The sequence below is a fragment of the Hypomesus nipponensis genome, chromosome 23 (genome assembly GCF_054491055.1).
Source record: "Hypomesus nipponensis isolate SF chromosome 23, ASM5449105v1, whole genome shotgun sequence".
Taxonomy (NCBI): Eukaryota; Metazoa; Chordata; class Actinopteri; order Osmeriformes; family Osmeridae; genus Hypomesus; species Hypomesus nipponensis.
The window spans coordinates 23,972,786-24,115,185 of NC_140383.1; the positions used below are offsets into that span (position 1 = coordinate 23,972,786).

General features: G+C 45.9%; 9 protein-coding genes across 13 annotated transcripts in view; 4 read left to right on the top strand and 5 right to left on the bottom strand.

Moving 5' to 3' along the window:
• Positions 1-851, top strand: part of abcb11a (ATP-binding cassette, sub-family B (MDR/TAP), member 11a) — an 11,787-nt gene extending 10,936 nt beyond the window's left edge. For all 3 annotated transcript variants that reach the window (XM_084688162.1, XM_084688163.1, XM_084688161.1), the window contains exon 24: positions 1-851. This exon is cut by the window's left edge and continues 593 nt beyond it. The gene's annotated coding sequence lies outside the window, so the exon portion shown is untranslated.
• Positions 852-3,196: 2,345 nt separating this feature from the next.
• On the top strand, positions 3,197-5,372 carry spc25 (SPC25 component of NDC80 kinetochore complex). Its single transcript, XM_084689375.1, has 7 exons — positions 3,197-3,274; positions 3,527-3,686; positions 3,799-3,864; positions 4,042-4,188; positions 4,437-4,541; positions 4,674-4,772; positions 4,982-5,372. The coding sequence occupies exons 2-7, from the start codon at positions 3,533-3,535 to the stop codon at positions 5,104-5,106; spliced, it is 696 nt and encodes a 231-aa protein (XP_084545501.1). The 5' UTR covers positions 3,197-3,274; positions 3,527-3,532; the 3' UTR covers positions 5,107-5,372.
• Positions 5,373-5,619: 247 nt separating this feature from the next.
• On the bottom strand, positions 5,620-8,515 carry nostrin (nitric oxide synthase trafficking). Its single transcript, XM_084689546.1, has 11 exons — positions 8,408-8,515; positions 8,221-8,319; positions 8,006-8,131; positions 7,711-7,809; positions 7,299-7,424; positions 7,016-7,124; positions 6,819-6,907; positions 6,600-6,725; positions 6,125-6,470; positions 5,929-6,012; positions 5,620-5,826 (listed from the first exon to the last, which is right to left on the bottom strand). Exons 1-11 carry the CDS (start codon positions 8,513-8,515, stop codon positions 5,690-5,692), a joined length of 1,449 nt encoding a protein of 482 aa, XP_084545672.1. The 3' UTR covers positions 5,620-5,689.
• Positions 8,516-10,260: 1,745 nt separating this feature from the next.
• cers6 (ceramide synthase 6) lies at positions 10,261-28,026 on the bottom strand. 3 transcript variants are annotated; one of them, XM_084689610.1, is made up of 11 exons: positions 27,680-28,023; positions 26,044-26,149; positions 25,548-25,678; positions 21,091-21,148; positions 18,801-18,851; positions 18,526-18,618; positions 16,167-16,295; positions 15,938-16,044; positions 13,441-13,597; positions 11,681-11,704; positions 10,261-11,356 (listed from the first exon to the last, which is right to left on the bottom strand). In XM_084689610.1, the coding sequence occupies exons 1-11, from the start codon at positions 27,847-27,849 to the stop codon at positions 11,192-11,194; spliced, it is 1,191 nt and encodes a 396-aa protein (XP_084545736.1). In that variant the 5' UTR covers positions 27,850-28,023; the 3' UTR covers positions 10,261-11,191. The 3 variants fall into 3 exon arrangements, with proteins under 3 accessions (XP_084545736.1, XP_084545738.1, XP_084545737.1); XM_084689612.1 differs by lacking the exon at positions 27,680-28,023 and adding an exon at positions 27,048-27,190; XM_084689611.1 differs by lacking the exon at positions 11,681-11,704 and having other exon boundaries at positions 27,680-28,026.
• A 1,074-nt stretch (positions 28,027-29,100) lies between these two features.
• On the top strand, positions 29,101-52,091 carry stk39 (serine threonine kinase 39). Its single transcript, XM_084689436.1, has 18 exons — positions 29,101-29,475; positions 31,302-31,414; positions 31,752-31,860; positions 32,153-32,291; positions 32,598-32,653; positions 32,933-33,042; positions 34,011-34,112; positions 34,496-34,629; positions 35,086-35,134; positions 35,298-35,363; positions 38,435-38,557; positions 39,945-39,974; positions 40,426-40,482; positions 41,120-41,181; positions 47,837-47,889; positions 48,748-48,816; positions 48,985-49,049; positions 51,941-52,091. The coding sequence occupies exons 1-18, from the start codon at positions 29,370-29,372 to the stop codon at positions 52,013-52,015; spliced, it is 1,518 nt and encodes a 505-aa protein (XP_084545562.1). The 5' UTR covers positions 29,101-29,369; the 3' UTR covers positions 52,016-52,091.
• A 2,921-nt stretch (positions 52,092-55,012) lies between these two features.
• Positions 55,013-56,373, bottom strand: b3galt1b (UDP-Gal:betaGlcNAc beta 1,3-galactosyltransferase, polypeptide 1b). Its single transcript, XM_084689414.1, has one exon. The coding sequence runs from the start codon at positions 56,145-56,147 to the stop codon at positions 55,161-55,163; it is 987 nt and encodes a 328-aa protein (XP_084545540.1). The 5' UTR covers positions 56,148-56,373; the 3' UTR covers positions 55,013-55,160.
• Positions 56,374-92,493: 36,120 nt separating this feature from the next.
• xirp2b (xin actin binding repeat containing 2b) lies at positions 92,494-110,297 on the bottom strand. Its single transcript, XM_084689548.1, has 9 exons — positions 110,127-110,297; positions 106,892-107,039; positions 105,783-105,911; positions 104,874-104,963; positions 104,633-104,690; positions 104,439-104,527; positions 94,596-104,193; positions 94,047-94,177; positions 92,494-93,888 (listed from the first exon to the last, which is right to left on the bottom strand). Exons 2-8 carry the CDS (start codon positions 106,922-106,924, stop codon positions 94,086-94,088), a joined length of 10,089 nt encoding a protein of 3,362 aa, XP_084545674.1. The 5' UTR covers positions 106,925-107,039; positions 110,127-110,297; the 3' UTR covers positions 92,494-93,888; positions 94,047-94,085.
• Positions 110,298-114,836: 4,539 nt separating this feature from the next.
• Positions 114,837-118,414, bottom strand: LOC146235111 (uncharacterized). The gene is made up of 2 exons (XM_084689593.1): positions 118,312-118,414; positions 114,837-117,707 (listed from the first exon to the last, which is right to left on the bottom strand). The coding sequence occupies exons 1-2, from the start codon at positions 118,399-118,401 to the stop codon at positions 115,821-115,823; spliced, it is 1,977 nt and encodes a 658-aa protein (XP_084545719.1). The 5' UTR covers positions 118,402-118,414; the 3' UTR covers positions 114,837-115,820.
• Positions 118,415-135,599: 17,185 nt separating this feature from the next.
• The window catches only part of csrnp3 (cysteine-serine-rich nuclear protein 3), a 24,403-nt gene continuing 17,602 nt past the window's right edge, over positions 135,600-142,400 (top strand). The window contains exons 1-2 of the mRNA XM_084689555.1: positions 135,600-135,732; positions 137,358-137,404. The gene's annotated coding sequence lies outside the window, so the exon portion shown is untranslated. The remainder of the gene's footprint in view (positions 135,733-137,357; positions 137,405-142,400) is intronic.

The following is a 142,400-nucleotide window of genomic DNA, read 5'->3' on the forward strand; positions in this document are numbered from 1 at the left end:
GTTCAACATGCCAGTACTCAGTCTCACCCTCTCCCCGATGACACCAGACTGAATCATTAAAGACAGGAATAGATCATTAACCTGCGGCGCTGAAGAAATCGCAGATGACGGGTCAATTTGTTTCATATTTCCATGACACCTGTGAGGCCTGGCCTCTGGGTTTATCATTAATCACATGTTTTAAACACCCCTTGGTTCTCCAAACAAAAAAAGATGTGATCCTGGATCTGAGTCGTTCAACCTGTACTGGATTTAAGTTTGAATTTGATTAAAGCTCATTCAAACATCCATCCTTTGGTCTGTGGCCAGGGAGTGACAGAGATTTCCATGCTGTTCTGTAACGAGCGCGCCAGCAGCCATGCTAGCAGCAGTCTACACAGGCCACGTGTGGCTGTCCTGCTCCGACTGGACGGTTAGATCGTTTATCTGCCCCAACCTTGGAACGATGGGAGCTGCCAAGCAACCCCAGCTGATGAAGAGGAGCTGTGGAAAGCCTGTAGTTAGGTGACTTACGTAACGGGAGACCTGCATCGATGCAGCATGTGTTGCTGCATTTCATTTGGGTAAACACCCAGATGGCTCCACAGATGATGATGGCTCAAATGGACCGGTTCAATCTGTACCGTGTTCAAAAAAAGGCATTATTTATTGGCTGCGAACGTAAGATATGGATGTTGGTTCCATAAATAAAGCATCTCATTTTGAACATTTGAAAGAACGTTTTAGTGGAGTTATTCACTGTCACCATCTGTTCATGTGTGCAGCCAGCGTAGTTCTGTATTGTGAGTGTGATTCATTTCCTACTGAGCTCTCACCTGGAACCAAGAAGTTGTTAAATAAACTAAAAATATTCAAACATTTCTAAACCTGGGTTTGGTTTGCTTGCTTTAAGTGGTAGCCCTTTCAAATTACCTGCACAGTCACAAAAGAGGACTTGATTCATTGATGGATGCTTTGTCTCAGATTTTTCTTGTGTCACCTAAATGTTTATTTTGACTTAACTTTGCTTGTATGAGATCTTAGCGGAGGACACATTATCCTGAAGAAATGTTTTTATTTGTCTTAAGTGAAATACAGAAAAAGGACCAGGGGTCTCATTTATAAAGCTTGCGTACGCACAAAACGGGGCTGAAAATGTGCGTACGCCACTTTCCACGCAAAGGTTGTGATTTATAAAAAACAGACTTGACGGGAGAATGTGCGGTCCTCCACGCAAACTCTGACCCTCCCGTAGGCCTACGCACATTTTGAAAACTGTTGGAATTGGCGACGCAGATGACCGTACTTTAGTCAGGCTGCAGAAATTGAATGTGGAAAGAACATTAGGCCCTACTCGTAATATTTATAGATTTTGTTTTCCTCACACACGTTTTTTTCATTCAATTTCATGATTATCATGAAGATTACATCCAGCAGTATTATTTGCGCTTGTACTGAGTGATTCTTGTTCCATAAACACCTTGTACAATCCAACTCAAATTTTAAATAAAAATTCAACGCTTCCTCACCATCAGATTGTCCACTACTGGAGTTCAGGAGGGGGAGATTCCCCGACTGCATGGAATACAGGATAACATCACATATCCTACCTTTACAGGTGTGCGTACGCACGGTTTTATGAATCTGAATTTTTGTGTGCGTACGCCATTTTAGGCTTTTGGGCGTACGTACACTTTTAGTAAGAATCCTACGCACAGTTTTATAAATGAGACCCCAGAACAGAGAAATCTTTCTCTGGGGACAGAGTTAGACCCTGACCTGGTCACTCACCTGGTCTTGTTTCACACGATATCTGAATCTGCTTCAACTGGGGATGAGAGGATGAGAATAAGTTCTGGCAGAGGTGGGTTTCTTGTACCAACAAAGCCGATGTCCAAACAGAGTCCTGAAAAAGAGGGCAGTCAATTTCAGGTGACAATTTCAAATCCAAGTCCTGTGTAAACACAAAGCCCTTTGACTGAACAGAAGTCTCACTCTCTCCCACTCACTGTTCCACTTTTCTCAGTCTTCACCCCAAAGTAAACAAAGGTACAGTGAAAGGAATCCAGCCTTGATATTTAAAGATGATGTTGAACAAGTCTCCAACAACTGCCGCCCAAATCCTCTTTGTGCCCACAGTAGGACTAAAACAGAACCAGAGAGGGAAACAAAGAGTGAAGATGTTCCGAGTGTCGACCACAGACGACATGAAGTTGAAAGGGTGGAGGTGGAGGTCGTCCCTGTAGCTATGGAGGGGCAGGATAACCATCACACACCTGCTGTAGAGAAGGTCCATCTGGAGTCGAGTCTCTCTGGGCACCGCCTCGACACTGCTCCCAGGGTCACAGCCACAACCACAGCCTCATGACGCCCACAGTGGAGTCTGTCTCTCTTGCAGAGACGTGTGGCTTTATACTGACATTAACTCCATTAATCATTTGGCGGTTATGGTAACTATGGAAGGAGTTGTCCATCGTGAGAACTCAACATTTTAAGACACAATGTTCACTGGATGACTGTCTGTGGACATTCAATTCCTTCCAGGCCATTGCTTGTATTTGTTAAACATTATCCATTGTATCCACTGCAGGGAATATGCAGTTCACTTACACACATGCACAATTTAAACCACTAGATTACACAATTGCTACTTTGTTCTGTTGAGGTGAGCAACAACAAACTTTCCTCAGCAGTAGATTCAATTCATTTTATTGCATCTTAATGTGATTGTTGTTTTATTTTTTACTCAAGATAAAAGAAGATGAATGTCAAATTATGATGGGAGTTTTTTTTACTATACACCATGTTTAATAAGGAAAACAAAGTATCTATTTATCTACTTGAACAATGGAAACGTAAAAGAACAGTTTGTTGAATTGATTTAAATAAGCTGATACTTTAGATAACTTAAAAAAGGTACCAAATTGGGTACATTTGAACCTAATTTCAACCGTGTGGCTTAAATTATCCATCGACTACTGGACATGCAGTTACAATACTTGACCACAGCATGGCGCAATGACAAAAAAAAGAAAACAAACATTTACATTATTGGCAACAGGAAATTCCTCCACAAGGATGATAATGAAAATAAATACTATTTATTATAATTCATCCTCATTTTATAATTTTATCTGCTTCAGTTAGCGTCAAAACGTTATATTTCTACGCAATTTGTTTTATTAGCGATTGGTCTAATTACGTAATTTCCGTGTCTACGGACAATCTTCCGGTCTAGCGGGCGCCGATTTTCGAAAACAGCAACTGGAAAGATTGTTGATCAAAAGTCTTGAAGGTAATTTACGCAGCAAATTAATACACAGTTCATGATGTACTGTTAATGTAAAATAGCTGTTTTTTGAGGGGTGTCTTCCTAGCGTGTCAGACACAACGCTAGGACGGCAACTCGTTTAAAACTAGTAGCTAGCTTCTTAAGGTACCATAGCGACTACTGCTGTAACGTTCGCTAGTTCACACAGTGTAGCAGGCTCTAGCACCATCACAAATGTTAGCAGCATTAATGTATTTTTTACGTGTTTGTTTACAGGTAATCATGGCATGCATTACGGATGCAGACACTGGGAACTGGTTTAGCACGACGATGGAGGATATTCGAAACAAGCTGCTCATTCAAGCAACGAGCGAGATGATCGAGGCTGGGATAGATATGTGTCAATCCCATAAACAGTTCTTAAAATCTGTTCGTGGTACGTAGCCTGCCCTGGCCGAGCTTGTTTTGTTTACAATCTATTTTGACTAGCGTGAGTGTCGTTAATTAAGGCGTTTCCCTTTATTAACCGACTTTTTTTTTATTTGCAGATACATGCTCAAAAAAGAAAAAAGATGACAAAGTACTATTTGAGAGAGTACATTCTTATAAAAAATGTAAGATGGTCGTATTCTTAAAACATATAACATTCTATTTAAAAGCAATGCTTGGGGATATACAATATCTAGTAATGATACATAAGTAAATAAGCAGGCTATATCTAAGTACATTTTGTATAAGATTGATCTTTTTATAGTTGTTACTTGTTTGCCTCATTGTTTGTTATCTCCTAGACTTGGAAGAGAAAAATGCTTTAGTGAAGGAGAGAAGCCTGTCCGTGTCTCAGAGGATGTCAGAGATCGAGAGGAAGGAGAGTGAGAAAGGCTGCCTCATGCAGAAGATGGACGCTCTGAGAGAGACACAAGCCAAGAGGAAGGAGTGTGGGTCAACAGAACATTAACACTCAGTCTGGCCTTTCTCCTGTCGTACTGTCTTAGCATCACATGTTACACTCAGTCTGGCCTTTCTCCTGTCGTACTGTCTTAGCATCACATGTTTACACTGTGGTAGGATCAGCCTACGGGACAGCATGTTCATACATTGGTGTTTAAACGGATTTACTCACGAAGTGTAGAGTCGCCAGTGTTTCTGCCTCACTGTTGCTGATTGTATTGTGTTCTTTTCTCAGTGATTGTGTCCCAAAACAAGGCAAACAAAGACAGGCTGAAATACCTCAACAAAGCCAAGCTGGTCTTCCAGGAACGCCTGGGGCTGGAGATCAGGAAGATCCATGGTACACCATCCAACATCCACCATCCAACATCCACCATCCAACATCCACCAACAACCTGCACATGTCTGACTGGGAATTTCCTTTTTTCTGCTGACAAATATGGATGTATTTTTTCTTTTGGTTTTTTTCAAGGTGACAAGTTGCAGTTCATCTTCAGAAACATCAACCACTCCGACCCTGGCTGCACCTACACCTTCATACTTAGAATCAGAGAGGACGGCTCGTACCAGAGTGAGTCAACATGTCGGAGAGGAGAAACATGAAGCTTGTTTATTTAGTTTCATTTCTGCCGTCATTAGAGCCACAGGAAAACTCCATTGTCAAGTATCTCATAGGCTTCCAGAGTAAACTATCAAAGACAGTCTGCGAACTCCTGTGACTTTTGTATTAGAATAATGACAGAATCACTACTAATATAGAACTTCTTTTTCTTCCAACAGTTGAGTCGACTGACCCCCTGCTGGCCTGTGTATCCGCACTGGAACAGAGGCTGCAGGAAACCAACAACTTACCTGCCTTCCTCGCTAATGTCCGCAAAGAGTTTGCCGCTTTGCCCAAAACATAGAACACAAAAGCCTTTGTGTCGCAGGATTCTTTTACCATATCTGAGCAGTTTTCAGTTTGGGTGTCTCTCTTGCTTTTACAGTGTCAGTTGTTGATGTGTCTGTTTTGTGTTTCTTGTTTTAATATTATAACGTAGCCTCCCTTTCTTTGTTTTTTTTAGATGGTGTCTATCTATTGTTGCACTTTCTTTAATGCTGCGGGCTTTAGATATTTTTTAACACTTTTATATGTGTGTATTAAAGCCATTAAATAACAGCACAACTTCCATTTGTATCACATTTCTTTATAACTAAGCAGTATACATACATAGTCAGCACCTTATTTCACTTGTTTTCCAGTCAAATATGTCACGTTGTAACTTACAGTTCACTACAGATCAATACATTACCCCAGGTTTGACCATGGATAGCCAGGGATAGTCTTTAACATAGATTTTTGCTGACCGTCACTTGTCCAAGCCTTTAAGCTTGGCTTTGGACATGTCAATAGACAGTTATCTTTCACTGGCATGTAGCTGGTAACACCTGAACTTGGTTTGCAGTAAGCTTTAGATGACGTCCATTTGGCTCTGTGGAGCCCAGGAGTCACACTTCAGATGACTTGACGACATTCAACATGGGCAGCTCCTCAACATACGTGGAGGGGAAGTGTCCCATCTGGCCGTTCAGTGTCCCATACCACCAGCCGCTGTTCTCCTTCTGGTAGATGTCAAGAATATCACCTGAGAATGGGGAGAAAGCAGGGGGTCTCAGCAGGGGGCCTCAGCAGGGGGCCTCAGCAGGGGTCTCAGTCTGCCTCACCTCACACATTCACCCCCCTGTACCTTCTTTCAAATCCAGTTCATCTTCTCTTCCCGATGTGAAATCATAAAGAGCCTTGCATTTCCCAATGCTTGACCACTCTGCATCTGATAACAAATGCACATATATATAGTATAAATATAACGTATGTTGTGTGTATTTTTTTAACAGCTTTTGGAATAATAAGGGATTGGGTTAAGGCACAGGCATGCTTGTCACCTCCTTTCTCATCTATCTGATGCGGTGCTCCATTGACAGCGCTGTCACTTTCAATTGGCCCATGTTGAGTGCTGTCACTATTCACTGGCCCGGTGACAGTGCTGCTGCCAGGAGTTGGCCTAGTGAGAGCGCTGCCACTCTGCAGAGCCGTGGTGGGCTGGGTGGTGAGCTGGGTGGTGGGCTGGGTGGTGGTTCCTGTGCTGGGCTGGGTGCTGGGCTCTGCACACACTGTCATGCTCCCGGGCCCTTTGTAAACGATGGAGGCCCTCAGTGACTGGCGGCTTCTGAACGGTGTCTTCTTGATTTTGACTGGACGGGCAAGCTGAACTATACTGTGCTCGCAATCCTTAGGTGAAGACAAAATAAATAAATTCTGCAGTCATTATCATATGGCATATCGACTTTGTTAGTTCCAAAAGTTATTGAAATCACATTGTGTTGTTAATATCATATTGTATCTTTTTTGTATAGATACCTTGTCTTTCCATTTCGTTATACTGTCACTAAAGCGATGCAAAGTCTTTGGTTTTCCCTCTAATTCAGCCAGCGTGGAGGATAGTTTGCATTGAGTGGCCTCAAGAAGGTCCAGTTTCAGAGTGGTCTTCAGGAAAAAGAGAACACACATTTGAAGACCTGGACTGATGTCAGACATGATTGGGACCTGGAATCTTCACAGACTCTGATCTTCACTGACCTCATCAAGCAACTGTTCAGTTTCCTCAAGGTTCTTTTTGTTTGAGAATGATGGATTTTCAGAGTAGGAGGTAATCAGCTTTTCCAGACCTTTAAGAATATAACATCAAGATTAAAATATGTCACTATGACATTACCTCAAAAAGAGAGTAAACATGAATTGTGCTGGATGTAATTAGAGTTTTATGAAGGAATTACCAGTACAGTCTTTCTTTGTTTTTTTTATGTTGTCTTCCAGCCGATGGAGTTTGGACTTGATGGCATTCTTTCTTCTTTCTTTTGCCATGAATGTTTTATTTTCTTCTTCCTAACCAACATAATATGAAAGATTGAAGCACTGTAATGAAGTACTACCTAATTGCTGTTCTTCAATTTCCTTTCCTTTCCAATTATTTTTTAAATTAAAGCAAAAACATGCTTTAAGAAGACTACATCAAATTCCCCTCAGTATTGCTCTTATTCCCAACATTAAGAGTCTTACAAAGTAATCTGCCATCAAGAACTCAGCCATGTTGTCTTCAGCTGTGACACTCGTGTCTTCCACAAAGCTCTGGATGTCCTTCTCCACATCTATCCTCTGACTGGCTTGGTCGATCTGCTTCTGACTCTGTGGAAGAGCAGGAGAGTTACGCAGATGTGGTAGTTTAACGCTTGTCGGCTGTATTCAGAGAAGACAGTTTGGTGAAACTGAATGTTCAGATACATTTGTATTACTGTGACAGTACTGTTTGTGTTGTCAGTTTCATGTTTTAGTTTTATACGTGTGTGTACAGGCTGCAGCTGCTTTCTTCGCGGGGTCTTGTAAAACAGACTGTGTCTCGTGGGTCAATAGAGTTCTCCTAGTTAAAGTTCTCATGGTTAAATAAAGGTCAACGAAAATGACATAGTCTCACATGTAGGAGGGTCTGTCCAAAACTGGACATGTGAAGATTGTATCTGTTCAGAACATTGCAGAGGATCTCTATTCTCTCCTTCTCCAGATCCTGGATTATCTGAAACGTGCAAGCGAGAGTTAGTATGCAAGTTAGCTAGTAAGCAACACACCTAGTCTGACTGGTGCAACATCAGCTAAATAAACAAATCCACTTGTATTCTCTTATGATTAAGCTGCCAGATGTCAGCATGCAGACTGTAGTTTCAACACATACTGCCAAGAGTGAGGATGAATACAGCAGTGTTGTAACGAACCTGATAGCAATGCTTCAGTGTGTTTTCCCATTTCAGTCTGATCTGATGGCCCTCCATGTTGACGTTAAAGTAGTCCTCGTCTGCTCTGCTCTGCGCCTCGGCAGACTTGGTCAGCCTGTTGAGCATCTGGTTAACAAGAGAGAGAGAGGTACAGTCCTCGTTACGCAGTCGAACACGTTAACGGGAGACGATCGGGAGAGAAACACAGGCTGTACCTTCTGTTTCTCTTTTTCTGTAGAGATTTGTTTGTTGTTCTCAACAAAATTGAAAAGAGCCTCGTGCTCCCTTGTTAATCCAACCAATTTCTTTTTCATCTGGAAGGGAAATGAACATGTAACCATCTGAAAAGGACAGTTTTTTACATTCAGTTTAGCCGGTAACCAAAGGAAATGGAAGTCTTACCTTGAGCTGGTCTCCCCAATTAGCAGCCACAAGTTTCCCAGTTTTCTCAACAACATTATCAAGCTGGGCAAACAATGAGCAAGATATGATTACAATGAACAAGAACATGCATGAGGACAAGAACTTCTGTTATGACCGAGAGAAGTGAGATACAGAGAGGTAAAGAGAGAGAGAGAGAGAGAGAGAGAGAGAGTGATAGAGTGATAGAGAGAGAGAGAGTGATAGAGAGAGACAGAGAGAGAGAAGAGGCAGAAAGAGACTGATTTAAAACCCTTCATACAGGCCTCTTTCTTTTGCTGTGTTCCTCTAATATCTGTCGTATTTCCAGGAGAGCCTCCTGTTGAAAAGCAGTTCCAAGTGCTCTGAAACCGAAACACATCACACATCCATCGTCATCCGCAGAGCAGTCAGGAAGAGGCACAATGAAAGCATCCCTGAGGGTGGGTTACCTGTGTGTGTCCGCTGTTGAATACATTTCATCTGACACCAGGGACCATGCACTGTACGTGGAACTTCAATAAAACAAAAGCACTTTAGTTCTTCATATCATTTAGTGTAGTAAACTGGAGAGAACAGTGTTCTAGTACATATTGAACAAAAAAGTATATGGTTTTAGACTTCCAAAGTAATTGAACAGACAAACTTTCAAACTTTTTTCCAAACATTATTTGAGGAGGCTACTGACTTGCAGGACATTCCTTTGGAGACTTTGAGGAGTTTTCCTGCCAGTTTCTGAAGGCCTTTCGCATAGTTGAGCTCAAGTTCAGCCCTACAGTGGTCAAAGGTAAAGTGCTTTAGTCACACGAAAGGTAAAAGAATAACTTGACTGATCATTAAAATTCAGGCGGTTCATGCAGCTGCAGTTGTACACCTGAATCACTTTTCATTTGGCAAGAATGTCAAGATTATGTTCAACTGAACAGTTAGGGGCTGTCATTTATGTGAGCAGAACACTAACATTGGGTCACAGTAAGGAGGCAGGGCATTTAAGATGTAGAATTGTTTAGAAAAACCACAATATTGAGTGAAAGTTACCTTAGTTGAAATACCCCCATGAGTTCCTTGCAGAAATGCTCCCCATTCTTGGAAAACCTCTTCAGGTCTTGGTACAACAGATTATACTGCAGTAAAATACATTGAAGAAGTCATTGAAGTCATCAAGTACATTGAAGTTGTTGTCAATCTGTCAAGCCATCCAAGTGTCTTGGCAAATACTGCCAATCTAATTCACCAAAACACACATTGATGCTTTCCAGATATTTCCTGACGAAAACTAGAAGGCAATTGTACATGTCCATGTTGTTAATTTGTGGAACCCAAAAGAGAATTGTACCAAAGAACTCACAGTGCAGCTGCTCACAGGGTCCTTCATCTCGGCACTCCCCTGCTTTATTGACTTTGCACTTTGACCACTCTATTACCAAAGTCATTCATGCGGAAATCACCTGCACTCACTTTGAGATGTGCTGGGAGGAGAGTTCCACTAGAGGGTTCAAAATGTCTGTTCCAGCTCTGCAATGTGATTGGCGACATGGCAACATGCATCCAATGACAGAAGTTGTTCATGTTGTCATCCATGACGTGACTCAAGTGGTTCCTTTGTACATTGTGTTTCATCTTCCAGCTTCCTGACATGACCTCCTCCAGTATTTCTGCAGATCATTCCTACTTTGAGTCGACATCCTCAAAAGAAACGAATGTCCACGTGTTCTATAGCATGCAAGGTGATTCATGTCCAATTCAGATCCCGCTTCCTGGGGTGATTTGTACATTTCTCACTACAAATGTGTACTGGTCATTCTGTGCTACCCCTAGAGTCTGCTTGATTTAATTAATCACACCGACAAACATACTTTCTAACTTGCAATCTTTAATATCTTCATGGGTTTTATTTGAATAATTTAAACACCATAGTGTCTGCCTCTAAAGAGGACCATGACACTTCATGAAACTTGTACCAGAAATGTATAATACTTAACAAAATTCCTGAATTTGAATTAATTGTTATCCCACACAAACAATACTGTGACTGACAGGTCATTTACAGTTCATGAGTGGACCATGTGTTTGCATTGTCCATATTAACGTATTCCGTGTTACACCTTTTTCTATTCATCTGTGAGTGAAACTAATCTGACCATTGATATGGCATTGAATGGGCGAGGTGCATTATGAAAATCAAAACCAGTTCTTCAGAACTTTGCCAAGACTTGTACCGTGTGTGTCTACAGTAGATGTAAAGCTGAACTGAAAAAATTGAGAAAAAAACAGCTGGATTGTTCAAGATTGGATGAAGAACACTGACAGGCCAATAAGACATCTTTTTTTTTACCACAATCTTGAAAAGATATCTATAAAAAGAATAAATAACATAAAAACACACCAGCATACAAAGTGACCACCTCAGTATGTCAGACTACGTGTAAATAGCATGCTTAAACCATGAAAGTGGAACGCTTTCATTCATTGGCTAAACAGAGTAGGCAGAACCGACAGGCTGCTTCCATATTCCACTGAGTACAGTTTGATGCAAATATAGATGATCATAAAATGGGAGAGGGAACAGGTAAATAACCAAACTGATGACAGGACTGCCTTCAAATATTCTATTAAGAACTTCCAGTACCAGACAAGCAATGTTGTTCAAGTCTCTCCCCCCGTTACACACACGCACGCACACGCACACACACACACACACACACACACACACACACACACACACAGATCTATGACTGGATGTCTGCAGCTTGGTGCCAGTGATGCTGTAATGTCCCGTGTTGGTGGTCAGTGTTCGTCTGGACAGGGCCCTCCTGTCAGGTAGCCGTTGGTGCTGTGGGCTCTGCTGCTCGTCCCATTGGTGCTGCTGCTGCTGTGGGGCTTCCGATTGGCCGGGGGCGTGTCGTCCTCGTCGGAGCTCGACTCGATGTCGCTGCGGTCGTCCTTGGACACCTGTGTGGGGGGAGAGCAGGGCCTGTTAGACTACAGAGACGGCACCTGCAGGGGTGTAGGGTCCAAACCACAGAGGAGGAGGGGGGGGGGGGGGAGGAGGAGGAGGGGAGGGACTGCTTTCAGGTCTGTAAGCCCACACTCTCGATGGACGTCACATCATAACGCATGAACACACAGTCCAGCAGGTGGAAGTCCACACTACAGGAAAGATGAAACAACAAGCTGCCCTAAAAACAGCCGCAAGTAAACGCATTATTTCAATATCATGGGAAGCTGGATGCTTCAAGTCGTCGCCCTGTGTGGTGGGCTGTGTCATGTACTCACATGTAAAGGGTTCCACCTCCCTGCCTGGAAGGGCGGTAAGCCAGCACCGAGAGAGAGCAGAGAGAGCAGAGAGAGAAAGAGAGAGCAGAGAGCAGAGAGAGAGAGCAGAGAGAGAGAGAGAGAGAGAGCAGAGAGAGAGAGAGAGAGAGAGCAGAGAGAGCAGAGAGAGCAGAGAGAGAGCAGAGAGAGAGCAGAGAGAGAGAGAGAGAGAGCAGAGAGAGAGCAGAGAGAGAGCAGAGAGAGAGCAGAGAGAGAGAGAGCAGAGAGAGAGAGAGAGAAAGAGAGAGCAGAGAGAGAGAGAGAGAGAGAGAGAGAGAGAGAGAGCAGAGAGAGAGAGAGAGAGAGAGAGAGAGAGAGAGAGAGAGAGAGAGAGAGCAGAGAGAGCAGAGAGAGAGCAGAGAGAGCAGAGAGAGAGCAGAGAGAGAGATCAGAGAGAGCAGAGAGAGCAGAGAGAGAGCAGAGAGAGCAGAGAGAGAGCAGAGAGAGAGAGAGAGCAGAGAGAGCAGAGAGAGAGCAGAGAGAGCAGAGAGAGAGCAGAGAGAGAGCAGAGAGAGAGCAGAGAGAGAGAGAGAGCAGAGAGAGAGCAGAGAGAGAGCAGAGAGAGAACAGAGAGAGAGCAGAGAGAGAGCAGAGAGAGCAGAGAGAGCAGAGAGAGCAGAGAGAGCAGAGAGAGAGCAGAGAGAGCAGAGAGAGAGCAGAGAGAGCAGAGAGAGAGCAGAGAGAGAGCAGAGAGAGAGCAGAGAGAGAGCAGAGAGAGAGCAGAGAGAGAGAGAGAGAGAGCAGAGAGAGAGCAGAGAGAGAGAGAGAGCAGAGAGAGCAGAGAGAGAGCAGAGAGAGAGCAGAGAGAGAGCAGAGAGAGAGAGAGAGAGAGAGAGAGCAGAGAGAGAGCAGAGAGAGAGCAGAGAGAGAGCAGAGAGAGAGAGAGAGCAGAGAGAGAGCAGAGAGAGAGCAGAGAGAGAGCAGAGAGAGAGCAGAGAGAGCAGAGAGAGAGCAGAGAGAGAGCAGAGAGAGAGCAGAGAGAGAGAGAGAGAGAGAGCAGAGAGCGAGCAGAGAGAGAGCAGAGAGAGAGCAGAGAGAGAGCAGAGAGAGAGAGAGATCAGAGAGAGCAGAGAGAGCAGAGAGAGCAGAGAGAGAGAGCAGAGAGAGAGCAGAGAGAGAGCAGAGAGAGAGCAGAGAGAGAGCAGAGAGAGAGCAGAGAGAGCAGAGAGCAGAGAGAGAGCAGAGAGAGAGCAGAGAGAGAGCAGAGAGAGAGCAGAGAGAGCAGAGAGAGCAGAGAGAGCAGAGAGAGAGCAGAGAGAGAGCAGAGAGAGAGCAGAGAGAGAGCAGAGAGAGAGAGAGAGAGAGAGAGAGCAGAGAGAGAGCAGAGAGAGAGCAGAGAGAGAGCAGAGAGAGAGAGAGATCAGAGAGAGCAGAGAGAGCAGAGAGAGAGAGCAGAGAGAGCAGAGAGAGAGCAGAGAGAGAGCAGAGAGAGAGCAGAGAGAGAGCAGAGAGAGCAGAGAGCAGAGAGAGAGCAGAGAGAGAGCAGAGAGAGCAGAGAGAGCAGAGAGAGCAGAGAGACCAGAGAGACCAGAGAGAGAGCAGAGAGATCACAAGTCAGGGAGAGAACAGCAGAAACAGCTACTCTACAGTCAATCAAATAAGACTCATAACACCAGTCAAACGTCCCATAGTCAGCTCCCACAGGTAGCTACGGCTAACCCCATACTTCAAAACCGGAATATCTCTCCGGCACGTTCAGGGAGGTGTGTGGGTGGGCTCACCTTCCCCCTGGAGATGGCTCTCCAGGCGGTCTTCACGATGAGGTAGGCCCAGAGGCTGTGCAGCAGCTGCAGTAGGGTGAGGAGCAGGTTGAACACCCACCAGGACGGGTACGGCCCCACGATCTCCCAGCTCTCAAACAAGGTCGTGTTTAAAATCCTGACAGGGACAAGGGAGGGTCGGGAGAGGAGAGAGAGGTTACAGAGAGAGGTTAGAGAGAGAGAGAGGAGAGAGAGGTGTGAGAGAGAGGTTAGAGAGAGAGGTGAGAGAGAGGTGAGATATGTGAGAGAGGTTAGAGAGAGAGAGGTTAAAGAGACAAGTTAGAGAGGTTAGAAAGAGGTGAGAGAGGTTAGAGAGAGAGGTTAGATAGAGAGAGGTTAGAGGGAGAGAGAGGTGAGAGAGAGAGGTTAGAGAGAGGTGAGAGAGATGTTAGAGAGGAGAGAGAGAGAGGTTAGAGAGAGGAGAGAAAGTGACAGAGAGATATAGAGAACAAGAAAAACAGAGAGGGGACGACAGACAGACTGAGACAGTCAACTTATTGCCTTGTTGAGGTATGAAGCAAAATGCCACATGGAGACACAATGTAATATGGATGACATATGGTACAGTCCTCCTCCAGTAAATCACATCCACAGAAAGAGGTGTTACTGGACCAGCAAATGGTAGACTGTGAATCTTCCTGCTGCTATCGTGCTGAAGCCATGGCAACCACTCTCACAAGTACAGTAAAGGCAACTTTCCGGCTGGTTGCAGGGCTGGTTGCAGGGCTGGTTGCCAGGACAGAGGTGTACTGTACAACCCACAGAGTAAGAGAAAGCAAGAGCGCTCACGTCTTGAAATAGATTTCCCTTCACTGTGAAGCATCTGCCTCCAAACGGAAGGCTTCAAGACAGCTAGGTCATACAAGCGGTAGAGGTCTTGTCACAACACTGACGGTCATTTGTCCTGTTGTCCTGGATATGACTCTGTGAGGTCACCTCCATAGAAACCTGTCTGGGTTCATTAAACTGGGCTGTTGGCCAGGGCCACGACTGTCCATACAGCAAGTGCCTTATTAAAAACACGAAATCATGTCTCCTTTCATTGCCGAGGGGAGGGAGAAGGACGGCCGTCAGGCTGAAGGACTGCAGCTGATTAACTATTCACTCACATCAAAGCACGCCTGACAAATATAATCCATTACAATTGATATTCACCAATCTGACTAATTACCTAGCGTGAAATCAGAGAAAAAGAGACAATGAGATTGTATCCGTGTTGCAAATGTCTGACCAGTGTGGGCTACTAAGGAACAGGCACCTCCAACCCTGCGCTCTCTAGATACACTTCAGAGTCCTTTCATACATTTTAATGATGTCTCAATGTCCAATCAAGCGACCGGTTTAAAAGATTAGGGATAATGCCAGTAATGATTTGCCGTCATCCCATTTGTTATCCACTTTCATGTCGGAGGATATTATGTCCATAATGTGGCCGTATCCATAGTTACTATTACCAAGCAACAACATTCACCAGGAATTGTATGAAGCCCAACCTTCACAAGAAAAAAAAAACGTCTGGAAAAGCGGCACATGTAAACACAAATAGAAAGTTGAATCGTTTGCACACTGCAGTGACCTGTCCCTGGCAACACAAGGGCGGCAGACTGATTCATTCAAACAAACAGGCTCATGGTTAGAATTAGGGTTGGGTCATAAATAAGTGACACTATTAACAAGTAACAACAAAATAAATGTTGAGTGGTGTGCTAACAAAACCAGCTTCAAACTTAAGCAGCTCTTTTGCAGTAAAATGACCATGTTTGCCTTTTGTGGCAAAATACAACACCTCTCCTGACTTATGGCACGTCCTGCACAGGAGTAAACTCTCTCAGATGGTGTTGAAGAGGCCTGTACATACAGGTATGAGTTTGAGAGGGCAGACAAATTGGGGAGGCTGTCTGGGGACCAGGGAGTGCTGTGGAACACAGTGCACCCCTCTGCGTTAAGAAGTGTCCTGTGTGTCGCCGGATGTTTCATTACATTCGACGCGCTTCCCCCTTTGCACTTAAAAGTTTTGAAACAGTTGTTGCATTTAGCGATGTCGGAATCCTTGGCTGTGAAATTCAGCCACACTTTTGACCGCTTTGCTTTAGGCATAAATGCACTAAAAGCTAGCTAATGATAGACTGGCTGAGCAAGTGTAATATGCTTACCAGTGATCACGTGCTGTGAATGATATGCTTTAACGTCCCTTTTGGTGAGCCCAGAGGGAAAATATGTCATTTTGAAAGTAGCTTACATTTACGGTAGCTTGCTAACGGTAGACTACAGAGAAAGTGTGACATTTTTACGTCCGTTTCGGAGCGACAGAGGGAAAATATTTTAGTCGACACATTAAATGGAACCGAAATGTGCGTTCTAATCCGGTAGCGTAGGAACCGGTTCCATAGTGGAACCGGGTTTCGGTACCCAACCCTAGTTAGAATGAGACTCCTGTCCTGTAGGGGGAGCCACTCACCACACAGGATAGACACCCAGTCTGGAGCTGATGAACAGAATCGCAAACATGGCGAACAGCAGGTTGCAGAGAGTTTGGCACTTGGCGTAGTTGGCCATCTTGGCTGCCTGCGAAAAACAAACCACACACATCCTACATAAGAAACGGCTTCACGGCACCAACAAAGAAGAAGAGAAAGAACACATCAGGAAAAGAACAGGAAGCGCTTGGAGCCCCGCCCCTGGCTCACCTCCATCAGCACGTCAGCGGCGTCGTGGACGCACATGACCAGCGTCCCCACGCGCGCCATGTTGTTGACGTAGGAGAAGGTGATGAGGGAGATGGTCACCAGGTGGTGAAGGAACATGAGCAGGAAGTCCTGGAGAGAGGGTGGGGGGGGGCGCACAGTTGTCATAGTGATATCACCGTTTGCAGAGAGAGAGAGAGAGAGAGAGAGAGAGAGAGAGACAAAGAAAGAGAGAGAATGAGAGAGAGAGATAGAGAGAGAGAGAAAGAGAGAGAGAAAGAGAGAGACAGACAGGTTGTTTCTCTGATTTGTGTCACAGCGTAGGGGATGGTCATGGAAGCAGGATGGGGTTCCTGAGGGGCCTTGCCCTGTTACAGGGGCAATCCTCAGTCTACATACACCAGCCTTGTGACAAGCAGATTTCTGTCATGTCATCATGCAGATGGCTTGGAAGGAGTTTTCCAAACAATCACTGGTGACAAGACCCAGCATTTTCCGTATTGTAGATGCAAATATACTGTACGTGCCACGACAAGCTGTATGTTGCCTCTCTGGATACAGACTTCAAATACTCAAATAAAATATGTGATTGTTAGGGCGAATTGACATTTACTAAATGTGTCACTTAGATCTACGTGCAAGAGAACCTTGTTACTGCAAACTACATTAGAAAACAACACAAGAGGAGGCTCTACGCTACACTTACACGGCTGGAGGGGTGGTGGTGGTGGTGGGTGTTAGTCTTGTGAAAGGGAAAGCTTTGTCTGTGGATGGGTGACATGATGAAGCTGGGGGTGAGGGGTAGCAGGAGGAGGGCAGGCGAGGGAGAGGACAGAGCAGGTACAGGGTGAGGGGTAGCAGGAGGAGGGCAGGCGAGGGAGAGGACAGAGCAGGTACAGGGTGAGGGGAAGCAGGAGGAGGGCAGGCGAGGGAGAGGACAGAGCAGGTACAGGGTGAGGGGGAGCAGGAGGAGGGCAGGCGAGGGAGAGGACAGAGCAGGTACAGGGTGAGGGGTAGCAGGAGGAGGGCAGGCGAGGGAGAGGACAGAGCAGGAACAGATGGAAGGCATGGCTACAGAGTGCAGGGAACATACTGGATGTCACGGGCCGCTGAGGGCGTCCTCAGTGTGCTGATGTGCATGAGAACACTGAAAGGAGAAACAAAAAACAGACAACATGCCAACAGTCAACACGGAAGATGAGAGGGCAGAGCCGTCAACAGCACAGCATCGTGGGATAGCTGTGAGGGTGAGGTGTGCCGTGGTATGGGCGGGGCGGGGTGAAGGGAGGAGGAAGAGCAGCAACCGTGAGGGCAGCATGCAAATCAATTCTTTTTTTTAGGGAACCACAACCAGGAAGTGAAACATGTCATGAACATTTTTATATCAATTATATCATGGATGAAATGGGTTGTCCACAGACAGACAGTAATGCATGTGAAAATCATTTCTCTTTGTGCGACTTTTTGATAACCGCAACTCCCGCGTAGCTGACATCTGATACACTGAGATGGTGTGTGTGTGTGTCTTTGCCCATGACTGGGTGACAAACATCAGCATAATATAATATGAGACAGAGTTACAGTCTCCTTCCTTGTGGACGTGAGAGTCAGTCCACAGATGATTTGCTTTCAGTCAGAGGATTAAGCTGGACTGGGTCAGAGAACTAGGCCCCTGTGGACCGCACAGCAGTGTGTGCTTCCCTTAGTCAGTTTGCAGGACTGAGTCTACATGCTGTGGAGGGCGAAGACAGATTAGAGAAGTACGAATAAACGGGGGGAAAAAAATATCTCGGTCGATATTCCGTTTGTAACTGTGACTGGCTGCTTATATTGCAGGTTCTATAAATAGTAACGTAACTAAAACAATAACCCTGGTAAGGAATGTACCGGTGGTTAGATTCTAGCAGCCGAAGGCCAAAACGAGACAATCCAAAACAAATAGAGGAAAAAAACCTTTGAGAATGTTTTTCAGTAGATTCCACTTATAAAAATATGAGGACACACACTCGCGCGCACACACACACACACACACACTCGCGCACACACACACACGCACACACACACACACACACGGGAAATGACTAAATAATAATAATACTTTTCAAAGCCATGGAGCAGACAATGGTTTGGGGGTTGAAAGTGCAGCCAGACAATACTGAGCTCTCCCAGGGAGGACGGTGGGCAAACTGGACTTGGTCAGAGCGACAGCAAATGAACAAATGAGAGGAGAACAAAACAGACTGAAAATCAATCATTATTATTTAAGTGAATGCGTATTGATTTTTGTAAAAGCTTGACAAAAATTGATGGGAACAATGTCTGCGATGACCTGATTTAACATCTGAACCGGCTGGTCTCCTACCTTTCTCTTGAAGTCCGTAAACTGGGAGAAGAGCAGAGACAGGTAGAAGGACAGCTCCAGTATATAGTAGTAGTGAACGTCCACAGACAGCGTCTGGAGGAAAACACAGATCCACAGAGTGAGTACAAAACAAACAACAACTGTTGCTCAAGTGGTATAGTCAGTATTCGGTTTTGATTGCTAGACCACGAAGTAGTCATTTGGCAAAAGGAATACCCTCTCGACTTCCATCTACAGCGAACAAGGAGGACCTGTGCTGTTATGACTGGCCTCACCTGGTAAGGGTAGTTGTACCAGCACTCTCTGGTGTTCCACAGCCACGGTGTCTGAGGACACAAACACACATTAATGAGAAAGCTGAAACATCGTCTTGGAAACGCAAAACACTCAAAACTGACATTAGCCACGTAGTGTTGGTCGAGCTCTGAGTAATCGAACTCCTGTTTCACACAACATTCAGACATTTGTTCATTTGCACCTTGATGACTATTATGCTAACCCCCCCCCCCCTCTGAAGACTCTGGATGCACAAGGAACATAGTTTTGTTCGCTACATGAGCTCAGGTGCACTAAGCGTCTAGTTTCTTTACAACGTGATTACCTTTGTTAACTTATTCTCTGAAGTAATGTTTCTGTATGGATTCGTTTTATTATTCCTGCTTATTGATTCTCTTAGCATTTATAAAATAAAATTAATTTTCCATTTAAAGTTACTGGTACATATCTTTCTGCACACGGAGGTAACACGACGCTGAGCTAGCATCGATGAGCTATTAACTGTTCATGAATACATGCTATTGAACAAGGACAAGCCTCTGAGTCACTATTTCAGTAGGGCTTCCCATGCATGTCACCGTGACCACTGACTGCAGAGCTAAAACATGTTTACATGGTTATAGACACCGGTACATGCACATTTCAAAAGTTGAATTCATATATTAACAAGGTTATTCCTTGCAGTCATAAACGGTCCTACAATCCGGGACAAGAAAACTAACCCGCCCTAACAACTGCTTTTCTCTCTTGGACCAATCAAAGATTAGGTACCAAGAGAAATGCTGAATGAAAGTGGCTCAACTCAGCTGGTGCCCTCCTCGGCTGATATCAGTGCACTGTTGTGCTGTTCCCAAAAGCATATTTACATACATCAAAGTGAAATCAATCTCTTGTGCTGAACACTGGCTCTGGCTCTATACCTGACGGCTGTTTGTTTGAGGGGCCAACGGAAACCTGAAGCAGCTCACTTGGCTGCACTGAGCACATTTGCTTGGAATTGTATGTCAGGGTACTCAATGCATTCAGTGTATAATAATAATACAAGTTGATAAAGAGTTCTTGATTTATGATTTTTCACAAGGAAGCTGAACACATCGATGAAGGCCCTGGTTGTAAATACAGAAGACAACCTACATTAACTCATCCAACTAAAGGAACATTCACCCATAACCAACCGTGACCCAATTATCTGTAAGGCCCCAAGAAGGCCATATAAAATACGACACTGGAAGCCAGCTGCAGACCCAGCACTGTGTTCCTGACCAGCTGCAGACCCAGCACTGTGTTCCTGACCAGCTGCAGACCCAGCACTGTGTTCCTGACCAGCTGCAGACCCAGCACTGTGTTCCTGACCAGCTGCAGACCCAGCACTGTGTTCCTGACCAGCTGCAGACCCAGCACTGTGTTCCTGACCAGCTGCAGACCCAGCACTGTGTTCCTGACCAGCTGCAGACCCAGCACTGTGTTCCTGACCAGCTGCAGACCCAGCACTGTGTTCCTGACCAGCTGCAGACCCAGCACTGTGTTCCTGACCAGCTGCAGACCCAGCACTGTGTTCCTGACCAGCTGCAGACCCAGCACTGTGTTCCTGACCAGCTGCAGACCCAGCACTGTGTTCCTGACCAGCTGCAGACCCAGCACTGTGTTCCTGACCAGCTGCAGACCCAGCACTGTGTTCCTGACCAGCTGCAGACCCAGCACTGTGTTCCTGACCAGCTGCAGACCCAGCACTGTGTTCCTGACCAGCTGCAGACCCAGCACTGTGTTGCCCCTGGAGACCTGGCCCTGCTGCAAGGAACAGACTCATTTCACAAAGTGCTTCGTCACGCAACTTGTTTCACTGAGAAATTCTTGCGGCTGCCCTATCTGCCTCATCCCCTCCTGTTGATCATGATTAGACTGATCAATCCTAGACGGAATGGTTTAAGCATTCAATTACCAGATGCTCTTTCAGACCAAGGCCACACACTGTTACACAGAGTCGACAACACTGGATGCAGACCCAAAGAACATCAGTGATAGTAGTGCGACGCAAGCGTGTTCTGAATGGTGCTCCCGTGCAAATACACAATTATGCATTATACATACTGGGCTGAGAACATGGATCCATTATTTAGCAGCACCTTTCTTGGTTAAAGTGCTTGAAAAAAGGAACATTGTTTGTCTGCTGGTCCTCCTTGCAGTGCAACAATCTCGTGTAACTGACATATATACTGCATGACAACCGCAGTGTGTGATACTGGATATCTAATCATAGATTTGTCTCAATTCAAAACAAAGATAACTTACCTTTTTAAGAAAACGAACTCCATAGGTAAATATGTACAGGTAAAACGAAAACCTCCACCTATAACAAATGACAAACACAGAATACCAGTTAGGAAGATAGTTTTGTGGCCCAACGTATTCTCTGTAGACATCCAGGAAAGGTCTGAAACGAGAGGAGAGTCTTCTACCATGGCCCTCGGGGCTCAGCATCCTGTACTAGAAGTTTCCCTGCTCCAACACACCCGATTCAAATAAAAGGGTGTTATCAAGCTCAGCAGAAGCCCGATAACAACCTGTTCATTTGAGCCAGGTGTGTTGGAGCAGGGAAACGTCTAGAACAGTAGAGTGGGCCCTGAGGGCCATGGTAGAAGACTACTACTACTCAGACCACCCCAAGGGTGAGTAAAAAAAGAAACAAAAAAAAACTATGCAGGTCATCACAGACATAATTCCTCCTTATTCTGAGTCAGACATTCTGTTTTTACTTTCGCACTGTAAGAGAAAGTACACCGTGGGCACAGCTTTGACTTGTGAAACCAACCACCAGTGACACATACCATGTTCATAAAGTCAGACCAGAATGAAATGGGCTTTCCCCCTCCCCCCCCCAAACACCCCAACACTGGTCAGTGGAGACTTGAGTCATCTTATCCATATTGTAGGTTCTCCTTGTATTTAGTAGATGTTTCCTTTTGTGTTCAGCCCAGAGTCTGAACCTCTCTGGTGTCAGACAGACGCAGGCACCTGATGTCCTCTGGGTGTCGGCGAGACTCTACAGCGTGGCAGGAACACTCGTATCCCAGAACGGACAGCCTTACCAGACAACCTGACCAGACAGTCTGACCAGACAGTCTGACCAACAGCCTGAACAGACAGTCTGACCAACAGCCTGAACAGACAGTCTGACCAACAGTCTGAACAGACAGTCTGACCAACAGTCTGAACAGACAGTCTGACCAACAGTCTGAACAGACAGTCTGACCAACAGTCTGAACAGACAGTCTGACCAACAGCCTGAACAGACAGTCTGACCAGACAGTCTGACCAACAGCCTGAACAGACAGTCTGACCAACAGCCTGAACAGACAGTCTGACCAACAGTCTGAACAGACAGTCTGACCAGACAGATTGAACAGAAAGTCTGAACAGACAGTCTGACCAACAGTCTGAACAGACAGTCTGACCAGACAGTCTGACCAACAGCCTGAACAGACAGTCTGACCAACAGCCTGAACAGACAGTCTGACCAACAGTCTGAACAGACAGTCTGACCAACAGCCTGAACAGACAGTCTGACCAACAGTCTGAACAGACAGTCTGACCAACAGTCTGAACAGACAGTCTGACCAACAGTCTGAACAACAGCCTGAACAGACAGTCTGACCAGACAGTCTGACCAACAGTCTGAACAGACAGCCTGAACAGTCTGCCCGCTCCACTGCGGGTCCAAGTAGGTGTGACAAAGTGTGGTGGATTCTGGGAGATTCTCATGGAGGGTACAGTTTTCTTGCCTATGGGGCCAAATCCTACTTCACTGCAGAGGATGATATAGCCATATAAAACAGCAAATGACGCACACAGTGGTTCTTTGTTCAAAACTTCAAACTGGGTCAGTATATGAGCCAGTTGCCTCTTTCCTGTTTAGTTTTGAAAAAAGTCAATCCTACCAGAAAACACCCAACTCAGAGCTCATCTAGCAATGTTACCCGTCATCACCCCCAAGTAATGTCCAAAATCTTGATACCCACTTCCAGGATATTGGGTGTTTGAGGGTCCAATGGGAGTCAAGACTGGGCGGGCGACAATAAAGTAGTCTCTTGGGGGGGGGGGGGTAATCACTAACTGGAGGGAACCATCACCAACTGGAGGGAGACCGACACAGCTGGTCATCTTCATGGATTATGCCTTTTCACCTACTCATGGAAGGATTCAACAATCAAACATTGAGACAGATTTCTATTCGTCCTCAGAATGACCCAACATGTGGAACTTCATCCAGGTCTTGAGAGTTGGTAGCTTTAAAATGGCTCAGGTGCTCGGGGTGCTGGGGGGGCTGGAGGTGCTCGGGGTGCTGGAGGTGCTTGGGGTGCTGGTGCTGGGGGTGCTGGAGGTGCAGACAGGAAGTCCACAAAGTGGGGCTCCTATAAACAGACCCCAACCAAGACGCAGTTTCGGAGACTCAACACACGCAGCATCATGTGACGTGCACACAACATGGCCCTCACGTGCGGTGAGAGGACTCTGGGCTGTGCCCACCGAGCTGTGCCCACCGAGCTGTGCCCACCGAGCTGTGCCCACCGAGCTGTGCCCACCGAGCTGTGCCCACCGAGCTGTGCCCACCGAGCTGTGCCCACCGAACTGTGCCAGACACAGGAGGCACTGCTTTGTTGCAGGTATGTTTGTCTTTGTGTTTTTGTGTGGGCTGTAGCTGTTGGACGTAAAGTTGGGAGTATTTCTGATTAACCTAGCTAGCAAATACATTGTGTCTATCTACAATGCAAGAGTGGGCAAAATGGACGATCTCTTTTTCTATGAGGCAATGTGAAAACCCAAGCTTCATCAAGTTCTTGGTGCTTTACATAAGCACCATTAATACAGGTTCTCTTATTCAAACAAAAAAGCAATTTTGTTGTTCCTAATGAACGGGACAGGTGTCGGTCTCAAATCACAAGTACATTTTTTCTCAATTGATTAATTCCAAGTCCAATGAAGGACATTTTCATTAAAAAAAACCCATCTACCTAACGATAGGTCAAGACTGTTGCTTGGCAACTGGTAAGTCAAACACTGCAAACGAGTGCTGCTGAAGTGGTGCTGAATCAGGGTTATTTACGTACAATTACTGTGACTCACGACCAGCCTCTGCACTGAATCTGGCTGAGGAGCCGCCACACTTTTTACCCAACACTGTACTAGTCAGTGTGTGATGTGTTACCGTTGCATTCTAAACCAACAAATGCTATTTGGGACAACAGATGCAAATCAATAAACAATGACAGCAATGCTATGTTTAACCACTAGGAAGTTCCACGAGTACTTCCAAGAAATACAAAGAATTGATTTGGAATAGATGGGTCAGTAAAATGGTCTCTTGCAGGTTGGCCAAACTCTTACATACAATTAACACAAACCCAAGTGCACTTTGTTTTGTCTCAATAGTAACCGGGATGGTTTCTAGTGAAAGCACACCACAGTCTGGTCTGTTTAGATGTTGTTGTTGCTTCGAGCGCAGCTCCACACCAGTTCACCCATCTCCAGGGCAAAGTTTCTTGGAGAATTCCTGAATTACCCAAGTTTGAAAAACATGCCAAGCACGTGCAAAACTGTTTGAGGCTCCGCTAAACATCCAAGTCATCTCAAGAGCATAGATACCCCTTTTTCCATACTTCATATGTACATTATAGTACTTAATTCCACTCTTACAACGTTAACACACGTTCATATCGACGCAAGTCAATCTCATAAAACACAAATCTGAACTCTTCCCTTCGAAGCTAAATGGATTATTTTCCAGTTATGTAATTCAAGAAGTGACCACAGAGGACAGGCTGAGGAATATCTGTTCAGACAAGCAGCGCTGCGGTCGACAGGAAGGAGGCACAGGCCGCACAACGAGAAGAGTGTCCTGACGGGCCTGGAGAAAACTATCTAAAAAAAGACTTGAGATTAGCAATCCTAAAGTGTCTGGAAAAACAGGCTGTTATCAAACCCAAACAGCAGAACAAAAGACCAATTAGAGCAGGATGACTGCTGAAGTGAATGCACTGTAAGCAACTGGGACAGTGTAGAGACAATTCCAGAGTCCAATCCATTCACAGTCTGCAGCGAACAGATGCAGGACAGTGATGGTTTTGATTGCATGTTTTTTTTCAGTTACCGAATTAACATAAATGTAAGTTCACCAAATGCAAACACTATCCAACAAGAATTTTGAAAGGATAGCCCCGTCCTATTTTCTGTGAAACTAAAAACAAAGCAGCAGGCCTTCTCCAACAGAGGTCTCCTCTGAGAGCAGGTGTCCCAGCAGGGGGAGAGACACTGTCTGTTCCCTCCACTACTGGTGCCAGACATGAGCCTGACCTGACAGGTGAACCCACTTGCTGACCAGCAGCATCACTCTGCCCAGAGATGGAGAGAGTGCTGGGGCCAAGCATCCATTATATCCTGAACTGGAGCACTGCGGGGGCAGGCAGAAACAACACTGGCTCACGACACACCTCCATGTAAGACTGGGATTAGTTCAGAGTTGAATCGTGTCCGTCACTATTAGATGGTAGTAAAGGTTGATGCAAGGTATCCTGCAATACAACCCCCACTCTACAAAAAGATTGTTGTGATCTTGATGGTTTAGGGTTGGTTATACTGATCTGTGGAAAACCTCTGAATCCCTTGTGACATTACTTGTAATAAGGGCTTTACAAATACAAATGGGATTTGATGAGGGGGATGTTTGGTGTGGTGGTGTTGACTGTTCTTACATGCTCTCGCAGAAGCGAGCCAGAGTGCTGGGCTTCTCCTGGTTGCGGCGCTGCCTGAACCAGCGCTGGATGGTGCGGACATTCCAGTCCAGCTGTTTGGACAGGCCCTCCAACCTCTTCTCATCTGGGTGCTGGGAGACAACAGCAGATCGAACTAGCATCAGAGCAGCTTCTGGTGTGGATGTTGTGCAACGACCAAGTCAAGATGCGAAAACAGTCACATTTTTAGACCCGCAGAAAAAAAGCTAATGCCGATACTCTGTGATGTTTTTATGGATCTTGATATGAAGATATGTTTCCTGAGACTACTGAGAAGTAGAGGGCTCTTCTGTGTAGTCACAGTATATAGTTAGTCATCATGTATGTGATTAGTAAAGTAGTTACAGTCCCTCAGCTCAAAATGACAACATACCAGAAAGCCAGTTGGGCACTTCCTGCTTTTGATCCACCAGAAAATCCTTCAGACATGTGAGACTGTGAGAACACAGTCCCTTACCTTAGTAATTGCAGTAAAAACCTTCTCCAAGATAGCATTGGGCTGGGCTTTCAGTGGTCCATTGGCTTGTATCTTTAGACCCAGGGCACATGGTCTAGCAATAAACCTGCAAGTGATCACATTGAAGTCATTTTCTAACAGCATGATATGATTGATCCATGGTTTTATGGCAATTGCTGATTCAGTAGGGCATAAGCATATATAGTCAGCAATCCACTGGCTGCGTATTAAACTACATTTGCCTACATTAATAAAACCTCCTAGTTGTGAATGGGCAATGATATTTCTGTTCATACACTGATTGCTAAATATAAGTAAGCCTGTTTGTTTCAGAAATAATACATAGGAGTATGAGCTCTGCCATTTATGTGAGTTTTCCTTTCCAAGAACAGAATTATCAAATGTAAAAAAAAAACAGCAATAAGTGTTTTGTTTCGTCTGCCAAAGGCTTATGAAAGGAATGAAATGTACCCAGCAATTATGCCAGTATAAATCTCAAAATTAATACTTGTTCTGCAAGTATGTGAATATATGTGTACATTTAGATAGTGTGCATTTAGATTGCCTAAGTACAACACCAGCTTTAGGAAGGCAGTGAACGGAACTTACTGATTCTAATTCATTCTGCCTAAAAAATCTATATTGCCATTCTTTCCCCGGGTGAGAACTGTGTCTTTGGAACTTCTGAAATTTGTTAAGAAGTTAACACACCATTTATTTTGACCACGGTAGGCTACAACATCTCTACAAAACTTCATAAATTACTTTGAGAGATAGCCTGTTTCAAACGTCATCAAGTTTAGCTTTTCCTATTTTAAGTATATTCCTTAGTTTCTATTGTATCAGTAATGAGGAACTGTTTAATTCAACTACCTGCTTTTAACTGATGGTGCGACACAGATCTACAGTAGCCTATGCAAAGATCTGGGTTCAGTAGCATTAGCATAGGTAAGTGGAATAGCACACAGCAGGTCACAGGAAAGTGGGAGTTAAGTAACACCCACCTCACTGTAAATACGTCTCTCTTATGTGGCCAATAATTTGCATTGTGTTGATTGATGCATAACAACCGCCACATTCAATGGGCTAACATCTGTCAAATAAAGGTGAAAATAGATGTACAGGCCTAGCTACAGTACACGCCAACGTGAACGTGTCAGTCAAAACAGCTTCACAATGCTGTGGTTGAACTATTCCATGAGAGTCTCTGATGGTTTCCAACAAATGTACCGGCTACTGCGAGGTCAGAGGGAAATTCGGCGAGCATGACTCGAATATGTTCTTCCAGTAACTTGCGGCGTGGGCAGCACGCTGAGAAGGGTAAACAGAGCAAATACTTCTCAAAATAGGCTTCCATTTCTAACGCCTGTCTACGTTGCAAACAAACGTCCACGTTGCAAACAAAATGCTAGAAATTAAACCTAGGCCTGTATGATATGTCTCAATATAACAAGTCGTGTAGCCTGTCCCATTGTTTAGACATTCATGTGGGTGAAGATTACATTTCGCCAACACATTAAGGACTAGGCTATGTTGACTTTAAACTGACCCACCAACTACCCACGAAATCTTGTATTATACTCAGACAGGCATGGTCAGTGGACTGTATGTGCATTCTGCGAGTTAATACACCTACCTTTCGAACACCAGCCGTATCATAAAGATGCAGAATGCTAAAGGACACGCCAGATACAGATCCTCGGCTTGTGGGAACGTTGCATCGTCAGTGTTTTTTAAATCAGCCCACGTTACATTGTGAGGAAGCCAAAATCTTTCGTTCCAAAACCACGCCAAAATACCTGCCATCTCCTTTTAATCCAGAGCCTTTGTCCCCTTTACCAATATCCAGGATGAATGCTATCAATGGCCTGTTACGCAGCCGCTGCGATATTTCACAGCCGATCTCTGCAGGTTTTGGTCTAGGATAGGATCACTGTAGCCTACTACCGCCCGCCCGTCTCTTTTTTCCCCTTCGCTATTTCCATCGATGTGAAGTCGTCTCAATCAGATTCTCCGCAAGTGATTGGTGCATTGCAATGTCACACATACAGTCGGCATACACAAATATAAAGATTTAATGACAAAACTCAGTTGGCAAAATGGGTCAGTTGAAATACTGTAATCTGAATAAAAGGCTATTTATGGGATGGATTAATAAAAATAAACTATTTCTTTCATTATGTTGCCGGACTATTACTATGGATACTGGTGCATTACATTCAACATGACATGCAATATCAGAGCTGAACTAGTCTTTTTCTACTGTAAAGCAATTCTGAGCAGCAGCCTTGGAAATACTTGTTAGAATATGCCACCTACTGGCGGTCACAATCTACGACATGATCCTGCCCATGACAGCCATGAGAACATTTACGACATGATCCTGCCTATGACAGCCACAAACAAATGTATTTATCTGATCAAGATTACAGCCATGTCCATATTGATCAAATAAATCTTGATCAAATAAATACAAATGACGTATGGCTGTCATAGACAGAATCCTGCCGTACATTCGTATTTTCCGTAATTTCTAGCCTCTAACCTCCATATAGGCTACTGTAGCCTATATATGTATAACTATAGCTCTAATGCCAAGGCTACCCAACACTGGTTCCGTAACTTAAACAACATGCATAGGGGAGTAGATGACGTGAGAAGGTTAGAGACTTCCATCTAGTGGAAAAATATGGCATTGACTCTCAAACAGAAATTGTTTTAACTTGCTGCAAATGTCAAATTAAATCATTAAGTCACTGAGTGAAAGAAAATTGGCATGTGATCCAGTTCAATTTGCTGTATATTTTTATAGTCAGAAAAACATGCAATTGCTGGTCTATTGGAAGTGAAGATTTCATAATTATATTTATATTAAATAACGAAATAAAGATTAGCCCAATATACAAAAATCGAGATAATGCTACACGTTTTTGAAAATATATTTATATAAAGCTGCCCCGTACAAAATTACGATGCCTTAAAAAAAAAAGTTAACTACCCACATGTTTCAATGCATAGTAGGCTTTAGCTTACTTTTAAGTGGATGCAATAAATACAGCACAGCCAATAGCTAATAGCCTACAGCAGCACCCGAAAAGGACGAGAATTGCATGTTTATTATGGTACATGTTTAATCGCACGCGGTTGATGAAAACTATGCGGAAAACGTGGAGATGTGAAAGTTACTCAGAGGATCCGTTATTTTCCGGGTATTTCATCACGGGGCGTAGTGATTCCCTGCAGCGGCAGCTGACACTTCTGTAGTCAGGAGGTGAGGGGAAATTTTACAGTGTGAGGTCGCTAAGTAGCTCGGCAGCGGCAGCATCATGGCGGAGCAAGGCGAATCTCCGGCTGCTGTCCAAAATCCGCAACCACTGCTGACAACGAGCTGGCCAATTACCAGGGAGTCGTACGAGTTGCAGGAAGTCATAGGTTAGTACTTTAATATAAACGTATTCTGACGAAATATGTTATATTTTGTGTGGCTCTGCCGACCATCAGTTCTTCATGACGACGAGGGCCTACCGGCGTTTTCATATTCAACAGCGTTCTATGCTTTGCTATGCGGATGTTACTGTAGACTATTATGGTTTTAGTAGAGAGCAGGCTATATTTCATCATAAAAATATGTAACCAATTAGATCATGGTTATTGTTAAGTCCTGTAACATGTGGGTGGAAATGTCAATTTCGGTTGATGTTATTTTAATGCACGAATGCAGGGGTTTCTTCTATGACGAGCGATGTTTTTTAAGGCACGTGTCCAGTAATAGGCTGAACTCACATAGGCAGGCGTAACCACAAAACCTCTTGATCAACCAAGGATGGGAATTGGAAATCGCAGGTAGGCTAATGTCTCAGTCATGCACGCAATCACAAACCTCCCAGTAAGGGCATGGTATTTTTCGGTAGACCAGGAGAAGGTATTGAATTGCATGTCATCCTGAACTACACAGAGGAGCCATTGTTACACACAGGAAATATAATATTCCATATTTTATCAGATTAGTAAAGGCCTACTTTATTTAATTTGCTCGTTATTTTCATTTGGCTTTCATACGTATCCTTATAAGAGGCTTATGCTTATTTTCTCATCGATTTTTTAAGTATATGTTTGTGCATTGTGCACTCGAGGGTTGTATTGATATTGACAGACACACCATTTTCTGATAACTGACTTTATATTTAAACATGTACATCATAAAAAAATGGAACTATGGACATACTTTTCCATGTTTAGGTAAAAAAAAGAACATGTCAGTCATTGTATTGTATTCTAAACTCAAGAGTTCCACTCACAAAGTTTTGTGTCCGACTATTTGTGTACGAGTTCACAAAAACAGGGTGCTCACTGGTCATTGTATCCACTCCCACGATCTGCACACACTCCCCTCAGACAACAATGGCTGTCATTCAAGCTCATGAATAAACACATTGATTGTCATGATTTCTCATATTAAAAGCTTATTTTCACCTAAGTAGGGGGTTAGAATGAGTAAGTAAACACGTTTGCTCATTATGAGAATGGAACTGTAATATCGTGGAGGGGGTCATAGCTCATGGAGGATATATAGCTCAGTGGTTAGACCATTTCACTGCAGATTAAGAGGTCACAGGTTCACCCCCCCCCCCCTCCTACTGTACGTCCCTGTGGATAAAAGCATCTGCTAAAGGAAAACATTATTAACAACTGGAAGATAACATTTGACGTATTCTGAGATACGCTTTTGGGTTTGCATGTGGATGAGCTGACTGACCATATCAGTCCTGATAAGGGCCAGGAGAACGCGTCCCCCTGTGGGGCCCGTCACCTGCTCTGTGTTCAGAATCAACTGTTAAGCAGCCAGGTGGCCTGTGTTCCGCTCCTTATCTGTCACCAGCAGTTGTCATGGTGTGTACTGTGTGTCCCATATCACTGCTCGTTTGTGGGAATAAGTGTCCATTGCTTAACCATAGCCTAGTTTCTATCAAACTCACCTCACTCACTTTGCCTCCACTGTGGTGCGATACACTGTTAGACGTTTCATGTTTTTGGCGGAAAACACTTTCACCTTGGTTATGTCACTGAATTGTCACACTAACAATCACTAAAAGACCTGAATGCACACACAAAGAGCACAGTCACATGTATGTGAGACTGCAGCGTGTGTGTCGATGCACTATTCTACGTCTTCTCCTGGCTTGTTTTCTAATTGCCGTGTGTGTGTGTGTGTGTGTGTGTACGTGTGTGCGTGCATGTGTGTGTGTGTGTGTGTGCAGGCAGCGGGGCTACAGCCGTAGTCCAGGCTGCGCTCTGCACCCCCAGACAGGAGCGCGTGGCCATCAAGAGGATTAACCTGGAGAAATGCCAGACCAGCATGGATGAGCTGTTGGTGAGAAGTACACTCAATACCCCCTCCTCTCTCCTCCCTTTCTGCCCCTCCTCTCTCCTCCCTTTCTGCCCCTCCTCTCTCCTCCCTTTCTGCCCCTCCTCTCTCCTCCCTTTCTGCCCCTCCTCTCTCCTCCCTTTCTGCCCCTTTTCTGTATTCTCTTCTGTTATATCCTATCAAGTATTTTCCATTTTGATTATTTGTAACAGTAGGTATAGCACAATTCTCAATTAACACTTAAAAAAATGAAAATGTGAATGACTGACAAGCCAACTTCTATTCAAATGGTCGTCAAAGCTGTTTTGTTTTTGGATGTTCTGTGAACTTCCTGCTCCTCCAGAAAGAGATCCAGGCGATGAGCCAGTGCCACCATCCTAACGTGGTCACCTACTACACCTCGTTTGTGGTGAAGGATGAACTCTGGCTGGTTATGAAGCTCTTGAGTGGAGGTGAGCTTTCTCAGACAGGATATGAGCAAAAACTGTCTCCTTTGAGAGAAAAAGCACATGTTTATTTAATGTACGAATACATATTAGATTGTGACCTTGGGGTAAATGTTGTAGGTGATGTAGCAACAATCAAGTTCACACAACACACAATCCACACTCGTATTAAAGAGTCGTCTCCAAGCAGCCTGGTGTTGGGGTTACCAGGATATGAAATCCTGAGAGAAACAGGGGATGTACATCAGTGCTAAGGGCCTGACCTGAATGCTGACATCCTGTGTGTGTTTCTGTTCAGGATCCATGCTGGATATAATTAAGCACACCAGCAAAGAGGAGCACAGAAACGGGGTGTTAGATGAGATCCTAATTGCCACCATCTTAAAGGAGGTTCTGGAAGGGCTGGATTACCTGCACCGCAACGGACAGATCCACAGGTGAGCCGCTGTTAGAACGTGCCGGGTCATCAGCGGCACAAAACACCAAACATGATGTGGACTTTATGGACCCTCCATTCAAAGTCACCCTCAAAGGAAGTGAAACCCTGCCGTCCACTTTCAGCACAGAAATGGCATTCTTTCAACTTGCTGTTTGTGTCAAGGTCATAGATTTCTAGAATACGAGCAACCCTTTGGGCAGTGGACTACATAGCAAATGGGTGAAAGCTCATTCACACGCATGCAATCAATGCCGCTCCATTTCGATAGTGTGCGTGACGCTGGCGGTTTGCTGTCTGTCCTCAGGGATGTGAAGGCTGGAAACATCCTGTTAGGAGAGGACGGTTCAGTTCAGATTGCAGGTGTGTGCCTTGAGATTACTCTCTATGTGTCTCTGATATTTGCAAAATAAAGTGATTATTATTATCTGTAATAACCTCTCAAACCTGATATAGTAATATTGGCAAGATACATCAAATGTGATACAATCTTAGATACATCATATTTTTGGTATATTGTTTTCTCATAACGCAAACTTTTATTTTCGAATATGGAGATTGAAAATTACAATACTGATACCAGTATAGCTACCAAACTTCTTTAATATGCAACAAAACAGTTTTTATTCAATATTTCCGAAGACTTTGGGGTGAGCGCCTTTCTGGCTACCGGAGGAGACATGACCAGGAACAAAGTTCGCAAGACGTTTGTGGGCACGCCATGCTGGATGGCCCCGGAGGTGATGGAGCAGGTGAGACTGAGCTGAGACTGAGCTGAGACTGAGCTGAGACTGAGCTGAGACTGAGCTGAGACTGAGCTGAGACTGAGCTGAGACTGAGCTGAGACTGAGCTGAGACTGAGCTGAGACTGAGCTCCCAAATGAACTTTGGATCAATATTTGACATTAAGGTTAAATTAAGTATCATGTAACGACAAAGTGTTACTGGAGGTGCATCTCAGCGGGCAAGTCTGCCTTCCACTAAGGTTCAAGCCCAAACACTGCGGCCCGGGTTCAGGCCCAAACACTGCGGCCCGGGTTCAGGCCCTAACACTGGGGCCTGGGTTCAGGCCCTAACACTGGGGCCTGGGTTCAGGCCCTAACACTGGGGCCCGGGTTCAGGCCCTAACACTGGGGCCTGGGTTCAGGCCCTAACACTGGGGCCTGGGTTCAGGCCCTAACACTGGGGCCTGGGTTCAGGCCCTAACACTGGGGCCTGGGTTCAGGCCCTAACACTGGGGCCTGGGTTCAGGCCCTAACACTGGGGCCTGGGTTCAGGCCCGCAAATTCCTGCACATGCTCCTGTCTCTCCCTCTGATTTCCTGTTTCTCAAACTGTTTCTATAAATAAAGCCAAAAAAGGCTCAACATTTTAATGAAATGGTAAGATTAAGTCTAAAGGGTTAGAATGCACTTTATGAGGGAAGTATGGAAGGGCTAAGTGGGCGTGGGAAAGGGGACTCAGACTTGTTTTACCAAAACAAAATCAATGTTAACATCCGCTTACCCCTGGAAAGCACAACAACCTCCTTACAAAGTGTCAGTTACTGTGTTATAACTTGTACCGCCAAAGTGAAATGAAATGTGATGATATGGCAGTTCCTTCAATGTTGTTTCAGTAGCTATTGCCATGTAGTTACATTGTAGTTAATTCAAACTTCATGTCAAGTGTTGACAACTTTAATATGAAAGCCAATCCACCAATACTAACACTGTTCCCAGGTACGAGGCTATGACTTCAAAGCAGACGTTTGGAGTTTTGGCATCACAGCTATTGAGCTGGCCACCGGCTCCGCCCCCTACCACCGCTACCCTCCCATGAAAGTGAGTACAGACTTCTAGTTATGGAAGGTACACTGTTCCCTACTGCATACTTGCATACTATAACCACAAGTTGTAGGAGTTAGCATCCCAGTTGGGAGTATTGTGGTCACGCTATTCAAAGTAAAAGGCAAAGATTTATTGTCATGTGAGCAGGACAGCACAGGTTCCTTCTGGACAGTGACATTCTTGTGACATGGCTAGTGACAGCTACATGGCTAGTGACAGCTACATGGCTAGTGACAGCTACATAGTGGGGAAAAATGACCAAACACAAGCAGCAAAATGAGCAAAAATATACAAAGCAATAGTAAAATGTAAAAAAATAAAGAGCAATGTAGAAAAAGCCATTGAACTGTCTGACCCCTCCCTCTCCTCCCTCCCAGGTCCTAATGCTCACCTTACAGAACGACCCTCCCACCTTAGACACTGGCGTGGAAGACAAAGAGCTGCTGAAGAAATACGGCAAATCCTTTAGGAAGCTGATAACGCTGTGCCTTCAGAAGGAGCCTGCCAAGAGGTGTGCTTCTCTCCTGGATACAGCTGTCTGGGTGTAGAGGCCTTGTCTCCTGGATACAGCTGTCTGGGTGTAGAGGCCTTGTGTCCTGGATACAGCTGTCTGGGTGTAGAGGCCTTGTCTCCTGGATACGGCTGTCTGGGTGTAGAGGCCTTGTCTCCTGGATACAGCTGTCTGGGTGTAGAGACCTTGTCTCCTGGATACAGCTGTCTGGGTGTAGAGGCCTTGTCTCCTGGATACAGCTGACTGGGTGTAGAGACCTTGTCTCCTGGATACAGCTGTCTAGGTGTAGAGGCCTTGTCTCCTGGATACAGCTGTCTGGGTGTAGAGGCCTTGTCTCCTGGATACAGCTGTCTAGGTGTTGAGGCCTTGTCTCCTGGATACAGCTGTCTGGGTGTAGATGGCAGCTGATGAAACAGCTCCAGGTGTCCCTGTAATAAGTCTGTTTTTGTTTTTTAGGCCGACAGCAGCAGAACTTTTGAAATGTAAATTCTTCCAAAAGGCCAAGGTACGATATTTTGACCCCACGTGGAATCTGTTGTCTTGGTGTGTAGATAGCTTCAGTGATGTTCTGTTGTCTTGGTGTGTTGATAGCTTCAGTGATACATGACCTCTTGAGTCTGCGTTCATAACATCTTTCAAATGGGGGTTTGGATTTTTGTCTTTTGCAGAACAGAGAATATCTGATCGAAAAGCTGTTGTGTCGAGCTCCCAAGATCGCCCAGAGAGCAAAGAAGGTAAAGCCTGAATGAGCAACAAGCTCATAGCCCTCATTATCACCACAGCCAGGATATTGACTAAACATTCAGAGAAAAGTTCAGTAAATGGCTTCGGGCTTGACCGTGCTCTTTGCCCCAGAGGGGGGAATGTACAGTCAACAGAATATACTTATGTTTAACACATTGCTTGTTTTTAGACCAAGCTGTTGTAATGGCTGCCTGTAGATATGGACCACTGCTGTAAAATGCCAGTCATGCAGAAGGGATGTTCTGATCGTTCATGCATACAGTGGTCTCTGAGGTGTTTCTCTGCAGTGGCAGACCACAAACTCATGAGATGAGATGGGAATGGTTAGATAACAGAGGTGTAGGGACACTGTCAGCAGCCTCACTTGTCTCCACAGTCCCAGTCTGAGGGCAACATTCACTGCACAGTCCCAGTCTGAGGGCAACATTCACTGCACAGTCCCAGTCTGAGGGCAACATTCACTGCACAGTCCCAGTCTGAGGGCAACATTCACTGCACAGTCCCAGTCTGAGGGCGACATTCACTGCACAGTCCCAGTCTGAGGGCAACATTCACTGCACAGTCTCAGTCTGAGGGCAACATTCACTGCACAGTCCCAGTCTGAGGGCGACATTCACTGCACAGTCCCAGTCTGAGGGCAACATTCACTCCACTTGACTCCCTTGATACAGGCTCATGCACCAACCAGAGAGAGAGGAAATTGAAACTATTGCCAGATGGATGTGTGGATGATGGATGGGTTGATGCGTGGATGGATGAGAGATGGATGGATGGTTTGATGCCCTGGATGGATGTATTGATGGCAAATGGACAAATGGAGAGAGAGAGAGGAATAGATTGATGCAGGAAGGGATGGATGGATGCTTGGACAGATGGATGGATGAAAGGATGGATGAGTTGATGGATATCCCCTCACTGCCGTGAACTAATGGAAGACACGGGGAACGAATGGTGACATGTTACCATGACAGCCATGTCACCATGAAGTCACCTTATCCAGAGTCAGAGTTAATAGAGATGCAGGTGTGAGTCGGGTGAGGATGGTTAGCGACTCTCACAGGACTGAACACGCACACACCTTTGTGAAAAATAGCCAAATCTTTTCTTGAAATTGAAGTATAATCATGTCATAATGTAATAGGCTTTGAAAGGGCCACGTGTGGCTGGGTAGAGCAGATGATCTTCTCTGTGTCCTGTCCTTACGTCTGCTCAGATGACCAGACAGAACACAGACACTTGAGCAGGGCTCAGCAATACACAGCCACAGTGTTGGTGTGTGTGTTTGTGTGTGTCACCTGATTGCGCTGGTGTTGCAGGTGAGTTGCACCACAGAGTCACACGAGTTGTGTCCTCTGAGAGGCTTGCTGTTGTGTTTGAGGGTCGCTCTGACCTGGGGAGTCATCCACATCATCCCCTCAGCCCAGAGCCCTGGCCTGCAGACACAGGCTCTGGAGCAGAAACTCTGTCATCTCAGGACGCTGTGACCTGTCTGCATCAGGAGTCCCATCAGCCTGTCTCCCCTCCCCCTCCCCTCCCCTCCCCTGGACTCTTTGCTCCACTGCACCCTCTCAACCCATCTCAACCCCTCTGCATCCCCCCCCCCCCCACATCCCTCACTTTCCTGTCCTCCCCCTCATTCCCCTCTCCCAATCTCTGTCACCACCAACCGCCCCTCTCTCTCTCTCTCTCTCTCTCTCTCTCTCTCTCTCTCTCTCTCTCTCTCTCTCTCTCTCTCTCAGCCCCCCCTCACCCCCTCTCGTCCCCCCCTTCCTCCCTCATTGCCTCTCCCCTCCAGACCTCATCTCTCTGCTCAGGGGAACATTAAATGGAGGCTTGGCGCATACCCGGCTGCAGCTCAAAAATGTGGAGGCTATGAAACAATGTTTGCCAGATCACATTCTACAGTATTTATTATGGAGGTCCTGCATCACCTTACCGGACCATGCACACCTTCAGCAGTGTTCATAGCTTAGCGTCCTGCGGAACAAGGAAAAAGCTCCACTTCTAAGATTTGAAGTGTCGCAGGGTTGATTCTCTGCCAGCAGGGGGCAGGAGTGGTGTGTGTCTGACCACCTCGCTGACAGAGCGTCTGTCGTTATCGATCCGATCACAGATGAAATCTGACGTGTCTGACACGGAGGGTGCTGGGCTGCACTCTCTGGCGGGTCATGCAGTGGAACGTTGGCACATAGAAGGTGATTGATATTGAACCCACAGACTGATTTGCCAGGCTAGTACACCGATGACAGAGCCATCGATCTGGAACATCAATGTTGTTCTGCCTGCTCTGGGGTGGTGTGTGTGTGTGTGTGCCAGTTTCTCTTGTACACACGTGTGTGTGTGTGTGTGTGTGTGGTATTTTGACAGTATAGCGCTGTACTGAATGCCATTGCCTTGATGATTATATCTCCATGTTTAAACAGTGCCAGTGACCCTCCATCAAACAAGTTAAATGATGTTCCTACTGTATGGATTATTTGGATGTAGCTGTGTATTTGTGTGTGTGTGTGTGTGTGTGTGTGTGTGTGTGTGTGTGTGTGTGTGTGTGTGTGTGTGTGTGTGTGTGTGTGTGTGAGCTGATCAAAGTGGACTGATGTTTTCTTGTCTTGCTCAAGGAGTCAAAGCAGAGCGGTTCGTGGACTGTGGTGTCTGTGTCAGGTTGGGAGAGAGAGCTTGATGCCATCAGAAGGGTACATGTTCTTTGACTCAGCCTTGGTGTACATGCTGTGTGCAGTCCCATGTAGACCATCCAGAGCCTGCACTGCACAGCGTTTTGTGTTTCTCTTTGTGTGTTTGTGTTTGCACATTTGGGGTCTTTTTTGAAGCCTTGGTTTAATCCTTTGTTCAAATAAGCTTCTCAGGGAACAATCGCAGTCCCAAGATAGCCGTGCTGCCTAGCCACTTGCTTCTGCAGGAGTTTCAGCTTGTCTCAGGTTCTGACTGTAGACCATAGTGTGACCTGCTATCTAGTTGTGTGAGCGCTGCTGTTAGAGACGGGCCTGTGGTGGCTGGTGGCTGGTGGCTGGTGCTGTGTGCTCATGACTGTGCTCCTCCTCCCCAGGTCAGAAGGGTTCCAGGCTCCAGCGGTCATCTCCATAAGACGGAGGATGGGGACTGGGAATGGAGCGACGACGAGCTGGACGAGGGGAGCGAGGAGGGCAAAGCTGCTGTGAACCAGGGCAGGGTAGGTACACCCTCCAGGGCAGGGTAGGTAGGCCCTCCAGGGCAGGGTAGTTAGGCCCTCCAGGGCAGGGTAGTTAGGCCCTCCAGGGCAGGGTAGGTACACCCTCCAGGGCAGGGTAGTTAGGCCCTCCAGGGCAGGGTAGTTAGGCCCTCCAGGGCAGGGTAGGTAGGCCCTCCAGGGCAGGGTAGTTAGGCCCTCCAGGGCAGGGTAGGTAGGCCCTCCAGGGCAGGGTAGTTAGGCCCTCCAGGGCAGGGAAGGCCCTCAGCTGCAGAAAAGGTTAGAAGTAAGTCATAGACCCTACTGGGTGACAATTTATTTTACATCCATTTAATTATCATCAAGTGTTTGTTTATGAACTACATACTAAAACTATTTACTACTGTTAACAATATGAAAATACCAGATATCAAATACTCAATATAAAGCAATTTAGGGACTGTACTTTGAAATGATTAAGTTTGTTATGATTTTTTGACACTTTTGATGAGGTATTGCTGAGCAATAGCAGTGATAGAAAGTAGGATTGCTAGTGTGAAACGCAGCATGAGCCTCTGGTCCAGGCTTGAGTTAGGCTGTTCCTTCCCTCCTGTCCTCTCCTCCCTCCTGTCCCTCTCTGCTGGCACCTGAGGGAGCGTCTCACTGGGGTTCTGGGAGGCAGCCGTGGAGCGGGTGGGTGAGGTAGCTGATGTGGGTTTGAAGAAAGCTGCAGGGGGTGTGTGGAGGCTGGGTGGGGGCTGGGTGGGGGCTGGGTGGGGGCTGGGTGGAGGCTGTGTGGAGGCTGTGTGGAGGGGCTGTGTGGAGGCTTGGTGGAGGCTGAGTGGGGACTGGGGGGAGGCTGTGTGGAGGGGCTGGGTGGAGGCTGAGTGGGGGCTGAGTGGGGGCTGTGTGGAGGCTGTGTGGAGGCTGTGTGGAGGCTGTGTGGGGGCTGTGTGGGGGCTGGGTGGAGGCTGGGTGGAGGCTGGGGGGAGGCTGGGGGGAGGCTGTGTGGAGGCTGTGTGGAGGCTGTGTAGAGGGGCTGTGTGAAGGCTGAGTGGAGGCTGTGTGGGGGCTGGGTGGAGGCTGTGGAGGGGCTGGGTGGAGGCTGTGGGCAAGCCTTCAGGTTCGGAGATCAAAAGGCTCTTTGATATGGTCTCCTAACACCAGTGTCTCATACAGGGGGCCACGCTACACAGAGGAAGGGGGGACAAATTAGAAGCAGTTAGTGATGTTCTGTTGAAGTTAGCTTTTTCTGTGGCCTTACACAGGCTGCAGTGCTGTATGTCTGTCGCATTTCTTCTGCAGAGGGCTATATCAAATAAAATAAAAACACTGGTCTGGTTAAACTAATAACAATATATGTTTTTAACAAAGAATGTGATCTTTGTCTGTGTTTGATATTCCCCCCCAGTCCCGCAGGGTCAGAGAAGAGATCCAAGACGTAAGTCCTGCCGCTCTTTTGGTTGTTCAAACAACCACATGATCGCAGCCAAGCCACACTGGGTAGCAGTGCTGAGGTGACAGTTCTCATGAATGTGTGAACTTGAACAAATGAGAGGCTTAAATTGTTCCATTCATGATTATTCATTGAAATGGTTGGTGGGTATTAATGGAATTAATAAATCTAAGAAAAATCGGATAAAAGTCCACACCATAACCCCTGTGTTCCACATTCATGCAGGTTATATTATAGACCCTCCCTGCATCTGTTGGTGTGCTAACAAACAAACAAGACATTTTCAAACTTTTGATTGCTTTCTATTGACGTTTCGTATTGAGATGAGCACTGATTTAATATCGAGCCAGGTTAATTCCACACGCTGTTTGCTGGTGAGACGACAGATTAAGGACTGTTTCCAGCTTGACTGTCTGCTTCTCACTTTGCACTGCAGAATGAGGAGAATGCCAACAGTGTTCCTATTGAAGGCCTTTCAATTCAGGACCCCCAGGTGAGAGGATCACCAGCACCACTGATTTGTCATGATTCAGAGACCTTGTGTGTGACTGTGTGCGTCTGTGCATGACTGGGTGTGTGTATTTATGTATGAGAGTGTGTGTGTGTGTGTGTGTGTAAGTGTATGTATGAGCGTGTGTGTGTGAGTGAGAGAATGTCAGTCTCCTGGAGCGACCCTCTCAGGCGTAAGAACTCCGAGTGAAAGGCTATGTGGCTGACAGCGGCATTCTCCTGTCCAGAGCCGCTCCTAGAACAGCACCAGCTCCCTTCTCTCACAGGCTGTTGTCGTTTGGAAAATGAGCCAAAGTAGTTTGAGGTGCAGCCCCTGTGTGCGACAGGAGTAAAGCTGACGAGTGCCACGGCTCTAGAATGCTCTCGTCGCGTCTCAGCCGACAAAACTCATTCCTGAGGGGGAGGTGCTATACATTAGCATCGTTTATACGTATACTTATAGAACCGACAGATGCATTGTGGAACTGTAGGAGATTGTGCCTTCCAAATCGTTTCTTCCCTCGCCAATCCTATACCGCCCATCCCCAAGCCATGACTCTCAATGACATGTTTGTCTTTGTCCTCCGCTGTGGTGCACTAACGATAGATCAACAACCTTTCCGGACTCTTCCTCCCCGCAGGTTCAGCCGTTTGAGAACGCGTCCTACGTCCAAGGTGCCGTGAACATGGTCCTGAGACTGAGGTGAGCGCCGCTCTGCGGGGAGCCCCCTCCTCACCTCTCTATCCCTGGCTCCGCACGCCACGGCTCCATTGGGATTCAGTGTGTGCTGTGAATAGACCTAATGATCTCTGAAGTCCTGAAGAGATGATCTGGCTAGGCTGAGGATTTGTTGGTCCTAATCAGGGAGGTGGTGTCTGGGGGCGGGGTCTCCTGCACTGACTCACCAGGCTTCTGTTCCTCCGTTCCAACTGATTGGGTTTTCTTTCTCTGGGAAGGAATTAGCTCGGGGATGCTGTCCTCATCTAACTAGCTCTGGTCTCTCCCTGCCAGCACTCAGCCCGTTTGTCACTGGCTATTTGTATGTGGCAAGGTAAGGCTGACTTGATGTAACCTCCGAATCAACACAGTATTTATAGTCCAGTCCTATTCCTGGGCGAGCCTACTTCTTGCTACTATCCTCATTTAGCTCAACCCATTTTAACGATTAGCCAGTTTACAAGCAGAATCAGATTAGCTGCCACAGGGTTCTAGCCACAGCCTGCAGGGTTCCTGCTATCCAGGAACAGGGCTGGAGAGAGCAGACTGGAGAGAGCAGACTGGAGAGAGCAGGGCTGGAGAGAGCAGGACCGGAGAGAGCAGACTGGAGAGAGCAGACTGGAGAGAGCAGACTGGAGAGAGCAGACTGGAGAGAGCAGGACCGGAGAGAGCAGACTGGAGAGAGCAGACTGGAGAGAGCAGGGCTGGAGAGAGCAGGGCTGGAGAGAGCAGACTGGAGAGAGCAGACTGGAGAGAGCAGACTGGAGAGAGCAGACTGGAGAGAGCAGGGCTGGAGAGAGCAGGGCTGGAGAGAGCAGACTGGAGAGAGCAGGGCTGGAGAGAGCAGGGCTGGAGAGAGCAGACTGGAGAGAGCAGACTGGAGAGAGCAGACTGGAGAGAGCAGGGCTGGAGAGAGCAGGGCTGGAGAGAGCAGGGCTGGAGAGAGCAGGACTGGAGAGAGCAGGGCTGGAGAGAGCAGACTGGAGAGAGCAGACTGGAGAGAGCAGACTGGAGAGAGCAGGGCTGGAGAGAGCAGACTGGAGAGAGCGGGGCTGGAGAGACCGGGGCTGGAGAGACCGGGGCTGGGGAGACCGGGGCTGGGGAGACCGGGGCTGGGGAGACCGGGGCTGGGGAGAGCAGACTGGGGAGACCGGGGCTGGAGAGACCGGGGCTGGAGAGAGCAGACTGGGGAGACCGGGGCTGGAGAGACCGGGGCTGGAGAGACCGGGGCTGGGGAGACCGGGGCTGGGGAGAGCAGACTGGAGAGAGCAGGGCTGGAGAGAGCAGGGCTGGAGAGAGCAGGACTGGAGAGAGCAGGGCTGGAGAGAGCAGACTGGAGAGAGCAGACTGGAGAGAGCAGACTGGAGAGAGCAGGGCTGGAGAGAGCAGACTGGAGAGAGCAGGGCTGGAGAGACCGGGGCTGGAGAGACCGGGGCTGGAGAGACCGGGGCTGGAGAGACCGGGGCTGGAGAGACCGGGGCTGGAGAGACCGGGGCTGGGGAGAGCAGACTGGGGAGACCGGGGCTGGAGAGACCGGGGCTGGAGAGACCGGGGCTGGAGAGACCGGGGCTGGAGAGAGCAGAGCTGGAGAGAGCAGGGCTGGAGAGAGCAGACTGGGGAGACCGGGGCTGGCGGCTAGTGTGGTGTGGGGGCTTCACACCCATAACTCAGTCAGTTTATATTTATGGCTTTGAATTTAGATCCGTTTTACTTCCCCCTCAGCAAAGTGGAAGCAGATTTAAAACACAATGTTTAAGCAGGATATTCGAGGGGAAATGTATGCAAAACTGTGGATGACTTATCACACACACACACCGACACGACACACACACACAAACCTTTACGCATACACACGCATGCATGCACGCACACTAACCCTCACACACACAGCTCTGAGGATGCGGGCTGCTCTGCAGACAATAGGAGTATTTCTGGACGTTTGAAAGTCTGCCTCATGCTCCCTGATGAGCTGAATCCAGTGTTGGGGGGCGATGAGGCTCTGGGTCGATGAGATAAGAGTCTGAAGGGGGCCCTCCCCGTGCCGCGCACCCCGTCCCCCCGTCCACCATCCCTCCGCCCCCCATCCCCCCCACCTCTGACAAACACAGCCAACTGGCAGCCAGATAGGCTGGCTTCTGGAGGGCTGCAATTACTCGAACTCTGACAGGATTTCTCCTGCTGTCGTAACTGCCGTCACTGTGGCCGTTCAGCTCTCTCTTTGGATGCTCGTGATGTACGATGAGTCAGTTGTGTTGGGGCGCAGTGGGGGTTAATATCGTGTTTCACTCGAGCTCGGGCCAGCCTCGGTCTCTGTCCCTGCAGATGTCCTGCCACAGCAGTGTGTCTGTGGAGAGGAAACATCATTTAAAACCCCTTCTGGTTATCACACCTCTCCACTTCAAAGGCGGTTCTCACCGAGGGAGTGTTTCAGATCATCCCTGGTGGTTTGAGCTGAGCTCTGACAGGACTCAGAAACAAGAAACTGCTCCTTGGTTTTGGACACAGTTTGGATTGTATTGACTTCTATAAGTGACGTGGTACAATATGTCTTCCAGTAGATGTGCTGGAACTCAGGAGCCGTAGACTTGAGGATCACAGTGTTAGTCCATCAACAGGTTTTGAAGTGCCTGCAGGTGTTGAACGAGGCAGTGTTGCAGCCAGATGCCTCAGTCAGAGAAGCAGAGTGGAGCTGCTATAGGAGAGGGGTCAGAGGGGTCTTTACCACACGTCAGCCGGCGGCTGAGTCACTGGTGGTGTCTGTTCAGGGTGATGCAACACTTCAGTTTAAGGTCTGGGGGGTGTGTGTGTGTGTGTGTGTGTGTGTGTGTGGGCGGCGGGGGATGGGGTACAGAGGATGTTCCGGTTTAGACATGTGTCTAAGTGTGGCTATTGAGCTGTGAGGGCAAGTTTAAGTATGGCTTGTGAGAGGAGAGGGCAGACCCTTTAGTGAGAGCAGGACAACTGGATTAAGGCTAAGCTGAACAGAAGCCAGATAGGGAGACTGGAGGGGAGGAAGACCAGGGAAGTGACTATCCTAGATGAGGCCCCACATACTGGAGGCAAAGCAAGACGAGCTCCTGGGAAAAGCATGTTTCAAATGTCTTATGGAGCTCCCCTGTACAATCAAGTAGAAGCACTTAGGCGAGTGATTAGTTTGTCTTTGTCAGTTAGGGGAAATAATGAAAGCATATTGGGAAAACAAAGTTGCATTCGAGAGAACAGAATGATATCAATTCAATTAATAGTTGTTCTCTCTGAACAGATGAGGGTGTAAAGGATGTTTACAGTCCAATTCTTGGCATTGCGATCCCATCAGTCGGGTCCTGTGGGAAGGCGCCTTGTGATGGAGGTGTTAGAAATCTCAAGGCACAGTCAAAAGGTTGCAATGGGTCGAAAATGTATTTGTTTGCATCAGAAAGACAGGAATCCCCTGGAAGCATGCGTGGATGACACAGTCACGGTCCATGATCTGCCCCTGGTCGTATGTTAGGGAAGGACAGGACAGGAAGACAGACCCACTGATGGCTGATCCAAACGGTTCCAGTTTGTGCTATACCCATGCTGACTCTTTGTTGTATGACACAAAATACATTACAATGTGACAAATAATGAAACATGACTCTAAATCCCATTCCAACTGTCAGTGTGTCTACAGTCGAGGGTGTTTTGTACGAGTACGGCAGATTAATCGGTGTTAATTGGCCTACACGGTTTAACCTAAAGTAATTACTGGAGCTCTTTCCCAAACCCTCACAGCTTGCTTGTTCAGACTTGTCTTTTCAAGTCTGAGGCTCTGAAGGTAGGGTCCCTTTTTACTGTCAAACCCCAGGACTCAGCCCACATTTGTATTGATTGTGTTTGTTGGTGTCTGTCAATACAGCCAAGGATTTAGAACACGCCTGTGATGTGCCCTGGTCAGTTCTCTGTTTGTCTAGTCCTCAGTCAGGGTGGCCAGCCTGATCTCGGGGGTCCAGCGCTGGAACCCAACAACACCAATAACCACTCTGGTCAACACACGGGTCTGTCAACAGTCTCTGTGATGGCCTGTAGCCTGGGAATCTGATGTGTTTGGGAAGGTAAACAGTGGCTGATGGAGTCACAGGACGCCGGGCGTGATGATGACATATCTGTCATGCGCTGCGGTGGAGATGGGCCCTTCTGGACGAGCTCCTTCCCTCAGTCCTGGGTTCCATCAAGCCTCCTTAACCTGACCAGGGAAAATACACGTTCTCCACTCACCTTGCAATGACAGTGGACACAGCCATCACGTGGTGCATGAAAGATCCTGAGGCAGTGACCTTTTGAGAAAATGGAACCGTTTCGTTTGATTAATTGTGGCGTTATTATGGGATGTGTAAAGCACAGTAATTGTGTGCTAGGAAACCAGCTTTACTGAAACGGTGATCAAAGTCAGCTTCTAGAGAAGTCATTATTCAATGGAAACAAACTAGCTTCCCACCCCAAAACTTCCTAACGTCTACAATCTTTGTAGCTTAGCCCAAATGGTCCTCCACAATCTGTTCCGCTCCCTCCATGCAGTAGGTAATCGGACGGCTCTCAGATCTGTCGGGCTGAACAGGACTTAGCGGGCAGAGAGAGACGCGTGGGTCGGCCTAGCAGCCCTCTAACACGCAAGCCGTCTCCTCTGCCTCAACAACATGTGTTTCTGCTCAACAGCGGATAAGATGGAGAGATCAGTCAACCCACATCCATCTGGCCAACGATAACTCCACCCCCCTTTTCTTACGGTTCGGATGGAGAAATCTGCAGGAATTAAACGTGAATGTTTGATTCCCAGCCAGTCAGTGGATGCGGTACAATCACCACCCCCCCCACACACACACTACTTCCAGTCCAACTGTCGGAACTAACCCAGCCCTGGCAGATGTGGGAAACTTCTTCCTTGCACCCTCGTCTCATCTGAAATATGGCTCAGCGTTTTGCACGACTGCTAAAACTGATGGGATTTATACCGCTTAATTACAAATGAATTAATCCACTCCTACCACTCAGCTCCATGGGGTTTCTGACTGTGATGACGTGGTCCACTCCTTCCTTATTAAGCTGTTGTGCCTGTCAGTCAATCTGCCAGCGTGTGTGTGTGTGTGTGTATACAGGGGTGGGGGGTTGTTAACACAAAGCACCACAGATGGTTTACAAAAACACCAACTAAGTACACTTTAGTAAGTAGATTCCAGAAGAAGAAGAAGAATCTGTGCAGGAGTCAGTTCTGCGAGGAGATCCCCCATGTTCATCAACGCCGTCAAATGTTCTCTCCGGAGGAAAAGGTTTCTGCCTGGTTTCCGCTGTAAGGTAACTGCGACAATGGGGAAATGCGAGCGCGTCTCCGCTCTACAGCAGAGTGCCTCTGAGGCAGGTGTCCCACCCTCCAGGAGCTCCAGTAGGCAGATGGCACCGTCATATTCGCCTGTTCCATTGAAAAGCAAAATGACTCGAACATGTCCTTAACACGTTGTCTTTCGATGTGTTCAGCCAACCCCGCCCCACAGCTGCTTGTCTCTCCCAGACGATGAGTGAACCTTTTTCACGCCCCTCACGTCTGTCAGTCGTTATTGTACTTGGAAACCCGCTTAGCAAGTGTTGAAGCTGTTTCCCACCCAATGTCATTTAATTGTAGCTCAGCACTGACACTGTATGTCATGTATGTAAGAACATTTTAAATTCACTGGAACTGGAACAAAATCTCTTTAGAATGAAAACCTGGGCTTTATGAAGATTAAGAACGTTGTACTTTTGCGGAAATCTTTCGTGCAGGAGTTTGTTCGTATCATAAGAAATCAGGTCTGTGATACTGGGTTTTGCATCACTTTAGGACATGACAAAGACCTACATTGTATACTACATAGAATTTAGACAATCTGGGTTGGGTATAGCACATTTGTCTGAAGATCAAGAGGTCAAAGGTTCAAATCCTCCCTGTATTTCACTTTGGATAAAAACATTTTCCACATGAACATAATCTTGATAGTCTGGGATTAGGTGGTTGTGTCTGAGTTTAGTCCACAGAGCGGTGATACCATGCAGACCAGCATCTGCTGACGTAGCGCATGGTTGACATGTAATCCCAGTGTGTGCGGCAGTGTGCTAATCCTGGTGTCGTCCTGTCAGAGTGTTGAGCTGTGTGCTGCCCATTGCTACCCTGGCTGTCAGGCTGTCAGGCTGTCAGGGTGCACAAAGACACATGTTCTTAGCAGAGTGGTAGACCACTCCGCCACTACCCCTATGGCCCATGCCAATTGATCTGGACTCCAATTTATGCTTTCTCTATTGCTACCTGAGGCCACGGCCATTTCTACCACAGCAACACAATAACACAGGCTTCTGGATGCCTGACAGAAAGACAAGTGGTCTTGTTCTATTAGAGTGAAACTGCCTCGACTATGAATTAGCCAGCCTACCTTTCCTACGTACATTCATTCACCTTTTCAATACAGATCTTTCCAAATTATGTGTTTTATAGGGAAGGGGGGGGAGGTGGGTTGAACTGGGTGCAGGTTTCTAGAATGTTATTTCTATACATCTAGCTTCCTGTTTCTTCCTGTGCAGTTTAAATAGAGCCGCGGTCACGCGATGAGGGAGAGATTGCTTCTACTCACCACCTCTTCTCTCCTCCCGCCAGGAACCTGAGGAAGGAGCTGAACGACATCCGGTTTGAGTTTACTCCAGGAAGAGGTGAGCCACCCGCCTGGAACGAGCCTGTCTACTCATCCATCACCTGATATTGGATTGTGGTGAAGGGTTTACATCTGGGCTTAGGGGTCGAAGGGGTTGTACAGCCAACTGGGTATGCTAGCGTGTTGTGAACAGTCTCCCTCCTCTCCTCCACAGACACAGCGTGTTGTGAACAGTCTCCCTCCTCTCCTCCACAGACACAGCGTGTTGTGAACAGTCTCCCTCCTCTCCTCCACAGACACAGCGTGTTGTGAACAGTCTCCCTCCTCTCCTCCACAGACACAGCGTGTTGTGAACAGTCTCCCTCCTCTCCTCCACAGACACAGCGTGTTGTGAACAGTCTCCCTCCTCTCCTCCACAGACACAGCGTGTTGTGAACAGTCTCCCTCCTCTCCTCCACAGACACAGCGTGTTGTGAACAGTCTCCCTCCTCTCCTCCACAGACACAGCGTGTTGTGAACAGTCTCCCTCCTCTCCTCCACAGACACAGCGTGTTGTGAACAGTCTCCCTCCTCTCCTCCACAGACACAGCGTGTTGTGAACAGTCTCCCTCCTCTCCTCCACAGACACAGCGTGTTGTGAACAGTCTCCCTCCTCTCCTCCACAGACACAGCGTGTTGTGAACAGTCTCCCTCCTCTCCTCCACAGACACAGCGTGTTGTGAACAGTCTCCCTCCTCTCCTCCACAGACACAGCGTGTTGTGAACAGTCTCCCTCCTCTCCTCCACAGACACAGCGTGTTGTGAACAGTCTCCCTCCTCTCCTCCACAGACACAGCGTGTTGTGAACAGTCTCCCTCCTCTCCTCCACAGACACAGCGTGTTGTGAACAGTCTCCCTGTGTGTGCCTCCTCCACAGACACAGCTGACGGCGTCTCCCAGGAGCTGGTCTCTGCCGGCCTCGTCAACGGCCTGGATGTCGTCGTCGGTAAGTGCACGAGCGTACGGTATGCCGCCTGAAAGGATCGCATCACTCATTGAGTCAGTGACAACCGCCCAATCGGCCGACGTCGTATTCATGTATTGATTTGCTGTGTGGTGATTGAAAGCGTCTACCGTGCAACGCTGTCAACTTGGGCTCTGTATGATGTTACAGTTGCTGCTAACCTTCAGAAGATTGTAGACGACCCAGCTACCTACAAAGTGTTGACCTTTCGACTGGTGAGTGTCTGGATGATTAATACTGCAGCACCTCACGTCTCAAGATAGCCACCTAAATGAAGAGTTCCGAGTTTTATCAGTTCAATATATTGCTATTTTACACCACATACTGTACATGCACTGGGTTGTAAAATGGCACGCACTGCTGATGTGCGCAGGTAATGTAGCAAAAGATAAATAGGGATACTGTATATCAGGATCGTGAATGTTTTTGCAGCCATATCATGAAAAATATTTGTCCAAGTTCATTTAGCAGTTTGGCCTGGAAAAGAGCAGTTGTGGCCAGCGTGACCTCCAGGTGTCCGTGACAGGTCACATGACAAGTCACATGACAGGTGTGTCAGCTTGGGGTTATTGTCTCTGCTTGACGGTTCCGCTGACAGGCGGAATTCTTAATCCACCTTCACGGCCCCCCTCTGAAGCCCCCCCCCCCCTCTGAAGCCCTCCCCTCTGAAGCCCTCCGCCCTGTCATCGATCGTCGTCATGGGGAAGAATGAGAACAATCCGGCAAAATAGAGTTGGGAAAGTAATTAGTGTGGATCCCCGAGGATGTTGGGTAATGTTAGGGATACGTCTTAGTGGCCTTTGGAAAGGTGTGGGTAAGGTAAACAACATCTGTGTGGGGTCATAGGCCCTCACTGTCTGCCCTCTCTGCCATGTTAGTCTTATTAACAGCTGGTGCTTGTTGCTGGTGGAGCTGTCTCTGGAGAGCAGGCCTGCTGCAGTGTGGTTAATACAGGACCAGACCGGTCTAGCTAGCCTCCGTCCACCCGGCAACCCACCCTGGTGAATGTACGGACCATTTTTATTGGTTGACACCCTTCATGCACCAAGCAGTATAAAATCCGGAGAGCTGTTAATCGTTGATGGGTGTGGCTGGAATGAGAATGATGACTGCAGTCCACTCATATCTAGACGGGGAGAATAGTTATCTGCCCTGGGAGAACAATTCCTAGCTTCTTTTGCCGTGAGGATTGATCCGAGTGGGGCTGCTGGGGAGGGTTTATGGTCCGGTAGGTAGGAGGTCATACTGGCTCCCTGAGACAGAGACCACGGCCTGTATTTACTTACAGTATTTACTGATTTCTTACATCCTATCAGCACTCCTACTCTGAGGTGCCTGATCAATATTAAATATGGACTCTGTCATTCAGTCATTCAGTCATTCCAGCTTCTCTTTGGTGCCTCGCTGTGCTACAGACGCCTGCCCTAGCCCCAGCCCTATTCCCAGCCCCAGCCCTAGCCCCAGCCCCAGCCCCAGCCCTAGCCCCAGCCCTAGCCCTAGCCCCAGCCCCAACCCTAGCCCCAGCCCCAGCCCTAGTCCTAGCCCCAGCCCTAGTCCTAGCCCCAGCCCCAGACCTAGCCCCAGCCCTAGCCCTAGTCCTAGCCCCCATCAGCTGTAAATGACTAGTCTGGCAGACGTGTGGCCATGGACTCACGCTCTAGCACTTACTGTGGGGGAATGGCCAAGTGAAAAAGAGATATCGATTGGCTCTCGGGGGCCAGTCAAACCAGTCTGAATGTGTGTTGCCTGTAATAAGGCCTCCTGTGGGGACATGGCAGCACTGTAATTAGTTTCAAATTTAGCAGGAGAAGGCGCTCCCTGGATGGTAAAACTGTCAGTTCAATAAAACTGGTATTTAGTCTTAGATTGTCTAGTTTTTGTTTTGAGGATTTGGAGTTATGGGTTCTCTTTATCAAGGAGAGTCTTAATCAAGGGTCCCCAAACTTTTTTCTGCGAGGGCCAGATCATTTTTCCTTTCTTTAATGTGGGGCCGTGTCGGACTGTAACAGAAAATGACATGGGCCGGAGTAACTACCAGTATTATTGTGGAGATTTATTATGATTTTAAATGTATTTAATACATTATGCATTACGCTAGATGTGTTTTAAATTCTTTTTATAAAAAAATAAATTACTAAAATGTCCCTGGCATTGTTCAGAGGTCCTGTCCAGATATGTGAGCGGGGCCGTAGTTTGGGGACCCCGGCTCTTAATGATCAATGTGGTTTTTTTAAATACGTTGGCTTGATTGTTTGAACGTAAAAAACTTTGAACATGAGTCTTATTCAGCATGAGACGTCAGCGTACTGTTTGGAGTTGTCTGTGACATCACTGCCTGTCTGGAGTTGTCTGTGACATCACTGCCTGTTTGGAGTTGTCTGTGACATCACTGCATGTTTGGAGTCGTCTGTGACATCACTGCCTTTCTGGAGTTGTCTGTGACATCACTGCCTGTTGGGAGTTGTCTGTGACATCACTGCATGTTTGGAGTCGTCTGTGACATCACTGTATGCTTAATTACAATCCTCATTAATGTGTTTGTCAAGATACAGGAGTCTGTCACAGCAATATGGACTAAGTATTTCAAAGTAACTGAAAGAGCTTTAAAGAGGCTGTCACAGAGGATATGAAACATGTTCTATTATAAATTAATGAATGATATTGTTGTGCAGCACTCGCTGTAGGCTGTACGGAATGGAAAACATGTAATGGAACTCTAACCATAAATGTTTTAATTTGTAAATCTCTGAAAGGGCTGTAATTTAGTGCTCCTAATAGGCTTTTTCCTAAAGGGCACACTTTTTTATGTATTGTTTCAAGTTCTGTGTCATCAGGATTTATGACTAAAATGTATAAAACAATATGAAACTGGGAACAGAAGCTTAGCTCTTTAAGAGGGTTGGATCTATACTCTTATTCTGGTTGTTACTTTGTGTTCAAAGCATGTAGAACTCAGCTGGACGTTTTGGAGTATGTCGCTAATGTGTCATGTTCATTTACATGTATTCTTTTTAATCTGGCAGTCACTTTTATCCAGAGCGACATAGAGCCTTAGGTGTGGCAGCATGTGGTCATGTGGTCCTGGTTGTGTGACTGTGCTCCTCAGGTATCCGGGTGTGACGACACGGAGATCCCAGACGAGGTGAAGCTGATGGGGTTCGCCCAGCTGAGTGTGTGTTGATGGTCCTGCTCAGGGCCGGCTTGTACGCATAGTAGCAGGTGAGGAGACAGACTGAGGAACACCTTCAGACCCCACCCCCACCCCCACCCTCCCCCCACGCACACACTTGTCATCCCCCCTCACTTGTCCGAATGCCAGGCATCCCCCCCCCCCCCCCCACACCCACACACACCTCCACCCCTTGAGCTTCCTCCTGCCGTCTCCCCCCCCACCCTCTCACCACATTCCACCGCCAGGCACACTCCCCAGACCGTGGAACTAACGATGCTCTCAGGTGGTTATAGCAAGTTATAGCTGGTTATAGGTGGTTATAACTGGTTATAGCTGGTTTTAGCTGGTTATAGGTGGTTATAGCTGGTTATTTAAAAGTGTCTTAGGATTACTCTTGTTGTTTAATTAAAAAAAAATGAATCTTGTTACTTCTGCTTTCAGCAAAGCTCTATTATTTATTCAAATGAGAGTCTTTTTATTAGTGTTCCACTCTTTTTGTTTTCATGGTGGTCAAAAAGATGAGATTCTTCCCACCTCGCTTGACAGACCCACTCATTAGAATATGAAAGGTTCCCTGTAGGTGTGTAATGTCCTCCTCATTCCGAATGTAAATTGTATTTTATTTATGGGAAAAAGCACATTGAACATTTTCCTGATGAGATAATTAATGTGTAAACAGCAAAGGAACTGTACTGTGTATAGGTGTGTTAGCCAGTGAAACAAAGGGAGCCGTTTTCAGTGAATGTGCAGCGGAAAAGGGACCTAGAATCTGCCGTGTGTAATCAGCTGCCTATTCAGACCACAGTGTTGATGCTTCAATATGCTCTAGGTGCCTTGTTCATCTATCTGTGCCTAAGAACTTAGGTAACGAGTGAGACCTTCAACAAACAGAACTTGTTTATGTTTGTGTTGAACCCATTTCACAAACATCAAAACAAAGCAATGATACTTTGGTTGTACTTTCCTCTCAAGTCGATAGTCATCCTGTACAGACAAGCTACAATGCACTTTGGGGTTAAGTATATGCATCTGACAAACCAATGCTTCGCCCTTGGAGACCCACTCTAGGGATTGTAATGACAGTTCAACCTGTACCCTTGTCACCAAACAAGGTCATGTGAACCATAAATCAATCCGTAATCCTGTAAAATGCTTTGATTGATGCGTAACAGAAAAAGAGCAACATTTACTGGATAATCTGTAAATGTTCACAGGCTTAACTGCACTACAACTTTTTTTTCCCCACCAAATCAAATAATAATCTCAGAATTGTACTGTATAGCAATGCACCTGCACATGAAACCAAAAGGCAACTATTGAAAGGTTGACGAGCCATTTGTTTGTTCAAACAAGTTGAGTAGCTCTAAATTATATTTTAAAGTATTGAAGTGGTAAATTTACTTGTACGAAATGATTTATTTTAAAAAGTAAATTATTGTGTTTTCTATGTACAGTATGTGTACCATTTCCGCATATTATCCTTCCCCTTTCTGTAATTCGCTGATTTCACATTTCTGCAGAGGAGCAACTAATAAAGAACTGCTATTATTAAAACGTTCCAAGTGTGTGTGTGTGTGTGTGTGTGTGTGTACATTTATTTATATATATGTATATGTATGCTAGGGCATATAATAATGTGTATATTTCTCATTCATAATAAATTTAATAAACACCAGGTTTAAAGGTACAATATGTCACTGCTTATTGTGGAACTGAAAAACATTATTTGATATGTTGAACAGCAAAGCAGTAGTTAGTTCTCAAACAAACAAGTACAATTTGATGTCTTCTTTTTTGAATTAGGTTGTTTGTTACTAGTAACTTCCAACATGTTTATAAAAATGATCACATCTTATCCCTGTGGTTATGTTTAGACAGTAAATGAACACATTACGAGAGAAAAAAAGCCCAAGGCCATTGATTATGTTTAATTATTCAAGTATGTATTTTTTTAATATAAAAAAACATACGATATATATCACAACAATCCCTTTCAGGATAGGGCTTAATGCGTTCACAGTCAAATGTCACAATAGCTTATAATTCTAGAATAAAAAATAAAAAAAACACTGAAAAAAAAGAATGTGGCTGTAAAAGCCTTTCATACTCTCGAAAAAATCATAGTTTCCTGTTAATTCACTAGTAGTGCTTCAGTAAGGTACTGATATGCAAACACAGATGATGGATGATACATTCACTTAGGAATGTAAATAGTTACAATGTACATTATCACTTGCACAACATTGTTAAATTGGGTGATCCATTACAGTGTTACATAATAAACTGACACAGCTCTCTGTAGTCACAGCATACAGTCATAGAATAGTTGCCAGTCTGATGAGAAACAGGAAGCATGATGACCATTCATTATTTCAAGCTATAAAAAATAATGAAACAATTTATATCCAAAAGCGAAATAAAATAATTAAGGTTGTCACTTTCCAGAAAAAAGAGACAGTTGCATTAACGACAAATAAATCCAGGCAAATTTACATTAAGATCTTCAGAATTCAAATAAACCGAATTCTAAGGATCTGTCTGAGTGTACCACTTTACTTATAGAGGCGCAGAGTATCTCCCTAGAAACAGGCTACTCTTCAAATGAAAACAACTTTAAATAACCACCCGCACGGTTTAACGTCTGTAGATTTCAGATTCCATTGTTATGTTGTAGCATGTTTTTAAATCCATATAAGAGGAGGCCTGTTCCCTCAGATAGTGCAGCCTTTCCAAAACCAACAAATCGCAGAAAAATGAGTCAATGATTTGTTTTGTTTGAAAATGTTACTTTACAAAAATGAACTTTACAGTGTAGATGTTCTATTTCGACTTCTGGACCACAAGTTACAAAATGACCAGTAACAACATCATGGTATTGTTTGTCTCAATGAGAACATGCACTTTACAAGCCTCGTGCACACATGAACAGCAAGGAAATTACTCACTGTCAGCATATCCCTATGAAACGATGGGCCTAAATACAGCAGTATCAACATCTATTTGTTAAAGACTCATTAAGATTGGCTGAAAGTCTCGCTGTTTTACAATTCCTTGTAGCTCTGCTAGAGTACCAGTCTGACAGAGAAGGCAAACAAGAAACAGAAATGGAGGGAGGAAGGGAGAGAACACAAGTGTACCAGGACCTCGGACGCTGCTAGCATCGGAGGTGTTTCTTGCTGGTCATGTCGTTCCAGATGCGATGCATTTCCTCCGGTGAGATCTGGTGGACTGTAACGACCCTGCGGTACCTGCACAGGCTGTAGGCCATCTTCCAGTGGTTGAAGCCGCTGTTCTGGTAGGGGTGGACCCCCAGCTTGCGCAGGCACAGCCCCACGTACACGTCCTCCAGGTGGAGCAGTCTGGTGTGCAGGGAGGTCTTGTAGATGAGCTCGGCCACGTCTGCGGAGAACACGTACCCCGTCCCCGAGCAGAACGGGGGGTACTTGCTCTCGGGGTACAGGTCTCTGGGCATGTACCACTTGCTGCGCATGTCCCTGATGGGCCCTCCGTTGATGACGTAGCCCGTGAAGTACCTCCTCCTGGGCTTGGTGGTGGGCTTCAGCAGCTTGAAGATCAGGTTGTCCATGTTGACGAAGATGTCGCTGTCCGTCTTCAGGACGTACTGGGCCTTGGAGCAGAAGGTGGCCACCCAGCGCATGCCCATCAGGGTCTTGAGGGTCAGGTTGTGGTAGGAGTCGATGAAGTCCTCCACCACGATGTCGTGGAAGATCTGGCTCTCCTGCTCCACCATCTGGTTGAGGACCGGGTCGGTGTTGCGGCCCAGGAGGAAGAGGGTGACGATGCGGACATCAGAGAAGGTGCTCTCGTCACCCCACGTCTCCCGGATGGCCTGGCGGGCGTCAAACTCCTTGTGAGTGGTGCTGATGAGGATCACCAGGAAGGGGGTGTTGGTCTCACATTTCTTGGGCTCGTTGATGACGAACTCAAAGCTGTGCGGATTGAGGGGCCGTGTGCGGATGTTGCTGAAGGTCGTGTTCTTGAGGGGCTTCGCGGCTTTCCGTATGGGCACAGACAGCTGCCCAACGTAGGACGATGTGGGCCGGGATATACTCAGGTACCAGAGAGCGCTTGCCCAGCAAACGACTGTCAACAGGTACAAGCACGAGACTTTTGAAGGCATTCTGCTGCATTAGGCTGGGTTTTTAATGCATTGAATCTTTAACAGCTTACTTTCCATTAGCAGTGTTTCTCCCAGTAGGGCAGCATTATGCTGCTCCAACGTGCAGAGTGACATTAACTGACAGTAATGGATCGCTTTAGCCAGAAACAATGTGGTTCTGTTCTTTGCCTATTATTGCGAAACCGATTTGAAACTGCAAAGATCTCCAAATCTTCCTCTTGGAACTTCAACTTCTCCATTTACATCTGCAAAGAGAGAATAGTGATTTATTAACACATAAACCTGGATACACACCTTAGGACCAGAGAGAACATCCATCTGCTGAATGGGAGACTGGAAGGCATTAAATGACATCTCAAAAAGTTATACATCATTGATCCTCAAAAACACAATTCAGCAAATGTTCACCAGTCTGCCGTGTTTCTAGACTTGATGATATCCAGTCTGCCATGTGTTTCTAGATGATATCCAGTCTGCCATGTGTTTCTAGATGATATCCAGTCTGTCATGTGTTTCTAGATGATATCCAGTCTGTCGTGTTCTAGACTAGATGATATCCACCAACCAACAGCTTTCGACAGCAGCTATATCTTTGAGAGATCATTTAATCCCAGTGGTGTTTATCATTACATTTGAATAAAAAAATTGCCAGCTGCAAGTAACAGCTGCAGAAATAGACTGTCCAACACGTTTTTAAATGTGTAATAGTTCACTTTATAAACATTAGAATGTATTACTATACTATGACATTTAATTTTAGTAGTTGTTTAAAATGTACATCTGAGAATAATCCCCTTTTCTCCTGAAGAACCAACACTAAGGAAACAGCTTCACATTTTCTTACCTCAGATTGTCAGACAGGTTAGGTTGGTTTCAGTATTTACTATATCATCATTGACATGAACATTCCTACCCAGCGGGCACACAACATCCTTCTGACGCACTTCTGGGGTCAGAGTTCGGTCAAGAGACCAAGACGAAACCGAAAACCACACATGCTCAGGAGATTAACGGGTTCAATCTACATTCCAACTGAATGATACAAAATATAGAAACATACATATGTTAAGTGTTAAGTGTAAGAGCGCTGACCTAAGTGACCAGTATTCAGTATTTATGACATAAATATTACATATATACATATATATATATATATATATATATATATATATATATATAAAGGGTATTTTTCTTGCACTACAGATCAGCTAGTGGCACAGTAAACAAGCTTCTCTGTTTTATGAAACTGTTATGATGGACCAAAGGTAGTAAACACTTATATGACTCCTCTGCTCATACTTCCAATTTCAATCTTATTAACCGAATGGATTTTAGCCATTAAAAATGATCTCATTGCATACTTAATGCCAGTGCCACAATGGTCTGTTTTGTTATACAATCGATAGCAGGAGGTTATATTTAAGGAGACAAAGTCAGCCATGAAATATTGGGATATGAAATCACAAACAAAGCAGTGAGTCAAATGGAAACCATTGAACTGGACATGCATTTTTCTTGGTCACAGGACATTTTACAATGACTTATTTAAAAAGGCACACTGCCCAAACTCATAAGAATACACACTTCTGTGACGCCTCGACTTCACACCCACAAGCTAACCTGCCCAAGAACTCCGGAACACTGGAACTCCTTCATGCCGAGCCAGTCGCAGCAGATCCTGGCATACAACAGTACAGAGAAGGATGTAGGTTTGCCACAGTTTGTTTGAAAAAGCCTATGTGTGCAATCTCCAACAGTCATCTCCGAGAAATTGATGTACTCTTTAAGTGCACTAGTGGAACTAGCTGGAGTAATGTACCATTACAGACAAGGACAGTAGAAATGGTCAGTGCTCTCGTTGACTAACGTACCATGACAGACAAGGACAGTAGAAATGGTCAGTGCTCTCGTTGGCAGAGTGATGCGGCCCTGTGGGGGGCCACCTTCCAGTGAGAAGATCCAGCACTGACTATGGTGGAAATAGCCCCATCTACGTGGAAGAAAAATGCACTGGTGTCACAGAGTCATTACTGAGCCCCACATAAATGTCCCCCATCCACTTTTCAATATATCTGGGCCACCCAGGGCCATGAAGCAGAGAGGGGCAGAGGCACTGGGCTAGGTCTCCGACTGAAGCTGTGTTGGAGCAGGCGGTCTGGGGGATATGAGAGGTTTTTGTCCTTCACTAGCTTGCTCAGACTCTTGTAAATCCTTTTTCAATTATTTTGTCATACCCACTCAGACAATGATCTGGTGACAGCAACGCCCAATGTTCTATGCCTGAACAACGTTTTGAAATCACATGCTGGTTTTTTTGATGGAGGAACAGCCAAGACTCCCTCTTGTTCAGGTAATCCACACTTGGGTGTTTTGGGGAAAACGCTCTGATAACATTTCTGAAAACACACTATCACTTTCCAAGGCAACACCACCAGACATATTAACTGGACTTTATATTTGATAAAAATCTGTCTCAGTCTCCGTGACTGCAGCAACAGGAGGAATACTGCTAGATTTTACACAGTCCCAGAACTGGCATACTAACATCAACAATTTAGCAATAATTCTGTATAATAAGCCACTCAAGCCATTAGACTGGCAGTATTGCACATGTGCTGTCCTGTAGAAGCCTCAAGATGCCTTGAGGTATTGTCCTGTAAATCCGCATAATGACACAACCAACTAATTAGACTGGATTCAAGGCAGAATTACACACGTGTCATAGAAAGATGCCTTGTGGTATACGACAGATCCATTATACTGTAAGGCGACAGATCCATTATACTGTAAGGCCTGCCTCTTTTGTGTGGGATGCGTCTCTTTCCATTCTGTTTCTCCCCGACCCGTCATCACGCTGTCATCATTCCTCCTACGTTTCTCATGACTTCCTCCTCTCTGCCACCTGGTCATGAAAAAATGGATCCGGCTCTTTTCGGAACGGTGTAAATGTCTGATTCCAATGGTGTATTTTTTCTTTAGTGGTGCTTTTTTTTTAAACTTCCAGGGGGCGAATCATCGGTTTTAAGTCTGTGTCTCAATGTGTCATCAAGGTCTTATTTCTCAGTGGAGGAAGTTTGTTGAAGGTGGAGGAACTCTCCCACGCTCTATTCAAGAGTTATGTAAGAATCTCTTGTGCTACAGATTGCCCATCCTCTCCTCTGATGGATACTGAATCAGCATGCCATAGTGACTGAGACGGGGGATACCTGTTACAGTGTTCTGGAGAAATGTTTCTGTCAAAACCTAATAAATCGAAGACTACCTAAAATGTTGCAAATCACCTTTTTTTCGTAGTGGAGAATCACATGGAATGTGTAGACAGACAGAAACTGCGTGCTCCTGAATACCTGATCACAGGTATGACGACCAGTGAAAGAGTGAGGGGATAATGTTGTTGATTAGTGGGATCATTAAAATGAAATGAGATTTTCACATCACTCATGCTCATGTGTGCACACATAAATGCATAAGATCAAGTTCCACCAGCCAGATCAAAAATCTCAATTTTTTTTCTTCTTCTTTCCTTCCAGTCCTCTCCTGACATAAACACAGATGTTATTAGGTAAAACCTGGCTAATCTTTATTAGGTGACAGCACATTTACTCTGCAATTCATAAAATATAAATTCTTCCTTAATAACCTAGCATTTTTAAGGCTTGGTCAAATGAATCACCAGCTACATTAAACCTGAGCTAAACGCTTTCACAAAATGTATCCCCAAACCTATTGTCACAGACAGAAGATGGCACCTTATTTCTCAATTTCTTGGAACAGTAAGTTTATTGTTCCCTTAATGAGCTCCTACTGTTCTGGAAATTTGCCTGCTTAAGACGTTGCTGAGATGCACTTCCAGACAGCAGAATAGACAAACGCATTTTCAGCTGAAATATGCAAGGCATTTCGAGTCCATCCCTGCTTAACACTCCGGTCAAAGGAAAAGGCCTTGGTGGTGAAAATGTAGTCATGACAACTGCCATTCTGTTCACACAGTCCATGACTCTCAAATGACAGATGGTGTTTGCACAATATTAGTCAAGTCGAGAGGGTTTCGACAACAATATTTATAACGTTTGCGTTTCAAACGTTTTTCTTTCTGTAAAACTTGAGTGAGAGACAGGAACTTTTTGTCGCCATGGAAACAGGCGGGAGTCAGACTTGAAAGGGGGTCGGGAGGGGCATTAGGCTGCATGAGAGACATAGAGAGAGCATGTGCAGGAGAGAGAGACATAGAGAGAGAGAGAGCACGTGCAGGAGAGAGAGTCATAGAGAGAGAGAGAGAGAGAGCACGTGCAGGAGAGAGAGTCATAGAGAGAGAGAGCACGTGCAGGAGAGAGAGACCGGCTTCCTTCACATTGGTAGATCCGACCCTAATAAACCGCCTTCAACAGTCCAACAGTGTAAGGATGGGTTCCAGGTCCACAGCACGTACCAACGCCTCTTCACTGTCTGGAGTTGTTCAAGCACAAGTGGCAGAAAAACTTTGCTCATATTGAGCTTGAGAACCCTATTGGCTATCGATGATGGCATCGTTTGACCTGGCAGGAACAAGAACACCATACATTTCAGTTGATCAACACTGAGTCATCAGAGATGCTTTAGGATCTGCAGGAAGCTAGAAATGACCTAACAAATCAACCTGCTTGTACTGCACATGGTGTGGACAACCTCCAGGTTTATTTGAACGTACAGCGTGTATCTGGATGTTGTGCATGGATGGGTGCATGGATGAGTGCATGGAAGGTGGGCTTTTTTGACTGTGCTCAGATGACTGCAGCTCCAGAGCCCTGCCACTGGGCAGAGAGCCAGACCTTTGCTGGGCAATTACTCCAATCCATCTCCATAATACTGGATGTCACGAGGAGAGCCAATCACGTCATCCGCTACAGGATGTAACCACACCAGGTCCGTTGACTGACAGAAGGGACGTGACGAATAGAGGCACAGCTGACAGAATGTGCCCTCAGTTTAGATAGACACTCATACCGTCTCTCCTCCTAGAACTCTGTAACTGTAACTTTGAGAAAGTCACCCAGAAAGTTTGATAAGGACTCCTTGAGCTTCCTTTCCCTGCACGTGTAGACGGCCATCCTGTTTGACACCCTGGGGATCCTAACACAATACTTACATAATCATTCCAAGCCACCAGAGGACACCCAATTTCTCATGATTTATTGTAAGGCTGCAGACAAACTTCTATCGGGACCATAACACAAAGACGCCCATTCATCAAAAAGTGACATAGAAAAAGTGTTCTTGTGTGTCTGCGTAGAGGTTCAGGGTTTACACGGAGCATGAGGTTTGGTTGGTGAGAGGACCATAGTACTCTGCTCTGGACACTCACAGAAATCACTTTTTGCAGCCCTTTACTGATCTATGGACAGACCTTTCACATTGTGTAGACACAATCTGGTCAAACTGATGACATCTGGTACAATACCAAACCATTCACACCATTTGGGATATTTATATTCCGTGTTCCGAGTTCTTTTGTTTGTCCTCTGAGAGTGGGTATTTTTCTAAGATATGTTGCAGAGCTGTGCCTCAAAAGAACTATGAAATGACATCTATGGTATCCAAAGAACATGTCAAACAAAGATACAAATAGAACTGAATGACACATTATCAGAGAAACACCAACCTACTTTGACATTTTTTCTTTTGTTCAATATTCCTTTTTTTTTTTTTTTTACAGACAGCAAGTTTCTTCTTTGCCGTAAGTGACCAAAAGTGTCGTTATAGTCAAGTGTCATTGTAAACGCAAAAGAAGGATTTCAAACCACCTGTGTCTGTGAACAAGGAACAATATATCATCTGTCTGCAAGAGCTGCTGTACAGCATCTGCCAGCTGTATCTCCTTTATCCCTCATGTCATGATACTGTGGCAATGCTCCTCTATTCCTTTATAGTGGAAACAGACATGAAACCAGTCCCCCTGTGCTCAGTGACACATACAAGGCGAATAAATCCCTTTCTGATTCTGATTCTGATAAAAGCTTTCCTAAAGGTTACACTGGATTCTAATAAGCTGCTATTCTCAGAATGCGTCGAATAAACAACGAGGACAACAATCACAATGTGTTTTCGTTGTTGTTGTGTTGTTGTTTTTCTAATGTAACTTATAATTGAGACATAACTAGCTGAAAAAACCCGGAGAGACAAGCCATGCGGAGAGGAGATGAGATGAAAACGATATGGAAGTCGACAAGCGGAAGCGCAGCATGTGGTACGTTTTCAATCTGCTTTCTGTCTCTGTCTCCCAGACACTCGTTTGAGCATTGATGTTCTCCAGCTGCAGAGAGAGTAGCACACGTATATGGAAACAGACAGGACAGAGAGAGTAGCACACGTACATAGAGACAGACAGGACAGAGAGAGTAGCACACGTACATAGAGACAGACAGGACAGAGAGTAATACACGTATATTACAGTATTTCAAGACAAATGTCCCACTTACAAGCAGTATTAAGCAAGAACCACCAACTCTCCCTCAAGTCAGCTACCTTCTCTGATGTACCACGTTCTCCCTCCTGTCCAATTACCCAGAATTCACTACAAAACCAATCAAGGAACTACCTATTGATGTCAATGTAGTTTTCTGGCATTTAAAGGAGACATGTCCCTTTACAACTGTGAAGAAATGAACCTCAAAATATGACCCGGTTACACGTATATAGAGACAGACAGGACAGAGAGAGTAGCACACGTATACAGTATAGACAGTATAGACAGTATAGACAGTATAGACAGTGTATACAGTATAGACAGTATAGACAGTGTAGACAGACAGAACAGAAAGGTTGTACTGTGGGAGTCACTTAGCCCTTCCTTGTGGGTGGGTAGGTCGTTATTCTAAGCAGACCTAGTACGGCAGACCCCCCTGCAAGAGATATAAAATACTTCATCTCCAAAAAGTATCGGTATAACTTATTACTCTCTCTGTTTCATCACTGAATGCCAATTAATGCTCTGCCCTAAACGGAGGCTGTGAGATCTGCAGGACTGTTTCCGGGGAGATCAATGGGTTCAGGGCGTCAGACCGCTGAGAGGGGATCTGCTGCTTTGGAGCTGCAATTGGAACTTTTGAAATCTGACGAAGATGGAACTCCCTTTGAGATCAAACCCCTGGGGAAGCACAAGACTTCAGGCCTTTCTGATATTTGACTGAGTGATGTTCGCTATAATGTAGTCAACCATGAATATCTAGGAGATGTTGGAAATTTCCTCTGAGATTCTCCATGTACTTTAAGCACCATAACCTTCATGAGGTAAAAATCTTCTCCAGTACCCTGAGCAAATTATATTAGACACTCTGAAATTAAATCCAGCTCACCATTCCACAGTTGCCCATTTCAAGGTCAGTACCCTGATATCCAGGTAGACTGTGATCATCCTGCCTGCATGTCTGTTCCTCCTAGACAAGAAACACATGATTTCATAAATCAAATGATTGCTAATCCTATTTAAAATAACAACAATGCCTACTTATCTTGCACCCTCTAACACATTAAGGAAACAGGCATTTACATATTTCACGCCTGCGGCTTGTTTTAAATTGTGAGCTGGTTTTACAGAGAGCCAAACAACATCGGAAAATCTATTGGGCAATTAAAGGAGTAAAGACACATTGAGCTAAATTAAAACTTTTGATTGATTACGCAAAGTTTGAAAAGACAAACAAGCTCGTAAAAATTGGCATCCTTGTCACATTACTATTCCATACACAAAATATAAAAGCCTCACAGGCAATATCCATTGTGAGAGAGCGTTAATAACGGTTTAAAACCTTGGCACTCAATTGAACGCCTCCCTTGCTTACTAAAACCGTTTCAGTAAATTAGTCTGACACGGGGACGAGATTGTCTGGTTTCACGTCTCACGTCATATGTACTCAATTTGGGAACGATTTCATGTTCAGAAATGCGAACAACATTCGTGGGGCAGGAGACGGGATCAGTCCTGTGAATGCCTTGGTGTGGCGGAGGGCACGGTCTGCGTCACCGGAATTTTAAGACGCACCTGTTTTGAGTTGGGACTAATTAGGACGGCTATATAAGCCGAGATGTTTCCGACTTCGTTGTGGAGTCTTATTCTTGTTTCATGTTAATATCCGAGTGGCGTCTGACCTTTGTTTTGTGAAACCCTGTTTATTTCAAGTAAATACCTCGTGCGCTTTCATCCAAAAGACGCTGACTCTTTGCCCGCTTTATCACACTTGGCAACACCATATGTTGACCTGAGGGATAGGGGAGGGGCAGGAGACATCTGGCAGAGGGTCCGTTATGGTCTGATCACAGCAGTCAGCACTTATGCAACCTTGAACATTTTTAACAACTTATAAAACACAATACCATCTAGTATAGAAATGTATGACCAATCGTTTTTTTTAAATCTCAACTCAGAATCCTCGGTTGCAAAATGATTACACATTTATTATCTCTTCATTTCATCATGATTTCTGAAGAGGATAAAATCAATTCAAATGGAAGCAAAGGACAGTTTGGTCCTGGAAAACAGCAATCACTGGGATCTGGGTTCCTGCCCCTCTCCCTCACAGAGGCCCTATCTGCTCACTGCTCAGCAGCCTAATCTGGGCCTTGCACTTGCAATATCAATACTCTGCTAAAATGGATGCTAAGAGCATGGCTAATCTTCAGATGGCGTCAAAAAGCCAACCGACTATCAATAATCCTCTTAAATAACCCCCGGCACATGACAACCATACGCAGCAGATTGATGCTACTGCAAAGTAAAACCAGTAACTAAAGCTATCAAGCTCCCTCCTAAGCATGACTTATTGAGCTCTACACCAGGCAGAACACGCAGTCTTCTAGGAGAGATCTTATCTAGACCCACTTGGTGGCAAAGCTGTTGTTGCTAATTTTAAGCCTGGGCACAGCCGAGGCTGTAAATAAATCATTAGCTGCATCTGAAACAATGAGAGTCATCTCCTAGGTTGCCGGGGGAGACGGCGGGTGGTGCCAGAGGAGTAATGACTCCCACCCGGGGAGGAGCAGTCACAGATCCTGCCTCCATGGCTCTGGAAGGAGGACCCCCTCCTCCTCTCCTCCACCCCCTCCTCCTCTCCTCCACCCCCTCCTTCTCTCCTCCACCCCCTCCTCCTCTCTTCCACCCCCTCCTCCTCTCCTCTCCTCCACCCCCCCACCCCTCCACCCCCTCCTCCTCTCTCCTCCAGCTGTACCCTCCTGACCTGCGGTGCTCGTGGCTCCATACACATCTCTCCCCACCCTAGTAGATCTGTCCCCAGCCAGCTGCAGTCCACACATCTCCCTCAGAGACGCGAGGAGGCCGTACTCCTGATTGACAACGCCGGCGTTTGAGCTCCCAGAACAGCTGCTGCCCAGCGCTTGCCCCCCCCCTCCCCCTCCCTCCCCCCCCCCCTCCCCCTCCCTCCCCCCCCCTCCACCCCCCCCTCCCCCGATGCACCCAGCGTGAGCAGAGTGCCCCCTGAGTGCCCAAACAGCCCGAACAGCCTGCACGTACGTCTAAAGAACATCCAACATGCACCTAGCGCTGTGTGGGTCTGGGACTGGCCCCCAGCCTCTGTCCCCTTCTGCTTGACCTTAAGTGTCTGCAGCCAAGGGAGCGTTTGTGACGCACATTGTATCGTGGGTTCACTGTGCGTAGGTACAGGATGGTAATGTTGTGTAGTGTTGGCCTGACAGCAGAGAGGCCCCCCCCCCCAGGAGTCCTCTCCCCCCCAGGAGTCCTCCCCCTCCAGGTCCCCCCCCCCCCCCAGGAGTCCTCCCCCTCCCAGGAGCCCCCCCCCCCCCCCAGGTGTCCCTGTGATACTTGACTGCAGGAAACTGTTGCAGAAGAGGAGAACTGAAAAGGGAACTTTTTCATCATTAGCTGTGCCTCCAGTCACTGGTCCTCCTTCACATAATGATGCTGCAAGTACGGCACTCCATGTACCCGACTCTATAATTACATTACACTGTTGATGAAATACTTCATCTGACATTTAAACAAATATTTGTTTGGAATTGACACCAAGCACAACTGAGGTAATGAGCACATCCTAAATCCAATTCTCACGACACTGGTGATATCTCAGATTTTGCTACAGCTTGAAAAACAAACTCTTATAATTGGATAACAACAGAAGCCTTAAAAGAACATCTACTTACTAGAATGTAACATCATCCTGACCCCTCAATAAGTATTTATAATCATGACAGGGTGTATAATATAGACTGGGATGGCTGGTTTTAATAGGGTTTATTGTTCCTTATAAGCCTTGTGAAGGTTCTCAGAGACCTTATTGTCTGGTTTTAGTTCATCTTCATAGAGCTAAATTCTACCATCTCCCTACAATTGCCATTTCTGCAATGGGATCCATTGAATGGATCAAATGTGAATAATGATACAAATAGGTTTTACTATCCAAGACGCTTTGCACATTGCTTTAGCAAATTATTCTTAAAATGCAGTTATCCCAAGCCAAGGGCAGGCCGACAGAGTTAACTAAGGTGACTGTGCTGTTTCCTAAAATATGCAAAGTCATATAAAAATAATTTCCGGCTTCAGAACTCTATCAAACTATTGTGGTTAGTCTCGCCTCGTGGGTGAACGTACCGTGAAGAAAGTTTTAGAGGGCTCGGTATCTGTACCGTGCTGTGGCGTACGAACACCACGAGGATGATGACAGCGACCCGACATGACTAACAAGACTATCTTAGCCAAGCAAAACATCCCCGTCCTACACAAACAAGTGCAGATGCCGTCACAAATGAGCGCAATAAATTCTCCTTTGATATGTAATTGGCGTAAAAGACATCTGCCAGAAGGTGACAGCCTTCGGATGAGGATTGAACGGGATTCCAGGTCCGCTCGCTTCCTCCACATTGATTGCTCTGTTCGCTTCAGGGACGACAGTGCGAAAGTGAAACTAAACCCATTATTGGTATTCTATTACAGATAGCTGCCTCAAAAGGATGAGGAGGAGTCTGAAAGTGTGACATCACAGAGGCATTCATTCAGCACTGTGTAGTAACTGACAGGTGTAAGAGACATCACAGAAGCATTCAGCACTGTGTGGTAACTGACAGCGGGACCCCAAGAGGCCTCAACTGTCTGGCTGTTGCTGCAAAAACATGGCGATCGGAATCGTGTGTACACAGATAACACATCTCAGCTTTACACATGAAAAAATAAAGACTATCAAATTACTATGCAAATGCTTATCTTCTAGGAAATGTCAGCTATATGAGAATCCGTCCTCAAATGCCAGACTTTGAGTGACATTAACCCAACTTAACGCATATTGCTTTCCTGGGAAGGCAAAGAAAAGCACATGCGACACGTCCTTCTCACACAAACGTAGTGTTCAGGGCCTAAAGCCAACCTCGCTGGAGCTTCTAACATATACCTTCTGAAGACAGTTGGAACTGAAACAATTATGGCTCCACCAGCACGGCACTCTTTGAGGTGATTGGCTGTCCTGGTATCATACCTCTCACTGATTGGCTGTCCTGGTATCATACCTCTCACTGTCAGTCTCAGAGGAGAATCCATATTAGCGAGACGGTTCTGAGATTACAGTCAGCCTGGCATTGAAGCACTGTGTTTGTGTGCTTAAATGAGACAGTTCTAATCATTTGCAACCAATTCTTTCAACAGCAGGTCGTGTTTTTAAAATGAGCCAAGCCACGATGAGCGTAACGAGAGCCTGTATGTTAGACTTCCATCCAGCCCAATATGCCCGAGCGGCGGGCAGGTAGTCATTAGAGTCGGACAGCAGATGGCCTGCACCCTGATTGGTCTCTACGCAAAACCATTAGGCCGTGTTTCTCATCACCGCACTGCTGCCAGGCAGCGGAAAGGAGCGCAGGATCCAATCAGGACAGAAGTGTAAAGAACACTCCAGTAATCTGGGCCTGCGTCGGCCCCGGAGGAGCGGAAACGCTCCGTTTCCGTGCGGATGTGCACGGTGACCATGGCAGAGCCAGTTTCAGTTTGATCTACCGATACGCTGAGACAAAACTGGCACGTTTGAATATAATGTGTAAAAATCTAACACAACGTGGATTAACATACCTATACGTCAGGGAATAAACTGTCCAAATTGGGGAAATATCAAAAGTGTATTTTCTATCTGTTGGAAAGCATATGTTGCATGTCCGAACACATTCTGTAACTGCCTTAGCTTATAGAGGGTTTTCATCGACGTCACGTTCCGGGCGGTAACCCGGATGCGCGGCCAAACGTTCCGGGCGGTAACCCGGATGCACGGCCATTGTGGGGGCACTCGGTGTAAACAAACAATGGAGTATTGTGCGCTTTGGATACTTTAAGTGAATGTAGCCATGTCTAAACAACCTAAAAGCTCATCAAGCGCATCCAAGATGCAAAGGCATATAGGGAAGGTCTTGGACCACAAGAAAAGGCGCAATATTTTGAGAAATTACGATTTATCGGCGGTGCGGATCCCTGTAGCTCCCTCTTCTTGGATCCGTGACGACCCGGTGATTCTTCCTTCAGTTGCATATCCCAATAAAGTCAACTACCTGGTTTTCTCGCCAAGCCCATACACAGCGGAAGACCTTAAATCCTACAAAGGTTTGGAGGCCTATAACCAGATGGTGTGTGGATGGGTGAGGGGAGACGCAGTACCAAGTTATCAACGACCGTTGTGTTGTGAAGGCCAAAGTAAGTAATGCAATAACGTCTTTAACCAACCCAACCTAAACTGTATGATATCATTACGATACTCAAGGTGTAGGCAAGTGACTCTCAATCCTGTTTTTTCCCTCGTAGATCTTGGTTGAGCATTGCCAACCACAAAGCGCCTCCTTTCCTTTGATAATCTCTGGCATTCCTCGCCTTGGTTTTTAATAACTTTTGGAAGTCGATAATATTCCAATTGTTTTTCTTGATCTGTCCTATTGGTACAACCTAAAACACGGAAATAATTAACCATTTTCCTTGACGACGTTCGGTATATACTTCAGTGCCTGTGCTTTGTTGTGATGCGGAGTGCCTCAAAGATGGCGACGTCCGGTCTGATGACGCGTCGTGAAAATCCTCTATAGGGCAATATGTATGGACAGAACCAGCAAAGTGCCTGCATTATCACAGTGAGGTGTTGATGTTGGGAGATGTGCAACTCTGCTTTCATAGTGAGTAGAAGCAGAGGGAGTCCCGGTTCTGTCTCTGCAGCCAACGATCATCTCAGCGGTAAATGAAAGTTGTTATCAAATTATCTATAATTTTCCAGTTTCCAGTGATGTGGTTTTAAAAGCTAAAGAAACAGAATCAACAAACCACATTCTATGTGGCTGAAAATGCACTTTAAAGGCTGAGCACTACCTGTGTTTCATGATAAAAGACTCTTGTGACCGAGGGACTGTTTTGTCAAGCTGAAAGGTGGACTGGAAACCTTAACAGTGCTAAGTATAGTGATCGCAAAATCGTTTTTTTGTCCTGTACTTCCTTTTATCAGCTTATGTTAATGCAGTTTGGGGAGCTCTCTTAGCCCTGGTCCAAGTTGAGAATGTACAAAGGCTTATAGCAGGGCTCACATTGGACTGCTTCGCGGCTTGCGCCTTCCTCCTAATGACTTTAATCAATGAGTCAAAAAACCTCAATCGCTTTTTATGAACATTTTTACCTTGAGGCACGATCATGTTGAAAAATGAAATGGACCATTTCTGAGCGGGTGACTGCACAGAGTCGCCCTGAGTGAAAACAGTGCTTTGACTTCACCACAAAGAGCCGACGATTCAAATCAGTTTAAGTGAGGAATAATCGTTCACAAATCACGTTGAAATCATAAAAGCCATTTCAAAAGAACGTCTTAAAGAGCTTTTACAACTCTACACATCAAACACGGGCTCATGATTGAAACATGGGGAGGGGGGGGGACCAGCTGGATGATACTGTAAGGACTGGTTTGCTTGCCTCTCAACAATGAACCAACATCTCACAGGAAACGGAAAACTCTGGTTTTGTTGGTCCCATACACTGAAGATCAATCAAACGAATTAGCATTAAATTAATGACTAATGAAATTGTTTTTCTCTTTTAGAGATGAAGAAAATCATAGCCTTGTGGAAAAAAAAACCCCATCCCAAAGCAGGTGAACAGAACTGAATTAGCAGGGCCTTCTTGGGAGATGAAAGACAGCAGGGCTTGTTATTCTGAAGAGGATGTTCTCAGAAGCAGGATCTCTCAGGAATGATAGACTGAACTTTTAATTAAGAGTTGTGGTCTTGTTTTACTGTGTTTCTCACATTAGCATCACCAAAGAGAATAATTTAGAGGTGAAACCGGAACTTAATTAATTATAAAAACAACAAGTAGGATAAGATGAAGCTGCCACTTAATCAAACGAATGATTTGTGAATCGACACTTCCTTTGCAGGATGATTTCAGGTGTCGGTTGAAAACCTTGGGCTAGCTTCTTCTGCCACCTTCTTCTAAGAAACTCCCAGAGAGGAGGCTGTGAGTAGATGAAACATATTTGACAAAGGAGATAGACCCAAGGAGCCAGCTCGGTGTCATCCATACATTGAGAGGTTGATAAAGCTTTGTGTTCGTGCAACGTACCGTCACTAAATCTAGAACATGAAACGAGGATAAACAATTGCATTTTCACTTGACCTAATTCTTAAGAAGATACTTTTCTAACCATATGGTCTCGGCCTGAGAGAGAGTGAGGCTTTGACTGAGGGCTAGATTCTCCCATGATGGCGCAGGCCCAGGACGATCCTCTTCCATGCAGCTGCTGTCATGGTTTGGGTGTGATGGGGCCAGATGGCCTGCAAAACACTGGACACGCCGGACACGAGCTCTCAGAGCCTGGCTGCTGTACAGCAGCCGTCCACCTCAGGGCACAACACCAGTAGTGTGGACGTACAGGAGACAGAAGCTCAGCGCTGAGGCCGGTCCTGGAAGTGATAACTGATTTATCATGAGTGGTACAGTGACACTGGCAGCCATGCTTTACTTACTATTGTATACTTGGAATACGTTAAACCTTAAGAAGCTGTCTTTGAAGCCGATACGAGTCACTCTCAATGTCAAAGGGCAAACGTTCCCGATTTAGCTGGAGGTCCCTTAAATCTCACTGACCCAGTGTTGACCCAGATCAAAGCACCAGGACTATTGATTCCACATGCATTAGTCAACTGAAGCCGCTCATTCGGAGGTTAGCGGGGGGTTTCTAATGTGACGTTTATGATCCCCCACACCGACGAATCCACAGGGCACGTGCGACTTGCGAGACCTGCTGATGGCGAAAGGAAGCAATTTAGGCTCCATTACCTCCACACACGTTAAGTCTTCCGAGATCGCCCCCTCGTCGAGTCTTAATCCGGGGGCCCGAGTCAATGTAAACAGGAGGACGGTGTTGTGTCATGGCTGTGACGCTGTCCCGGGTCAGCTCTGATGAAGCCTCCCCCCCTCCTTCTGACACCTCATTATGCAGGAAAATGTCTCATTATCTGACAGTTTGCGGCCTCCCTGTCAACCTTTGTCTGGATGCACATCCTCCCTCACTCCCACTGGGCAAGAGAAATGTCATCAAACTGCGACCGAAAAAAAAGGGCTTTAATCACTGTTCTACATCAGGAAGCAAGAGTGGCATGTTCCTTGGCACACTGTCATGACAGAAAGGTTTCCCACACGACCGTCATCTGTTCAGGTCCGCTGGTGTTCGGAGACTAAAACATGACATCCATTGTGAACATATGCAATGAAAAGGGATGTTTGGAAGGTTTATTTCAAGGTTTATAAACAGCAGCCCATCCCCTGACAACAGGCTGTTGAATTAGCCTAGAATACAACAAAAAGGGCAACAGGGACTTGAAGTATTTCCCAGAAGAGTGGAATAAAATACAAGGATTTCAATAGTGTCTTTTCATTACACTTGTTTACACGTAATGAAGCACTCTGGCTGTAATTCATCAGTTTGTTGTACACAGATTATTCAGTGGCTCTTGTCTCAGTTGTACATGGCTCTTTTATGACATTCTTATTAATGCCAAACACCTTAAAGGCAGAGCTACATGGACTATGTACTGCCTTCTCCATCCCCTCTCTCTCCCTGCCCTCAAAGTGCAGTGATGAAATATGTATTCACATTCAATATGTTAGGAGGCACGGTTCAAAGACAGGACCAAAGAAACAGCCTCCTCCCTCATCCAATCCCGTGAGGTAAAACCTGCTTTCTTTTCCCACAACCACTTCCTGCGTACTGTGTCCCTTTAATAATTTATGAGTCAAGTCAAAGCTGTGAGGCAAACACAATTACAGCGGGCCACCATGAGTCAGTCTGTCACCTGCAGAGCGCTCGTCTTCATTAATCATCAGCCTCTGAAGATTCCCCCGATTCCCTCAACGGTTTTCTCTCTCTAGGATTATTTTACGCTAGTATTTGTTGGGCTAAATTCTTGTACATTGCTCATTATATCAAAAGAATAGCTCTGATTCTTTAGAAAGACAAATTATTTTCAGAATTTTGTACTGATTTAGGAAGAAATGTCCACTTTTTTTGCAAGTGAGGCGAGTCTACAGTGTGCAGAAAGTCAGGGTGCTAATGGATCAGCAGGCAAACAGTGTGTGAGTGTGTGTGTGTGAGTGTGTGAGTGAGTGTGTGTGAGTGTGTGTGTGTGTGTGTGTCAAGCAGGGACCAGGCACAGCTATTTTAGAGAGCAGGAGAGGCTTCATGGTGGATAGGGAGGAGGGGCGGGGGTGGTGAAGAGGGAGGGGGTGGATGAGGTGGTGGAGGGGAGGGAAGGGGAGGAGGTGGAGTCAGTAGCTCAGGGGATCTCAGTGTTAGAAGGTGTAAAGAGATCCAGTAAAGTCTGGACAGCTCTGGAAGGGTGCTGGGTGGCACATCCTAACAGGTGACACCTTCCAAATGAGGTGCTGTGAGCTGTAATCAGACGGCTTGAACTCTATCCACTCTGGAACATTTACAGCCACATTCTGTATATTAGTCTATAATTTATACCAACCCAGAGACTTGGACACATCGTCAGTCCCTTTGTGAGGGTTGAGTATATGAACGCATGCATATATTACAATACGCTATTACCCAAATGTGTAAAGTAACGCGAAGGCCAGAACTGGAAGTTAAAAGACATACACCCACCATGCTAATTGCTCTCTTACTCTGGTCTTGACTGATACATTTCCACGTCATAAGCAGATGGCACACTAACAGTGCCAGGATTACTACTCCAGAATTGCAGTGAGATCCTCCTACATTTAGGCCATGTAACAAAGCAATGCCTGAGGGAAGGAGAATAAACACAGTCCTCTCCTGCATTCAAGCTCCGTCAAGAACACGCACCGATCGGGCCAAGATTGCCACGAGTACTGACTTGGGTATTTTTGTAGTGATCATTTGAAAACCATCCACTCCCTTCACCCTGTAACACTGCAAGCCGCAACGTTACTGTAAAATCAATACTACCTTTATCCTCTGTGGAACAACAGACGAGTGGTTTATGCTCTTAGCTTCTGAGAGAAAGAGAACTTGTAATGGCCTAATGGCATTCTCTCTAATGGACGCTTGGACTGGGATGACAAATGTGAAGGAGAGTGAAGGAGGACAAGCTAAATGCTGCATCCACATCTCTGTGCTTCACTCCGTTTTCCTTTTGATTCAATATCAAAGATCAGCCTTTTCCGTGCTGTCTGTGAAAACAGGAAGAGACAGTCCCGGTGATGCTGAACAGATCAAACCTGAACAGATCTGGGATATTTAAGATACCGCGCTGCACTTTGATTCTATCAGGCTTCATCTTGACATAGTTTAGGATCTTTCTGTTTTCCCTGCTCCAACGCGTACCTCTGTAAGTGTCTGTGTTATATTGCCTTCGGTCACTGTTGTTTGTTCGGTCTGCAGTAATCATCCCCACCAAGCTCTTGAACGCAGGGTGAGCAGGTTGCGTATTAAACTCCAGCCGTAGCAGAAAATGGAAAGTGCCCTCTGCTGAGGCAACAGTGATGCCCGGTACTATGAGCCTTACCTCATCTGACACCCTGTAGCCCAAGACGACATGCATGGCTCTCCGGACAGACATTAACCCCTGCAATGGAGTTGACCGTTGACTAACATCACGGCTCTTTATTTTAACCTTGTAGCCCAACAGGGATGAAAATAAGACGCATTAAGTTCAAGCAACACTGGGGATATGAACATTTGCCCTTGTGCCACCTTGACCTTTTGCCACTGTATGAATAGATTTGACCTCCATGTAGCAGTAGATGGGGATTTCAAAAATAGACAAATGTGCATCAGATTTTCAAATGGATAGGAAATGAGCAGTGTCATCCCAATGACAAAACAACTCCCCATTAAATACACCATCATGTCCATAATGTGCTTGACCTCCAGCTGAACACAGTTCATCCTTTCTGTCCACAATAAAAACGGAATCATACAACATTTACTGATCCAAAAACATCACTCTGGCAGTTTGAGAGGTCATCATGCTGGTCTTCCGGAGCCATTAACTGTATGAACACATTCAAAACAAAAAGGGTTCACAAGACCAATACAAAGCAACAACAGTACACTTTGGCACTTATTTTTTGGTTGTTCACATTGTATACTTCATGTTTTGACTGCCCGCAATGCTTTGGGGCCTTATCTTGTTGTTATAATCAGTGACCTATGCACTTTGTAAAGCTCTCTCTTGGAAGTCGCTTTGAATAAAAGTGTCTGCTAAATGAATACATGTAAATGGAGTACACAGAAAGAGGTTTCTCTGAAAATGTATTTAGAGAGTTCCGTTTGAACAGGTTGTCTATTTGCCTTCCATTTTAAAGTAGAGAGCAATTTCAACTTAATATGGTAATATAGTAATATGAGTAGAATTTATTTTCCATTAGTTCCTACATTAGCAAGCCCGTCCTCAGTAACCTCTAAAATAACTGAAGTCCTTCAGACCTTGAGATACTCTAAAGGAACTGTGGCTCAGGGAACCTGCACATTGTGCATTATTTATCATTCAACTGATGGTCATAAAAACGCTGTCGTCTGTATTTTCCTCAGAACTTGTTTAATGAAATCTTAAACTTCTGGGGCAGTGACTCTGCAAAAGTGGCTTCTAAGCACAGCCCGACTTCAGGGAAGTCTTCTGGGAATCAGATGGCTGAGCGGTGAGGGAGTCGGGCTAGTAATCAGAAGGTTGGCGGATTGATTCCCCGCTGTGCCAAATGACATTGTGTCCTTGGGTAAGGCACTTCAGCCTACTTAAATGTCCCTGTACTTACTGTAAGTCACTCTGGATAAGAGTGTCTGCTAAATGACTAAATGTAATGTAAGTCTAGCCTGACTTCATTCAATTCTTGAACCCCAGTGATTCTTCCAGTGTTAAAGGAAGGACAAAGCTTGTTCACTCGTCTCTTGGACTAACCAGCAGGCTAATGAGAGAAGTGGATTTGCCTGATTTCCCTCAATAATTCAGGCCAAATGGATCTGTTTATGTTTATTGATTAACTAAACCCAGTGTCAGCTGGGTTGCATGAGGTCAGTATATTTTGTATCTCAGATGGGTGCGTAGCTGAGGTTTATTGGGGCTTGAGGAGAACCACTTTCCACACAAGACCTCACAGAGACCAACCAATAGCCACAAAACCGATAAATAAAATAATTTCATTGTGTATCCTCTGAGTGCAGTGCTTACCTGAAATGTGCATGCTTGTTGAGAAGTAGTTAGACGCAGTATTGGCTCGTGGATTCAAGCAAAACTGTTACTTTTAGTCCTCTTCATAACAAACCACAAGCTAAAATGACTTTGAAATCATATTGGGTACTTATTAAACTCATTGATGTTCCTGAGGTAGAATTCTTATGCATGAAAGACTCCAAGGTCTTATCAAGCTAACCGTTCATTCCCCTAAGGTCTGGGGCTCCTTAGACGACCCAAGAATTGAAGATGGTATTTTTCCTTTCAGGAATGAAAGTCAATGCAATATCTTTTAATTCATAAAACTGGTCATTTCTAAAGACCTTTGTGTTTAATAAGTAGCCAAGGTCCACTGCACTATAAACACAGCACATATCAGCAAATATGAATACCCTTTTCATGTAAAAAAAGGACTTTAATTATCTCAAAGACTATCTGTGACAAATGTTAATAGTTGCTCCATAGAAATATAAATGAATATATGTTAGGATAAGAAACCTTAATTGTGTAGAATTGGAAGAGGTCTGTTGAATGCCTGTTGTTCCTTCATTAAATATGCATTTTAAATCAACACTGGTTCAGCAACCTAATTACCTTGTTACATTGAAAGCTCTGTTTTGCAATGCTAAAGACATCACCACTCACCACAACTGTTTAAATGTCCTGCTTTTGGGCCATTTGGTTTCATTTAGTTTAATTCATCAGATGATGCAATATTATCTGCTACTGGCAACTTGTTTGCCTCATATTTCAGAACATGGCCTAATATTTGATATCAATTGGTTTTACTGTACTAGTAATGTACAGTTGACAACGTCATAATATATATATTTTTGACCTATGTAAAATGCCAACTTATGGAGGCATATGCTACAGTGTAATATTAACATTTACAATCTCCTCACTGAAAAGGTCACATGCAATATTATACTGTAATGAAGCTGTGCGTTCACAGCCAGCAGACCTAACATTAGATAGAATGACTAACAAAGAATATTCACATCAAATCCACTTTCCTGTAATGGTGCCTATTATCTTTTCAATGCAGTTGACAAAAACACTCAAGCAAATGAAATGGAATTCTGATTGAGCTGTCAATGTTGGTGTCTACTAATACACTCATCAACAATATCATTTTCAACACGCGACTCACCCGAGGTGAAACACACCGTCACAATACATAGAGGTGTGCAGAGTTTATCATGAACCTGTATTTGCAATACATTTTTCCAAGCCAGAACCTTTTAGAAAAGAGAACTGCATGTTTGGACCAAAGACTGTTTGATTGTTTGATTGTAATTGTCACGATAATTGTGAGACATTTACTTTAAATTACGTTATTATCCAACTCGGCATGTGCAATTGCATGGGAGCACATTTCTGTATTTAACTATAGCCGAAATGATGTCTTATTATGCAGATATTAATTGATGCTGACAGTCAGTGACTACTGAAATGGAACTGCAGAGGGATAACAGCAGGAGATTCATCATATTTACTGTCCTCACTTGTGTCAGAGACTGACATGCGAATCTAAGCTGGATCCAATTGGGACTAAGCTTCCCTTAATCACTGCCTACAGAGCATGCAAAGGGGTCGCCCAAATCAAGATGCCACAATCAACCAAGGTCTGCACGTTCCTATTCAATGTTTTCACAGGAGGTCAATGAGAACCCCCCCCCCCTTCCCCACCCCCACCCTCCCACCCCAAGTATTAAGAAAATGAAGTGACTGCTCATAAATGGAAATGTAAGTAAAATGCCATTAAACAGAACGCCACAAAAATGTAAAAGTAAGCGGGATTAGGACTAATCTTGTTGATGCTACGATGTAGACCGTGAGTGCAGTGAGTGCATACTCTGGAGGTCCAATCCGCTCGGGTGCAGATCTCTCAGACTGCGGACGCTCTCTCTGATGCACCCAGACAGGGAGAAGGACTCAGACAGGCACATACACACAAGACTCTGGCAGCTGAATGTATCCACGCTTCCTCATCAAGGACAGGCCCGGTCTATGGGGAGGCTTTATGAAGGAGGCAGAGAGGGCTCTGGTCTGAGCACACGGCCGCAGAATCATTCTGTCTGATAAGTGGGGTGAGCGAGGTGGAGATGGTGGGGTGGCAGGGGTGGTGTGTGTGTGGGGGGGGGTGTAGAACAGGTATGGGCCCCACCAGAACGGTCTCCTCATTATGGAGCGGGGTTCTGAGGCCAGGAGACCTCACAGAGGATCCCGGTGTGGCTCCCTCTGGCCAGGCAACAGAACACTCCAGGCGTCTGTAGATGGAGCTCAGTCACAGCACTCTTTAGCCTTGTAAAAGCTGCCGATGGGGTTGGAAATGGCAAAATCCCCACCAGCCCAGTAGCAATCAAACAGGCTATATGAGGTGGCCTGTGACACACACACACACACACACACAGGAAGCTTGCAGGTGATTAAGTGTTAAGTATCAGTGTTTTTGTGATCCAGTCGGACAACATCTGGGTTTATCCAGTAAAATTAAGATGAAAATAATGTTTGTGTCTGTGGTGTTCTCACAACAACTAGTAGCCTGCTGTTAGTCTACTGCCTTCCCAAGGAAATGATGATGGTTTCGTAGACAAATACAAGATTTCCAGCTCAAAAAAACAAGCCAGCCACTCGTGACCATAAGGCCAGCCTGCCACTCTGATCAAAGCACCAATTGCATCTCTTCGTCTGGATAATGTTCAGGACAAGACAGGTAGAAGCACATGTTAATATTCCTAAAAGGACTCTCGGACCCACCTTCTCTGGCAGGCAAAGACACATTTCACAAGTGTTTCCAGCACTAAGAAGTGATTTAAGTGATGGAACGCAGTGGGAGGATTGCTGGCAGGACGAGTGGCCTTCTCCTAATCAACTGACAGCGGCCAATCTCTCTCACACCCACGCCAACTGCAGCTGGACAGGGAGGCTTAAGCTGAGCGAAGTCGACATCTTCTTTAGGAATTTAAATGTAAATAACCTGTCATCTGAGCCACGTTTAGTGTTACTTTAAACACTGACTGACACCACAGAATATATAGCACTGCTCTAAGAAAGAAAAGTACAGTACTGTTCAAAAGTCGTAGCAACAAAAAAATAAAGAAAATATAAGTTAAGCAGAAATGCTTTAAGAAATTAATTAAATTAAAATACTAAATATCTGAGACAATACTTGTAAAAAATCTTGAGTTTCTACAACTATTGCCCAGTACTGTAAATATGCATATTTTAATTCTATACCAATTCATAAATTCATTTCTATTGATTGAATGAGATGTGAAAGATCAAGATCAAGACACGTTTTTACTCAAAGACGATCCTGCACCTTGTTATCCATCGCCTTGGCAACTGAGACCATTAGCGGCTCCTTTATCTGCACCAAGCCCTGAAACCTTCGCCTCCAGGACCCCAAATCACACAGGAGAACAGGCAGCTGCAGCCACGCTCTTGGAATTCAAGGAGCAGCATCGTTGAATGTTACTTTGGAGCGCTGGGATGCAAAGTGATTAGCCTTCAGCTCCTGTGTATCCACAGAAAAGCCTGTCAAACAGCATTAGTCCAAAGGAAGTTTAGGGAAATGTTTGACATTAAGCAACTGAGGACGCCACAGGCGTATGCCCTGTAAAACCTGTCACACAGATTCTACATCTGTGGAGCACAAACGCGTCTCTGAAAGGACGTCTTCCAAACACAGCAAGGCTCTCAGAGCCGGAGAAATGGAGACACTGTCTTAGGCTGATCCTCTGAGTAAGTATGCTTTCCTCGAGTCAAATGATTCGCTAGCGAGATACCAATTAGCCTAGCAGCACTCTCTAACACCGTAATGAGGAATTGGGATTGTGATGAAGTTTAACTGCATTCAGAAAGGGAAGACGAACATTCAATTAGGCTACTGAGTAAACAACACTGTCTCCCCTTGAGGTCACCGAGTTAACCCCTCCGACGTCATCGTCACCTCGTTAATTACGACTCCCGCTCCAGGCAGCCAGGCCGTGCTGAGGATGATGGGGGATGTAGTTCAGGAAGTGCTTAATTGCACTTGGGTCAGGGTGGTGCAGTTCAACACAGAGCTGTTCAGGAGGGAGGACACCCAAACCTCAGGCCCCTCCTCCCCCCCCCCAGACCTCTCTCTCCTCGCCGGGCATCCGATGACCCTGCCACTGACCCCTGGTGTGTCGGTGTCCGGAGGGGGATGTGCCTACACTAATGAAAGACCAGCAGCCAGGAAGTGGTGGTGCGAGGTGACACACTCCCTGAGACAGGGCTGCCTCAGAGGGCTCATTAGGACGGGGGGAGAGGGGAGAGGGGGGAGGGGGGGGCGGAGCTCCAGGGTAGCTGGATGGAACTCTTTACAACAGGGACAAGCCACACAGTGAAGCATAACCCCTGTGTGGTGGTGAACACCTTCACACCTGCTCACCTGCTCACCTTCACACCTGCTCACCTTCACACCTGCTCACCTGCTCACCTGCTCACCTTCACTGTTTACTGCACACAGACACTGCAAGTGAATGGAAAAGCGTTGGGCCGTCTGCAAACACACACGCACGCATACTAAATGCACACACACACACACTCACACACACATGCACACCCACATCTATACTCAAGTCACACACATGCACACACACATCTATACTCAAGTCACACACATGCACACACACATCTATACTCAAGTCACACACATGCACAAACACATCTATACTCAAGTCACACACATGCACACACACATCTATACTCAAGTCACACACATGCACACACACATCTATACTCAAGGCACAGACACACACAGTGCATTCTACACTTTCTAAGTGTGCTGGGTCTACAGTGTATCAGGTGAAAGGATGGAGATGAGGAGCCGGGTGCAGGTGGTCTGGTCTGCAGATGATCCCGTGATAAGTGTCCCATCTCCGCACAGAGCACCAGAGCGTGTTATGGGTATGAAACACCTCAACATCCATCAACCATGACATGAAAAACTGGCCCTTCAGCCAACCACATTCTACATTCCTTTGTGACGGATAGCCACACTGTGATAATCTCTCACGACCATACAGTTCTCATTGACTGACTGTCAGTTATTAACCTTTAACTACTTTAAGAGACACCCAATCCCATAAATATACTGCTCTAAGAGAAGCACAAGCAAGCAGGCTTACATGTTACTAGCCCAGAGAGACCAAGGTTTTGTACATGTCTTTGTGGTTTGGGGTTTATTAGATTGGACAGTCCGTTGGGTACAATGATTAAATGAGACACAAGACGCAGATATGCAGAAGAAAATCAATCTGTGCTCTCCTGCTCACTGTGGAGTGCCAAACGACCGTCCAGAAATGTGAGGCGTACTTCTCCTGAGCCTCAACACAGTGTCTGGTCAATATTTTCAGGACGTACTTTAGGGTTTTAGAAGTAGTCAAAGTCTCTTTTGTAAACATGTGAAGGAAGACGGCAGGGTGGTCTGAGAGTATGATAGGAAGCAACATCCAAACGGCATCTTTGCCGTTCATAGCCTTACCTCATGAGGCAATGTCAATATGATTTAGGATTATTGTATGATGAATTATACAGTCTCTACTGAAAAACACACACTTGTACAACACTTGAACAGTTAACAGTTTGCAACATCTTTCATGAAACACTACTCCCAAGTATTCAGGCTTAACTTAAACTAAACATAGAGACTAGCGCTAAATTTGGAGGTCTTGGAAGAGTCCCCGAAAGAACTTCAGAGTAACTCCCCAAACACTACGGAGAAAAGTTCTGCCTTCATCTCCATTTCACCAATGAAGCCAGTTATGACCATCTTCTTTCTCTGTGTGTTTGACTAAAGCCAGAACTCAAGCACACAAACCAGCGGCAGTGGACCAGGGGGAATTAATATTCACCTTGTCTAATAACATCCCCACACTTCTCCCAGTACTGGGTTCTATAGGGACGCTTTCCAAATCCATTAGCCCCGTACCTTATCATAGTTAAAGAACAAAAGACAATCTTCCCTTGATGAAAACATCTTTGATTTCCCCCAGCTGCTCTTCCACCACCAATCTGCCTAGCCTGTGAAACAGGCCCTCAACACCACTGCAGACAGCTCAATCTTCATCACTTCGCTCCCCCACCCCTTAGCGCTGAACTACCTTTCTCTCTCTCTCTTCTCTTCCCTTCCATTTTCTGCCTTTATGTCTCACTGTTCCTTTCATCCAACCCTTCCCAATACGGCCTGGGTTCAGTCATCAAGACCCACCAGGAAAAAGGTCTTTAATCTTGGTCGGAAATCAGTAGTAATGGAGCCAGAAAACCCAGGGTTTTTATTTGTCCGAAAATGACACTATTATCTATCCTCTAAGAGCTGCTTCAGCTTTTTGTGTTTCTTTATCAGTACTAATTGATGTAATTATTGTCTGGTTGTTACAGAATGGATGACAGGCTTCAGTTAGAATGCGTAGTAAACACAGCACCATAAGAGCACACTGCAGGCAGTCTGCATCTCTAATGACAGCACAAGCCTCTGATCTTTCATCTACGGATACTTCCAAATCTCGTGTCCCTAACAAAGACCAGGGATAGAAATCCATCTAGCTCAACTCAGAACATCTAATGCACTTTTTCAGTTCTCGGAATTTCTGAGCACACATTTTAGAGGCCATGCCATTCATCTCCAGTTCACCCCCGAAACTACAAGTCTGCAGTGTGGCCGAATCGATCCCGACTCCTGGTCCCAGCTGATTTTAATCAGGTTTTTCTCATTAAAAGGGTCTACCTGAAGGACCATTTACTTTTGGAGCGTGGCAGCTAGGGCTGATTCAAGTCAGGGTCTGGGATCCAGACCGCTCAGAAAATGAAATGTGAGCCGAGCACGTCGGTGAGCTCGTCTCCAGGGTGACAGGCTGTACTCGCAGTCTCCTCCTGGTTTCATTCATCTGATTCTCAACATGTCCTTCTTGACGTTCATCATAAATCCAATGGAAGATTCACATATTCAATTCAAATTGTACATTACTGTAATGGAATGTATATTAGGGCTTTGCATTATGAAGATTGATATTGTCTCGTGCCTTAACACGAAGCAGAGAGTAGAGATACATCGTTCAGCGTTTTGACTCGTGTTTGCAGGTACAGTAATTGTGTTTGTCTGCCTCCTCGCAGAACGTGTCAAGCCACTGCTGACAAAGATGTGCTTCAAGACGGCTTGAGGAAAGAGATCACGTGATCCAGTCACAGAAATCACTTTTTCTTCTAACACTACCCTCGGCCCCTCAGGCTGCCATGAGCACTGAGGGGCCTTTCCTCATGTCTGAACGAGGAAGATAAAGTGTGTTCCACTTAGGCTTCTCTGTGACAGCTCCCACGCCTCCAGCGCTACATCCAGGACAGACATCCACTTGAACAACAGAGGAAAAGAGTCAGATGATATTGGGTTTGAAGAAAATCACGTCCTAGGACCATTTCCCTTGCCTTTCCTGCCTGATCCTCGCCAAAATAGATTTTCTGCCGAGTCAGCAACATGCCTCTGCATCGGACACCAGGGCTGGGGAGGGATCATGGACGAAGACACCACGCTCTGCACACACGCCGCTTCCTGAGTCACCTTCACAGAGCTCTGAGCCCAGAGGAGAGATCTCTCTCATCCTTTCTGTGATCACTGGCCTGTGCCACATGATGGGGCTGGCCTGTGTCACATGATGGGGCTGGCCTGTGTCACATGATGGGGCTGGCCTGTGTCACATGATGGGGCTGGCCTGTGTCACACGAGAGAACCAGACGATATATAACTAGGTGTGCACATCAAACAGCTGTGATTTCTGAGTTGTTATCCTATTTGGAGTCTCTGTTAGCCTGGCACCGTCCTCCAGTATATGATGATGGACAGGCTTGGTTTGCAGTGTATTTTTTCATTGCCGTGCTCGGTGGTAGTTGGTTCTGCGAGCACAGCAGGGGATTCCAGGAGCTTGCTGCTGCAAGCTGCAGAGTTCAGGTCAGGACGTCTCCTTTCAGAACTCTCAAACAGAGCCAAACACTTCCTGGACTTGTCCACACACCACCTTGACAAGAACTCCCCCTGCTTTGTAGATTACAGTAAACAAACAGTAAATAAATAAATAAGAATTTAAAAAATCTCTTGTAATTTCCGTTGTCAGTTGCCAGTTGTATTTAGGGGAACGTTCTGGAAGTGTCAAACAGTTACAGGGTAAACAGCCGTACATCGTAAGCCCGCTGTCATTGAAAGTTTGTGTTGACTGACTTTGAATGAACTTCCATTGCACTTTGTGAAAAAAGACAATAAAATCTCTCTAAAGCCTACAGGAGGATCCAGAGCGTGCAAGAAGGAAGTCCAAGCTGTGCAGCACTCACTCTGAGACACCACACATCTGCAAGAAGGTCAGACTTACCAGCTGCTAGTTATGACAGGCTGGGGAGCAAATACATCTGAATCATGTCATCTGTTGGTGTGACCTCTGGGGTGACCATGGGGTAGGATGAGTAGGACCGAACCACTTTCATTAAACTGTTCCAGTTGAGCAAAAGCCTTAATTACAGAATAATTTGGATTTTTTTTTGTTGATGTTTTATCATCACTAACATAATTTCATTCCTGTTTATCACAGAAAAAACATTTTTGGATCACAAGATTTGGATAGGAGTAAGCCTATAGTACTTGGAGCCGTCCAGTGGCACACATGACTAAATAAACAGTAAACCAGTAATTGGAAACCTGAGCATTAATTTAACCCCAAAAACAACAAAACAGTCCACAGAAGAAGTTGATAGGATGATGTTTAATGAGTGGATATGCTCCTTGGTTGATTTGCAGCACCGAAGCGTAACATATAAAATATTTAGCTGAACTGTGTGAATCCTTTGAGTGTCTTTTAACCACTGGAACTCTAGTGGCAGTTTGAGAGCTCATTTACTCCATGGGGAGGTCTTCTCCTGGTAGAAAGAGAGCTCATTTACTCCATGATGACACAAATTGCCAAACCGCATTAGATGAAGATTTTACTTCTCTAAACATATGTCAGGTTAAATATGTTTATTATTCATTTCTAAACAAACATATGAATCCCAGACTGGAGAGAGAGAGAGAGAGAGAGAGAGAGAATGAGAGAAGGAGAATGAGAGAGAGAGAAGGATAAAGATAAAAGAGAGATGGAGAGAGAGAGAAGGAGAAAGAGAGAGAGACATCACACAGCCCTGGTTAGGGCAAGATTTACATCATTTGCATTCAACTTTAAAGTAGCTTAATTAACCTTTATTAGCCGGAGGTCTGTTGACCTTGAGGGATTTAATCCTCACAGTAGATGTGGACCTGATCTATTTGAACCCAGCAGCATAATAAGGCAGACCTCTCCTGGAAGAGGCTTTCAGGAACATCCATGGTAGAGGGATATCAGACACACTGCGTAGGCCTTTACAACAAGCCAAGACAACACTAGGTGCTTCAGGTTTAGCCAGATCAAAATGTAGCTGCATTCAAGGTATTATGCAAAAGTTAGTTGATGGGTGATTGCCTCTCAAGGACAAGAGCTGTTCCAAGCTTAGACAAGAGAAACTAACAACAATTATCTTGAAATCTCCTCAAGCAGGACCTGACAAACGTACGAAAGAAATGAAATGGAAAAGGCAACCAACCATTAGGCTTACTTCACAGCACTTAATGAGACTCATCCTCTTAATTATACAACATTTTTCATTTTACATCTAGATTTAAATCCTATGCTACTTTTGAAATGTCAGATCCCCCACTATGACAGTCTTCTGAAATGTTCAATATAGCATTTAGTTGGCCTAGCTTTCCCTCGTAAATAAGGATTGTACAAGAGTGAAACATTACTGAAATCACATTGCAGCCTGGCAATCTATATTTTTATTACACAATTGATACAAATATAGTCAATATTGTGTTTGTTACTTACATGAAAACAACACATTCAGACAATAAAATGCAGCATAATCTCTTTTATAGATTTTCTTGTTAGCCAATTTATCTCGACAGATATCTGGATCAGAAAAGGTTTTGACAAATTGACTTTTGAAGCAATGAAAAAGGGGGCATTGGGAGGAGAAAATAAATCAGATTTAAAGTCAGCTTGGAAACAGCTAAACCTTGTGGAGTTACCCATCTGACTGAGAGCAACTGTCAGCCAGAGAAAGTCCTATCAAGGGGATTACAACGCTGTGCTTTGCTGACGAGTCTGAATAGCTGTATCCACAAAACACACAGGCACACTCCTGGAACATAGGAACACAGGCACCTCCAGCCACAGGAAGCACATCAAACACCATCAACATTTTAACCAATCAGAACCAGATTAAAAGGTGCAAAATTGCATAACTTAAATGACTGACCTTTAGATTAATTGATGCTATGCTGCCAGGTAAGGACATAATTTACAGTTCTATTTGGTTGGCTTTTAACTGATTTGTGGAGGCGTTATTAATAGTTAATCACCTCTCATTCCTGAGAGGTGTTATTGTTATACAATCATTTCAATGGATATACGTTCATTTTGCAGTTGGATTACGTCCATTTCGATCCATCTCCCCCACTCAGGCCAGGGGCTCAGGCCCAGGGGCTAGGGCTCAGGCCCCGGGGCTAGGACTCAGGCCCCGGGGCTAGGGCTCAGGCCCCGGGGCTAGGGCTCAGGCCCAGGGCCCAGGGGCTAGGGCTCAGGGGCTAGGGCTCAGGGGCTAGGGCCCAGGGGCTAGGGCTCAGGCCCAGGGGCTAGGGCTCAGGCCCAGGGGCTAGGGCTCAGGGGCTAGGGCTCAGGCCCAGGGGCTAGGGCTCAGGGGCTAGGGCTCAGGCCCAGGGGCTAGGGCTCAGGCCTACTTGGCTCCACTCTGAACGAGACAGCTGCTCACTTCAGAGGTGTCAGAAACACATTATGAAACTGAAAGTGGTTCGTTTACTATTGAGGGGATGTTTAAAATGTGTCACAAACATGATGAGAACATACCAGCGTGCCAATGAAACACATAAATGTGTATTCCAATGTGTTCAAAGCCTACTGTCACAACTCTCAACTCATCTCCCAGTCTAAAACAATCCCATCCTTTTCCTGCAGAACAGACACAGATGCAGCACAGATACATTTCAAGATCTGGGTGAGTCTAAAACTAATATTAGCCTCCACTGACAAACAGAGGAAGAAAGATATTCAACATTGTATGAGGCAGGACTGAAATGAGGATCTGCAGATATTCAGATGAGAACCCTCCTGTGGAACACGCTTTGCAGCAGAGAAGGGAAGGCAGGCACAAACTTCTCCAGTTGGATTCCAGCATAATCCCATGCAGGCAGACGATTTACAACACCCAGAGATTTACATGAATATGAAAGCACTGCACTGTACTGCAAAGGCAAAGGCAAATCCAGTATTGTACAGCCTATTCTTGCACACACAAGAATATAGCTGCATGTCTAAAATGCCACCAGTGAGAAAAGATCCTAAATCCAAACATTTGTTGTTTTCCAGATTCTTTTGACAATAACAATGAGGATATAATGGTCATGTACTTGCTTTGACCTTCCATGACAAAAGAAAAACCTTGTCATGCTTCAACACCTGACCTACCCAGACTTTGTTTAGTCATTTCAAGGTCATGGATTCAGCTGAAAACAACAAAAGGAGAGCATTTACGTGAGAGCGCTCAAACATTTGGGCCTGGTCGCCCGGGAAATCAAGCCAACCCTCAGGTGGTCACAGCCCACAGCAGCGCACGTCTGAGCACATTCTGCAGGGGCAAGGAGACCGACATCCTATCACTCCCTTTTCAATATCTTCTTCAAACAATATCTCACAATGTCGCACCCTCAACATGGTAGACTTCCACCATGCATACATACTCAGAGAATTCGCATAACATCCGTTTGGCTCTCTGCTTTCGGGAACTAACATCCAAAGGGGCTTCGGAGTAACTACAGTCTCGGCATTACAGTCTCAGCCTGTATGTCTTTGAATTGCATTTTAAACGAGTAACTACTCAAGACACTTAACATCTGATCAGCATGCGATGAGAACAGCACCTGCACGAGGGGTGCGTCCTCCAGAGTCTGCTTTGACTGCTAATGTTCCCATCTGACACCTTCCAGCCCAGGACAGGGAGGGGTGGGGGGAGAGGGGGGGGAGAGGAGGGGGAGGAGGGGGAGTGATGATTGCTGGGAGAGAGGAGCAGAATGATAAAACTGGGGATGAAAATAAAACGCGGATGTTTCCACGACAAAGCGGGATGTTTCCAGGTGGGGGAGTATTTAGAGCCACACTTCTGGTCGCAGAGTTATGGCTCCCACTCCAAGGCACCTTGGGCTCTTGCCCCACCAAATCAATTGTTGTGGCCAATTTTGTGGCAGGGGGGTGTGCGAGAGATGGGGGGCAGAGCTGATGGAGGAGTTTGTTTTCGATCCCTACGCTGGCTCCTCTCCCCCACATCGATGCCACTATGGTCCTGATGAGGAATGAGAGCTGCTACGATAGGTCATCAGGAAAATAAACTGAGATGAAAGCAGAAGGAGATCTTTTCTATACTGCTTTCAACTTCTTATGTTGGCTTGCTGCCTGGGTATGTACTTAGAGCAGGCCCCACAAGCCTAAGATGTGCTATTAAGTGCCTTAAAGATGATATGTTCTCCAGTCTACATCATGTTAATGGGGATATCTGAATTATTCAACGGTCATTTTCTGTTCATCAAATGATGGTTCCGAACAATTCATAAAGTCAGTATGTAGATACAGAATGATTACAAAGTATCTGCAGACAAAGCTGTACAGTCATTATCCAATCAAGAAAGAGGCCAACGGGAAGTTAAAAAGAGATAAATAAATGACCCTGCTATTGTGTTAATCCTCTTTCACATGACAATACATACGTGAGATTCCAGTCCTTTAATGGACGTTGAAGGGGCAAGTCACCCTCTTTCACTGAAGCAACACAAGGAAACTCCAGATTCAGTAACATTGCCTTTCTTACTCACTGGCATGTTCTGAACTGGTTATCAAGCGTTTGGTCTCTCAGGCTAAATTTGCAGAACCCAACATTTGGTCAAGTGAAGTAGACGATTCCGAGGGCCTTTTCAGTGCATGACACCGTGGGTAAAGAGCAGGCAGATGCTCAGCCCGGACTGATGACCCTGAGATGGAGCTACTGGGGCCACTGCAGCCTCACTGTAATACCTGGCCTCATTACCACAACAAGGAGTCTCCCACACTCCCGACCACTAGGACTGAGAACCTCCACTAACCCCTCAGAGATCCCCAATTATAGACCCAGGGCTCCTTCAGGCATGGACTTTAAATACACTGCCCTGTGCAGAGGGACTTTGGAGAGGCAAGTAGGTTGAACTTCAAACGGTCCGAGTGCTCTGTGTGAGAGGAGCTTGCTGAAACGCAGTGTGGAGTCAAGCTTCCATCATCCCACCTGACACCAGAAAAACATCCAAATGCAATCCAATGCCTCACATAAAAAAACAAACATTATGTTTGTACTTAAAGATTATATCACATTCGAATGATTCAACCTTTAATTCCAAATGATTTTTTTGACCGACTGCAGAGCTTGCCGTTGCAAATCACCTTCAACGCAGGGATCCATTACCTCCAGCAATAATCAATACATCTTTGTTGAGGGACTAGACATTAGACAATGGCAGTAATACTTATGAGGGTTTACATCGTGGCTAAACAGACTTTTCGATAATGCACCCTAAATCAATCTGTTTGTGTGTCTTTGGCAATGACAAAGGTTGTTACCAAGACACATGTGGAGTACTGTATACAGTGCACATTGTGTATGTTTGAATTGAAAACAAGCTCATTCCCTGTAGGGAACAGGACTTCACACGCTCTTTACACCAGAGCAGCGCTTGCATGTCAGACACACATCAAAAACAAAGACGTCTTTGAACCTGCAGTTCCCTCTTGTGAGGACTTCAATTGAAAACATATTATTAAAGGGGACTCCGTATTTGCTAAACAAATAATGGTTGTGTTTTAAAGGTCCATAAAGCTGAGCATTCAGCACAGAGCTTGGTCACTGGGGGCTTGTTGAAAGCAAGCAGGCACTGAAGACACTGACAATACAGGATCAGAACATTTCAAACTGCATCCAGTAAGCTCTGATACCTCTCTCTGCACTGCATAAAGAGATGTACGAAACTGTTTTAAGTTATTATTCTCGAGGGGAAGAGCTATGAGCAAACTACACTTCGAAGAGAGGAGAACATCGTAAATGTATGTGGCATTATTTGCGTGATATACAAACTCACTATTTTAATTTTAATAATGAAAGTATATTTCAGTAGATACGTAAAACTCCACACTACAACATTCAGATTATATCACAGTAGGCTTGACCAGCAAGCTGGTGCCAAGAGCCAGAAAAACCTAAAAAAAAATAACTTTAGTGCAGAAAATGTGTCATCGATATTGAGACCTTGTCTACGGTCTGACCTGATAGAGCAAAGTCTGTATCTGCGGTTATTACAATGAAACTGTTCTAGAGTTAGACGACCGACAAAAAGAGCAGTTCCGGTCGGACAACCTGGCATTCTCAACATGCAGAGAAACCCATCATGTGGCTGGGATGGAAATTCGGATGTTTACCACTGGATAATTATTCAACAATAAGCCTATTCCTTAATAAGAGAACAAATTAGCCGCATCTAAAACATTTTTTTCACAAAGATCGCCTCCTACTTCTTGACCTCACAGTCAGTCAGACAAAAATCCCAAGCAGCCTGATAAAAACTCAATATGAATTCTTACTGACATGGCCGATACAACACGCTGTTTATACCATATTTATATAATTTTAAAACACATGTATAACTTACATAGTGTGAAAAATTGCCCTCAACTTTAGCTTTGTTTAACATTCATATCACCAACATGAAATAAACGAGTCCCGTTCGGAAAACTATTTTCACGTGGACAGTGGACACATACATTCCTTTGCAAATCAGTGTCGCACCTGCAGTTATTCTCCACGCGACTCATAACCATGAGCTTCAAACTGAATGTGAGAAATTGCGCAGGCACCCATGAAACAGACGAAGGCAAGGGACGAGAGGTCCTGCAGGGTTTACAGTCAAGGAACTCAATTGCCTACAACGGGGACGTATAGGCTATACAGTGCGCACTCAACCAGCGTTTAAGAAGAGATAAGCGCTTAAAGACATAAGTAAAAGTACATGAAAAATCTCCGACATTTTCAAAGTCCGTGCAGTATCACCAGCGTCCAAATATGTACACTGTGACACCGTGTGAATTACATGCTCAGCCTACCTTTTAAATCGACTCCATCCCATTCACACTCCTGGTCTTAATGCTACGGTTGAGACTGGCTCAGCATCCGAAGGGAGCATCTATTAGTCCCGAGGAAACTTGATGGCAGAGCATGGAACTTGACATTACAGCTGTCCAATCAGAGCATAATCCGAAAGCCTCGTAACCAATCCAGTTTTAAAGGGAAAGAGTTCATTCTGCAGACTGTACTGCAGCAAGATAGTTTGACGCTATACGGGAATTCAACAGATTTTTATTTTGGTATGGTTGAAATTAAAATTGTAGACGGGGAATTTATTTATACCCTTATAAATGAACGTCATCTTGTAAATGTATTAATAATAGCCTACATTAGCATAAAAACGGTTAAAATATCATTACAACTGCACCCCACACGATGTTCCCATCCTGACTGTCTTGAAGTGAAAAACTGAAGTTGAGAGAACAGTGTCCTCTATAGGCTAAGGCTACCCACATTTGCAATAAGTCACATTAGTTACATAGACCAGTGAGCAAACATTGGAATAAAATACTGATATAAAATATAAAGCTACATTTGAAGTGAATAAAATACCATAGCCTCACCTTGATAGAATAATTAATAATGTACATTCAAAAAGGAATAAACTATATTAATGTGAGCCAGGCATTTTGGCTAATCGATTGATGTCCAGGTTCTATAGGTTTTGTAGAGGTAGTATTACGGATCTGCGTGTCAAAGAAAAGTTTTTTTTTAATTACAAATAGCATAAACGTTTCACTTCTCTCTGGCCGGTGCAGTAGAACCCTGAGCAGCAGAACCGGTGCTCAGAGAGCACGTGGTGGAACGAAGCGGTTTGCAGTGCGGTGCCGCCCACATGTCATCTGCTCCTATGGGAGCGGATAACCACCTGTGGTCTCAAACTAATTAAAACGGTTGCGTTTATTTTTAAAACTGGTTTTTGTTGCCTTCCTCACTATATCACTCTCGTCTCTTGTTGATAAACATTTCCCTGTACATCTCGAACTATGGTTAACCACTAGTTATTGTGGGGGATTTGGCCTACATAGTAGAAGGGTAGCCTATCCCTACACACTTATATCTGGAGGTTAAATGTTTAAGAGATTATGTTGAGTGGAAAATATGCATACAAGATTGCTACAGTATACACATGTACCAATGTAAGCAAACGCCTCTGTAATGAGTGTTGTAATGAAAATAATGAATATTGATCCATAATTACCCTTTAATAAATAAAAGAGATGCTGAACTGTAAAGTGATACAAAAGTAATTGCAGACCATGAGTAGATACAATCTCTTTGAACGGTATACTTTCTGACAGTATGACGTTTATTTTGTGAAACCGTATCATACGTTCGTATATTTAGACTTCATAGATGGATCAGAAACCACAGCGGAGTCTTTTCAATTAAATCTTTTTATTGCCCCTGGATCAGCAATAAATTAGAAAGTAAACCAGCCCGACAAGATGATAGCATCAGGAAATCTCTTGTACAAAGCAAGATAGGCTAATCTACGAAATAAAATGTGCATTGCAAAATATTTGCTTTTTTTAAATAGGATACAAATCTCCAAAACAAACATGATTAATACCAATTAATAGGATATAGTATATACTGTATATATTATAAAGAAAATATTTCCAAGATCATTTTTACTCGGCTGCACACCAGGTGCTAGAAAAAGGTAATTGTAAAAATGTTGATATGTTGAAAGAAAAAGGCCCAGACAAATATAAGCAGTAATGGTACACTTGATTCAATTTGTAACTCTCTCCATGGACGAAAACGACAAACTAAGATTATTGCAATACATTTGCATCAAATAATTCCTTAAAACATAATGGGTAAAGATTGATGATATGATCATGTAAATCAGGGTACTGTATGACAGACGTGTATAAAACACATATCCAGTTGTAATTCTCTCTGCGTCTTACATTCTCCCTTTAATTACCATTTCATGTTAAATGTGACGTTGATGTCATCAAACCTGACGGACCAATCACATTTGTGGCGTTCATTTCTCCCAATGTGACATTTCACACTCTACATTTACCCTCTTCTGACTTACTCTTCTCTAACCCGCAGCACATTCATTTCCTTCTAATTCCCTTCTCTTAAAATACCATTATTTACAGTCCACTATCTCCCACAATCTCTTCTCTTCGCTCACTATATTCATTTACATACATTTACATACTTGAGACTTTTCCCCTCTTCTACGGTCACTTATCTCACCACCATCATCTTTTACAGGCTCTTCCTGTTCCTCTGCAGGTGTGTGTTTGTGTTGTGTTCTCAAGGCCTCTCCTGTTCCCCGTGGTACAGCACTGGGACACATCTACATGTCATACTAATTCATTGGGTTGCTCTACTTTAAAGGACGCTCCTGGGAACAGCCTTTCTGTGTTGGTGTTTGGGAGACATGGTGGCGTCATCCTGAGGGGGCCATTGGGGTTTAATAAGCTTGATATCGTCCTCGAGCTGAAAGGGTTTCTTAGGGGGTTGGGATTGTGGGGGCCATACAACAGATATCTTATTACTATTATGTTTGGTTTCTTTGATTGGTTTTCGGAATTCCTTTTCAAGTGTATTTGACGTGTCTAATGAACTAACACTGCTCTGTGAAATTGAGTATCTCCAATTAAGTTGGTCTGGTAACAGGGTAGGGCCGCTTCCTGAAGGTGGGATCTGTTCGGGGCCATGGTTACCATGGTTCCCTTTGGACTTCAGGAGTTGTTTGTAATGGTGAAGACAGTACAGATGTCCATGGAGAGACACATAGTTGCCAAGGCTGGAAAAGATTACGATTTAGAGTAAAGCACAAACAAGAGATTCAACTACTGCATGCAAGTCAGTTAATAAACTTTCATTTCGGTTTTGGTGATGAAAGTGTTAACGACTCAAAACATACATCCATTTCTTGTTGTGTAGATGTTTTCTTGAATTTACCTTAATTTTGTTCTGCAGTGCTCGCAGCAGAAACAGGATTTATGGAACTTTTTTCTGTCCGCTATTAGAGCATCCATGGGATAAACCCTCCTCCGACACGCCGTACACAGCTCCGACTTGGGAACTCGAACCTGGTGAAGTCAGGGGACCACGTGTTCTTTAATCTCAGTGAGCAAGTACTGTGCTAGTATTTTGTTGTACTTATCAGTACTCTACGCTGTTCGTGCGAATATCAAAAAGCTTATCATACAGCATCACAAAGTTTCATTACAGATCCGAACATACAAAATATGTCACATCTGTGCACACATAGCACCACCCAAATCAGTAAACATGTCACATTTCACACGAATAACACAGGCTCGTCATCCAAAAGGCTTATGTGGTTATAAACTTTAAGATTCCTTCTTGGTTACTCATCACAAAAGCAAACTTCCAAACCCCCTCCATCACATCTGGATCAGCCATGTGAATAAGTGAATGGTTAATATATAGTCAAATGCCATTCCTTTGCGTTAGTTTTCAATCCCATCATGCCGCTCTTTTTACCGGTTGTAACGGTCTTTGCCTGATGCGAAACGACGTGCGCTGTCCTCTCTTCTGAGACGTTGTAGCCGAGACTCTTGAAAACGTTCTCGCTCTCCGTCCACGTCCTGTGGAAGTTCTGGAGCAGCTCCTCCGTGGACGCTTCCGCACGGGCTTCAGCGGCCTTCAGCTCCTGAGCTTTCCGTTTGACCGCGTCAGCGTACGAGAACGGGACGGCCACGGGCGAAGCAGACAGGGTCTTGGAGACGGGCACGGGCGAAGCAGAAAGGGTCTTGGAGTGCTGGGAGACCGTCGTGGTGCAACGTGACCCGACTGTCTTGTTGCCGAATTCATCAACGCTTGAGAATTGCTCAGTGACTGACTTTGTCTCGGAAAACCCTGCTGGCTGAGCTGGCTTTGTTTCCACCTCATCCTGTGGAGGAGGGGAGGGGACGCTCTGCCGAGAGCTGCCCCCTGTTCCCTGAGGACCCTCCTGCTTTGAACTGTCTGATGCTGTTTCGAACTCCTCCTGTTTGCTCTTCTCCTCTTTGAACGCGGCACTCGCTTCACCAAGCTCAAAAACATTTTTAATAGTCCTGATGTCAAATGTTGGCATTTCGTCCTCCAGACTTTCTGGTTTCTCCGATTCAGTCTCAAAGTTCTCCATCTCTGCCCCAAGTCTGTCTGCGATCACAATAGGCTCCTTTCTAATGTAGATTTTCTCTTCTGGTGTTTCGAATTTGTTGACCAGACCTGACAAGTCCACCTTGAGAAGGTCCTCCTCTTTCTCTTGATGTTGGGTCTCTGGTTCCTCCGTGTCTGGGCCCAGCCGTTCGGGGATGTCGATGGGCTCCTTCCGGACATAGGTCTTATTTACCTTCGCTTTACGAGCCTCTTCGAAAAACTCTGTCTTGTCTCTCACTGATGTGGTGACAGTCGATGAGTCAGACGTCTCTGCTGCAGCGTCTGAATCAGTTTGGCGGAAGGAGGCGTCGACCTCTGTGACCTGCTCCGGGTGGCTAGCTGCCTTGTCTGTGTCCGCACTCTGAGCATCCACAGAGCAAGCGTCCTCCCTCACCGATGTCTTATCGCTTGCTGTGTCGGACATTTTCACCGCATGTGTCTCCGTTTTGATTTGCCGATGGAATGAAGCGGGAGATTCCACAATTTCCGATTTCTTTTCAGTGATTTGCTGGGGGGGCAAAATTGGAGGCGGTGTTACTCCGCGGGAGAGCTTTGCTGTAGTGTCCTTCAGTCGAGCCAAGTTCTCCGCCCTGTCGAAGGTGGGGGAGGGGGTGACTCTGTTGATGCGAGACGTCGGGGTGTCGGACCTGCGAGGGGGGGGGGTAGGAGGCGTGGCCGGTCGGTGCAGCGGGGTGGGTGAGGGGGTTACGCGCTGAGGGGAGTCCGTTCTCCGCGCGGACTCGATGGTAATGTAGGTGGGTGAGGGAGGGCGCATCTTTAATGATGGAGAGGGCGCTCTGGGGTCACTTAGCTTCACTGAGATCGTCTCTTGTTTTCTGCTTTCATGTGAAGTCTTTTTCTGCTCTACAACCTTCTTCTGACATTCAACTTTCGCAGAGCCAATACTTATTTTAGATATTCTCTGCGTTGCCCCGCCAATAACAATCTTTTCAGACATCTGCTCATATTCATGCTTCTCCACCGCGCCCTTGCCTTCGAAATACGTTAATTTGGCCTCTGTCAGTTTTTTCACATACTGTACTATTTCTATCAGTTTTTCCATATTATGTTCAGTTGCTTTTTCCTCCAAATCACTTTTCTCCTCTGAGCCAATTAGCCACTCAGGAACTGTATTGAGCAGAGTCTTCACAGACTTGGAATCAATCTTTCCTGTAGTTCCCTGCAGTTCAATTATGTGTGAGATTAACTTTTGAACTTCTGCTTGTCTCTGAACATCCTGTGTGCTCTCTGTTGACATCGTAACAGATTGGCGTTGTGCTGGCTTGCCGGTCACTTTCGCTGGAACATTCTTGCATCCCTGCTTAGACTTCTCTCCAGTCTGTTGATTACCTGTCTCCCCTTTCTTTTTCTGAGAAGCTTTGACTTGCTTTTGAACTGTAACGGTCTCCTGTTGTTGAAAACTCTGATGAACTTTACTTTCCGTGATTATAACCTCTTTGTGGACCTTGCTATGCTCCTCCTTCATGCCTGCGTGCATCTGGACGACCGTGACCTCCTGATTCTGGAGGGACTTCTCAGACACAGAGGCGGCTGCTTCTGCAGGGGCGGCCTGTGTCACACCGTTTGATTTCCGGGACTTCTTCTTCTTGCGTTTGGGAGTCGGAGTCGCTGGAGGTTGATTGTCCTTGGCCTGTGGAGCAGCGGAGAGGTCTGTGTCCTGCCTGACCCCAGGCTCGGACCCTTTCTCCACCCTTTTCTCCACAACCACCTTTTCCTTTTCACTCTCGCTTGTCCGCCTTGTATCTTTGATCTCCACTTGCGTTTCTTGTTTAATGCTCTTCCTTGCCTTTTGTGCTGATTTTCCTGCGTTGACAACAGCCTCCTGTGTGGCCCTGACAGTTATGGAGGGCTGATTAGATACTTTCTCATTTTCATTTATCTTTTTGTTCTCAGATTGGGGTGATTTACCCGTCTTTACATTTTTCACAGTGATTGTGTTTTCTGTTTTTGTTGGCTGATGAGCAACCTTCTCAGCCACAGTGAGATTATCATTTATCTTTTTGTCTTCAGATTGCAAGGATGTATCGGCTTTCATCTTCCTCTCTGTTGTCAGTTCTGACTTTGCCGTGACCTTTACAGACGCAACTGCCTTCTCGGTTATCTTTTTCACTCCAGATTTATCGGAACCCTTTGTTTTTAGATTTTTGAATTCTTTCTTGTCTGTTTGGATCGAATCGTTTTTTGTGACAGCACTGATCGAGGTCTGGACTTTGTTTGTTTCAATCGACTGAGACTGCTGGGAAGAGCTGGAAGCAGTTTGCTGTTTCATTTCCATGAACGTCTGTTGTGTTGAGGATGAAATGGATGTGATCTCCTGAACAGAGGCAACTTTTGAACTCTGATTAGAGACTATATGCTGTTTAGTTGAAGAAATAACAGTGGAGTCTGGCAGATTTTTCACATTTACAGCGCTAATCAAAGCCGTGCTGGAGGGGGGATCTGAATTTTTCACTCGCTTGGATGATTCAGAAGATACTGTGTCTGATTGGACTTGAGTCACAGTCTTTTTAGCCATCTCTTGGGTGAAATCAAATGTTACGCTGCTCTGCTTTGATTGCTCAGTACCTGCGCCCTCAGAGGAAACCATCTGAGGTTGAGCGGTGACTGAGTCGTGTGTAGAAACGGCACCTGGAGGAGCTGGTGAAGGATCATCCTCTTTTAGCTTTCTATATTTTTCTTCTGCTTTTATCAATGGGGTGGTGAATCTGCTCATGTTAGTCTTGGCTTTAATGGACGGAGGAGGGGAAGGAGGAGGTGTGAATCTCACTGGGGAGACACAACCCTTCCTCAGTGGGCGTGGTGAAACAGGTGGCATGGGGATTTCAGAGGAAATCGTTTTTGATGAAAGAACAACAGACTCGGTTTGACTTTTGCTCGTTTCCGCCACTGACGTTCTTGTCGTGGTGGTGTTGGTTGCCGACTGAACCATTCGATTGGTCTGAACCTGCACCTGAGGCTCCAGCTTGGGGACCTTCTGCAACACGGGAGCTTTGACTTTCTTGACGATCATTTTGGTTGCTTTGGCCGGCGCGGGGTGAGGCGTCTGGGAAGGCATGGAGTCTAGCTCCTGCTGAGATGGAGGGGGCGGGAGGAAGTCTTGCTCGGTGGTGCCGGGAGGGGGGGAAGGAGGTGGGGGCAGAGCATCCAGCTCAGAGTCAACAGCGGGTGGGGGAGTTGGGGGAGGGGGAAGGTCGCTGATGGGTGGGGGAGGGGTGGGGCACTGGTTGTCGTGTTCAGACATCGATGGAGGAGGGGGGGGCAGAGGTAGATCAGATTCTTGCAGTGTTGGTTTGGGGACATAAACACCCCTTTTAACTTTGGTTTTATCTAATTTGATGAAACCCTTTCGATTTGAATTCAGATTGCGGAACTCCGTCTTCAAAGTTTTGATGTCGTGGTTCTGGGTGATAGTTTTGTGTTCTACCACGGTAGTGGATTGCTGAGTGGTCTGAGATTCGGTTGTGCTGATTGTGGATTGAGTTGAGTGCGAATGATTCTCCACCGCAGAATTCTCAGTCTTCGAGGAATTAGCAGTTCTTATCTTTTGTACGTTTCTTTGTGCGTCAGCGCTTGTCGTCGTAGCTACAGGGGTCGCTTTGATCTCAGCCTTCACAGGAGTTTTGACTCGCCTGTATGCTCCAATTCTGATTTTAGGAGCTTCGCGCTTCGCTGTCTCCAACAATGACTTAATTGTGCCTTTAACATCCCCCTTTACGACCTCCTCCTTCTCGGACTGGCCTTGTTCCTGAATCTCCTGAGTGTCATACAGAGACTTTATTGACATCTTCACGTCTCCCTCGGTGCTGGGTCGACGCTGCATACGCGGGGAGGCTGGAGCTTCCAGTAGGAGCTGGATAGTTCCTCTCACATCTCCCTGAACATCTATTTCCTGCTGGCAGACCCTCTTATCACTAGAAGCGTCTTGCAGGCACATCATCGCTGAATGAATGTCCCCCCTCACAATCTCCTCCTTCTCCACCTCCTTCACCAGGTGGGTCGCCTTCGCCAGAGACTTCAAAGTTCCTTTGACGTCTCCTGCCACGAGATCCTCGACCGTGTTGTCAACTCTGGAGGTCGCTGACAGCTCAAGGGACCGCAGGGCTCCTTTAATGTTGCCCCGCACGATGTCTGGCTTCTCCACCTCCTTGGAGCGTTTCTGAGCCCTCTCCAGGCAGCGCAGAGATTTGGTTATGTTGCCTTTTACGACTTCCTCTTTCTCCACCACCACAGACTGGTTCACTGACTGTGACAAGGAATTCATAGCAGCTCTTAAATCCCCCCTCACAATTTCCTCTTTCTGCAGACCATCCATCGAGGCCATCGGTTCGGTCATGAAAACCTTCACAGTGCTGTGAACATCTCCAGGAACAATGTCTTCGACCGTACGTTCAATCTGTGCTTGGCTGCGTCCCAGAATGAGTTTTGTTCCTTTAATGTCACCTCCAACTATCTCCTCTTTCTGAGCTTTGTCAGGCAGAGTTTCATCGGGCCCTACTTGGAGCTGTTTGAGATAGTCAAGTGCTCCCGATTCGATACACGTGGAGAAAAAGTTGACATTTCCCTTTTCAGAGTCGTCTACCTTTATCCTTGTCTGTTCCGAGTTCTCCAGGCTTGACAGGCTCTGGAGGGCACTCTTAATGTTGCCCTTGACGATGTCCTCTTTCTCCACGCTCACCTCGTCTTGTTTATTTAGGAGGGAATATATTGTCATCCTCACGTCTCCCTTCTCGTCCTCCTGGATGAGCACTCCACGTTTGGCGGAGCCTCCCTCCTTCAGAAGACTGTTCACCGCTTCCTGAATGTCTCCTCGAATGATTTCCTCTTTTTCCACAGTGCTGTCTCTCTCCTGGCTGAGCAGCTGCTGCACTGTTGTGCTGATGTTTCCTTTCTCTTCTGAATCGATCACGATGCCTCTCTCCTTTGTGTCCCGCCTGTTCAGGAGATTCATCATAATGCTCTGCATGTCCCCGTGTATCACCTCCTCCTTCTGGATCTCTGGAGCCTGCTTGTTCATTAGCTGGTATTTTGCCATTCTGATATCCCCAATTTCATCTGCTTCAAGGAGAATTCCCTTTGAACTTACCATTTTCTGACTGTAAAGTTCCTCAAGGGTTCCTTTGATACTTTTCCCCACGATTTCCGTCTTCTCCATACTGGTCTCGTTAAAGTCGTGGAACGGAGTGGTTTCAAACAGCCATGTTGTTGTCTGCACGTCTGCCTTGGGGATTTCTTCTCGAGTGAAGATGCCGTTCTCATCCACCTCTTTAATGTGGTCGAGGGGATTCTTCTCAAAGAGCCAAACGGATTGTTTCACATCACCCTTTGCTACCTCCTCCTTCATGACTGTCTCCACAATGTTTTCAGAGCTCATGCTACGTATTTTGTCAATTGTCTGGGTTTCAAACATCCATTTGGCTGTCCTCACATCGCCTTTTTGAATCTCGCTGACATTCACCGTTCGCACAGATGTCTGCGCCAGGTCATCAGACTCAAAGCGTCTTTTGTTCATTCGGACATCTCCTCCTTGAATATCATCTACAGTTTTGACTAACATCTTTTTGTCCTCTGCGATCCTGTCTAGAGGCTGCGTCTCAAATCTCCACTTTGCGGACGTGACATCTCCTTTCTGAACGTCCTCCTGTGTGACAGACTTGATTATGTAGACCTCATCAGTATCTCTGATAGAATCAAGGCGCTTGGTTTCAAATAACCATCGGGACCCTACCACATCTCCACGCATGACCTCCTCACTGGTGACCGTCGTGACCTCATGGTAATGGCCTTCTTTATCCTGAATGGCGTACAGTGGCTGAGTCTCGAACATCATGGTGTAGTTCTTCACGTCCCCTTTTTCTTCGTCTTCACGGACAATTTTCTGCATTTTCGTAACGTGTGTCTCCTCTGTCTCGGAAGACGCCTCTTGAATTGTGTCCAAGGTGTAGGTTTCAAAAATAAAACGACCTTTATCGACATTGCCGCCTTGCACGTCCTTCACAGTACGGCCGCTTACGGATTCATCTTGGCTGTCACGAATCGTATCTATGGATTGGTTCTCAAAGAGCCATCTGCAGTTAACAACATTTCCTTTCTGTATGTCCTCTGACTGAAGGCTCTTCAGCTTGTGCATGACTTCCTTAGATGTTGAGGTCATGATATCTGATGTCTGGTTCTCAAAGATACACTTCATGTGAGACACATCGCCAGATTGAACGTCTATCTCAGTTATTCTCTTAAAACCTTCCTCCTCCCCCGTGAGATTCTCAAGGTTCTCTGTCTCAAAGAGGAAGCAAGCCATTCTTACGTCTTTGCCCTGAACATCGTCTTGTTTCACAGTACACGCTTTCAGAACCGTTTCTGTCTCATCTCGGATAGTATCGAGCGCTTGTGTCTCAAACAGCCACGTGCAGGTCTTCACATCTCCTTTGTGAATCTCTTCACTTTCATCTTCAACCTTGATTTCTGCCCTCTCGTATAGGACGTCCATTGGTTTAGTCTCAAACAGCCACTTGCAGGTTTTCACATCACCTTTCACAACGTCAACTTTGTCTGTAGTCCCAACATCTTCTTCATCCTCCATATTGCTGAAGTATTTAATAGCATCGAGAGGCTGTGTTTCAAACAGCCACTTGGCGGTTTTCACGTCCCCGGACTCAACCTCTTGTTTGGATATTCCCTTGATAATTTGGAAATTGTTTATGCTTTCATCAAATTGGTCGATGGGGCGAGTTTCGAACATCCATTTGCAAGATGTGACGTCTCCTTTGACCACCTCTTCACGGCGCACTGTCTTCACCTCGTGGTAGTGTCCAGAGCTGTCCTGCATGGCGTACATGGTTGTCGACTCAAAGAGGTCTTTGTTCGATTTCACAGAGCCACACGTGACACCTTCTACAAGGATCTTTTGAGATTCGTCCTTTCTGCTCAGGTCGGTAGTTTCAAATATCTTCTTGTAGTTTGAGACGTCCCCTTTATTCATCTCCCCGAGGTCGACGGTGCGAACCACCTCCTTCTTCTCATCTCTAATGCTCTCCAGGGGTTGGCTTTCAAAAAGCCACTTTTGGTGTCTAACATCCCCCTTCTCTTCTTCCAGGGCTACCATTTTTTGAAGTTTACCCACCTCAGCAAGCTCTTTCAAATCGTCACTTGGGACTGTCTCAAAATAGTTTCTTGCTGATCTGACATTACCGGAAATAATCTCCTCTTTAGATAAGGGCCTCGAGTTTGAATCGTCTTTCAGTGTATCCATGGGCTGTGTCTCAAACACCCAGCAGTTCTTTCGGACGTCGGCCTTGACGGTTGTACCATCCTCTTGAGTGAGGTCTTCCTGCAGGTTCACAGTTCGAACAACCTCTTTTTTCTCTTCTCTTATGTGCTCCAATGGTTGAGTCTCAAACAGCCACTTTTGATGTCTCACGTCTCCTCTCTCCTCCTCGTGCGCCAGAGCCTTTTTAAGCTTCCCAACTTCAAGACCATTCTTAGCAGCGGACTTTGGACTGGTCTCAAAAAAGTGTCTTGCGGATCGGACGTTACCCCCAATTACTTCCTCTATGGTAGGGGGTCTGGCGTTTGAGTCGTCCTTCAGAGAGTCCATGGGCTGAGTTTCGAACACCATGCAGTGTTTCCTAACGTCAGCGCCTACGATCTCCTCCCTCTGCAGCTTGGTACTTTCCCAGTCGTCGTTTAAAGCGTCCAACGTCTTGGTCTCAAAGAGCCACCTACCCCAGCTGCCTCTGTTGTTGTCTTCCAAGGAGAGGCTGCACACCAGCTTGACGGCGGTGCACGTCTTGGCGGCCATGTCCAGGGGCTGGGTGTCAAACAGCCAGCGGGAGGTGGTGGAGGAGTGGGTCTCCATCTCCACCTTCCTCACAGACTTGATCTCCAGCAGCTGGCCCGCTGCCTGGCCCATGAGGACGCATGTGACCTGGGTCTCAAAGGTGCTGGTGACGATCTTGGCTTCTCCTTTAATCTCCTCCAGGACGGACCTCAGGCTGAGCAGGTGACTCTCGTCGATGGTCTCCGTGTGGCCCAGCGTTTCCATGTACTGACTCTCCACCATGTACACCGTGGAGTTCACGTCCTCTTCGGTGAACACGAGCTCTTTGGTCAGCTCCTGCTCCCCCTGCCTCCTGTTGAGCGTCTCCATGGGCTGCGTCTCGAACAGCCAGGCGGCCGCGCGGACGTCTCCCTTGTCCAGCTTGTTGAACTTGTTCCTGTATTCGGTGGACTCTGTGTTGTGAGAGCCCAGCTCGTCAATGGGCTGGGTCTCAAACATCCACGCCGTGCGCCTCACGTCCTTCCCCACGATGATCTCCTGCTGGGTGATCTTCTTATCGTCCTCCTCCTCGGGGTGCTCGTCTTTGATGGCGTCCAGCGGTTTGTTTTCAAACATCCAGCGCATCGACTGGACCTCTCCGTGGAGGATTTCATCCCATTCCAGATACTCTTGGTCTGGGCTCATGCTGATGTTGTTAGGACTGCTTCCGTCGTCGTAGTACATGTATTCCTGACAGTCTTGTTGCGTCTCAGACACATCGGTGTGGTACTCTTTCTCGATGTTCTTGCGAACCTCAGGATGGATGTGCTTGTAGAGACGTTTCAACTCAAAGAGGTTTCTCTGTTTTGAGTACTCCTCGCGGTTCATTGGTTGTTTGGACGTGTAACTTGCTTCTGGGGGCTCCGGGGAGTAGAATTCTCCTGGCATGTCTGGACTGTCTGGCGGGAGCTGCAGTAAGTCTGGAGGGGGAGGCGGGAGGTTCTCTGATTCCTCTGGTGGTGGTGGAGGGAAGTATTCAGCGTCTTCGTAGTCAAAGAGACCTTGGTTTGAGGCTTCACAAGCTGGAACTTTGTACATCTCAACAGTTGAGACTTTTTGAGATACATTGGAGGACCACTCAGAGCGGTTTACATCACGTTCCATCTTTTTGGGGGAAAAAATATTTATGAAACATTGTTAGAGAAGATTCCTGCTTGTTTATAAAAGCGGGAGAACTTTGTTACCGTTTCTACAGTAAAAAAAAAGAAGGAATTTTTGAGGAATTTTTGAGGAATTACTAAAAGTATGTATTATAATACAGTTTATATTATAATACATCATCATTTATATCATCTTTATTGTGTTCACGTGGATTTGAGCTAATAGGTTGGAAGATGTAACTGAATTACCTTAACTTTCTTGCTGGGAGCAGCTTCTTCTATGGTTTTTTCAAAGCGATCCCTCAGCTCCTTGGTGGTGAGTCTTGGGAGGTCCTCCTCTGTGGATGTTCACACCACATGAGCAACACTGTCTGCATCTACTGGGACTCCACCAGAGTGGGTGCCATCACAAGAGAACCATCACATGTCCATGCTGGGGTTACCTGCTTCCTGATCGTGGTTGTCATAACTGGAGGTCAAGTTGTTTTCTTCATGTGTGACCTGTACGAAAACGTATGGGCGGATATAAATCAAATCCTACGCTGTTCAAAGCGATCATCTCATGCAGTACACTGTATGGAGTCTCAATCAAGCAGCAGATCTTAAATAGCGGTTGGCACGGTAGCCGTTTTGAAGAGCCTTTTGAGATTTGAACGCGTTTTTTTTTTTTTTTTTTTTTTTTACCATGTCATTCTGGTAGAAATGGATGTGCTGGTTGGCTGGGACAACGTGTCTGACGTTGCCTCTCACTGTGACCTCGGAGCTGGACACTTCCTGTCGGGAGAAACACACTGGCTGTCACACACACAACACACAGCATGCACACAGGAACACACTAGGCACCATCACAGCAGGACTTTCAGCGCTTCCTCTCATGGGGGCGAAATACTATAATTGCCTGGAGAGTATTTAATTATTGCTCAAACTGTGGAGGATAAGCATCCATCATTACTGACAATCAGGATAAAGGCTTGATAATTAGAGGGTTTATCCCACCATACTTTGCCCTAATTACAGAAAGAGAAAGTGCACTCTAGCAGTGGATGAATGCCAGTACCTCGAATCACTCACATTGTCAGTCTGGAGAGACAGAGACACCTATTTGCGTCAAGTCTTCTCACAATGAGTCACACAATCGAGTTTACCTGCCTACAGAAATGCAGCCATTACAACCGTAAGACGGTGCTTTTACAGACACAAGGTCGACCAGGATAATGTCTGTTTCTGCATGGTGACTGTGGCAGTAAGTGGTCAGGATGGTAACACATGTGACCCAGATCCTGAGAGCTCTACACAGGCGCTTGATGCAATGCTAACAAACGCTGAGAGCCTGTTCAATCATTCAACATTCCCCCAGATTCATGGTCTCTGGATGAGTGACTCGTCCTCTGCGGGGTATCTCATGCCCGCTGGAACAGAGAGAGGGAAATGGATGGATGGTCGGATGGATGGATGGGCAGATGGATGGGTGGCAGAGAGGCAGAATTAGACCCGCTGGGGTCAGACCGAACGCACCCATCGTTTCATTGCAGGCACTCTGTTTCCCTTTATGCATTAGGCCCAGCTAACGTCTACCCAGACCCCCCTAATTACCTGCACGCTTCTGTGATGGACATGGAACTGGGTCACATTGTGCGATGTTGCAGTTTCCTGGGCTTCAAATTGTTTTCTGACGCTGGCTAGCCCCCCAGGCAGGGAACAGACCTCCGACTCCTCCATGACCTAATGAAGCAGGGAAATATCATTAGCAGGCTTCACTTCTACACGGCCTGGAATCAGACAGATGCCTAATGAACCACTGCCTCCTGTGTGCCCATGGAAACACTGCTGCAGCTGTACAGAGCCATAGCAAACAGACGTAACACACACACACACATACAGACACACACACACACACACACACAGGGAATGGGATATAAATGCATGTGACATATTGTTTACACAATGGCAGGACAATATTTAGAGCTGGTTGCTTTTAGAGGAGCAGTGTGACTGGATGGTGTCTGGTCGTGTTCCTGCAACGGTGGAGTTCCTATGACAGCTCTCAGATCCAAGACATGAGTAATGGAAACCAGAGTTCTCCTGCAGGGGGCATTACAGCAACAGGTTATTGTGTTGCCTGCCCCTCCTCTCTGTCTGTGTCCAGTAAGAGAGGGCTTTCTATTTCCCTGGGTCTGACTGCCCTGCTGAACTCACCCACTGGTCAGCTGTCATCACGTTCCACTTACAGGGCTGACAAAGCCATCAGCAGCTATCATAACACTGGCTGCCCTCCCACACCGTGCGTGACAGCCAGCACTGGGCTACGCTGGCATGACCGGGCCTGTGGCACACTGCGGACCAAGCAGGTCCTTAGAATGTGCCATGAAGGATCTCTGTAACCTGGAAGGACCAAATTCTCAATTCTTCAGAATGTCAGATTTAATCGCTGTCGGCCTGGCTAATGAGGCAGCAAAACGTGTATCTCAAAATAGTGGAGGCAGCTGATTACAATGGCCAATCCAAGTTAATGTCATTTTTAAATGAGTTTTACCCAGGCTCTGTGTGTGTGTGTGTGTCCATGAGTGAGTGCAAGCATGTGTGTGTGTGTGTGTGTGTGTGCGTGTGTGTCCATGAGTGAGTGCAAGCATGTGTGTGTGTGTGTGTGTGTGTGCGTGCGCACGCGTGTGTGTGTGCGTGCGCGCGTGTGTGTGTGCGCGTACCCTGCTGGAGACGTCTGTCTGGTCTGTGGCCATAAGGTCTGTCGGTCTGTCGGTGGGACACTTGTCACTTCGACCTCAGAGCGAATTCTGTTCCTCTGGTTCTACTTTTCCTCAGGTCCTGCCCTGGATCCACCCGCGCTGCCGGCAGCTGGGCCAGTCACACACAACACGACACACACAACACAACACAACACACACAACACACACAACACAACACACACAACACAACACAGGCTCATTAGTGGGTGCAGCAGGAGCTTCGCACCTCTGAACCACTCTCTCATGGAGAGGCTGTTACCAGGGGAGCCGTGCAAACAGTCCAAACAGAGGAAATAAAGAACTCAGTTATTTATAATCACGTTATCCATCGATCCATCAAGCGTAAACACAGGGGGGGATGTGTGTGAAGTGAAACAGTTCAATCACATCTTTGTGTTTGCATAGCAGCAGACAGAGAAATTTTTTCTTGACAATGAGGGATCGGATTTCAAATCTAGCTGAAGACCGCACAAGGTTACAACGTTCTTGGAAAGCATGGACGGATGGCTGCCTCTTCTGCCTCGTCTGCCTCATCTCCCTCGTTACCCAGAAGACATTCATGCAAATGTAGGAAGTACGAGAGCTGTAAACAACATGTGCGACTTAAAAAATAGTTTTAAAGTTCTAAATCTGATGGTGACAGCCAACCATGAATCTTTCAGTCATCATTCAACACATCATTCATCACTCTCAGATGGCTTCAGAGGTCTCTATGCAATATCATGACAAACATGAGTGCTGACACGCACAGAGCACCGAGTACAGAGCCTCTTGGCTGGGCGTGCCCTCCCTGGAGGGAGCGTGGTGGCGTGGTGGCTAACCCTAACCCTCCCTGGAGGAGATTCATTCAAATCAATTAAGTTAGTCCCTGCGGACAGCCAGTTTTATAGATGGGGGATATAGATTTATGTTTGGCTCTGTGCTGTAAAACATTGTTAAGTTAATGAAGGCGTGACAGGGCAGACTGTTAACAGTCCCCGTGGAAAACACATTAGACCTGGAGCTGAGGCAGCACTGTGTCGCTGTGACGTCGAGGAGGAGAGGAGGAGCGGAGAGGAAGAGAGGAGGAGAGGAGGAGAGGAGGAGAGACGGAGAGGAGGAGAGGAAGAGAGGAGGAGAGGAGAGGAAGAGAGGAGGAGAGGAGGAGAGAAGGAAAGGAGGAAAGGAGAAGAGGAGAGGAGGAGAAGAAGAGAGGAGGAGAGGAAGAGAGGAGGAGAGGAGGAGAGGAGAGGAAGAGAGGAGGAGAGGAGGAGAGAAGGAAAGGAGGAAAGGAGAAGAGGAGGAGAGGAGGAAAGAAGGAGAGGAGAGGAAGAGAGGAGGAGAGGAGGAGAGGAGGAGAGGAGGAGAGAAGGAAAGGAGGAAAGAAGGAGAGGAGAGGAGGAGAAGAAGAGAGGAGGAGAGGAAGAGAGGAGTGCACGCTCACCTCACCTCTCATGGCCGGCCGCTGTGACGCTACAAAACACCGGGCAAGAGGGGGACTTTGTCATTAAGAACTAAAAAGCGCAAAACGCTGAGGGATCTTGGATCATAATTTGAAATGGTGTATTTCGTCTAATTTGTCAGATTCATATTGTTTTGGATCATAATTAGCATTTGCCACATGGGTTCTGAACAGTAGCCAACTGTTATTTTATCAAAACTGAATGAAAAATAGAACTCTGTCAGCAGGAAATTCAGTCATGCTGGAAATGTGAGAGGATATTTCCCTTACGTAATATGATTTATGACAGCAAAGCACAGATTTAATCATTTCAAATTATGTTTTGTTGCATCAATATGCAATGAGGTTCCCAGTCAATGAAACATGTCAAATCTCTTCAAGGCACTCCAGAGAATATTTCTCATCGAAGGGACACTTCTTTGAACTGAAGATAAAAAAGTTAAGATACGGAATATTTCACAATTTATAAGTTACAAAAAAAAACTTTTTGTTTGATCTAGTAAACAATTGTCTGGATGTAAATCAGTGTGCACCCTAATCAACTCAACATGTCTGGGGAACAATACAAACTGTGAAAAGCCCAGAATGACACACAATTTATAACTTTGCTTTTGGTACTTTGTCATAAGACCGCAGCATGTTGGAGAAGAGCTCTCTCCTTACTCTATTTTAGCCCCCAAGGAATGACAGCTATGCTAGATCAATCCCATCAGCCTGTCAGAGCGGAGGGGGGACAAGCAGAGGCACTTCCCTAACTAAGGCAGGTTTCACCTACTCCAAAACCATCAATCCACTTTGGCTATTGTATATATAATCAGTGCTCTATGCTTTTCAATCATACAAAGCTATAACGTTTTAAAATTATTTTGCCAGTTGCCATTGCAGGAATGCAATATTTCATGTACAGAGGACTGCGAATCCGATGCCAAATGTGTCTACAGTCTCGGGCCTATCTCATGTTGGGTTGGGAGCTCACGTAACAGGAAAGTGAAGTAATCTAGGCGCCAAGTACCTGCAAAAATAAATCAACCCTATTTTAAACTTTGGTGCCTGGCAGAGTCGTGTTTCTCACTGAAAGCTGAAGAGAAACTGCAGGTCCGTGCTTAGTTGTCCCAGAGAAGTGGATCTCGTCATCTCCGCATCCAAACACAGTTAACGTACGACAAAGTACCTCTGAATCTGTAGGATTCATATGGGGTTTCCACGGCGGCACCTCCTTTCATAGAAACGCCATCTGTCTTTGACAGAGTGCCAGATACCTTGTTTGCGGTATGTTCAGATCAGCAGGTATGTTGAACCTGCCCTTCAACTGGACGTGAGTCCTTCAGGTTGCTTGCGAACCCAAACTTTCCCAAATCAAAATGCCCCTGTTGCTCCAGGTGGACCCACAGTCTGATTGCTAAACGTCAGTCCATCAGCCCTGGCCCATGGTGATACACAGTGTCTGATTGGCCTGCTATTCTGAGGGTGTTTGCAGGGAGGGAAAACTGCTCAAGCCTTGTCAGACCCCGCTCCAGAAACATGGATTAAGCGCTCAAAACCTACAACTTGGATATAAAGGTTCTTTTTCACATTTCTACTTTTTTTTTTACACATAAGTTCCTCAAGTTTGACAATAAGTGACAGCACAGTACATTAACATCAGGGTAAACTAATCAGTGGCCATGTGCTTCTAACCAGAGCCTGCATTAGTAGCACTGTGAGCACCCTTAACCCAACACAAACATGTTGCCGTATAAAGGCTGTGCCACCTACCAGGTCAACGAAGTCTATAAAACTGCTCACTCAGAAGGTAGAATCCCACACGAAGGCCAAAGCCACCCCTGTCCTGCAGGGCGTCTGTCAGAGCCCCAAGCAAATCCCAGTCAGAGTTGGAGACCAGCTCCAGCAGTACGCGTCCTCCTCTGTCCAGCGAGCGCACAGGGACAGCTGATTTTATTTTAGACCCCCCGCCCACTTGTAAAACCATGGGCCCAGGGGCGCTTTTTTTAGCAGGTGAAGCTTTCGTGCCTTTCGTGTCAACTCCCAGAAATCGACATGCGCATACTTCCTGTAGGCCATCACTCCAGGACCGGACCTCTGTCCGCCGATAAATCAGATCACGCCGGTTACATCATCACCAGTCTCCAGCATGGCCCACTGTCCGCACTGATGCTGCAGCTGTCTCAGGCTTTCACACAGACCCAATCACATACATGACATACATCAGGAGGGCTACAACAAATACTTAAACGGTCTCTCTGTCCTAAAATACCCCAGACAGTGTGAAGAGGACGACAGGGGACTGATTGTTTGAGTGACAGTTAATGGCAGCGAAAACGACCCTTTCCCCCGCCCCCCCCACCGCCCCCCCCACCTCTTCTACCATGTGATGTGTGTTGTTGGGTCCAGGGGTGTAATATTAGGTGATGTCATGATGTGGGCACACAGGGGTGGAGGGAGGGAGGGAGGGAGGGAGGGAGGGAGGGAGGGAGGGAGGGAGGGAGGGAGGGAGGGAGGGAGGGAGGGAGGGAGGGAGGGAGGGAGGGAGGGAGGGAGGGAGGGAGGGAGGGAGGGAGGGAGGGAGGGAGGGAGGGAGGGGGATGATGGGGGGGGGGAGATGATGGGGGGGGGAGCATGGCTGGCAGAGGAGACACCTGCGGCTCGTCGTTAGAAAGAGAGAGAGGGGAGGAGAGAGAGACAGAGAGAGACAGAGAGAGAGAGAGAGAGAGAGAGAGAGAGAGAGAAAGAGGAGAGAGAGACAAGAGAGATTGAAAGACAGAGAGGGAGAGAGGAGGAGAGAGACATAGAGAAACAAAGAGAGAGAAACAGAGAGAGAGAGAGAGAGAGAGAGAGAGAGAGAGAGCTGGGCTGCTCGCCCCTGGCTGGTTTGGCTCAGCTGGAGTGAGAACTGAGGCGCCAGCCTGACTCTGGTATCCCCTGGAGACAGAGAGGAGGGGGAGGGGGGGAGAGGAGGGGTGTGGAGGGGGGAGGTGGGGAGGAGGGGAGGAAGGGAGGAAGGGAGAGGGGTGGGTTGAAGGGTGAGGTGGGGATAGGGTTGGGTATTGAGATCCGGTTCCAAATTTCCAAGAACCATGGATTCAATAAGACACGCATTTTGTTATTCATTTTGGTTGCTAACTTGATGAAACAAAGATGGCAGAGTGGGGCACAAAAAAGGCAAAAATGGCGGAGAGCTCTGAGATAATTAGTGGTGAAATTTGGCCAATAGAAATGAATGGATGGATGTTGAGGATCAGGATGAGGACTATGTTTCACAAACACATATGAAACACAGACAAACACATATGAAACACACACAAACACATATGAAACACACACACAAACACATATGAAACACACACAAACACATATGAAACACACACAAACACATATGAAACACACACAAACACATATGAAACACACACACAAACACATATGAAACACACACACAAACACATATGAAACACACACAAACACATATGAAACACACACAAACACATATGAAACACACACAAACACATATGAAACACACACACAGAAACATATACGTATGAGTGGTCGTATAGGCCATAATTCATACTTGGTCTCACATACATGCCATGACCTCACATACAGTACATACCATTATACTCTCACATATATACCATTATACTCTTGCACATAAACGACTTGGTCTCACATACGACACCATAACCTCAGATATATACCATTATACTCTCACACATACACCATTATACTCTCACATACACTATCTTACTCTCACATATACACCATTATACTATTATAATCATCAATTCAAATGAAAATTTGAGATCATTAGAAGTGAGACAACGAGCTAGGTTTGATTCAAGAGCACCTCCAACCATCAGAAATGGTCTTCCTGGTCGCCCTCAGTACAGTATACGTAGTGATGATTGAACGAAGACAGGCATACGTAGCCTCAAGTGCACCCAAACTTTTCCGACTGTCACTCCTTCCTAACTGCTGGCTAATCAAAATGAAGGAAAACATTGTCCGTGTGTAAGGATCAGGCTCGCTAAATAATCTTTGCAAACCCATGCTGTCAGTTCCCATGCTGTCAGTTTCCCTTATAATGTCATGAACACACCGCGTTGGATTAGTAAAAAACAACGTAATGTCCTCCTCATTACCATTAACGTCCACAAAAACGAACGGGCCTAGCAAAAGAAGCTAAATCAAATGAAAAATCATGTCAACCATGTTAAACTTGCTAACAAAAAACTGTAAATGTCTATTTTAAAGGTGACATGACATGCTGTTTTTGGATGCTTTTATATAGGCCTTAGTGGTCCCCTAATACGATATCTGAAGTCTCTTTCCCGAAATTCAGCCATGGTGCAGAATTATAGTCACTACAAGTAGTCCCACAATCTACGGCAGCGTATTGCTGCCACACCAGAAAAAAAAAAACGGATCAGTATCATGTTATAACATGATACGTTTCTTGTTATAACAAGATGTTTATCATGTTATAACAAGTTATTTTCACGTTATAACGTGAAACTTATCACGTTATAACGTGAAACTTATCACGTTATAACAAGATAAGCTATCTTGTTATAACGTGAAACTTATCACGTTATAACGTGAAACTTATCACGTTATTTCAATAGTTCGTATACTATCCGGTGTGCAGAGAATAGGGATCATTGAGGAACATGGCTCATTTACAAGACTTGGTTAAGTTTTACTTCATGCTTGGGCTGAGACATGGCGAGATTCTGCTTTTATTGAGCGTGGTGGATGATATTGCTATAAGTATGCGTACATTAAGAAGAATTTTAAAATGCATGGGGCTGTACAGAAGGAAGAATGAGTCCGACCCTCTGGAGGTAGCATCATTTCTTAATGATCAACTGGAGGGGCACGGGAGGCTTAATGGATACAAGCTACACCATCTAAATTGCATCCAAGCTGGGTATGTTGTGACCCAAAGTACAGTGAGGCATTTGTTAAAGTTTCTAGACCCCCGTGGTGTTGAGCAACGACGGAGAAATCGCCTGAAGCGACGCATGTACGTTAACCCTGGGCCTAATTTTATGTGGCACGTTGACTCATATGACAAACTAAAGCCATATGGTATATGCATAAATGGAGCGATTGATGGCTTTTCAAGACTTATGGTTTGGCTTCATGCCTATTCTACAAACAACAATCCCAAAATCATCGCTAGTTATTTCATAGCAGAAGTTGAGAAGAGGATGGGGACAGCTGCCAGAATTCGCGCAGATTTTGGAACAGAAAATGTCACAATGGCAGAGATGCAGAGATTCTTACGATGGAGTACGGATCGTCACGTCAGTAATAGTTACATTTCTGGCTCCAGTAATCACAACCAACGGATCGAAAGCTGGTGGGGCTTTTTAAGAACACATCATGCCCAGTATTGGATGAATCGCTTCCAGGAACTAAAAGACAATGACCATTTCTCAGGAGACTTCTTGGACAAGCAACTTGTATTGTTTACTTGTTTGAACATCATCGAGGTATGTTAGGTCTGTCAAAGACCTGTCATTCTGTCCCTGTGAGTGTGCGTGTGTCTGACACTCACATACCTTGTTTGGTAAATAAACACTCACCCTCTTTTTAGTCTGAGAGAGTATGCAGGTAACTGCATGTATTATATTGACCAAAATGAGAAGCGTTACATTTACCTCTGTTATCTCCTGTATTTTCCTTCTACAGGAAGAGCTGCAGCAAGTCACACATTTGTGGAATACCCACATTATCCGCAACAGCAGACATGCAGTAGCTCCAAGTGGACGTCCAATTCTCATGTACACAATCCCTCGTCTATTTGGAGGACAAGATCACCTGAAAGAGGTTTCTCAGGAAGCAGTGGAGGCTTGCAAACAAGAATGCCAACTGAGAGGACCATTTCCTTGCGATGAAACTGTATTCAGCTTATGTTGCCTTATAATGGCAGAACAATTCTTACTCTCACCTACCACAGCAGATGAAGCCATAGAGCTGTATCTCTTCCTGAGAACATACATCCTAAAACATGTCTAAATTACCCCAAGAGCTCAGGAGCATTAAGGTGGGGCTGCATAATGTAAACTGATACCTTAGCTACTTTTGAACGGTTTAATGAATTTGTGAGGACATTTTTATGAAACTAATCACAACTATTTACTTTTTGTTTTCTTTCCTGATTTGTGCAATGTGGGATAACAAAATTCAGTGAAACTACTAACATCCTCACTTATTGATGTTTGTGAACTGCTAAAATGAAAATAAATGTCAAAATATTTTGTAATAAATAAACACATTTAAAGATCAAGTAACTTTATTTTCTTTATAGTGGCATTGACTTTTGATATGATGTCATGCCTCATGCCTCCCCTCCAAATTTTCTGACAAAACAAAAATGACTAATTCTTCAGTTTGAAAAGTGCAGCTGTGCATTTATTTCCAGTTAATTATAATAACATTATGCAGAGCATCCATTACAATATCACAAAGAGGTGTGTGCCCAAAAGTCTAAAACCATAGACTGTTGTTAAGGTCAACACTGTACAAAAACATATTAGGAAAACAAAGCAATAGCAGTCCAAATACAAATCTCCCCCCCCCCCACACACAGGACTTCATGCTCTCTTTAGGAACTCATCGGGTAACAGCTTTAAATGGAACTGGTGTTTTAAACAAACAGTTTATAAAAAGTGCATATTTCTATAAAACATTATGTGCAAAACCAGCACTGACAGGTACCAGACTGCTTCAACATTCCTGGTTAACATTTTTCTAACAGGTAAGACTTTGAAATATCAAAGAGTACCCTCAAAAACAAAACAGCCAGATGCTGCATTATTAATGACCTATTTTCAAACTTTCATTTTATCAAACTCTTCAACAACTCTACATCCTATTTTCAGGAGTGCATTATCCTACCCGAAGTTATCCCTTTGTCTGTTATTGATACATTCATTATTAGAATTCTTTAGTTCCTTGATGGTCGCATTTTGTACTCCCAAATACATGTTCCCTCCCAAATACATGTTCCTTCCCAAATACATGTTCCTTCCCAAATACATGTTCCCTCCCAATACTTGGTAAACATTTATTTAACAGGTAAGAAATGTCAAACAGTACCCTCAAAATCAAAACAGCCAGATAATGCATTATTAATGACCTATTTTCAAACTTTCATTTAGTGAAACTCTTCAAAACAACTTAGCCTCCTATTTTCAGGAGTGCATTATACTACCCAAAGTTATCCATTTGTCTTTGTTATTGATACATTTATTATTAGAATTATGTAGTTAATTGATGGTCAAATTTTTTACTCACAAATACATGTTCCCTCCCAATTTTACTCTTTTCCTTTTCTATGTAACAATGGCTTTATCTTATAACTCATGTACCTCATGTACATGTTGAACTAAACAATGCTTTTTATTGTATGACTTGGTACCAGAAAGATAAACTTATTACTGACCTAAGCTACAGTATGCTGAACGTGTAGGAGCTTTCAGCAGCCAGTATACTGTCCAGTTCAGTACGTAGTTCTGGGTAGGAAGTGTATGTCCAAGGCAGTTCCAGAGCTGGCCCACAGGTATGCGCGACTGGTCGTCGTGCCAGTCCGTCTACTGATGTGAACAGGATCTCAACCTTGTTAACACAAATAATATCTGACCCTGTGACAAACCTTAACATCCTTCTGAGTCCTGCATCATCCAGTCCTCGGATGTACTGTTGCAGGAAACGGTAGCTCTGGTTTTCTGCTTGAGTTTTAGGAGATGCTTGCAGCAACTTTAAAAGCTTTCTTGTTGTTGGCTTTTTATCCTCATACATTTGTAGTACTTCTTGTGGCCTCACAAATGCTTCTTTTAGGAAGTGGCTTGCAACTAATGACATTTTTTCTGCTGCATATCTTGGTTTTTGGATTAACTGCTTGTGTGCCACTTTTAGAAGGAGGCCTTTCAAATTACTTTGTGTTGGAAGCGTTGTTACATCCAAGCGGTCCAAAAGATCAAGTAGTTCATCCCTGTCCTCATCTAAAAGATCTTCCTTTAATGCAGTAGTTATCAGATCTCTATCTGGCTGACTTATGTACAGGAGAAGACTTTCAAACAGCATTTCATCTGAAACTTCGTTCTCACCAAAAATAAGTGCCACTGTGAAAACAGGTGCAAGACGACAGGGAAAGTATCCATGGTCTTGAAATCCCTTTAGTAGAATTCGGCCAATGGATTTCCACTCTTCTTCCTGCCATTTAGGAGACAGTGATGGAACCCTAACATCTTCCCCTTCAGCTGTGTGGTCCATAAACTCTGTCCAGAATGCTGCATACACATCTCTAGAGACACCATCTGCATCAGCTCCTCTTTCATCTATGTAAGTGTATTGCAGAGGGTGTTTGGGGAGTGTTGGATCTTTGAACTGGCTAATCATCTCCTCAAGAAGATTGACCCTGTGAAGTTTGATGTTGACACATTCAACATCATATGAAGTTGTAGGACTGTTTGCTTCATCACCTATAGATACTGTGCTTGTTGGAGGAAGCGTGATGGATGTGATGAACAACTCGGTTTCTTCAAAGTGTATCAAAGTGTCATCCAGTTGACAAGCCATGGGTTCTCCAAGGAAGGGGCCAAACATCACTTCAGATGTGTCTGATAATGCAGTCGCATCAACTTCCTTACAATCTGGTGACAGGGTGACAACGGTTTGAGTAACTTGCTCATTTTCTTCATGTGTGTCTATCAGTTGCACATCATTGTTTACAACAGATTGTTCCCCATCATATCCTCCTTCATCCTCATCTGTCAGGCTCTTTGTACACAGGTAGAATCTTAACACTCCCATTCCTAGTGCTGTGTATAGTTCCCCAACTGTGATATCTTCATCAAATACAGCTTCCTCTTGATAGTCTAATATGTCATGACTGAGTGTATCACATCTTCCAATTTTACTTTGCCCATTTGGGAAGAAAAGGTCTTTAGCATACTGTAATATGTCATCTTTTTTACATTCCTTGGGTACATTGAGGCTCCTTGTTCCCCCTCCTCTGCGTTTTCTTACTTGTTTACCTTCATGAATCCACCCCAACTCAACTTTTCTGGTCTTCTTTTCAGCCCATCTGTTTTTTGCAAAGCGTTTTGTTTTTTTTGAAGCAGAAGTCTCCTCATGGTCAGATTTCCTATCATCATTCTCACCGATACCCATGTTTTTCTTTAGTTTTTCAAACAGTGAATGTTTTTGTGATTGTTTTGCACTTGGACCTTGTTTTTCCAAACAGAAGCGTCTTGCTGCAATTCGATCGCCATATGCAGGGATGTAGCCAGCCAGAGTCTCATCATCCATACAGTCAATGATCGACGCATCAATCTGTGGAGACATACAATATTATTACAACTCAAGACAAAACTGGGAAGACCTGGGACACCCTCCCCCACCACACTATGTACACGCTCATGCACACATACCTAAAGGAAAGACACCATGTAAGGTGGTGTTCTGGCAGGGTTTGGCTGCCCTTAATAACTGTGGACCTACTGGAGTCTAGAGTTTAAATCTGCGTACTTTTAACTGCTTTTGATTATTATTGTTATGTATCCGCAATGCAAAGCGCATTAGTCCAGGACTCCCAATAGTCAAGTATGGGAACATCAAACGCCGCCTTCAGCGATTTGTGTTTGAACCACCGGCATACTTTCACTCTAGTGATGACAGTCGGCTACCCTAACCAACACTACGCAGCTGATCCAACGTATTTACATAGCCTATAACTTAAGCTATGTTGCGTGACCTTAATGATAATTCCCATCTAGCTGGCGCCTAGAAAATAAAAGTGTAGCCTATACCTACCGGACAGAGCCACTCAGGCTGACTGGCTAGCTAACTTATACTAACCATGCACAACGTAGCTAACATTGGAATAAAGGAATACAATACAGGTTTTTACAAGAACTGGCCTCGGTAAACTACTTACATGTTCTTGTTCCATGCGTGAGAGGTACTCTTCTGGTACACCGCGATTTCGTAGAAATCTCAACAGTGGTGTGTCAGTGTTTTGTGCCATGGTAATGGTAGCTTATTGCAAAAGAGTCAATACCATAATTAAGTGATAAGTGCACGTGCAGTTCACAACCGGATACTGGGGGAAGGGGCGTACTCAGCACTTCACGTTATAACGTGATAAGTTTCACGTTATAACGTGATAAGTTTCACGTTATAACGTGATAAGTTTCACGTTATAACGTGATAAGTTTCACGTTATAACGTGATAAGTTTCACGTTATAACGTGAAAATAACTTGTTATAACATGATAAACATCTTGTTATAACATGATAAACATCTTGTTATAACAAGAAACGTATCATGTTATAACATGATACTGATCCGTTTTTTTTTTCTGGTGTGGCAGCAATACGCTGCCGTAACAATCAGCTTTCCTCAGAACGCGCTGTTTCTGTGTCTGTAGCTTTAAATGCTAATGACGAGGAGAGGGGCGGCAACATGCGCTAATGTTTACAGGATGTATCGCAATGGCTCGTAGCCCCCGTTGCTGTAAAATGCCTCGAATTTAGCCATGCTCATCTGATCACCCTGGTTTGCAGAGGTGCACACTCAGTCATTTCAATGTGGAGAAAGGCAGATATCGCGAGCCATAACACCAACAGCAGAACGGTTATCCAAATAACAAAGAAGTGTACAACACTCGCGTTACAGCGTTTGTATTCACACACACACTTGATGCCATTTATCTTTACGTTAGCAACAGTAACTCAGCTGTTAGCTGCAGAGGTAATGTTACAGCCACATTCTAAGGGTAGCAAGCTAGGTAACCATATACAGTAAAGAAACCAAATGATATAGTGTTAGTTAACTTACTTGTCCAAGGTTTGTAGCTTGACCAAGGAGATTTATTGATGATTCAGAATTTAATTTAACCAAGGCCAGCTTTGAGTTGGCTCAAGTTGAGGAAATGTTTGGAGCAGACACACAACACTTTGGGAAGTTGTGTCGGCGCATTTCCAGCGAAAATACAATTAAGATACGGGTTGTGCAGAGGCTCGGATGAAGGAACAGAAAAAAAGATGTGTGCTTGCATTTGTATATCCAAGCACTGAGCAACTGTTATGCTTCGTTTGTTTGCTTGCCATGATGTCTCTCTCCAGGAAAAAACGATATTGCACTCGCCCTTGCACGGTGGTAGCTCAGTTTCTCATGGGCGGGCTAGATGATCTGGTCGGGCAAAGCAGAGAGAGGGGAGGTAACCTTCCCCCTATCTACGTCACTAGGGGGAGATTTTCAAACAGCGCAATTGAGCCTTCATTTTGTCAAAGGCGGAGAAGAACACGCAGGGCTTGGTTTACACTTATCCAAAATTCTAGCCACTGGGGGACCAAAGGCAGGCTAGGGGAACTCATATTAATGTTAAATAACCTCATAAAATGAAGTTTTCATGTCATGTCACCTTTAAGCGTCGTTCTACTGCTTGTTTTAATGGTGCCTTGTTGCTCCAGTTTGCAAGCACTGCTCTGGCTACAAGGCAAAAAGCCAATCAGGAACTGAAATGCACCCCCATGTGATCAAGACACAATACAGCCCTGCCCTGAAATGCACCCCCCATGTAATTTCTGTTCTGTGTATCCAGCATCAAATTATTCTTTCTGTGGGGAAGTGAGGATGGGAGGAAGGGAGGGGGGGGGGGAGGAAGGGGAAGAGGGGAGGGAGTAGGGGAGGAGGGGAGGGGGGACAGAGCGAGGGGAGAGAGGGAGTAGGGGAGGGAGTAGGGGAGTAGGGGAGGTTTAGGATGGAAGAGGAGGGGAGGAAGGGAGGGGGGAGGGAGGGAGAAGGGGAGGGAGTAGGGGAGATGTAGGATGGAAGAGGAGGGGAGGAAGGGAGGGGGGGAGTAGGGGAGGTGTAGGATGGAAGAGGAGGGGAGGAAGGGAGGGAGGGAGTAGGGGAGTAGGGGAGGTGTAGGATGGAAGAGGAGGGGAGGAAGGGAGGCCAGACGTGGCTGCCATGCATCAACTGTACGGCGTCTGCCGCCTGTGTAACCCACACCCGCCTCTCTAGCTGTCAACTGCCTTGAAGAAGGGCACCGTGGCATTCTAGCTGCCCCGCCCCGCAGGAGCGAGGCAGGGATCCTGTTCACGCAGAGCTCTCTGACAGGCAGAGATGGGTCGACACCGATCCAAACACTCACTGCAAGTGGGAGCGGCTAGACAACTGTTTAGCTTTGGCATGCTTTCAAGGAAAGGGTTTCTGGTTAAACAATCCTTTTAAATCTCATTAATGTAGAAAATAACGGTGCAGTTTGCAGCTTTTCTTTGCGGTTCAGGCCTCTTGTTAGCCTCATGGCAACTGTGCTTCAGTCGGCGCCAGTTAGCCCTCTGTGATCCAGAGGAGAGAGAGAAGTCATGCAGAGCCGAGGAGGGCGCTTCAGATCCAGTCTGGTACACACTCACACACACACACACACACACACCACCACCACACACACACACACACACACCACCACACACACACACACACACACCACCACACACACACACACACACACACACCACCACACACACTCACAAACACACACACACACCACCACACACATCACCACACACACACACACACACACCACCACACACACCACACACACACACACACACACACCACCACACACACTCACACACACACCACCACACACACTCACACACACACACACCACCACACACTCACACACACACCACCACACACACACACACACCACCACACACACTCACATACACACCACCACACGCACTCACACACACACTGTCAAAGGTGGAGTGTTGCCCTCACAGGAGATAAGAAGTGACTTCCATCAGACACTTAAAGCCTTTACATATCAGTGAACACATGGCCAGCCTGCCAAGCAGGGCAAAGGCAGCCTCTGTCCAGCAGGGATAATGAGCTAACTATTTAAGAGACAGCAGATTCTTCTGCTGCCTGGCCCCTGGGCTCCACATCAGTCCTGCCACCTTCCACACTCTCCCTGGACCACAGCCCCCCGAGAGCCTGCCAAACTCATCCCCAGCCTTGCCCAGCTGCACACTTTTGTTACTTGTATTGTGAGCTGTTGTTAAGCAAGTGCTAAAGTATGATTAACAATAAAGATAAGGGTTCAGTCGATAAGCATCCAAATGAATCAGCATCGTTATCAGATGTGTGCTAGAGGTTTCATGTCTACTTTTATTTGTAACTCATAATTTTGTTAGATTGAACGGTAATGTTATCCTGACACGCTAAAATGGCAGTTTGTATGTGTCCTGCTGTGCATTTACGAGGCAGTTTAATCATATTAACATCACACTGAATGTTGCCAGTGTTAATTCATAGTCCTCCAACAACCAACAGCAAGATGGAATCACCACCACGGTGACCACCACACTACATCAACCTGGTGTTCCATCACTGCCTGACCCCTGTGTAATCTGTTCCTGGTTACCATAGGGATCCACACAGCCTACGATATCTGAGCCAAGACCCTCAGAGCCCATTTTCATTACCAGGGTTTCTGCGATGACACCATCTGGTGGTCTACAACAGATGAGCCCCCCTCCTCCCCCCGCCCCCCTCCTCCCCGCGCCCCCCCCTCCCCCCGCCCCCCGCCCTTCACCAAGTCAGAAGTCAGCATGATGCTCAGCACCACAGCGCTCTGACACTGAGTGGGCACAGCTGACACAGAGATTTCACCGTTCTACCCTGGCCGGCCTCCCGGTTTGGACCGTCTGCACAGTACAGTAGCTTAGCGCTGCTGTCGAGGCATGCTGCCTCGGGCGCTGCTACCCCAGAAGACGGAGGGATCTTCTGGCAGAGCCGTCCCCCTCCTCGCTGCTCCCCTGGCAGGTCATGAGCACAGAGAGCCGTGGACCGCGTCACCATGAGTCCCTGCCCCGCCACAGACCCTCCGAGGCAGATCAACACATCACTAAAAGAAGTGGCTGGGCTGTTTACTCTGACCACTGACACTCTGAGCTACATGTTTCACCTGTCTGTCGAGCCCCTCAAGCTGCACAGAAACCGTTTGTTCGATTTGACCCTCATAAAGATGTCACTTTCGTGCAGTGTTACAAACAGGGTGTCCAGCTTCCCCTGGGTGGATAAACAGGGATTTCCACTGTAGCATTGGCTGGGGTAATGCAGGCAAGGGTTTAGTCGCTGAGAAACAGCCCTGTAATTGACACTAGAGTATCGCTAATAAAAACACACGCTAGGAAAAAGCTATTTAGTAGCCCACATCGTGACACCTTCTCCATTGCATCGGGTTACTTCAGCTTGAGTATACTGTACTTCATTCCTGCAGTCCTGAGACTGGCACAGTGTCTAAGTACCAATCAGAGGCTGGCTTATGGTAACTGCAGGATGCAACTATGGATGAGAGGAGAAGATTTGTGGAGTCCCAGCTGACCCCCTGAGCGCTAATGAACACAACCTGGTGCGTTTATTCGAGTCCCAACCTGTCACTCTGTTCGGGAATCGGGCTGGTAATCTGAAGGTTGCCAGTTAGATTCCCGGCAGTGCCAAATGACGTTGTGTCCTTTGGCAAGGCACTTCACCCTACTTGCCTCGGGGGGAATGTCCCTGTACTTACTGTAAGTCGCTCTGGATAAGAGCGTCTGCTAAATGACTAAATGTAATGTAAATGTCACTCAACTGTGACACACATTCTCTCAAGAAACAGGTTGAAGCGAGCATGCAGGATCACTTTCCAAAATAAATCAACACTCACAAATGTACTGATCGCAGAACAAATAAGTAAACTAGGGAATAACTGACGTTTGGATGATAACTTGAAGATCCAAGAATATATAAATTAATTATAACTTTGTTTAGTTGTGATTTCTTCCTGACTATACTGCAGCACAAACTGTTGTAAACAACGTGTGACTGCATGTGGCCTCCAGCTCTGATTTAGCAAACAGTCTGAAAATCTAATAATTGAAAACATTTCTAGATTAAAGACTAAGATTGCACTGGTAATTACAGAGCCTTCAGCTAAATATTTTACGTGACCAACATGATGAAAATGTTACAATCCACATGAATACGTGTGAACATTGCGATATCGGCGTGGCACAGACAAACACAAAGTGCATGCATATTCAGCGCATGACATCAATAACAAAATCTGTTGTCATTCATTTTTAATCATCCCCCTGCTACAGAGTATACTCGGTTACTTGTTTTTCCGTTCCTGACACACTTTCGTGGCAGCCTATACACTGTAAGAGCTCATTTCCCCCGCTCGGAGCAGCTAAGTACGACAAGGGGAAGAATAGAATCTAGCAATTTCTGTACGATTTATTGAAGCACTATTGTTCTCTACGGTTTCACTTTGTTCTTTGAAAGGAAAGTTTGGAAGTAAGTGTGTTTGTACTGGTGATGTTGAACTGTGGCTGAGTCTGTTTGTCTGTCTGGCCAGGCTGTAGTCCACTGCCTCTTCAGTTCTACAGATGTTCTATTGAAAGAGCAGACAGGCTTGTCTCCCTGCAGACATGAGAACGCTGCTGACCGTTCAGCATAGCGACATCCTGGACTGGAGGAATCAGAGTGGAAATTCCCACAGAGGGAGGCAGGCTCCAGGACCCCCAGAAGGGTTCTCTCTCTCGGGCTGTCCGCTCCAGCCACATCCTCCCCCTCCACCTTCAGCAGCTCCAGGATCTCCATCATGTTTGTTTGTGATGTGACAGCTCCACGTTACAAAACAGGAAGCACACTCAAGCAAAAGCAATTGCTTGCTTCCTAATTGCCATGGAAGCCAGGAAGGTAGGTGACATCAGCAACAAGATATGCTTACTTCCCTCTTTCTTTTATAAACTCTCTCAGGAGGACTGGGAGTCTGAGGGTACAACAGCACAGCTCACTGTCTTTTAATCAGTGTTGCCGGGCACAGAAATATACCTCTTTAAGTTTCACAAACTGTTTGCAGATGAACTGCACCCCTGGTTGGCACATTTCCCAACAGAGTCTCTCCAGGGGGATTAAGCAGAACCAGTCTGGATTCAGACGCAGCCTGTCTCTTCCCCGGTTAGAGGCTCAAACCACCATCTTAGAGGGTCTGCCAGATCAGCAAGACTAAACAGTCACATGAGAGACCGAGAACAGATGGGAGAGGAGCGGAGATAACAGGATGTAAATAGAAAGAATAAACGAGAGGAGAGGAGAAAAGAAGATAACTGAAGAGATGAGAAAATCTCCTCAGGACACGTCTCCCTCTGGAACAAATTATTGCATTCCCGACTCGCTTTAAAATGTCTGAGCTCTCTCTCTCTCTCTCTCTCTCTCTCTCTCTTTCTCTCTCTCTCTCTCTCTCTCTGTCGCTCTCTCTCTCTCTCTTTCTCTCTCTCCAAACGGCTCTAAGATCTTCCCTATCCTACACTCCGACAAAATAATGCAGGTTATTTTCCATTTGTGGTTTTCTTTACTGCTGTTTGTGGCATTGTCAGAGAAAAACATTGCCACGCCGACTAAGCAGGAAAGACATGTGATTGTACTCCCTCATGTCAACATCAGCTTCTGGATGTGTTCTGTATTCTGGGGCGAGGGGGGGGTGTTCACTTTACACTATTTAGAAAAGATGGGTGTCTGGATTTCCCGAGCATCTCTATGTTTAACTCAGATATATTTAGGATGGTGTTGGGTCACTGGCTACTTTGGAGAGGTGGTTTCCAATAGGAATACCAAGTCTGGCTCAAGATAGCATGCTCTAAAAAGGAAAACTCAAAATCAACGAAATGTCGCTTATGACGTAGGCCTACCCAAGGATGTGCCGCATTGAAATAACCAACATTCAAATCATCACGAATGCTCCTTCAATATCCGGAAAGCTTAGCTATGAAAATCAACCAACACCTTGAACACTGTAGTGTTTAACATTCAACACAATCCTGGAGCATCATCGCAAGCTCTCGCACGAACCCCGCTGTCAAACTGTCCAGAAACAGCAAGGAGACGAGATGAGGCCGTCAGGCGGTGAAAGTGGGCCAACATATTTCCAATAGTGATTACCGAGATCAGGGAGCCAGATTGAGACGTAAACTGTGAGGCGGGCAGTGCCTGATCGCAGCAGGAGATGGGGAGAGGAGAGAAGCTGTGTGTGGAGCTTTATCTCCCTCGCGGCAGGCCAGCCCTCTGAGAAATGCTTGTCTGAGAAAGTTGACAGACAGATGCAGCTCATACTTGACTGTGATTGGCTGATTTATATTCCAGGACTCTGGTTCGCATGTCTCCCGTGCTCTTCATCTGGTTGGGTGATTGCTTTTCGGACGGAGGCAACAGGATACAACTGCTGTCGAGATGCTTTTTACGGCGTGTGTCCGCCACATGAACGTAAAGGCCTTCAAAATTGTGGGACGGGATTGTGTTGGAGGACAAACCAACTGACTGTGAGGACAAAAGCACTGAAAACACATTTCCAATACACCCTAGCCCCAACCCATCACCTGCACAGTCTGAATCACATCTCTCTCTCTTTATCGCAGGAAGGTTTGAGAAGCGTATCTTTCTAACACACATCCCACTGCTGTTACGACCGGCACGGTGAATATTTCCCTCCAGCGGCGGATCTCCTTCTATCAGATTGAAGGCGGGGGGAGCCGTGTCATTGTGAACAAATTTGCGGCAGCTCTTGCAGCACAGCGCTTCCACCCACGCAGTCAGCCAGGTGCACCGGGCTGTCAGGACTCCAGACAGCCTGCCTCACCGCCTCACCGCCTCACTGCCTCACCGCCTCACTGCCTCACCGCCTCACCGCCAGCTACCGTATGAGGGGGCAACAGAGGCCGACGGAGGCTGCACCGCGCCTCTGATGTGAGAGGAGAGGGCAGGCGGCGTGCAGTGGAACGCGAGGCGAGCTTCCTTGTTCGGGCAGACTGTGTGTGTGTGCGTGTGTGTGCGTGTGTGTCATGCTAATTGGAGACACACTTTAGTCCAGTTGTGTGGCTGGTCCTGAGTGGAGTACTGGGAATTCAAGGCACACACACACCTACACACACACACCTACACACACACACCTACACACACACCTACACACACACACATGGCTTGAATGCTGCATTGAACTGGATTGTAAAGTTTTACCACCATCCAAGCATGGGAGAAGACAGCTTTATGGGATTGTCTTATACAGATGGTGCACCATGACCGAGGATTGCTGCCAGATTCTACAAAAATATCAAATGTCACAAGAAGGCCCAGTAGAACCCCCTGCTGAGAAGAACATAGCTATTTAGGGTTCAGAAAGAACACATGACAGTTTAAAAAGCACAGGAAGACAAGGGGGCTTCACACAACAAGACATTTGTTCCATATTTGGATTGATGGAATTTGGATTAATCGCTTGGTGAATTCACACAACTGGCGAATTTGTGGAGACGCTCTAAGAACCAACTCTCTCACCAGGATATCTGCTTTCCCTCCCTGAATGAGTGATGGAATGAATGCAAAGCATATCTGTGTGTTTGGCCATACTCCTGACGACGCGTGCTGATCATCAACATACAGCTCAAGCATTGTTTGGAGACCTGGCTTCACCACCTCAACATTTTCATACAGTCTGGATTTACTGCTCTGGGAACTGTTAATGAACTTACTATCTGGGTCTCTGTGAGAAATGACAAACAGTCTGCTTGACTACAGTGCATTGCAAAAGGCACGTTTCCTAGATGAGGGAAATCCTGCAGGAGGCTCTTGGAGTTTTCTATCTGGAACAGTACCAGGTTTTGTTAGGCTTTGGTCCTGTTCTAGAATATCCTGTTCTAGAATATCCTGTTCTAGAATGCCCTGTTCTAGAATGCCCTGTTCTAGAATGGTGTATTGGCTCAGTTTTCTGTCTCTAAACAACCTTCACAGCTCCCTTCACAAACGCTACTTTCTCCCTGACTTTTCACCACCTCCTCATCACAGTTTGCCATGGCAACAAAACAGACTCCGTTCTGAAAAAAGGCATTCATGTATAGAAAAAATGAAGAACACATTGGCAAGATAATGCATATCATTCTGCTTGAAAACAAACAGGGTTTAAACACAGGTTCCTAGTACATAGTTAAACTACTACTGAAGCAACCTACTTCTTTAACTTGAATTTACAATGTGTCCATCATTGTAACTCGCCTTATGCAGAGAGCTATCAAACTGCCAAACACCATTCAACTGACTTGATGTTTCTGAATGTCTTTTTCACATGAGAGTGTAGCAAGGAACCTCCTAGCTGACAGACTGGAGAATATTGTGTAAAAGATGAACGGCAGCGGACCTGCAACCTTGTATCTAAAAGGCACAGCTCTCGGTAGGAATCATTAACATGGAGGATACAGAACAGAGAGTATGGAGCCTTCTTTCACCAAAGCCTACATGCCCTGCAGTGTGGGGATTAAACAGTGTCATTTGGGAGAAGCTTAGTGCCACTATTGAAAACTCCCCACTGGAAAGAATCACACAGTGGTTTGACAATGTGGGGAATGACCAATTTGGATTCACAGAGACCGGCAGAATAGGAACGTCTGGAATTATGTATAGGCTGAATGTTTCATTCAAACCCAAGCTTCCAGGCTATGGACTGCAGGGTCACAAACTATAGGTAAGGTTATCCGCTCCAACTCTCTCTCTCTCTCTCTCTCTCTCTCTCTCTCTCTCTCTCTCTCTCCTTCTCACCTCTTTCCTATGCTCTCTCTCTGTCTGCAGCAGCCTCTCTCTCTCCATGTCTTCCCACCTCTCATTCCTTCACCCTCCCTCCCTCCATTCTTCTCATTCCTAGGATTGAGCACATACAGTTCATTCGATTTGCGGCCAATCCAAGGATGGATTATAAAGCATTAACAATTAAATGGGCAGATTTCTTTGGAGCATCGCTACTTAGAATGATTAAAATGGCACATCCAATATGCCTCAGGATTGGCCCAGGATCCACTCCAGCGCTCCTCCACACCCTGGAGGAGCCCGTGTCCACACCCTACGTCTGAGCGGAGGTTGGGCCTCCTTCGATCCGGGGCAGATGTGGCTGATGCCTGATGACCTCACGTCTGTGGCGGTACTTAGCCCACCTGAGGGGACGCATCGTCCTGATGGAATGTCAGGACAGTGTTTCCCATAACTATCGTGCAGAGGAAACGGTACAGATATATAGCTGCTGCCGGCCCCCACGCCTGTCTGTCTGTCACCGTCTCAGGTGTCGGTAAGATAATCAGGGCTCCCAGGGCCCACTCTCCTTACTTCAGCACAAAGTTTGAGGCTCTGTGCGAGGACTGGGTCCTGAGGTAACAGGCGTCTGAGACACAGGATGGGAACAGAGCGCTGACCCCACCCCCCCCCTTCCCCAGAAGGATGACAGCGGATGAGGAACGGCATGAGCTCCTCTTCAAACGTCCTGCGTCGGGAACACATCACGAGGCGTCGCAGGCGAAACGTAAAGATGTGCAGCGAAACAACATGCCACATTCATGGCAACAGCCCGTATATATAGCCTTGTCCTAGGACACTGGCACGCTCGTCACCCAATCTCTGCACCCAAAGCTACGACTGAAACGAAAAAAGAATCTAAAAATAACTGTCTCAAGTGACAAAAGAGCAATGACACAAGAGAGAGTGACCTACATTTCTCTCAGCAAAATATGAGGTATGGTCACCCTTAGGCCGATGTCCAATCAAGACCTGTACCTGCAGTATGTTGGCTGATGAACTGAAGTTGCTGATGTAGCATCTGCCATTGGCCTTCATGTGGAAGTTGTTCACCGTGTCCTGCCTGAAAGCGCTGCCTACAGGAAGATCAAAGGAACAGCACACCTCCTCACGGAGCCTGGGACATCACCGGTGTGATACATGAGCAGCCACAAGGATGTCAACAGACGTCTTGTTTAGCCTTCGTGGGACTGACTACAGTACAGGCAGACCTGCAACCACATTCTTTAGTTTAGACGGTGGCTAATCACGCGCAAATAATCTGATGCTCACAGCTATTGAGAAAAAGATAACTTTCAATAGTTGGTAATACTGTCACTCAACGTTGAGTGACACTCAATGTTGGTGTAGCATTTTTTGGTCCAAAGAAATCACATTGTCTTAGAAAACAGTGCTAGTCAATCTCCCAGAGGTGTTCCAGAGTGCTCTACTGGCACCTGGTGGCAGAAATAAATCCCTACATTAAGGAGTATGAACATATAGTTGTTCACTGTGTGGTCACACGACAACAACCAGTTAATTTGTCAATTGGCTAAGATTAATCATGCATGTCTGTTCGGGTCACATCATGCCAAATTTTTCATTTTCTCATCCACTTCACTCATCCACTTAAATTACATATCGTTAAACTCCATTAAAGGTACATTAATTACACAACTGTGTTTCCTTTTGCGAGGCCTTTCCCCTGACTGTGACAACCTCACATCTCCAAAGTGTGTCTGCACTTTTTCAGGAGTCTGGACAAAGATAAGGAGCTCAACAGATGTGTGTGCAGCATGACATAGACTCCCATCATCTGAATTCTTAATCTGTACAATGTCATGTATTCATTTAGCAGAAACGTTATTCAAAGAAACATACAGGGGGATTCGTACCTGTGACCAGCTGATGTACTGTCAAATGCTCTAATCACAAGCTTTACTTATCCCACCCTGCAATATATTCATACAATTATTTACAATCCGGATACAAAAGAGAGAGGTTTCTATCCCAGACCACCTTGTTAGAGAAAGACTCTAATCACGAGGTTCGAGGATGAAAGTAATTTGTGGAACAGACGCCAGACACAAAAGGAAAATGACACGAGGGCAGTCTTCATTAACGCGTGTTATAATGATGTGAAGAGGGGTCAAAAAACACAACATAAACTCATTAAGAATAAAAAAGGCATCGCTTTATGAAATCTGAGGACAGAATGTGTGAATGCGCAGCACGTTTGAACAGATCCACTCAACAAGGGCACGGTGTCAGTGGAGTGTGAAGGAGGGCAGTGGATGAGGGCAGTGGATGAGGGCAGTGGAGGAGGGCAGTGGAGGAGGGCAGTGGATGAGGGCAGTGGATGAGGGCAGTGGAGGAGGGCAGTGGAGGAGGGCAGTGGATGAGGGCAGTGGATGAGGGCAGTGGAGGAGGGCAGTGTAGGAGGGCAGTGGATGAGGGCAGTGGAGGAGGGCAGTGGAGGAGGGCAGTGGATGAGGGCAGTGGAGGAGGGCAGTGGATGAGGGCAGTGGATGAGGGCAGTGGATGAGGGCAGTGGAGGAGGGCAGTGGATGAGGGCAGTGGATGAGGGCAGTGGATGAGGGCAGTGGATGAGGGCAGTGGAGGAGGGCACTGGATGAGGGCAGTGGATGAGGGCAGTGGAGGAGGGCAGTGGAGGAGGGCAGTGGATGAGGGCAGTGGATGAGGGCAGTGGAGGAGGGCAGTGGATGAGGGCAGTGGATGAGGGCAGTGGAGGAGGGCAGTGGAGGAGGGCAGTGGATGAGGGCAGTGGAGGAGGGCAGTGGAGGAGGGCAGTGGATGAGGGCAGTGGATGAGGGCAGTGGAGGAGGGCAGTGGATGAGGGCAGTGGAGGAGGGCAGTGGAGGAGGGCAGTGGATGAGGGCAGTGGAGGAGGGCAGTGGATGAGGGCAGTGGATGAGGGCAGTGGATGAGGGCAGTGGAGGAGGGCAGTGGATGAGGGCAGTGGATGAGGGCAGTGGAGGAGGGCACTGGATGAGGGCAGTGGATGAGGGCAGTGGATGAGGGCAGTGGATGAGGGCAGTGGAGGAGGGCAGTGGATGAGGGCAGTGGAGGAGGGCAGTGGATGAGGGCAGTGGAGGAGGGCAGTGGATGAGGGCAGTGGATGAGGGCAGTGGATGAGGGCAGTGGAGGAGGGCAGTGGAGGAGGGCAGTGGATGAGGGCAGTGGATGAGGGCAGTGGATGAGGGCAGTGGAGGAGGGCAGTGGATGAGGGCAGTGGAGGAGGGCAGTGGAGGAGGGCAGTGGAGGAGGGCAGTGGATGAGGGCAGTGGAGGAGGGCAGTGGAGGAGGGCAGTGGATGAGTGTTTTGCCTGTAATCAGGAACGCACTGAGGCCAGTCTTTAATCGTCTTCCATTCACATGAGACGCTTAATGACCAGCTCTCAGAACCCCAGCCTCACTCTTCAACTCTCATCAAACGCTGACCAGAACATTCCCAAACACCCCTACTCCCCCTAACCCAGACCTATATACCCAAACACCCCTACTCCCCCTAACCCAGACCTATGTACCCAAACACCCCTACTCCCCCTAACCCAGACCTATGTACCCAAACACCCCTACTCCCCCTAACCCAGACCTATATACCCAAACACCCCTACTCCCCCTAACCCAGACCTATATACCCAAACACCCCTACTCCCCCTAACCCAGACCTATATACCCAAACACCCCTACTCCCCCTAACCCAGACCTATATACCCAAACACCCCTACTCCCCCTAACCCAGACCTATATACCCAAACACCCCTACTCCCCCTAACCCAGACCTATGTACCCAAACACCCCTACTCCCCCTAACCCAGACCTATGTACCCAAACACCCCTACTCCCCCTAACCCAGACCTATGTACCCAAACACCCCTACTCCCCCTAACCCAGACCTATATACCCAAACACCCCTACTCCCCCTAACCCAGACCTATGTACCCAAACACCCCTACTCCCCCTAACCCAGACCTATATACCCAAACACCCCTACTCCCCCTAACCCAGACCTATGTACCCAAACACCCCTACTCCCCCTAACCCAGACCTATGTACCCAAACACCCCTACTCCCCCTAACCCAGACCTATATACTCAAACACCCCTACTCCCCCTAACCCAGACCTATATACTCAAACACCCCTACTCCCCCTAACCCAGACCTATATACCCAAACACCCCTACTCCCCCTAACCCAGACCTATATACCCAAACACCCCTACTCCCCCTAACCCAGACCTATGTACCCAAACACCCCTACTCCCCCTAACCCAGACCTATGTACCCAAACACCCCTACTCCCCCTAACCCAGACCTATGTACCCAAACACCCCTACTCCCCCTAACCCAGACCTATGTACCCAAACACCCCTACTCCCCCTAACCCAGACCTATGTACCCAAACACCCCTACTCCCCCTAACCCAGACCTATGTACCTGTGCACTCTACACCACCCAGGCCATTCATACAAGAGGAAGGAGTAACAACAAGCAAAGGCTGGAATACATTTGATTCAGAATGACAGCCTCTACTTGCTCTGAATCATTGGCTTTTTTACCCGCAAACGATTGTCCAATTGTCTTGCTACAGTGTCCTATTAAATATGTGTTTTTTAAGCTGAGGCAAAACATGTGATAGACAAACGGTGTTTGTGGGTGTACTTGACACAAAGTAAGTGACTGGTGTGTCTGTACCATTCAGAGGAAGCCATCCTGCAGCTCTCCACAGTACTGCATAGAAATAACACATTTCCATAAATGTTTATGCTGTAGTGGTGAGCGCTAGAGAAAGGATCCACAAGTCCTTCAGCTCTCTAGTTACCTGACCAGAGGTCACTGTTCCAACTCGCAGGTTACATACATACAGCTGCGTACGGCAACTACTCATGTTGTGTAAATATGCATCAGATCACATAGCAGGGAATGCAGCCAGGTATAATCGCTTCTCCATATACTCACATGGAACACAGGACAACATTGTAATTGGTATTAAGACGTACACCTACTGAGCCAACACTTCCCCTGTAGAAAAAACAGGGATATCAAATGTGACACAAGGTCTATGACGTCGCATAGAGTCGCACTGTATTCACAGTTTGTGGGACAAGCGGTGTATAACATTGTCTAGATCATTGTGGTTCGGTCTTCAGAAACACGGTACTTTTGTCTTTCTCCTGTATAGTGATGAAACCATTCACAGCAGCGTTGGCGTGGCAGCGTGCAGGAGGAGGAGAGGGCGAGCGTGCTCGGGGCTCCAGTCCCTTAACGCAGGCCCCTCTCTTGATTGAATTTCCATGAGAGAGCCACTGTATCACCTTGCTTTAGGGAAGCCTACATGGGCTTCCTCCAAGCAGCAAGGACACAGGTCACCACGCGCGACAGCGCTTCACTTTCTATGAAGTCTAAGAGCCGTCTATCTGCAGTGGAGCGAGGAAACCAACTTTGAACAAAGGCTCTCCTAAGCATTCTTAAGGCACGCACACATCCAGACTGTTTAGCACAGGCTCTCTCACACACACACACACACACACAGGTTCTCTCTCACATACACACACGTGTAAAATGTCCGCTTTTTGGTCACATTGGCAGCATGCAATTTGCGTTATGAAATTCCAGAAACCAAACATTATAGAGCGATAATTACTGATGTGAGTAGGTCTACTGTAGACATGTTCACTCGTATTCAAGACAGATAGCAGTATATGGTTGTATATCACTCCACAATGCAGTCACAAAACACAACACAGCTACTCAAATTTACATTCTGGTTCTTACTTTTCTGTGTTGGTTGTCCCTTTTCAAAGTCACCCGAAGCTTGCTGCTATAGAATGAACAGAGAGGATGAGAGAGAAAGTGCACGAGAGAGAAAGAGAGGGAGAGAGAGAGAGAGAGAGAGAGAGAGAGAGAGAGAGAGAGAGAGAGAGAGAGAGAGAGAGAGAGAGAGGTGTGTCATCTCAATGCACAGGCATGATATTCAGGAAGCATCCGGTGTTTGGTGTTGACTGAAGGACACCAGATCAGCTTAGTTCACCTGAGAGGACTGCATAATTCAGCCCAGGCCAGAGAGACGCGTTTCAGGGAGAGCCTGATCCCATATCGATTCCCTTCACTCAGATTACACAGCCTGGAGGGCTGTTTGTTCATCCTGTCAAGGTGATTCACACACACACACACACACACACACTTGTCTTTAACTAGTAAAACTGGTGCGTTACTTTGATTGCTGCTGTGCACGTATGTACGTATCAATCATCCAAATCACAGAGCTCTCATTGTCTGACGCTTCCTGGCGTTCAGGGATAAGGATCAATTGGCCCTACACAGCAAGATTATTATCTAAGTGGTAAGGTGGATGTAAATTCAATATCGATGGGAAGTCAAGCTACCCACATACCTGTAACTGGACTGGAAGGACTGGAAGCTGAATATAGAATGAACTGCATGAAATGTGAAACTTGAAGTCAACCCTTAAAGAAATCTTCCCCTGGTAGTCTTTCTCAATATGTAACATCAGGGTAATAAAATCACAAATAAATAAATTGTTTATCTGAATTATTTGGTGTCTGTTATTATCACCGTATTCACATTTGTCTGACTGATTCACACTTTATCTGACATTACCAACACAAAAGTACTGTACCAGGCTTGTAACTTTCTTATGAAATGAATAAGGACACGTAGTATTTTTCCCATCACCTACTGTTCTGGGTGAAACAGCAGACTATTGTCTGTCGTGACCATTGATTTTAACTCGACAATGCCTATTAACGAAAAAATCGTCTTGTAATGGTCGGACATTATATTTATTTTAACGTTATTATATCACGTAGGCCTACTTAAGTGGATTCTTAATTGGATTATTCATTAGTAATAGCTATTCAGCTCTCCTGAATTTGAGCGTGATTCTGGTTTCATTCAAAGACTTTAATTGCTAATAAGATGTATACTTCATCCACGAGATGGCACTGCACATTCATATTGTGTGGCTGTATCAGGGACCCATGTGTTACCGTGGTAACTCTGTAGGGAAAACCAGACCACTCTAATTCAGACGTCTGTCTTATATTAACATAGAATACACAAAGCTCATTTTACACAATAATGTTTACCCTCTGTTAATGTCCCATAACCTTCAGAAAGATTGGTGACTAATTTGGGCTAATACTCTATAAAGGATTTTTCTCAGACAATGGAAGGTGTTTTTTCAACGTCTCGTTGCTTGAATTTAATAAAGATTCCATCTATTGGCACGGTCATACCTGCGCCGGAACACTTCCTTTCAGTCCTGTTTCTGTCATTCATGTTGCAACGTTGCCATGATGCCATAAGCAGCTTGAATCGGGCTTGCTCGGCATGCATTGCATGGTGTCTAGTGGACAATTTCTGATTCCTGAAACCATGTAAGGTGATTGGTTAAGAGAAGTCACGTTGGGGTGTAGCTGTCAGACCGCTGCTGCACCATTGTTCCGCGAGCAGCCGGAAGGAGAGCGTCTGGGTTGCGCTGTAGATGCGACAACTGTACCGGCTGTAGGCAATTCTTAATTACGGTGCACTCACGTTATGTATTAATACAGTAGTGTCCTTGTGTTTTATAAATGAAACGAGTCCCACGTTCTATGAAGATAACGTTTAATTTGCATGTTTTCAAGCGGGAGGGGCAATGGAGGAGCTGACAGCGTAATGAATGGTGAGTGTCTAATTTGGGCATCATTCTTGGGTATCACAGTACGCTGTTTGAATTAGTGCTGCTTCCATTCACGGAATAATTGTTTTGGGAAACGGGGAGTTAGAAAGTGCTCCTCTTAATAATGTCTACAATGTTGTCACTGGTGCTATATATTTATTTTACATTAGAATCTGGACAATAGTTAGAAATGACAGAATGATACTTTTACAGTAGCCTACCTTAAACGAATTCAAACTAAATAATTTACGTGAATGTACGAAAAAGATCACATAATATCCTTGATATTTACAAAACCAGTATAAATGACTTCCATCCAGTAAGTGCTTTCATAGTCCATTCATATGTTTAATATGAAGCATTTTGCAGAGATATGTATTTTGACTCAAGGTGTCCCAAGATTTGAGTGTGATTTCTTTTTTTTTCGCATTTGGCATGTGTATAGGGTTAGGTTTGTGTGTGTCTGCACATAGGTTACTGTATGTACAGGCCTAGGGTCCAGTTGCATGGGGACCCTGCAGAGTGAAGGAAGGGTGTTTCCTACAGAGGCGTCCTGGAGCACAGGTAGTGAGGGAGGGAGGGAGGCAGGGAGGGAGGGAGGGAGGGAGGGAGGCAGGGAGGCAGGGAGGCAGGGAGGCAGGGAGGGAGGGAGGGAGGGAGGGAGGGAGGCAGGCAGGCAGGCAGGGAGGGAGGGAGGGAGGGAGGGAGGGAGGGAGGGAGGGAGGGAGGGAGGCAGGCAGGCAGGCAGGCAGGCAGGCAGGCAGGGAGGGAGGGAGGGAGGGAGGGAGGGAGGGAGGGAGGGAGGGAGGGAGGCAGGCAGGCAGGCAGGCAGGCAGGCAGGCAGGCAGGGAGGGAGGGAGGGAGGGAGGGAGGGAGGGAGGGAGGGAGGGAGGGAGGGAGGGAGGTGGGGAGGGAGGGAGGGAGGGAGGGAGGCAGGCAGGCAGGCAGGCAGGCAGGCAGGGAGGGAGGGAGGGAGGGAGGGAGGGAGGCAGGCAGGCAGGGAGGGAGGGAGGGAGGGAGGGAGGGAGGGAGGGAGGGAGGGAGGGAGGGAGGGAGGTGGGGAGGGAGGGAGGGAGGGAGGGAGGGAGGGGAGGGAGGGGAGGGGAGGGGAGGGAGGGAGGGAGGGAGGGAGGGAGGGAGGGAGGGAGGGAGGGAGGGAGGGAGGGAGGGAGGGAGGGAGGGAGGGAGGGAGGGAGGGAGGGAGGGGGGGAGGGGGGGAGGCAGCATGCCTTCTGTGCTGTCCCCACCAACCTCGCCCTCAGAGCCCCACTGCAGAGCGACGCCAGGGCCTGCCCTCTGTGTGCCATACGTTTCCTCAGGAACGAGGCTCATCCTCATACGTTTCCTCAGGAACGAGGCTCATCCTCATACGTTTCCTCAGGAACGAGGCTCATCCTCATCACGTTGGAACGACGTCGTCCATACACCATGATGTTTGGTGTTATTGTGCATTTATGTGATGTTGTAACCAGATTAGTTGCGGTTTGTCTAAGGGGCTGTGGAGAGGGGGTTCCTCTTTGATAATTCAGAACTCACACTGGACTGACGTTTTATAGACTATCATCTTGGTTTGGCCCCTGTTAAATCTTACCGTACCTCCGAATCATTTGTGTTTCTATCCTCCACAGGCCACACACAATCCAGGACAGCATAACAACAACATCTTTGATTCAAGGTAAGCCAATAATATGTCTGTTCTTGTCAACTGGTGATGTCATGCTTTGTCATGAAATACTGATATGCAGTGCCTGCAGTCATTTGCAATGAGCCTTTATGTGTTGCGTTTATGGATGGGAGACCCTTTGAAAAGCTTGCCCAGGTGCTGGACTGTTGCCACAAAAGCTCTCATGATACTGGATACTGGAATACTGGAAGTTGATTTAAGAGTTGATCGTTGCTGATATTCTGCCTATGAGATGTTTTCCCAGAGCTGTCAATGACAGCCCACATTTTTCTTACTGGCTCAAATTTCAGTCAGGAGACCTTTTGATAAATCGGTTATCAGATGGGAGGGAAATGAATGTGACCGTTTCATAACGTGGAGAGTGTAATCTACATTGCTCATCATCATTACTGAGAGTTAGTCATAACAGGTCATAAATGAGAGACAGGGTTCTTTTTGCCATTTAACGAGAGCCAGCAAAGTGAAGTCTCATGGTTGTGCAATTCTTCAATGGCTTTTAGTGCAGATGATTACCCACATTTAAATAACTGTTTGATTGTAACTGAATGGATTATTTTAAATGATGTTTTTTTAAATGATTGAAACCCTCACATCTATCCTTTAAATATAAAAGACAAAGATTTTCAGATACCAAAATCCCAAATTGATGGGTCACTATGCTAGGTTCATGGGGATTTTATAAGGCAGGAGCTCATACTAATTGGTTGTAGTGAAATTTAGATTTAATGGCTCATCTGAATATTCAGTGCTTTATCAGGAAGTAGGTAGGTAGCAAAGGTTGTGTAATTGGTTGTCAGTGTTTGGCACTGCATGAGGAACCGTGCTGTTTCAGTGAGATGGTGACAGGGGGGTGGGAATATGGCAGCTTGTCACATTCTCCAACTCGGCCGTCTTTGTTGTTCCCTTAACCAGACTCTTTTGTCGAACAGGAAGGAGGCACAGAGACAGCTCTGTGGAGCTCTCTCTCTCTCTCTCTCTCTCTCTCTCTCTCATTCATACACTCAGACCCACACAGATGTATTCCCTGCTAGCGACTGCGATCTGGGAGGCAAAGGGGCTCCCTCTCTTATCGTCACTGTTTATTTCTTCCTCTATCTGTCCAATCTATCAAGCCCTCTGGGTTCATGGGGGTTAGGATGAATGAGTCCAGCTGACACAGTTAAAGCACATTGAAACATTTACTAACTGTATTTATTGGGTGCGAGGCTGAATCATTAAACGGGTTCATTTGAATAACAGAGTTCTATGGGATGCTATAACAAATACTGTTGCCCAGATGTGGGCTGTATAGCAGTCAATGTGGGCCATTAACGATTCACAGGAAAGGTGGCACGTCTTTTAAAGATAACAGCACAGAGTCGAATCTCCCGGCATGACTCCAGCGAGGGGGAATAGTCTTAACAGAGGTTCACTTTCACAGACAAATCAATTTGGCTTCTCTTTTATGTAGGGATGACAGGAATTCATGATTATTCTTTAAACTTAACCTGAAGTTCCATTCAGGATCACTTGTAGAACAGTCTCAAAGGTCAGACTCTTAATATTGTTATGGTGTGGAAAATCCTAATGCGTCACTTTAGCGATTCATATCTTTATGTCTGTTGTCTGTAGTCTGTTGTCTTTGGGGATTGAACGAAGAACACCTTAGAAATGCTTTTCAGTTTAGAAGATTGTTTCAGCAGCCTTGAAGAAACTCCCACGATTGTGTGCTCAATGCCATGTATTGTACTTGAACTTAAAACTGCATTCAAACTGTCTGAGCGTTAATCAAAGGGTTTAATGACATGATGTGCTGCATTTTCCCCCACCTGTTTTTGTTGTCTCTTTCATCGCTGTATATTTGACAGTAAAAGGAGTTTTCTGTTTGTCCACAGTCTATAACGCTGATCTGAACCCCATGGCTTTGTATTTACTTCACCAGAATAGTTACACATGATTCAAGATGATTGGTTCTTTTGTGTGATTCTGTGCTGAATGTGCTGTAGTAATGCTGTAGTCCTGTGATCCTGGGACCTGAAATATAGCAAGCACAGGGAACCTTTTTCATTTTTAAATGTATATTGATGTACTCTATTTGGAAAAACACTCAAACGTTGCAGTTCACTGGTGAAATACACTTCTCTTGAGCGTCCTTTGTACACTGAGATGGGTTTTTCTTCCCTAATGTGTTTTTCATTTTTGTGTTCGTTTTGGTCAAATTGTCATGTTTCCTCGCTCTCATCTCTCGTCTGTTAAGGCATCCGTTGCAGAGATAATTTGTCATAGATTATTCACCTCTCAAATTCAGTATTGAGTTAGGCTGTGATTTTGACTGGCCTGTGTCTCATTGATGGTTTGTTTCCTAACAACATGTCGACGTTTTATCTGTGTGGAACATCGGATTTCAAGGGAAATTAGGTTCACAGTTGTGTTCTTCCATGAATCCATGATGTAGCCTAATTGTAATGTTCACAACAAACGATTTCCCCCTTCATAGAGTTGCGTTGCTCAACATGCCTTCCATCGCTATGGCAACCGGTATTCATATTGGGAAAGCTCTGTTAAAAGGACTCATATTAAAAATAGGGTGGATTACTGTAGCCTACGCTTTGTTTTGGATTTTGTCAGGTCATGGAAGTCTAAACATGTGGCAGTGTTTGAATGTATTGTAATCTCACACAAGTGGTTTATCTGCAAAAATTGATTTATTTTACCGTTCTTTGCATCAGAGTTCATTGCAAATAAAATCACAGGTATTCAAATCCTTTCAGCAATGTTGGGCAATTATATAAAGTATATATGAAAATACCGTTGACTTCATATTCGCCTAAAATCTTCCTGCTAGACTTTCAATGGGAATAATTTGTCCCCATGACTACTGTGTGCAGTGGGTCTACAAGTATATTCAGCTTCGTGAATTTTCCCAGATAATGGCGCAAATGTTTTACATATGAAAATGGCTCCAGTTCTCAACAGATACTAGTTATATATAAATAATAAGGCTCGTCTGCCGATCCTGAACTCCGAGTCCCCAGGCTTCATAAGCCCGTGTGAAAGATGAAAGCGCCTCCGTCTGAGAGAGCGGCTTTGACAGCTCTGTTTCTGCCAGAGAACCAGCCCCGCCGAACTTTCAGGTGGCATGGGAAAAACGCGGTCATAAATAATATAGACTCGCATGAATAATTCAGGTGAGCATTGTGATTGACGCGAGGGTGAACGTAGCTGATGAGGCCTCCACAGTCCGTGATTCGAATTGCAGGGAAACCTAAAAAAAAGTTGGGAAATGGTTCTAAAAACACCCTAATCCATTCTGCTGTAGAAGTCACTGCCTCGCTCCCATTATGAGTCAGATAGTGGTGAGTGATATTCAGCCTGGACACATGGATACCCATTTGCTGGGTTTAAAGTGTGTGATAGATCTGTCCATCACATTAACTCTAGTGTTACATCCCTAAATTAGATCATCATAATAAGGTTGTAATAGACTTTGAGAGAAAGACTGTACTGCATGCAAATAATGAAATGAACTACTTATTTAAATGATTCTACTAACAGACAGCTATAGAAAATAAAGGATAAATAATCATATTCTGGTTAAATTCCCTTATTGAATTCTCCTCTCCTTTCATTATTGTTCTTTGACTTGTGAGTTGCTGTGAGGATATTGGCATCTCCAGTTCTCCAAGTCGCCATTGGGAGGTTCTGAAACGTCTCCAGCCCAGTTTGATGTGTCTTAATGCAGGAGCCCAGGCCATGTGTGAATGGCTCACCCTCTCCCGGCCCAGACACCTAACCTGGCTGGGGCCTGGGGGTCTGGGCAGCAGGTCGCTCGCTGCCCTGAGAGGAGCCACGCTACGAGGCCTCCCACCTCCATCCAGGGATTGCTATTGTTCTCCGAGGAAGAACAGGACGTCACGGTATCTCTATTGTTCTGTGAGGAGAGAGAGGAAGAGGAGAGCAGTGGTCCTCAGTGCTACAGTAGCAGGCTGCCCCCTCCGTGCGCTGTGTGCTGAACAGTGGGCTGGTCTGACTGTCCTCCCCCTCCCTCCCACCCTTCCCCCTCTTCCTCCCCTCCCTTCTCTCTTTCATGTGTTTGGAGCTGCTGTCTGCAGCCTCAGGCAAAACCAAGTTAACAATGTACAGAGCGCATGTGAAGCCTCATTTGCATAAATCTGTGAATGTCGCTACATTTCCTTCAATGGATTTCCTTAAATGGATTTCCTTTGTGTTTTAATTGCGAGATTGTTTTCCCTGTGCATGTGGAATCTCAACAATCTCCCTGCTAAGGAATATTAGCACTTCCTTTTCTTCCTAATTTGACCATCTGATCTGAAGCTGCACAACGTGATATTGTTGCAAAATAGTTGGAGAGGAAAAATGGGAGGATTTGTTCATCTCCCTAACCTCCAGCCCTGCATGGTTTTTAACGATGCAGGAAGAGGCCATCTTTGAGTGTAATGACCAGCCTGCTTTATCAGGCTCTCTGCAGACCTAGAATTATACACGCATTACAACGCTGCATATGAACGACACATTTGTCTGAGGAAGTAACAGTAAGTTATCATTTTCACAAGATTAAATGGAGATGTGAATAGGCTGATGAGATGGGTAAGCCAATATGCAGCATCCTTCTGTTTTCATAATAAATGTTATTCAGACGTGGCTAATCTAGAGCAGCTTCCAGTTAAGCCATCCTGTACATATTTTTTTTTACATGAAGAGGATGAGGGAGGGAGGGGGGGGGGGGGCGAGGGAGGGGGGGTGTGAATGGCGGCTGCTGTGAGTCTGTGGTCCCCCCCCCCCCGGGATACAGCCATGCTAATAGGTGTGCTTGTCGTGTTATTTCTGAGCATATGTGATTATGGTACACACAGACAGAGTGACGGAGAGCTTGCTAGAGAGAGTACCTCATGACCCCTCACCAAACCTATTCCGCTGTGGCCTTTTCATGTATAATTTAAGAGTCTATCACCCCCCACACACACACACACACACACACACATTCACC

What these genes read in the sequence shown, in the direction of transcription:
- spc25 (XM_084689375.1), top strand. Translation starts at nt 3,533, where the DNA reads ATGGCATGCATTACGGATGCAGACACTGGGAACTGGTTTAGCACGACG. An exon ending in AGTACATTCTTATAAAAAAT is followed by an intron (nt 3,865 to 4,041) that starts GTAAGATGGTCG and finishes GTTATCTCCTAG; the next exon opens with ACTTGGAAGAGAAAAATGCT. An exon ending in GGAGATCAGGAAGATCCATG is followed by an intron (nt 4,542 to 4,673) that starts GTACACCATCCA and finishes GTTTTTTTCAAG; the next exon opens with GTGACAAGTTGCAGTTCATC.
- nostrin (XM_084689546.1), bottom strand. Translation starts at nt 8,515, where the DNA reads ATGTTCTTGTTCATTGTAATCATATCTTGCTCATTGTTTGCCCAGCTT. An exon ending in TTGGACAGACCCTCCTACAT is followed by an intron (nt 7,425 to 7,710) that starts GTGAGACTATGT and finishes GCTCTTCCACAG; the next exon opens with AGTCAGAAGCAGATCGACCA. An exon ending in TCTTGATGGCAGATTACTTT is followed by an intron (nt 7,125 to 7,298) that starts GTAAGACTCTTA and finishes TATGTTGGTTAG; the next exon opens with GAAGAAGAAAATAAAACATT.
- cers6 (XM_084689610.1), bottom strand. Translation starts at nt 27,849, where the DNA reads ATGGCAGGTATTTTGGCGTGGTTTTGGAACGAAAGATTTTGGCTTCCT. An exon ending in CCGCTGACGTGCTGATGGAG is followed by an intron (nt 16,045 to 16,166) that starts GTGAGCCAGGGG and finishes TGTTTTTCGCAG; the next exon opens with GCAGCCAAGATGGCCAACTA. An exon ending in GAGCCATCTCCAGGGGGAAG is followed by an intron (nt 11,705 to 13,440) that starts GTGAGCCCACCC and finishes CCGCCCTTCCAG; the next exon opens with GCAGGGAGGTGGAACCCTTT.
- stk39 (XM_084689436.1), top strand. Translation starts at nt 29,370, where the DNA reads ATGGCGGAGCAAGGCGAATCTCCGGCTGCTGTCCAAAATCCGCAACCA. An exon ending in TCAGAGAAGAGATCCAAGAC is followed by an intron (nt 39,975 to 40,425) that starts GTAAGTCCTGCC and finishes TTTGCACTGCAG; the next exon opens with AATGAGGAGAATGCCAACAG. An exon ending in AACATGGTCCTGAGACTGAG is followed by an intron (nt 41,182 to 47,836) that starts GTGAGCGCCGCT and finishes TCCTCCCGCCAG; the next exon opens with GAACCTGAGGAAGGAGCTGA.
- b3galt1b (XM_084689414.1), bottom strand. Translation starts at nt 56,147, where the DNA reads ATGCCTTCAAAAGTCTCGTGCTTGTACCTGTTGACAGTCGTTTGCTGG.
- xirp2b (XM_084689548.1), bottom strand. Translation starts at nt 106,924, where the DNA reads ATGGCCACAGACCAGACAGACGTCTCCAGCAGG. An exon ending in AGACAGACGTCTCCAGCAGG is followed by an intron (nt 105,912 to 106,891) that starts GTACGCGCACAC and finishes CTGCTTCATTAG; the next exon opens with GTCATGGAGGAGTCGGAGGT. An exon ending in GGCAAAGACCGTTACAACCG is followed by an intron (nt 94,178 to 94,595) that starts GTAAAAAGAGCG and finishes TGACTTCACCAG; the next exon opens with GTTCGAGTTCCCAAGTCGGA.
- LOC146235111 (XM_084689593.1), bottom strand. Translation starts at nt 118,401, where the DNA reads ATGGCACAAAACACTGACACACCACTGTTGAGATTTCTACGAAATCGC. An exon ending in CACGCATGGAACAAGAACAT is followed by an intron (nt 117,708 to 118,311) that starts GTAAGTAGTTTA and finishes ATGTCTCCACAG; the next exon opens with ATTGATGCGTCGATCATTGA.